The 104,745-nt window shown below is 53.2% G+C and overlaps 4 protein-coding genes across 9 annotated transcripts in view; 3 read left to right on the forward strand and 1 right to left on the reverse strand.

Annotated features, from left to right (window-relative positions):
- The window catches only part of F10 (coagulation factor X), a 12,761-nt gene extending 8,247 nt beyond the window's left edge, over positions 1-4,514 (forward strand). The window contains exons 6-8 of one of the 2 annotated variants that reach the window (XM_039226641.1): positions 397-644; positions 2,699-2,816; positions 3,829-4,514. In XM_039226641.1, coding sequence (XP_039082572.1) covers positions 397-644; positions 2,699-2,816; positions 3,829-4,388 — 926 coding nt within the window. In that variant the 3' untranslated portion in view covers positions 4,389-4,514. The remainder of the gene's footprint in view (positions 1-396; positions 645-2,698; positions 2,817-3,828) is intronic. The other variant, XM_039226642.1, reaches the window with a different exon arrangement.
- A 6,986-nt stretch (positions 4,515-11,500) lies between these two features.
- Positions 11,501-33,600, reverse strand: PCID2 (PCI domain containing 2). Of its 4 annotated transcripts, XM_039226649.1 has the most exons (14): positions 33,495-33,600; positions 27,679-27,768; positions 25,829-25,902; positions 24,379-24,444; positions 23,453-23,494; positions 22,453-22,507; positions 19,107-19,210; positions 16,295-16,370; positions 15,616-15,757; positions 14,483-14,583; positions 13,235-13,308; positions 12,985-13,110; positions 12,351-12,474; positions 11,501-12,042 (listed from the first exon to the last, which is right to left on the reverse strand). In XM_039226649.1, the coding sequence occupies exons 1-14, from the start codon at positions 33,528-33,530 to the stop codon at positions 11,953-11,955; spliced, it is 1,200 nt and encodes a 399-aa protein (XP_039082580.1). In that variant the 5' UTR covers positions 33,531-33,600; the 3' UTR covers positions 11,501-11,952. The 4 variants fall into 4 exon arrangements, with proteins under 4 accessions (XP_039082580.1, XP_039082582.1, XP_039082581.1 ...); XM_039226651.1 differs by lacking the exons at positions 27,679-27,768; positions 33,495-33,600 and adding an exon at positions 27,549-27,664; XM_039226650.1 differs by lacking the exons at positions 22,453-22,507; positions 23,453-23,494; positions 24,379-24,444; ... (1 more) ...; positions 27,679-27,768; positions 33,495-33,600 and adding an exon at positions 19,488-20,184.
- On the forward strand, positions 33,587-80,136 carry CUL4A (cullin 4A). The gene is made up of 20 exons (XM_039226639.1): positions 33,587-34,192; positions 34,535-34,650; positions 43,399-43,502; positions 49,085-49,154; positions 50,273-50,346; positions 52,734-52,896; positions 53,366-53,455; positions 54,965-55,047; positions 58,088-58,155; positions 59,361-59,479; positions 61,748-61,940; positions 63,466-63,570; positions 63,834-63,944; positions 64,027-64,112; positions 64,527-64,634; positions 70,913-71,026; positions 72,580-72,685; positions 72,845-73,017; positions 76,942-77,094; positions 78,560-80,136. The coding sequence occupies exons 1-20, from the start codon at positions 34,039-34,041 to the stop codon at positions 78,653-78,655; spliced, it is 2,286 nt and encodes a 761-aa protein (XP_039082570.1). The 5' UTR covers positions 33,587-34,038; the 3' UTR covers positions 78,656-80,136.
- An 11,403-nt stretch (positions 80,137-91,539) lies between these two features.
- The window catches only part of LAMP1 (lysosomal associated membrane protein 1), a 19,479-nt gene continuing 6,273 nt past the window's right edge, over positions 91,540-104,745 (forward strand). Inside the window, exons 1-4 of one of the 2 annotated variants that reach the window (XM_039226647.1) lie at positions 91,540-91,805; positions 96,667-96,860; positions 98,863-99,082; positions 99,194-99,352. In XM_039226647.1, coding sequence (XP_039082578.1) covers positions 91,754-91,805; positions 96,667-96,860; positions 98,863-99,082; positions 99,194-99,352 — 625 coding nt within the window. In that variant the 5' untranslated portion in view covers positions 91,540-91,753. The remainder of the gene's footprint in view (positions 91,806-96,666; positions 96,861-98,862; positions 99,083-99,193; positions 99,353-104,745) is intronic. The other variant, XM_039226648.1, reaches the window with a different exon arrangement.

The following is a 104,745-nucleotide window of genomic DNA, read 5'->3' on the forward strand; positions in this document are numbered from 1 at the left end:
CCCTGAGCAGCCACGAAACGGTTGTGATCGTGGGTCGTGTTGCCCTGGGAGCCTGGAGTTGGAGCACGTCTGGGCAGCGCAGGCCTGACTGTCCGGGCCGTGGGCTGGGGGGCGAGGAGCCAGGAGGGAGCTAAGGGCCCCAAGAACAATTAGGTCACGCAGGCCCCAAGTGACGCCCTCAGGTTTCCTTTTCCCTGATGAAGGCCAGCCGGGGTCTGGCCTCCTAGAGGCTCAGAGAGGTCGGGGCGCAAGGGGCCGGGGTCCTGTCCCACCACGCGCCTCCGCGGCGGGGCGCACCTGGCTCCTCTCTGTTCCCTCCGCCGCCGCCAGGCCGGGTGGACAGCTCTTGCAGGGTCGAGCAGGGTCCCACCCGGCTGAGGCCGCCCGTGATTTCAGGGCCTTTCCCCTGCGGGAAACACACTCCGAAGCGCGGGAGGAGGTCAGCCGAGACCGCCCGAAGCGGTGAGGGTCCCTCGGTCGCAGACGGGCCCGAGCAGGACGACCCTGGAGACCTGCCTCCCACCGAGAGCCCTCTGGACCTGCTGGCCTGGAACAGGATGGAGGCCAGCCCCACGGAGGACACAAGCGACCTGATCCGGATCGTGGGCGGGCGGGACTGCACAGAGGGCGAGTGTCCCTGGCAGGTGACTGCTGGGCGGGCCTGGTGGTGCGTGCGGGTGGGTGGTGGGGACACCCTGCTGGCTCTGGGGCAGAGGGAGGGGGGTGGCTGGGTGGGCGGGGGATGTGGGGAGGGAGGGGCAGCTGGGGGGATGGGAGCAGGGGCGCGGGGAGTGGGGGCAGCTGGGGTGAGGGGGGCAGGGGGCAGGGCCGGGGGCCGGGGATGTGGGGGGCGGGGGCGGGGGTGGGGGCAGCTGCCCCGTGCAAGGGATCCCTCTGCTGTCAGGAACCTTCTGTCCCTCGGTCTCCTCTCTAACTTGGTCAGTCCTAACAAGGCAGGTAGCAATTTGGGGAAAGGTACATCCGTTTGCAAAGGTAACAAATCGCTCTCTGGTTGTTGATTTGGACCAAGGTTCCAGGTGAGCAGAGAGCACACAGGACTTGTGCTTGGCGTTGAGTTTCAGATAAACGATGAACAATTTTTAGTGGAAGTTTGTCCCAAAGACGGCAGGGGACACGTTGTTACCCGATGTTGTTGGCAGTTTACCTGATTCAGGTTTCACTGGGTGTTGCCGCCTGTTCTCTCCGGCATGTGAAGCGCTTAGTGTCCAAAGCCCACAGCGAAAGCTCCAGAGCCACCACCAACCTTGACGCACTTCCCCACCTGCCCCACCTCCCGCCCCGAAGCCCGTGTGCATTTGTCCACGCTATCAGGGGCCCAGGGAGGAGCGTGTCCGCACGTGGTCACCGTGGCCACAGCAAACGTTCAGGGAGAATGGCCGTGGGCCCCACGATGGCCCAGGTGTAGCAGGTGAGCTCAGCGGGGCTGTCCCCCCCGTGTGCATGCCCAGAGCCCCGGGGGCGGACCCCCCGGGGGTTGGTGTGTGCTGAACGAGTGGCACTGGTGCGGCCCCAGTCGGAGCTCAGTGGCCCCAGGCGGGTGGCGGCGTGGAGCTCCGGGGGGCCTTTGGAAGGCCCCCCACAAGCGGACAGGAGAGGGCGACCTGGGCGCGGGATCCTCTCAGGGAGCACTCGAGTCCTGCCCGGCCCGCCCTGCCCAGCGGCCCCGCGCCACATTGAGGGAAGGGCTGGGGCCCCGGCCCTGGGAAGCCCGGCGCTCCCTCGCTCCACTCCGCTGCTCCAGGCGGCCCAGAGTTCAGGAGCGCTTCCAGGCTTGAACCTCAGTTGTTCCACCAGCCGGCACGCGCCAGCCACGCGCCGGGGAACTCAACAGATAAAGGGAAAACTAAAAGTGCTCCACCTCCAGATTTGCAAGGCCGGTCGGCTCTCTGGGAAGAAGGGAGATGGGAGGAAGGTCCGCGGGGCCTCCTGGGCCTCCGACGCTCGCTCCCCGGGCCGCAGCCTCGCGCTCAAATCCCGGTGGGGAGACACTCGCCTCCGGGGGCAGGGGGGGGGGAGCCCCATGGATTCCAAGGGAATTGCCCTTGAGCAGCGGCATCTGTGGGCTGTCGGGGGAGGGCTGTCCCAGACGCCAGAAGCTTCTCCCTAAACAGTGGCGCCTGCCTGGTCCCTGCGGTAATCCTTAGCCACGTAGACAGCAAAGGTTGTCAACGGAGAAGATCGTTCTTCGGGTGACACTGCAGGGGCTGTGATGGCTCTGGAAGGCGCAGGACGGCTCCCTGAGGAAGGGGTCTGTGGTCCAGGAGCAGAAGGCGAATGTGGCAGAAGCTCCCTCGGCCCGGGCACTAGTGGGGCCCCAGCAGACAGCTGCTGGACCCGTTGGCTGCTCCCTGCGGAGTGGTGGGGGGGGGGGGCCGGGGGGGGGNCGGTAATCCTTAGCCACGTAGACAGCAAAGGTTGTCAACGGAGAAGATCGTTCTTCGGGTGACACTGCAGGGGCTGTGATGGCTCTGGAAGGCGCAGGACGGCTCCCTGAGGAAGGGGTCTGTGGTCCAGGAGCAGAAGGCGAATGTGGCAGAAGCTCCCTCGGCCCGGGCACTAGTGGGGCCCCAGCAGACAGCTGCTGGACCCGTTGGCTGCTCCCTGCGGAGTGGTGGGGGGGGCCGCGATGGGGGGGCAGGGGACAGGCCCAAGCGCGCGGCTCCCGTGCTCCCCGCAGGCCCTGCTCATCAACGAGGAGAACGAGGGGTTCTGCGGAGGCACCATCCTGAGCGAGTACTACGTCCTCACCGCCGCGCACTGTCTCGACCAGGCCAAGAGATTCAGGGTGAGGGTAGGTAAGTGGAGCCACAACCGCTCAGCCACCCTGCGGGGCTCAAGCCATTTTCTTGCTTCCAGGGCCGCCAGCTGCTATGAGCCTCCCCTCAGGGCCCCTTCCTCCGAGAAGGCTCCCAGAGCTCCTCTTCAACAGTCTGAGCACGGGGCATGTGCCGCTCATGGTTTCGTCCGTGGGGTTGTTCTGTAAGGTCTGTCCTCCTTCAGACTCTAGAGCAGCTGAGTGAAAACCCATGCAAGCCATACGTGTGACTTTTTGTTTTCTAGTTACATTTCCTATTAGACATTTTTAAGTTCACAGACGAAATTAATTTTCATAATATGTCTTAATGCGGTATATCCAAAATATTATTATTATTTCAATGGGTAATCCTTTTTTTTAATGTTTTATTCATTTTTGAGAGAGAGAGAGAGAGACAGCATGAGCAGGGGAGGGGCAGAGAGCGAGGGAGACACAGAATCTGAAGTAGCTCCAGGCCCCAAGCTGTCAGCACAGAGCCCGACACGGGGCTCGAACCCACGAACCATGAGATCATGACCTGAACCGAGGTCGGACGCTTAACCGACTGAGCCCCCCGGGCGCCCTGCAATGAGTAATCAATTTTAAATGACTACTGAGATATCTGAGTCTGTATTTTCACTGTGAGTCTGAACGCTGACGCCCAGCGCGCCCCCGTTCTGACCGGCCGCCATTCCAGCACCGGGTGGCCATCTGGACAGCGCGGTCAGGCACAGACCTCTCGCCCCCGGTGCCCCTTCTGCCCGGCACGGTCTCGGGAAGTATCCGCCTCAAGTACTGGCCGTACTTCCAAAGTGTGACAGGCAGTCGCCCCTGGGGAGTGAAATCGAAGGCCTTTGTTATTTGCCTCATTATAATTTTATTTTTCAGATTTTCTAAGTGACCATGTCCCATTTTTTTAATAAAAAAAATAATAGCTGCTCTAAAGAGCACCATGCACGTGAGTGCACGGCCCGCCCCGAGCTGAACGCCACCGTGCCCTCCCCGCGCCCCAGGTGAGCGGGACACGGACAGGGAGGAGGGCGACGAGGTGGCGCACGAGGTGCAGATGATCATCAAGCACAACAAGTTCGTCAGGGAGACCTACGACTTCGACATCGCCGTCATCAGGCTGAAGACGCCCATCACCTTCCGCGCGAACGTGGCCCCCGCCTGCCTGCCCCAGAAGGACTGGGCCGAGTCCACGCTCATGGCGCAGAAGACGGGCATCGTGAGCGGCTTCGGGAAGACCCACGAGAACGGCCGCCTGTCCACCACCCTCAAGATGCTGGAGGTGCCCTACGTGGACAGGAACACGTGCAAGCTGTCCAGCAGCTTCACCATCACCCAGAACATGTTCTGCGCCGGCTACGACTCGAATCCCGAGGACGCCTGTCAGGGGGACAGCGGGGGCCCCCACGTCACCCGGTTCAAGGACACCTACTTCGTCACCGGCATCGTCAGCTGGGGAGAAGGATGTGCGCGGAAAGGGAAGTACGGGATCTACACCAAGGTCACCAACTTCCTCAAGTGGATCGACAGGTCCATGAAGGCCAAGGTCGAGGCCCAGAGCTGAGTGGGGGGGGGCAGGGAGGGGCCCTGCGCCGCAGCCCCTGCTGCTGGTGTTTGGCTCGTGAGGCCCAAGGTTGTGCGGGGGGGCCCTGCGCCCCACTCCCCATTAAAGTCATGCCCGCTGCTGGTGTCCTGTGTGTGTTTGCACGGCCATTCTCAGTGGCGGCGCCCGGACTGGTCCCCTGTCCACAGTGACGAGCTCTGTGGGGAGTCCTCATGTGGGGGGACCCTGCTCTGTGGAAGACACTTTCCTCTGGACTGGAGCCAGCCTCTCCCTCTCCAGGTTGGGAGGTGCCGTCAGGAGATGCTAGATTGTGGGACAGGAGTCCAGACGCCCCGGGGTGACCCCATCCTGTTCATGCCAGGCTCTCCTGGTGTCAGGACACTGGGGGGGTCTGTGGAGGAGGCTCTGGGAGTGGGGGCGGGGGGGGCCCGGACACTCCTGTGTGGGCTTAGCGGCCGCTGCTCCCGCTGGTCCCAGGCTGTCCCCGAGGGCCCCGTGTGGGACGGGGAATGTGGGAGGGACCCCCTCTGCCCTGTGCGGCAAGCCCTTCCCGTCAGGGTCCCCAGCCTGTGGTCACGAGGAGCAAAGGGCTTCAGGAAACACAACAGGTCACCTCAGAGCAGACCCCCCCAGGACATTTTCAAAACGCCCCCCCAGTTTGCGTTTTGCGTAACTGCACTGAGCAAAGTTTCAAAGTGCCGGTACAGGGGCGGCCCGGATGTCCCCAGCCGGCAGGGTGCTCTGTCAACAGCAGGCAATGAGAGGGCAGGAAGGTCAGCGCGAGCGGACATGGGTGGCCCAGAGACGGTCCGCGGCCAGCGGGGCAGGCCCAGAGCCGCGCAGTGGGGGCCCGTCCTCAGCGTCTGCGGCGCGGCCGGGATCTAAGGTCAAAGGTGGTCTGGGGCCCAGACAGGATTGCTGCTGCTCCCATCTGTCACTGGCGGCCCCGGGTCGGCGACCAGGCCGTGTGTGCATCAGAGGGGGAGACCGAGGCACGCCAGAGAGAAGGGTGCCTACCCCCCCACCCACCCCCTGGGATGGCTCGTCCCCTCCAGCAGGAGAATCCGTTCCGGGAGGTTCCGGAGGAGACGGTGGGACGCCGTGGGGGGGGGGGGGGCGCGGGCGAGGTCTGGGGCTCACGATGGGGCATCTGCTGACCCGTGTCCTGGCGCCACTCACCTCCCTCCAGGTCACCACCTACCTGGGGGCGGAGTTAACGGAGCCGCCTGGCACACACGTCCCTCTCACCAGGCTGGTCGCCTGCAGCCGAGGGTCGAGCGCCCCTTGGGGACACGGGGACACCGGGTGGGGCCCAGGCCCTGCGGATGGCGGGCACAGGGCCCAGAAGCCTCCGGGGAGAAGGCGGCCGTGGTCTTGCTCCTGAGGGAGAGGGCAGAGGTCTCTGGACAAACGCCGTGGAACCCCCGCCCGTTCCACGAAGGGCCACGGTCGCCCTGAAACACGGAGGGGCTTCCACAGGCCCAGCCCAAGTCAGGTGGCCAGGGGCTCCCCGTTCGCGGAAGACAGAGGGAGCTGCCCGGTCAGAGGGCAGGTGGGTTCGGTTTCCATTTAGGGGCGACTCTGCCGCAGGAGCCGACTGAAGCCGGTCACCAAGGACGCCAAACCCTGGAGCCTCACGGAGTCTCAGCTTCGCCCAGAAATGACCTTTTCATCGCAGACACGACAGGCGGCTTTCTCCGGCGAGAGCGCCCGCGGGACTCGGCGCGTGAGGGGCGCGCGTGATCGGGAGCCCGCCCGGCCCGGGCTGTGAGGTCCCCGCAGCCACCGCCCCGCGTCTCGGCCGCGTCGGGGGCGGAGGACACGCTTGGTCCCGCGAACGCCCCCTGGCCCGCCGGTTGCCTGGCTCGGAGCCCCGGGCTGCGGTCCACTCAGTCCCTGTACAGACACGCTTGCCACGCTGCCCCGGGGACCCGTCCTGCCACGCTGGCTTCCGTGCTGGGCTCCAGGCAGCCCGTGGCCCTGGGTCGCCACAGGCCCCACAGGCTGCTCACGGGGCTCAAGTTTCTCTCCCCAGAGGCCTCCAGGCGACTCGTCTGAACCGGCCCCCATCCCGCCGCCCCGTGTGCTCTCCTGCAGGCCCTGACACTTGACCAGCCCCCTGCCCTCCTGTGTGCCCCGCCCCCCAGCACAGGGGACCTGGCGGGATGGCGCCAGGTGACTTCCCCCTGCCCAGAGCTGCCCACGTGCGAGCCCCGAGCCTTGTTACTCAGGGCCGCCTGCGGGCGTCGCAGTTTCCCGGGTGGGAACCAGCTGACCTCACTCCTGGGAGGCCGGCCGGCTCTGGCGCCCTCCACACCTCACCTCTGTGCCTTGGACAGGGAGCCACAGAAGAGCAGCAGACGCGGAGACACCGGCTTTATGAAGCGAGGGCGGTGTGCACCCGTCGTAGGCCGGGCACCGTTTTCGGCAGCCCTGTGTCCTCAGGCCCGTGTTTGCAGACCTGTCCCTGGCGGTGGCGGGCAGGTGGCCTACACGGTGCTACATCCGGCCTCTGCGCCGCCCGGCCGGGCCCAGGGGCCAGGCGTGACCGCGTGTGAAGAGCCCTCCTGCTTCTCTCGCTGGTGACAGACGTGGAAGTGGTGTCCCTCCGGGCCTCCTGGGGCCACAGCCTGTCTCGCGCCCGCCGCCACCGCCCCTAACGGGCCTGCTCTCCCTCAGCGCCCCACCCTTGCACACACAGACGTTAACAACATAAACCCAAATTTAAAATCTTTAAACAAAGATGGCACATTGAAATTATATTATTCGGATCTATGGAGTTGGATGTGTGTAGCATTAAAAGTATTTTAAGCTCTCTCTCTTCTGATGTTTTGTATTTTTATTTTTTACGTTTTAAATTTTTAAAAATGTTTTATTTATTTTTGAGACAGAGAGAGACAGTGTGAGCTGGGGGGGGGGGGCAGAGAGAGAGGGAGACCAGAGTCGGAAGCAGCTCCAGGCTCCGAGCTGTCAGCACAGAGCCCGACGCGGGGCTCGAACTCACCGAGATCATGACCTGAGCTGAAGTCGGACGCTTAACCGACTGAGCCCCGGGCGCCCCTCTTCTGATGTTGTAAATGTACTGTCGGGACACTGTTCTGACCCCTGGGACTTGCGTCCGTCTGTCTGTCCCCGACGGCCCTGCCAACTGCACCGTCTGCCCACAAGCGACGGGCCCACCCCTCCTCTGGTCAGAACCTCGGGAGCACACACACCCACATCCGGGCCGATCAGAGGGAGGTGTGTCTGTAAGACGCACGCGGGGCATCAGCACCGTATCCAGTCTTACACAACCCAAAACAGGCACAAGAGGGCATGTGAGGAATTTCGGTTCTGGAAGGGCTGTGGGTCAGACAAATATCCAGAAAACCCTCTAATAAAAGCTTCCTGAAAATGGACAAGTGTTGTATATGCTTCTTAATAAATGCATCATGGGGCTGGCCAATGGCAGGAAATGAAGAGGAGCGAAGGAAGAGAATGAAAGGAAGCCGAGCATGACCTGGAGGTGGTCCTTGGCCTCATACTCCAGAATGGCACTTACAGCTCCAGCCATCACACCTGTATCCCCGGCAGCAGCATGGAGGGAGGGACAAAGGAGCGGCCACACCAGTTGTCTTTCAAGAAGCTTCCCGGGAGCTGCGGCCTGGCCCTCTGCCTGCATCCCGATGGCCGGCACGGGGCCACACAGCCCAGCGGCCCAGCTACGAGTCGGAGGCTCTCGTCCTGGAGCCCAGCTCCCACCACCCTTGTCCCCCCCCCCCCCCCCCCCCCCCCCCCCACGGCCAGGTCTAAGAACCGCGAGGCTGTTCCCTGCCGCCCTCCGCCTGCGTCTGGAGCACCCCCACTTCGCCCCCGCCTGCTCCTGAGCAGGCTCCTACCCTCCCTTGGCACCTCAGGAAAGCCACTCCAGGGGACGCTCTCGCTGGGCCTGCAGCCGTGGCATTGGGTCCCCCGGGGGCCTGACAGAGGGCGTCTCTGCGGGCCCCTCTCGCTCCGCCTGCAGCCCTGGTTGGCTGTGCGGGATGCCCCCACACGGCCGGCCGGGAGGGGCCCAGGCGCCCGGCTCCCAGCTCGGCTCCCAGCACCCGGCCCGGCCCCGGCGTGAGGAAGTGCTCAGCAAGCACCCGCCCGGTGGGCTGAGCCAGCCCTTCGAGCTTCCCGGGCCCTTCAGGCGCCCAAGACTGGAGCCAAGCCCGCCACTTCCCCAGTGACCTGGTGGCAGACCAAACCCACCCTCATCCTCAGGGGGCTGGGAGAGCCCTGCCACGCGGGGCGCCTTCTCCAAGCCCCCCCCCCGCCCCCCGCCAGCGGCCGCACCGGGGCCACCCAGGGCAAGTGAGGTCGGCGGGAGGGGGTGCAGGCCACTAAACCCGAGGGAACGCCATCTAGAGGCACTCGGAGGAAAGGTCAGGAGCCCGAGGTGGGAAGAAGACAGACGTGGGTCCAGCTGTGCCTCCGCTCTGCCCCCGAAGTGCCTGCTGACCCTCACCGGTCAGGCACCGCCCCACAGGGAGTGACGGCAGCGACCCCGAGGAGGCCGAGACAAAGCTGGAGGGCGGACTCCCGGCGGCCCCGCACGCCTTCGTGAAGACGCGGCTCACAGGAGCAGAGGCCCCAAGATCCCGTCCCCGCGGAGCACCCGGCACAGGCCGCAGGGACCGCGACGGGGCGGACAGGACGCGCCCTGCAGGCTGACCTCTTCACCAACCCGCGCACACGCATCCCCCCGCCCCTGGGCCAGCGGCCGCCGCTCTAACCGCAGAGGCACCACTGCGAGGGCGGCCAAGGTCTGCTGGAGACCGCGCTCTTTAGAGAGATTAAAAATATAAGTTGATCGGGGTGCCTGGGTGGCTTAGTCGGTTAAGCGTCTGACTTTCGCTTGGGTCATGATCTCGCGGTTCGTGGGTTCGAGCCCCGCATCGGGCTCTGTGCTGACTGCCAGCTCAGAGCCTGGAGCCTGTTTCAGAGTCTGTGACTCCCTCTCTCTCTGACCCTCCCCTGCTCATGCTCTCTCTCTCTCTCCTAGAAATAAAAAATATATATATATATATAAGGTGATTTAAATACTTTTGAGTGAAATACAAGGACTTTAAACACAGTTCAGATTTTTAAGTGTTAGGATTCTGAAACACACCAAGTAGGTCTTCTGCTCCTGACCTTACACCTTGACCCCACGAGTGAAAGTCCTGGGGGCAGACCTTGCCCAGAAAGGGCCCTGATAAAATACACAAGCTCGAACAACGCAGGCTGCTGGGAGGGTGGAATGCGGGCAAGAGCGAGCCCTGAAGTCTTGGCAGAGGGCTCGGGTCACCTGAAAACCCCGCAAGGTCAAGGTCATGAGGCCACAGCTCTAAACGCCTGCCACTGACAGACCATCGACAGCTGCTGCCTCATCACGGTGCTGACGTCCATAAGCCCAGACCTGCCGAGTGGCAAATTGCCAGGAAATTATCACCAACATGGCGCCAGCGGGGCGAATGCCCACAACAGCGCCCGTGTGACGACAAGGCTCGTCAGCAGAGAGACCCCGGGGGCCAGAAAACGGAAAGGCCTCCCCTTCGCCAGGCCCAGCTCAGTGACAGGGCTCTAGGGGCACCCACGGGGCTCAGTCGGTGGAGCGCTTGACCTCGGGGTTGTAAGTTTGAGCCCCACTTTGGGGGTAGATATTAAATAAAAACTTTTACTTATTTATAATTTTTTTTTTAATATTTTTATTTATTTCTAGGAGAGACAGAGAGACAGCGTGAGAAGGGGAAGGTCAGAGATACAGGGAGTCACAGACTGAAATAGGCTCCAGGCTCTGAGCTGGCAGTCAGCACAGAGCCCGACGCGGGGCTCAAACCCACGAGCCGCGAGATCATGACCTAAGCGAAAGTCGGACGCTTAACCGACTAAGCCACCCAGGCGCCCCTACTTATTTATAATTTTTTTTTAAGAGAGAGAGAGCACGAGCAGGGGAGGGGCAGAGAGAGAGGGAGGCACAGAATCTGAAACAGGCTCCAGGCTCTGAGCTGTCAGCACAGAGCCCGAAGTGGGGCTCGAACCCACGAACTGTGAGGTCATGACCTGAGCCGAAGTCGGCCGCCTAACTGACTGAGCCCCCCAGGCGCCTGTAAGTAAATAAAAACTTTATTGAAAACGGGTTCTGGAGGCCAGTGGAGCAAAACTCAAGAAGCAGGGACTTGGAATAGGGGACGCGCACAGGGCCTGACCTGCCCCCGCAGGGGACAGGGGTGAGGTCTACTCCTCCGATGCTCTGCAGACCAGCCGCAGGGACCTGAAGGACCCCGCTGTGCACACAGGCCGACTCCAAAGAGAAGGCCACTGACCCCGAGGCGTGTCTCCTCCATGACCAAGCAGGACCGCACATTTCCGGGAACAGCCAACCCTGGATCTTCACTGTCACCGCCCACGGGTCGGGGGAGGGCCTGGAGGTGCCGACAAAGCCTGGCGTGAGATCCGGGCCGTGAGGACGTGGCCCTGCACCAGGCTGCAGGGCAGCCCCATGGGGCAGAGAAAGGTCACCGTTCCTCAGGCACTGTGACAAGAGCAGGGGGCAGCACGGCCCCAGCGCAAGGGGATTCCGTGCCGACCCAGGGTCACACCTTCCTGCTCGGGGGACGGGCTGGGGAGAGAAAGCCCCGGAGGTCAAGAACCTGCCAGCCACAAACCCACGGCACACGCTCCATCCCACAGGGCGTGTGGCTCCCGCAGCTGGGATCCGGGTGTACCCAGGACACAGGTGGCACTATATGACTCGGGGAGCTGCCTGGTCCCTTTGCTACACTTGCTCTTGGAACTTGCTCAGGCCGTGAGGCGGCCCATGTGGACTTGAACTGGGAGCCAGAGCCCAGCAGCAACGCCCCCATGGGGCCGGCTGGCGCCACAGGGAGCGGACGCAGCCTCCCCTCGAGCCCGGGGGGCCCGGCAGGCGGCAGGCGGCAGACGCAGGAGCAGCCCCCCGCACCGTGAGGGGGGAGCCACGTTCTCTGGAGCAGCTTCGAACTCCACCCTCAGAGACACCGCAAAGACGAGCTGAAACGTTTTCTTCTTTAGCAGGTTTTGCATAAACAGAGAAAACACACACACTCTGAAAACACGGCAGGCTGTAAAATGTGGAAAATTACCAAAATAAATTCATTCTGTAAAAAGAAACTTTAAATTAACCAAACACTCTGATCAGACACAAAGTTCCAATTTAACATAGAAAAATAGATATGCCCCCAGGAGACAGAATAAAAGATACGCCATTTGTAGAAACTCGGCGTGCCGTCTGAGGGAAAAGGCCATGTAAAAATTCACAAAGGTGACTTTGCGAACAGCACCTCCGAGGAAACAGCCGCCCTGGGGACAGAGCCCCGTCACCCGTCCGCGTTTTCTGGAGGAGCTCCCGCTCTCCGTGCGGCGGACGTCAGCTGTGCGCCCGGAGCTTTCAAGGTGCCCGTGAGTCCTGGCAAAGGAGCTCCGGAGAGCCCGGCCGCAGAGCCCTGGCCCAGGGGCGGCGCCGTCGGCACAGACGGTGACACGAGGAACGCACCGCTCTCCCGTCCTCGGGGCCGCGCAGTCAGCACACCGTCGACAGCGGGGGGAACGGGTTCTGCTTGCTAACAACCAGCTTCTGATGCTGATGTGAGATGTAGCCTTTAATGTGACCCTGCAGGGGAGAGGCTGGCTTGTGGCGGGGCCGAGGTATGCGTGCACTCACGACAGGCCCCGTGCGTAAGCGGCCCGCTCAGATCACAGCCGCTGGGTGCGCTGGGCGCACACAAACGAACACACACGTGCTGGGGAGCAGGAAATCTGGACTGTGTCCGCCCACCCACGTCCCCTCCGAATATCACGGTCATTCCCTGGGATGCAATCCGTTCCACCGGAAAACAGCGTCACAGAACGAAGCGGCTTTCCCGCGGCCCCGCCAGAGCCTCGCGTCGAGGCCCGGCCCGCTGGGACGCGCTGGCTCACCATGTAGATCAGGTTGGCCAGGATGCACTGCACCTCATCGATGTCCACGTCTTCCACCTGCATGAACTTCAAGGCAACCAGAAAAGCATCCAGGGACAGCTGGTGTGTTCTGAGCAGCAGGTACCTGGCGGGGGGGGGGGGAACGCACGTGGGTCAGCACCCGGTGGGAGCACCGACGGCCGCCGCGGGGGTTCTGAGTCGGGAGGGAAAAGGTCTCCCGACAAACCGCCTGGCGGACACACAGGAACCATCTTTTTGCGCGTACTGAACGTTCCACCGAACGGAGCGTGTCTCTGAAGTCAGGGTGCCCCTGCCAGTGAACAGCGTCCCGCGCACCCGAGGACACGTGGGCCCCACAGTGCGAACAGGAACGGACGGGGAACTCGGCTTCCTGACAGACGGGCGGGGGGCAGGGCCAGCCGGTTGTGAATAAAGGAAACGAGCACTTGCCCCCCTCGCTGTGACAAAACGCAGGGCCCTGGCCCCGAGCGGCATCGGGAGTTGGATTTCATCCCGCACACGCACCGGGCACGGCTGAGGCCTCATCCACACGGTGGTCAGAAACCTTCACGGCCCTGCCAGGCCCGAGTCACACTCACACTGACGCTTGTTAGGAAGAAAACGCTTAGCTTACACTTTCTTGAAGAGATTCCTGTAGGTGATGATCTTCAGCTTCTCAAGGATAAGGAAAATACCACAGCGGATGAAGAAGGTCTCGTGCTTCGTAAGGGCCTCGTTCAAGAGCAAAAGGTTGCCTTCGCTGGGGGAGGGAGGGCAGGGAATGCACAAACTTGGTCAAAGAAACCAAAGGCCAGACACGGCACGTGGGAGATTTTGAACTGGTGTCATATTTTAAAAGAGCCCAGAGGGAGAAGATAAAATACCTGACAGCTTTGGTCACTTCCGCAAACTGCATGAGATGATACTTTCTCAACAGCTCGAGGGTCGGCATGTGACCCTAAGACAGAGAGCCAGTTGTCCAGAATGAGACCCTTTGGTTTTCAACAGAACTGATCTTTGATAAAATTCATATGAAAGAATCACCTTTTAAAAACTTATAACCTGTGTTTCTTAGTTTCTTTTTTTTTAATTTTTCAGTTTTTATTACGATATGTGTTTTTGAGAAGAGAGAAAGGGACAGCATGTGAGCAGGGGAGGGGTGGAGAGAGAGAGGGAGACACAGAATCTGAAGCAGCTCCAGGCTCTGAGCTGTCAGCACAGAGCCCGACACGGGGCTCGAACCCACGAACCATGAGATCATGACTTGAGCTGAAGTTGGACATGTAACTGATGAGCCACCCAGTTGCCCCTTAGAGTTTCTTTTGAAGCAGTGGAACGTGGCCTATAAACATGGTAGCAGGTCAGGAAACGTGGGTCTGGCCATCAGAGCCCCTGGGGGCAGCATGGTCTTGTCTCTCAGTGGGATCTGACCTTGACCTTGTCACACCCTCACTGGTTATAACTTAGAGGGGAAGCCATGGCTGAAAAAACACTGGTGTAAGAGCTGGGAACTCAGAAACGTCTTCAGAAGAGGCAGCTGAACTGTTCACAACTGCAGGCTTCCGGGCAGCAGGATCGAAAGTGGGCGGGGTCGCCATGGCGCCCTTCTGCTACATGCTACCCGAAACTACCTACATTTTAACCACATGTGTATGTATTGCTTTATTTTTAAAATTTTTTAAATGGGAGGAAAGTAAACTATCACTCTGAGTAAGTTTTAGGCAATGAAAATTACTAGTTACCTGCCATTTCTTTCCAAGTGTCAAATTACCTTTGGGTGACCAAATGAGATACCTACAAACACGCAAGAATGACTTTTTCTTACTTAATCCATTTCTATTAATTTAGATTTTTAGGAGAGACAGAGATAATGTGCATTTATTGTGTCTTACAATGTTAAACTTTTAAGTTACATACTTTTAAGAGGAAGGAGCACAAAGCTGGAAGCACAAAGCCTTTCTAGAAGGATCTACAATGTCAGTTGTGCAGATGAATGGTTCAGGCCACACACAAAGCTTATTCTCCCTCTGTTTTGGGGTGAGCTCACATGGCGCCCAGACCATGGTAACTACATGCACCTGCCATCAAGTTCAAAGCAACAGGGTCTGCACGAATTGAGTGGTGTCACTTACCAGCAGCATTTTCACTGGGAGCAAATAAATGAGAATCATCCGTTTGTTCTTCTGACTCGAGCGGTGGCAGTGCTCAAAGGCAAAGGACAGGTACTCCTCAGCTGTGGGGACACAGGTGGTGCCGGAGAGGTCAGGCAGGCCGGCCGCCCTCGCGGCCCGGCCCCACTGCGTCGTCCATCATAAAAGCCTGCGGAGTCTCAGCAACTGTAAATACCTACCACCGACAGCAACCGCGGACTGCTGTATTAGGTATTCAAACGTGGGGGAAAGCCATAGCGATAACTTAGGAAACTTCAACAGAATATCACTTAAAAGCTTCTATTCTTATTATCCGCATTTTACGGCACTAAAACAAGGTGGGGAACGACCCAGGAGGCCGTGCTCCAAGGCCGAGGTCACTGGTCTGCATGAGGCTACGGAACAACACCCAGAGCAGGGGCCAGGACGGTGCTGTCGCTTCTGCTATGGGAGCCCACGACTCTGACACACGGGGAGAAAGCACTTTCGGTCAAGTCGCTTCCCGTGCACACAGCCACCGAAGATGCGGGTTGAAAAGGTCTGGTCTGTACCCGACACAGGAGGCCGCCAGAGCCACCGCACCAGCTAATTACTAAGTTTGGGAAAAAAAAACCCGACTTCACGTTCTTGCGAGCGCTCGTGACAGAAACGAACAGTGATGTGGCTTCGAGAAAGCTCGGGTCTGACGTGCACCGAGGCGGCGGCTGTCCCCCAGGGTGTCCCCTGGGGTTTCTACAGCTGACGCCCGGCCTCTGTGGCCACCGCAAAGGACCAGCAAAGAGAGGGACGGCCCCTGACGTCCAACAGGAAGGACTGCAGCGAATGACTTCGCGGGAGAGCGGTGCCCACGGCAACGGAGGCGGCGGCAGGCAGTCCACAGGCCGGGACGGGCTTTCCTTCTCAGAACCACTCTGGTGCCTACGGCTGTGCGCATGTGCACACACACACACACACACACACACACAGGCGTGCCCAGACACACGTGCGTGCACACTCACACACACAGCCTGGACGAGGTTTACAGCAGATTCCATCCTAAGTGTTAACAAGGGGCATAACTGCCCGCCGCCCAGAGCCCAGAGTCTTTAGAACCCAGGAAACGAAGACGAACCAACCTTGCTTGAAGTCGCTGTCGAACATGGCCTTGCGCCCGACGTAGTACCTGAAGGTCACCCTCTGGGCGGTGCTATAGTCGTCCTTGAGGTTGGAGCTGTCGATGGCTCTGATGAGGGGCTTGCACAGGTGTAGCTTGTTGATCTGCGACAGCCACCACAGGGGTAACTGAGGGCAGGCAGGACGCCAGCCGCGCCCCCCATGTACACGCCTCCTCGGAGCGGGGACTTCACCGGCAAAACTGCCCATTTAGAAGAAAAACTGAAACACCAGCCCCGTGGCAGACACCCAGGCTGGACGGCCTGCCCAGAGGGGCCGCTGGCCAACCTCACGAGGCAGGAAGGGCCTCCTGGCCCATCCGGGCGGCCCCTGCCCCTCCGCTATTACCGCAGCGGCGGGGAAAAGGCCAGGGGGAGCCCCGCTCCCGTGAAAGCCCCGCCCCCCACGCCGGGCACGCCGCTCAGGGCGCCGGCGCCCTGCTCTCCCTGGACGTGCGGCCCTCACCTCGCGGGGCGGAGGCCGAAACCGGACACACACAGGGCACCTGCCGCAGTCCCTGTGCCCAGCAGGCGCTCCACGGACTTGGCCGCGAGCCCGGTGTGGGGAGCACCATCTCCTGCCACACCGGGGACGCCGGTGCCGGGGAGACGGTGCTGAGCAAGCGCCCCCGCGGAAGGGTACCTTAAAGTAGATCTTGAACAGCTGGTTCACCAGGAACAGCATCCCCCACTTCTTGGAGTCCTCGATGCCGGCCCGGCTACGGAAAGACAATTTTTTACGTGGCACAGAAAATAAGCAGTTTGTTAGTCGCAAAGACCACCTGCCTAAACAAAATTAATACCTTAAGATAAAATGCTGCTCAAGCCACGCCCATGAACTAACACATAAAGCAGAGGTCTGACCTAACAGGCTGCGAGTATGCAGCACGCGTGTCGGGTCAGGCACCGTGGGAAAGGGGACGTGTTCGCGCTTATCCTGAGGACGCGGAGAACCGCGGAAATACACACCGCGGACGAACTGCAAACAGAGCAAGATGGTCACCTAGACAGTGGGGGGGGGGGGGGCATCTGCCCGGGAAGGGGATGGGGGACGAGAGTGTCCGTGACCTCCACGTGGGTTTGGGTCGACAGGGGCATGGCTTGTCCAATAGTCAGGATCCGCGGAGTCGCTGTCAGCAAATTTTACCTCAAAGCACAAGAGAAACCGTGGTATTCAGACAAGTCACGAAGGACAGGCCGCCTTTGGAATGCACCAGAAAGAAAGTAAAGCCCAGTGCTAGATGCACAGAATGAAGACACCCGTCTGCGGCGCCAAGGTCGTCAATGCTGCCACACGCCCCACGATTTTCATGTACAGGGTAGGAACGCAATCCAGGGTCCGTCTCCTGCGCCCCGCAGCCACGGTGCCCAGGCCGGCTGCCCGCACACCAGGACAGAGCCCGGCAGACCACTCACGAGCCAGGGAAATGGAAAGCACTCCCGAAGGCCATCGCGTGCGGTCAGTGCTTAAGTACCAAAGTCCTGTTTTGTGACAACAGCCAGCTCCTTCATGACCACCACTGGCCAGGGGCAGGACGTCCACGAAGACCCCTCTCCGTGGGCTTCTCATTCTGGCCTGAAAAGGGACCGACGCAGCCCGGCCCACCTAGGAGCGCAGGGTGACTATCACACGGAACGAGCAAGGGGAGCAGGGGCAGACATCACGGCCGAGCACTCTGCGCAGCGCCGCGCCCCTGCCCGTCTGGATAACGGGTGAGGAGCTCTTCCGGGGACACGCGGAGAGCAGCCCGGGAGGAAGGAGGAGTCACCGGGTCTCTCTCAAGCAGCGGCACCTACCCCCCGCCCCCCATCTTGCGGGTGGGCACTGCGGGTGTGAGGTGGCCGCCCGCGGTGGGTCTTCCACCACATCTCCTTGGTGGCCGAGGCTGCTGAGCATCTCTGCAAGGGTTTCCGGTCACGTGTCTCCCTCCTCTGCAGAACGTCTGTTCGGATCCTTTGCTCACGTAAGTCAGTTACTTACCTTCTCCTGTCACTCGTGTGCAGTCTTCACACATTCTGGACGCAGGCTGTCAGTCACATCATTTGCAAACATGTTTTTCCTGTTCTGTGGTTGTTTTTCACCTTTTTGATGGCGTCCTCTGAAGCACAGGTTCTAACTCCGATGAAGCCGTTTCTGTGTTTCTCCTCAAGTTACCGTGTTCCGGGTGACACACCAGAAAAGCCACTTATCCCACAATGAACCTGGACTGAATGTTCTGTGGGTGCGGGGGCCACAGCGTGACACCAGCGCAGCACACTCCCTCAGCCTCAGCCACGAGCGTCCCCGTCCACGGAAGTACCGCTGGGGAGCGCGAGGACAAGAGCACCGTCTGCCACGGAAGCAGAGCCTCCTGTCCAAGGCCACGTCAGAGCCCAGCACTCACAGAGGAGCAGAGCAGGGGACTGGTGGACGCACAGGCTGTGGGGAGGACCCCGGCTCACGGAGCGGCCGCTGACACCCAGCTCTGGCTGGAACGCTGTCGGGTGGGCTGGAGGGGACACAGGGGTGAGAGAAGCTGGGACACTTTCTGTGAATAGTTTTGTTTGTTTACGTAAGTAGGGAAACTTTTTCTTTCTTTGTGTTACAATTTCCCAAAACTTCCAATCAAGTGTTTTTTAATAAAATCAAGTGATTTTATAATGGCTGAGAAAACGGGGTTTCAGGAGAAAAACATAAATTCTAAAGTGGACTCGGAAGGAAAGCCCAGGATTAAAAACTAAGTGACGGTCGACAAGATCGGTCAACTTGAAGAGGCGAATACAAACCACTCAAGCCGAAGAGGACAAAGAAAACCAAGGGCAGGGCCGCCGCAGAGCACGCCGGAGACGGGCGGAAGGAGGCACCGGAAGGGAGCAGCGCTCCCAGCTCTACGGAGCCAATAAGACACATCCGTTTGCAGACCTGAGCAGCTCAATGAACCCCGAATAAGAGAAATACAGCGACACGCAGGGGCGGCAGAGCGGAGCGGCCGAGAGACACGGTGGAGACGACGCTGCCGGGGCCGGACCGCGCTCCCAACCCAGGACACAGGAAACCGAAGGACAGACGTGCTAAGGCGCCAGCAGAAAACAAGGCCCATCTAGAACTCTCCCCCCAGCACAAGGGACGATGAAGACGGTGCAGAAAAACGAGAGTTTAGGGAGTTCAGCGGCAGCAGACCTGCCCTCAGAGCAAAGCGCTAGCGCGGGTCCCCCCACAGGAAAGGGGCGGCTGCAGCTGGACCCCAGGAGGGGGGATGGGGCTCTGGGGACGCCGCAGGTGGCCGACGTCAGAGCCTTTTCTTCTCCTCCCTCGCTCCCTTCAAACAACAGTGACTACTGGAAGCAAAAGGCGATAATGATGCGGGGTGACCGCACACACAGAGAAGACAAGTGTCAACCGCTGACAGAGGACAGGAAGGGGTGTGGCGTGGGACCGACGAGGGGCGGGTGGAGGGGGAGACGCATGCACTCACGTGTCGCTGGCGCAGACGCGGAAGCAGCTCATCAGGAGCTCGGCCGCCTTCTCCAGCATGTCCCCCACCTTGCTCCTCCCCTTCTTCACCAGCTGCTGGTCCGCCTGATAGAGGCAAACAAGTCACCGCATGCACTTCCTCCAGCACCTCCGGTAATGCTGGGAGCAAAATGGCCACAACAGGGTCAAAGCCCCAGAAGGTTCTGGGGAAAGCTCTGAGTTAATATTATTTTTTAAAAATGAGGAAGTTCTACAGCGTGTTCCAACCATCCCACAAACCAAATCTCTCTTCAAGCCTTCGTCGCAGGCAGCCCCGCTCTGCTACGTGCTCACTGACCGCTCCATCCCCCTCGTACAGCAGGTCAAGACCCCTGAAACGCACCCTCTGACAGATGCGAAAGTCATTCCCAGGTTTACTCTCCCCTGGTTTTCCGGACGGTCTTGGTGAGAGGACCCGGTTCCTCCCACTCACACCCCCTCGCGTAGGCTCTCGCTCTCCACAGGGTCTACGGAGCCCCGGGCACTTTAGAGCACTTGCAGGCCATGCAGTGGTCAAAACGACTGTCAGGACAACACCAACAGCCATCACTTGTCTCTCTATTGCACGAATGTCCACACCGATGTTCACACTGATGGTGCAAAAGCGGACGGCAGAAACTGCTGGAGCCTTTCCAGCGACACCACACTAAAGCAGCACTCGGCAACACATCAACCAGCCACTAACACTGATGTCCCTTCAAAATGTCCTTGATGGGACACCTTGTGGCCCAGTCAGTTAAGCATCCAACTCTTGGTTTCAGCCCAGGACACAAACTCGTTTCGGGAGTCCGAGCCCCGCACTGGGCACTGTGCGGACAGCTCAGACCCTGCTGGGATTCTCTCTCTCCCTCCTCCTGCCCCTTCCTCTCTTGCTCTCTCTCAAAATAAGTAAGTAAACTTAAAAAAAGTTCTAATATGTTTTTGATAACACAGTAAATATTAATCTTAAAGTCCTGATCCTTGAATACGGTATTAACATTCTTTGTGACGAAATGGAAAGTATCATGTCTGTTGCACACTGACGTAGGACAGTTTTTTTCCAAGGAAAAACACCCGGGAGCTGTTGGGAGTGGCCAGCTACCTCACGGCACCGACAGCTGACCAAGGAGCACAGCGGGCCAGGCAGCAGGATCCAAAGACCATTTGCTCCCAGATGAATGAAACACACTTGTCAATTCCAGGCAAAAGCCTGACAGTATTTGTTGCCAATGACATCTGTACTTTCAAAAAAAAAAAAAAAAATCAGAATTTAAGAAAAGTTATATCAACCACGATGAACTTGGCAGCATTTAATGACTTCAAAGCTTTTCTGATAAGGTCACTGGAGACATTAACAAATGTAGTTTTTCTGGTTTGGGATTTTTTCACATAATGAAATGCGTCAACATTGGAACATCTCAACTCAGTGAACCAAAATTTTCCAAATGATCATTTGACGCTACAAAATCATACAAGAACAAATGATCCATCCAGAGTCCAGGACAGCCCGTGGGTTCTGAAGTAACAGCAGAAGAGCTCATGGCCAAGCTTCAGAAGCCACGCAGTAACTCACTGCCAGAAACACCTCCTGGGGCTCTGGTTCGGCCCAGAGAGTAGCTATAATCACCTGAAAGGCTATTAAAATACCCCTCTCCTGTCCGTCTACATCTGTGTGAGTCCAGATTGGCTTTCTACACCCACCAAGGCAACACAGCGCAGCACCACACGTGCAGCAGACCTCTGTCTGGTCACTTCCGTCAACATTAAGAGGTCAAAGAATGTGAAATCTTCTGGGTACATTTGGATAATATAGTTATTTTTTACTTAAAACATCAATTATGGGGCGCCTGTGTGGCTCAATTAAACGTCTGACTTCAGCTCAGGTCATGATCTCATGGTCTATGAGTTCAAGCCCCACATCGGGCTCTGTGCTGACAGCTCAGAGCCTGGAGCTGCTTCCGATTCTGGTCTCCCTCTCTCTGTCCCTTCCCTGCTTGCTTTCTGTCTCTCTCTCAAACAAAAAGAAAATTTTTTTTAATTTAAAAATTAAAAAACAAAATAGCAATTATGTTACCACATAAAAGACTTATTTCTTTAGATAAATGTTTGTTTAAATTCCAGTTAAAATTTTTTGTACGATAAATATAAATAGATAGAACACATATAAACGAAAGCTCTTTGGAGCCCCAGAGAAGTCACATTTAAGTTCCATTTTTCGGTTCTAAAATTTTCCACGTAGCTCTCCGTTACATCTTCTATTTCTCTGCCGAGGCCGTCTACGTTTGCATCTGCTCCAGCGTGTTCACGACTGCGCCCCGAGGCTTCTTGATGCCACTGGGCTGCCATCTGGTCAGGGACTCCAGCCCCTGGCATTTGTGGGCGGTCTGTCCTCACCAAGATCCTCCTGAGACTCCCCGAGATGTGATATTCAGGGTGCGAGGTCAAAGGACTGTGGACCCCGTGTATCTCGTTCCAGCAGCCGATGGCACACTGGTGGGGAACTGCCCCGCTGCAGGGCCGGGGACCCGCACAGGCGGGTGGGCGCGGCAGGGACCACTGAACAGGTCCGTGCTTCGGGGCTGCCTCCCCCCCTGCTCTCCTCGATGCCTCTTCGTCGCTGCCTGTGGGTATTTCTGGGTTTCCTGCTCCTCTGGGCCCCCGGCTAGGCCTGGAGGCAAGAAGGGAACGCAGGAAACCCACCGCCCGCTGCTCTGCGAGTCCCAAGCCTGATCTGTCCGCTCGGGAGCCGTGCCGGCCTCGGCATTCCCGGCAGAATGGAGAGGAAAGCTGCACCTGCTCCACCTTGTTCGGAATCAGAATGTATCAGTAATTTTCAAACCTGGAAAGGCGTGTAGGAACCAAGTTCAGAACCTCTGCTCCCATCCCAAGCTGCCCCGTGCTGCCCCCAAGGGCAAACCGGTCTGTAACACTCAAAGCTTCACCTCCTCGCACCAGGGAGCCCCGCCGGCTGCTTCCCAGGTCAACACGAAGGTGGAATTCTTCAAGACTGGACACAGCCACGTCGTAACACAAGAGGGTGCGGAACCGATCTTCCGGCCCGGCTCTGCCCCCTGAAAACCCGCCGCATGCCACGCCCGATCAGCCGCGCTCAGGAACAACTCCGTCCACGTCCATCGTGTTTCAATCCTTTCACATCAACCCAGCGACAAGAGTTTAGTCCAGCCACCTCCTGCCCTTTTGCTCTGCACCAGGCACCTCCTAACCCACTCACCCATCCCTCAAAAGTCCGGGCAGAATCACATGAAATTAAGCAACAGGTAGAAATAGAGTTTGAGTTTTAAAACAATAGAGATAGAAACTGAACTTACATTATTGGCAAATATTCGAAGGTCAAGGGCCACAGCATACATGACAGGCAGAGCCCTACGGAGCAAAAATGCAAGAATGTCTGAAGAGGCCACAAGGTCAGGGACTCCATGGCCATCGCTGGGAATAACAGAGACGCCCAGGGCCAGCACCCTCCAGGGCGGCCAGCACCCTCCAGGGATCTGAGGACCCGCTGCCTCCCTCTCCTTCTGTCAGGGCAGCTGCAGCCCCGAGCTCTCCGATCCACACAGATGCTGGAGACTCAAGCCTCCAGCCCACCCACCGCCCGAGCCTCCTCTGAGGCCTGGGCCCCAGTGCGCCCAGGGTCCTCAGCCCGAGGCGGCACCTCCTCACGCTGTTCTAGGACCTCCTCCTTCCCTTCAACCACCATCCGAACAGCTCACTAGAGACTGATGTGGTTTCGGAAGACCTAACCCAACCCTGGAGACATACAAATTGTCATCAAACGGTTTCTTTTTTTAATTTAACTGGCAGTATTGGTTTTATGTGTAAGACAAGTCTCCAGTTAAAAAAAGCTTTTTGTCTTTTCAGTAAAAGATATTTGCAAGCCTTCAGTTAGTGTAGCATAAACAAAGTTTCCGTGTTTACCTACAGTTAATAAATCAAAACACGTAAAATTAAGAATCAGTTTGTCAAGGAACTTGACTTGCCTTTTTATCCAAGTTAAAGCCCAAAGTTCAAAATTGACAACTGAAGGGAAAATTAGTATTTAATATATGTTTTGGGGTCTGGAAGGGCTGAAATAAAAACAAGGCTTCGTATTTACGTGAACACACAGCGAGCTGGCCAGTCTACCACGTAATGTTTACACTATGAAAACGCCAGTATCGGGGCTGCTCTTACCCTGCGTCGACACAGGATATTAAATTTCCACACAGAAAACACATTTATTTGGAACAAAGTTTAAAAAGCTTCTGCTAAAAACTTTAAAACGTAAAAAGCTGCCACCTGCCAGGCCCAGCTGCCTCCGCTCACACTCACCAGTTCTCCTCCTTGTGCGCCTGAAACGCCCGCAGGAAGGACGTGCCACGTCAAGGAAGGAACCGCGTTCGGAGCCCCAGGAAGGCCACAGGTGAGGACACCCGGGGGACTCTACATTTTAACTTTAGATCACATACCAGAGAGAGAACTTCTTGAGGGAAAAGTGTACAAATTACAAACATCTGAATGTCATTAGACATTAGTATAGTAAGTATATTTATTTCATACACACATTCTCCAAGGTAAGAGGCTAAGATTTTTTAATGGGCAACTTCAAACATTTGGTTTCTCTGAACCCAGATGATGAGTTACGCATAATATGTTTTAGAGCCTGTAGTATAAAGTTTATTTCCTTGATTACAGAATTCCTAAATTAGTAACCTAGTTAGTAACCTACTCTCCTTTGTATCTTTAAACAAGGTTAAAAAAGAAGCAAACTAAAAACCTAGAGATACATATAAAACCTAAGACATTCGTTGATTGAGGCCTTAGCTAGGAGATATCACTTAAATGGCTTAAGTCAGAAACTGGCTCGGTCAAGGTCATTAGAGACCACAATCAAAGGATGATGCGTGTCTTCTTGTCCCTATGCCTGGATTTCAGAGTTCTTGTGTGTCACCAAAGGAACTACACAGTGCCTGTAACGAGACTTAATGCTTTAAAGGAAATACTATCCTAACAACAGAATTAAGGAAAAGCCTGAGTCGTAACCCGTGTTCTTCCTGACCCCAGTCACCGCCCAGGTAGCTGGAGGGCAGCCTTCAGGCCTGTGCTAAATGTAAGCACCTGAATGAAAAGGCTAAACCATTTTCTCTTCCAAAAGGTTTTCATTTCTTTCTAATTAAAAGTATGAATAAAACAGGCCCCAAGTTTCAAGATCTTAAACCCCAGATATAACTGAACAGTAACACCGATGAAAAAGATATTGGACGATGACAGTCTGGCATTTGTAGGCCTCTACGAAGTCGTGGTTCCCCACCGCGTAAGTGCACCTGCAGAGGAAACGTCGCGGACTTAGGACTGAGGGGCAGAAGCCGCAGGCGAGCCTCACGCGCCCCACCCCTCACTCCGGTCACAGACGCCTGGTCCTCTGCTGACCCTACAGTCGGGGCTGCAGGAACTGGGAGGGACATACACGGATGGCATCTGAGCTAAAACGGGCCAGTGTGAGCTGAAACCCACGCTAAGTCCCAGGACGACTCTCTCGGGTCCTGGGAGGAGACCGAGCTCCAGCAGGTGACAGTGACAGGTGCCGGTAAAACCAGAGCACGACACCTCCACTGCATGAGTGGGGGGGGGGGGGCTGGGGGTGCTCTCACTGAGTCGGCGTCAGTGAGTTCACCCCCAAATCTGGAACCCCAACGCACTGCGCAGAGCCAGGAAACAGCGGGGTGCCTCACACTGCCAGGAACCCAGCGCACCCCCAACCTTTCCAGAGAGCCCCCCCCCGGGGCCCCTCCACCTTGCCTCCCGCACCCCAGGCTGCTCAACACCGGAGGCACGCAGGCAGGAGGGCGGCCAAAGGCCACACACGTCCTTTAGCACGTCAAGCTTTGCCCGCTAAACACGCGAATGATGAAAACCGCAGACAGGAGACTTAACTAAAAAGCAGTCTTTGGGGCGCCCAGGGGGCTCAGTCGGTTAAGTGTCTGACTCTTGGTTTCAGCTCAGGTCATGATCTCAGTTTGTGAGTTCGAGCCCCAAGTTGGGCTCCGTGTTCACAGTGTGGAGCCTGCTTGGGATTCTGTCTCTGCCTCTCCCCTGCTCGCTCGCTCTCTCTGCCCCTCCCCTGCTCACAGTCTTTCATTTGCTTTGCTCAGCATTAGCTCTCCACACCCAGCAGCACAAGTCAGCGGTGAGCTGAACGCCCCCCAGGACTACAGACCGTGTGCAGCCGATACACCAGTCAATGGTCCCAGCACCACTCTGAGCATGTGAATGTGCGGGGCGCCCGGGGGCTCAGGTCATGATTTCACGGTCCCCGAGTTCGAGCCCCCACTTCAGGTGAGCCCTGCTTCTCTCTCTCTGCCCCTCACGGGACTCTCTCTCTCCCTCTCTCTCTGCATCTCACTCACTTGTGCCCTCTCTCTCTCAATAAATGAACAAACGAATGAATGAATGAATGTGCAGGACTACAACTTAGCTTCAACTTTTAAAAGCATCCATGATCCTTCAATTGAGAAAAAGCTTATTAAAATTTTAAAGTAATTTAAATTTCAGAAAGTTCTCGTAGGCTTTACCAAAGTAAAATTACAAATGTACTTTTCATTTCAAAGTAAATTACTGTTTGAAACCTCAGATGACGTTAAATAAAATCCCTAGCTGCTTCAGCAATTCCCAGATTTGCTTTACTTTTCTTCCTCACCAACGGGTTACCTTAAATGAGCAGCAAACATTTCATCATAGGGAGGTTCCAAAACTTGTTGACATTTCTCCTCTGGTGAGGCCAGCTGAATGATAAAAAAAACAAATGACAAAAATAAAATTAAAATTAAAAGGCATTAAAAGAACGCAATATGTAGAAAGAGATTCAGACAAACTTGTTTCAACGGAATTTACAGTTTACAGTTCACATAACACCTGCCACTCCAGCATTCCTGAATTTACGAGTCATTACTAAGGGCCTGTGACAAAGACCGCATGAATACAGCGTGTTTTGTCTACCGCGGTCCAACACACCCTCGATGCTTCTGTGCAAAACGTAATATAACAGTGAGTCAAGATATACTTACTGAGCAACTACTATGTGCTTAACAAGGAAGGCAAAATAAATAAGGCAGCATGAGCCAGAGATGATGCCCCGTTAAGAATCAACCTTCTCCCCTCTCGACAGAGCCACCCTCTCGATGTCCTAGGCTAGCTGACATTTATTTCCAACGTTTTCTTCTCTCTCCCTCTCGATGGCCAGATTTTACATGATGTGAGTGCCACGACAGGTCACACAACACACAGGATGAAAGGAGCCCGCGGGTGTGGACAGGCACGGGAGGTCCGTGTGCACACGCATGTGTGAGAGCACAGGAGGAAGGGCACCATCTGAGAAACCCCCGTTCTACTCAACCATGGCCAACAGTGAGTGGAACCAGCAGATAAGGTTACCGGGGCCCCTGGGGGGCTCAGTCAGTTAAGCGTCTGACTTTGGCTCCGGTCACGATCTCACGGTTCGTGAGTTCGAGCCCCGTGTCATGCTTGCTGCTGTCAGCACAAGCCTGCTTCGGATCCTGTCTCCCTCTCTCTGCCCCTCCCCCATTTGCGCTCTCCCAAAAAGAAATAAATACAAAACAAACAAACAAAAGCAGGTTACCAAGGAGTTTCATGACGCAGGGATCAGCCTCGGATCACAGAGAGATGACAGATACACACGCGGTGACGCAACAGGGGGCGCGTGGCACCCAAGCGGCACATCTGGCCAGCAAGCCTCTGGCACTAACTTCCATTTAGAGCGACGGTTTTCAGCTCCGTCACCCAGGAGAACCAGCTGGGGAACTTACGAACAGCCTCCGCTGCTGGTTCACTTGGGCTGAGGTACGGCCTGTACGCTGCCAAATACAATCTCCGACACACACGGCTCCTTTCTTTCAGAACAAAACCTGTGCTCCCAACAGGAACTTGTCAGAATGACCTAACGGGAACCATAGGAAAGGGGACCTCACAAACTAACAAGAATACTCCCTACAGAAAATAATGCTTGGGCATCACTTACCTGCCAGGTCAAGGGTACTTGTAGCTTAGTGTAGGATTTGGCAAACGCTTTCCGTCAAACGCCAGATGCTAAATACTGTTAGCTCTGCAGGCGGCAGGTCTCTGTCACCTGCCCGGGGTGCTCTGTGGCAGGAGAGCAGCCACGGGCAGGACACGGACAGGCAGACGGGGGCCCTGCTCCGGGGCGCTTTCCTTACAGCAGGAAGCACCTGTGGGCTTTGGGGACAGACAGGCCGGGCCACAGCCTGAGCCACACCATCCGCCTGCTGGATGACCCTGGACGACCTTGCCACACAGTGCATGTCTCTGAGCCAAGAGGGTCGTGTGCGGTTAACTACAGGGACCTGAGACGCAAACCGCAGGATGGTATCTGACACAGAGCGTAGGTAAATACCTGGGACTCTATACGCCATAAACGCAGGCTTTAACATGTTCAAGAGAATGACCCAAACTGCACACTTCCCCGAGGAGGCCGGTCACCCCGGGGCCTCTCAGACACCGGCGTGCATGGCCCTCACGCCCACCTGGAGCCGCGGGTTGGCAACATGAGGGTGCTTGAAGGACACGAGCTCCGCACAGGACGCCCCGTCTCTGGTGTCGATCGCTTCGTAGACCTGCAACATTTGAAAGGAGAGAAGCTAAGTAGAAAACAGAACACTCTATCCTCACAGAACCTAAACCACAGGCTGTGTGCCGCTGAACTCCATTTTCCCTACTCGGAAGGGAGTCCGAATAAAGGAAATGCAGCGAGTCAGTATTCTCTTCAGCCAGCAAACAGCAAATACATTTCAGAATGAGATCTTCTGGATGCAAATAAACAGGTGACTGTTAAAAACAATGAGCAAGCAAGGTAAGCCCGGTTATCAACGAAGGTGGGTTACTTTACTTTTGCTCAGTCATACTGACACTCAGAAATTCACTTACAAAGCTTATGTGAGAAAAAAATGCTTAAAAGCCCCATATATCCAAAAAAAAAAAAAAAAAAAAAACAAACCTCTTCCAGTCAACCTCTGTATAAAATACAAAAGGGAATGGCAACAGCTAAAAAAATGTCACAGCCAAACCATGGCGGCCTGAGAGCTGTGAGGAAGAAGTAAATAGATCCAGGGGCGCCTGGGTGGCTCAGCCGGTTGAGCATCCAACTTCACCTCCTGTCATGATCTTGCAGTTTATGAGTTCGAGTCCCATACCGGGCTCTGTGCTGACAGCTCAGAGCATGGAGTCTACCTCGGATTCTGTGTCTCCCTCCCTCTCTGTCCCTCCCCTGCTCGTGCTCTGTCCCTCTGTTTCTCAAAAATAAATAAACATTAAAAAAAAAAAAAAAGCAAATGAGATCTTAAAACCATACTTCCCAAAGATAACAAAAATCCCAACCGTGTTGAGGAGAGAAAGCTGCACACGCGGTACGATGTATCTAGAGCGGAGTCAGGCAGGACATGGAGCCAACCCCGCGGAACACCCGCGAAAAGGCGCTGGCGTCCCTGCCCGGCAGCGAGACGCAACAAGACCCCTCCGAGCACCCAGCACAGGAGGAAAGGCGAGCAGGGCGGCCAGACCAGCCACTGCCAGCAGCAGAGAGCAGCGGGCGCTCTCCCACACCGCTGGCCGCAAGGTGCTGGCACGCCCGCTGCGGGGGGGCCACACCTGCCCCACCCCCACCCCGCCCAGGAACCCTACACCCGGCATCGCAGCCGGAAGAAATGGATCCGGCTCCCGGTCGGCTATACCACTCAGGGAGGCCATCACCGAAGACAACGCACGTACTGAAGACTGCCAGCGGCTCTCCAACGGAAGCTCACGTGCGTTTAGGTGTGGAGTACAATCCGCTTCCCGGGACGTACAAGAAATGAGAGATTTGTGCGGGGTTATGTCAAGTATTATTACGAGCAATCACAAAATACTGGTCCTCGAGGAAGCTGATAAAGGCTGCCAAAGTTCCTGTCACGGGAGGGGTGGAGGTGACAAGGGACTGCAACAGACCACGGACAAATCCTGAAAGAACCGACATGCTCCTCAGGGGCCACGAGGACCACCACTGGCCAGTCACCCGTGTCAGCCACTGTCGCTATGCCACGTCTCAGAACCGTTGGCTTCATTCAGTCAGCCCCCAGTGGACCCCGCAGCTGGACCCCAGGTGCGCCCGCCCGGCAGCAGCCCTGGGGTGATCCTGGGTGCCCGGTCCCGTCACTGCACAGCCCACCATGTGGCGCACTGGCTCCGGCCACTCCCAGGAAAAAGCTCTTTCCTGGCTACTGCTGGTCACCTGGCGACCTCCAGGCTCCAAGCTGGTCCATGGAGGCTGGAGGGGGCAGGGAAGAGTCATCTACTCTCAGAACTCGTAATTTTTTAAGTAATCTCTATACCCAATGTGGGGCTTGAGCTCATGACCCCAAGATCAAGGGCGAACCAGGTGCCCCTGGAACTTGCCATTTCTTAAGAACACATTTACTAGCTCCGTCTGCTAACAAGGCCTAGAGGTAATAATACGCCCCACCCCCAGAGGCAATGAGCACAGCCAGCCCTTAGGCTTTCTAAACTCCAGTCCCCGCCGAGCTCCGGTCCCCACCGAGGTCTCAGCCGAGGTCCCTGCTGAGCTCCGGTCCCCACTGATCCCCGCTGAGTTCTGGTCCCCGCTGAGCTCCGGTCCCCGCTGAGCTCTGGTCCCCACTGAAAGGAGCTAGAGCTGCTGGAAAAAGACCAATCCAGTGCTGGGACTTGGTGTGGGTATTACTATACCAGAAAGCAAAGCAGAGCTCAAGGAAGGACGGACACAGGTCAGAAAGCCCCAGAAACCAGTGTGAAAGAGCTCTTAGTGGCCAAACCGGACAGGCTAAGCTTCAAAAATAATTAAAAGTATTATTTATAATTTTTTAATGTTTATTTATTTTTTGAGAGAGAGAGAGTGTGTGCACGTGAGCAGGGGACGGGGACACAGAGAATCCCAAGAAGGCTCTGTGCTATCAACACAGAGCCTCGCACAGGGCTCAATGTCACAACCATGAGATTATAACCTGAGCTAAGATCGCGAGTCAGATACGAGTCAGATACTTAACTGACTGAGCCGCCCAGGCAAATAAGAATATTCCTATTATTGGCTCTGGATTATTACTTGGCATCAAAAATAATCTATAATAATACATCCTTAAAATAGAGCACAGGGAAAAGCATTTTTAACAGATGGAACAGTACCTAACAGATGTAGAAAGAGTGAGCGAATCACCACTTGGCAAACACTACAGTAGCCGCTCACTTGAAACAAGACCTGCAAGGAGAGTGGAGACCATTCTGTGAAAGGGTGGAGGGCAGGTGCTCCCAGGTCCCCGCGGTCCTCCCTACAGATTATAACCCAATAACAATGGGAAAAGGTACCTCGACCCTGGAGCAACCTGATGGCGTCTCCTTCAGCAGGTGATCAGGGAGGACCCCCCAAGCAGGCCTCCTGGGGTGAGGCCACAGGACACCTACACCAGCCATATTAGCCCACAGCTAATCGTTAAAAGTCAAATAAAGGCTGATGGTGAGAAATCTAGGATCCCACTGCCCTGGACATGTTTTAAAAAGTTAATTGTCATAAAACAAATCCCCTCTCAGAAAATGGCAAGAGTTCTCTTCTGGATTAAAGTCCGAAATAATCAAATGCAGAGAGTGACCTGACTGGATCCTGGAGTTAAAGAAGAGGTTCCAAAGAACACTCTGGGTGAATCTTGAATTCTGCATTAGGAAACACTGACGTAAAATGTCTTGGCTGCTCTACAGGCTGTGCGGCTGGACAGCAGAGTGGCCTCGGTCCTCAGCGAAGGGCCACGCTCAGCGACTTCCTTCACGTGGTTCAGGAGAGAGAAGTGCAGGCGCCCAAAGGGAAGGACGAGGCCCACAGGGTGGCCGGGTGAGGAGCGTACCCGTCTTCACTGCACTTCCTTCACCTTGTCTGCAGCTTTGAAAATTTGCAGAATAAAAAGTTGGGAAAATAAAAACAGTAAATGTAGACAGTTTTTAAAAAGTAAGCTGCTGGGGCACCTGGGAGGCCTAGTCAGTAAAGCACCTGACTCTTGATTTCGGCTCTGGTCACGATTGCACGGTTTGTGAGTTCAAGCCCCGCTTTGGACTCTGTGCTGACGGCACTGAGCCTGCTTGGGATTCTCTTTCTGCCCTCCCCCCAAGTAAATAAATAAACACTAAAGTAAAAGTAACTTGCTGTTTGAAACAAGAGTTTGTAGAATGGACAAAAGAATGAAGTAAAGAACACCAATAAAATAACACCAGCCCTCAAAGAGATGCTAAAAATAACGAAGCGGTCCACCTTCGGGGAGAAGTACAGCTGAGCCTTGAAAACACCAGGTTTGAGCTGAGGGTCGACTCAGATGTGGATTTTTACAGTCTAATGTTATAACCGTCTTTTCTCCTCCTTGGAACTTCTTAACGTCTTCTTCCCTCCAGCTCACTTTGTTGTAAGAATACAACATGTAACACCACACACTAAGCAGCCTTACCAACCAACTGTTTATGGGATTGGTAAGGCTTCTGGCCAACAGTGGGCTATCAGTACCGAAGTTATTGGTGGGTCAAAAGTTATGTATGGATTTTCAAATGCACGGGGGTCAGCACCCCTAACTCCCACATTGTTCAAGAGTCAACTGTATGTGCAAACTGATCTTTTTCTAAGTACGACAACAATTTTTAGAAGTAGCAAATGTGGGGAAACGTAAGGTAAATTAATCCAACTCGTCCTCTACAAACAGCAATGAAACTATCTGCCTGCTGAAACGCAGAGCACTAAATAAGAAGTGCCTCAACAGACAAGGGGACATCTTAGCTACGGCCAACTGTTGGGAAAGACAGCCCTTCGTGGGCTCTCGAGCTGGGCGTGCTGGCCCCACGTGGCCTTGACCTCTAGCCCTTTCACTTGCACCACTGTTCAAGGCTGTGTATGTGGCTGGTCACCTTGAGAAATGAAGCAATGTCTCCCCCATCCCTAACCCCGAACAAAACGCAGGCTTACTCACCGCCTGCTACAAAATGGGTGGATTCCCCAAATTCAGTGTTTCCCTCTTGCACGCATGTGCAGGCACCCTTCTGAGCCCACGCATCCCCCAGCGGGATCTGGGCCCAAGCGGACCAACAGGCTGGCCCCACGCCGCCCACCACACGGAGTTTCAGGCCCTTGGTCTCTGGCCAGGAATGCATGTGTTCTGTGAGCATCCAAGAAACTAATGAGAGAACTCACAAACTTAGAGGAGAGTAAAACCAAACCCCAGACCCAAGAGCTCTTAGCAAGTTATCACAGAGAAGGTACACAACAAAAAAGATTCAGAAAAACATAAAATTCTAGAAAGAATCTCTATTCAAACTGGTTCTCAAATATCTTTCCTTCCAGCTTTAAATAAGCAAGTACTGGAAAATGTTAACTCTGCAAAGATGGCCACAGTAACTCTATCCTTAAAAGAAAGGTCTTAGATCTCAATCCACAGACTGGCAAATGAATTGCATAGTTGCACGTTTTAAATTTTTTAAAAACCATTTATCTGTTTTTCACGGTTCCCGTTTTAACCAACTTACCAAATATCTAAGCAACGAACGGTCCTAATCATGTCAGACTATATTCAGTTCCCACCTAGATATCTTTACCTGGTTGCCAACAGACAACCCGAACTCAACATGTCCAACACCGAGTTTTCTTCTCCCTCCAACTCTGTTCCGCTCATGCGCTGCCCGCGCTGGAAACCTGGACTCATTCTCCCCGTCCCTCCAACACAGAATGTTGATGGAACGTTTCCTTCAGACATGTTTAAGATCCGCTCTCTCTTTTCCTTATCATCACAGTTCCAGTTCTAAGAATGAGCAGTTTAGGGGACTCGATGCAAAGCTTTGAATCCATGCACACTTATGCTTTCAGTATGCTCCGCCGTTAGAGGCTATGCGGACAAAACTCCCGGGAGATCATTTCCCAAGGGATATGGAGTCCGCAGGTGCTAACCGTGTCCTCGATGGTCGCTCCACTAGCGTTCCCGGCCGGACCACCTGCTTGCTCCATCCCACCATCGTCTGTCTGGGGCCTTGTCCCTGGGTCAGGCCCTTCACGGCTGAAGCCCCGCTGCTCAGGTGGCTAACAGGCCCCCGGGTCCGCTTGGACCACTTGGCACTTCCCTAAGCCGAGGTCAGCGCCCAGCGGCGCGCCCCTAGGTCCCCGGGAAACACCGTCAGTGAGCCTGCTCGGTCGCCCTCGCTTTCCCTCTGGCGACTAAGGGTTCCGGCAGAGTGACCCAGCCGACTGGCCCCGGCCCCCGCGTTCTCGCCAGGCCGCCGGGCTCCCGCGGCAGACCCCTAAGACGGCGCGCGTTACCTGCTGCAGATACTGGTTGATGGTGATGTGCGCCATGGCGCCTTGCCTCCGCCGGAAGAAGGCGGAGCCTGCGCGCCCGCCCCCGCCGCTTCACTTCCGGCCCGCGGTCCGTCCAGGTCGGCGGCCCCCCCGCCCCTGCCTTCCGCGCGCTCTGGTTCCGGAGGGACAGCGTCCGCGGGAGCGCGTCGCGGGCAGGCATGGCGGCCCGCCCGGGCTGAGGAAGGCCGGGGTCCGCTCTGCGATTCGCCGCGTCTCCTCGGCGAGGACGCCTCGTCCGCAGCCCCTGGGTGCCCGGGCCCGCCCCGGAGCTAACCGGGCCTGCGCCCCGCCGCCCCCTCGGCTGTCGCAGCTTCCGCGCCGAGCGCGGCGGACGCGGCGCGGCCCGGCGCCGGGTCGGGGTCAGGCCGGGGTCGGGGTCGCGGTCGCACCGGGCCGGCCGAGCGGCGGTTGGGCGGCCCGGGGCGGCGCTGACGACAGGCCCGCCCGCCCGCGCGGCCGGGGAGGCGGGACGGGGCGGGGCGCCCGCTGCTTCCCGGCCGCAGCCATGGCCGACGAGACCCCCAGGAAGGGCGCCCTGTCGGCGCTCGTCGGGCACACCAACGGCCTCACCAAGCCCGCGGCCCTTGCCGCGGCCGCCGTGTCGCCCAAGCCCGCGGGCGGCGGCGGCTCCAGGAAACTAGTCATCAAGAATTTCCGAGGTGGGTGCGGGGCAGGCGGCCGGGAAGGGGCGCGGGCGGGGGAGGGGGGGGCGGCGGCGCCGGGGGGGGGGTCTCGGGGAGCGCGGGGGTCCCGGGACCGGGGCTCCCCGCGGCCGCGCTGCCCGCCGTCCCGGCCCGGGGAACCGGGGCGCCCGGGCAGCCCACTTCCCCCGCCGCCCGCGGCCCCGCCAGCGTCCTGCCCGCGCGCGCCCGGGTCAGCCGGCGCCGGCGGACTCGCGTGCGCTGCCCGCTCGGGGCTCGCCCGGCGGAGGCCGGGTGGGGCTCCCGGGGGCTTCCTCGTGGAAGCGCGCCCCGCCTCACTCAGGCTCTCCGGACCCGCAGACAGACCCAGGCTGCCGGACAACTACACACAGGACACCTGGCAGAAGCTCCGCGGGGCGGTGAGGGCCGTGCAGAGCAGCACCTCCATCAGGTACAACCTGGAAGAGCTGTACCAGGTGAGGCCCCCCGGGGGCGGGCGGGGCGCGCCGTGTGACCGCACTTCTCTGCCGAGAGCCCCGGACCCGGCGGGGCTGCCGTCCCGCCTCCCTCCCTTGGGTGCTGTCGCGGTTGTGTAGGTAACACACTGATCCGGGGCCAGGAAGTGTGGTGCAGACGCGGATCGTGTGGTCCTCGGTGTTGTTTCAGATCGGAAATGAGGGAAGTCCCGGGAGCGCGAGCATCCGCCTTCGTCCAGAACAGTAAGAGCCCTGCGACGGCCTGCCCCCGAGGTGCTGCGGGATTTTGGTTCTTGGTGGTTGCGGGATTTTTGTTTTCAGGCTGTCCGGCAAGATAAAGTTAGGCCATTTCGGGAGAAAGATGTGTTTCTAAGAGCCACGCGACTGTCCTGACTTTCCAGAGACTCAGCGATTTATTATTATAACTTCGTTGTTGCATAGAACACTTTTACTGCTTCTTGTTCATACAGATTGTTTTCTCGTTGTTTTTTGATTGTTGCATTTAAGATATGCAGACAGATTTAGTTACGTTTAGTCTAAAGATGTTCCATTTTTAGCAAAAAATGGTCAAAAGCACACATACTATTGGCATATTCCGTTTATAAGCACACTGGTTTTTCTGATCTTCCATTTGTAGAGAATGGCACTTGTTAACTAGTCTGTTGTCTACATTTTAGGTAACAATAAGATACCACAATTCCTATTAAGGGACTCCAATTAAAATTTTTTTTGTTTGTATAAGTGATTACATCATAAAACTAACAGAGATTACAGAAAAGTACAAACAGGAGAATTAAAACCACCTATGCTTCTGCCATCCAAGGAAGACTACTTTTGACAGGTTGATGGACATACGTTCCTCTTTGTCTTAAATTGTAACAAGTTTATTATACTTTTGGATCAACTTTATTAAGACATAATTTGCGTATAATGTGTACTTCAGTAAATTTTATACTGAGGTGTAAATAACTGCCCCCACAATCAAGATGTGGACTGTTTCTGCATGAAAAAGGTCACGCCTCTCCCCTGCCCTACTCCTTGCACACCACTGATCTCCTGATGGTGTATTCCACCAATCTAACATCTCATTTAAGTGGAACCATGCATCTCCCGCTCAGGACAGTTCTTGGAGTGTCATGCCCATCACGTGACAGTAATTTGTTACTTGGTTGCTGAGTAGTATGAGTACCGCCATTTCACCAGCTAACAGACATTTGGGTTCCCAGTTTGGGGTTATCATGCATAAAGCTGCTATGAACATTAGAACTCTTGAGTAAATATTGAGAAGTAGGGTCTCAGAGTCCTAACTTTTTAAGGCATTTCATGTTTTCAGAGTGGCTATACTATTTTTTTTTTAAGTTTGAGAGAGAGAGCTCATGCACGCATGCATGCTTCACTTGCAGGGGAGGGGCAGAGAGAGGGAGACAGAATCCCAAGCAGGCTCTGCACTCAGTGTGGAGCCGGATGCGGGGCTCGATCTCAGGAACCGTGAGATTGTGACCTGAACCGAAATCAAAAGTGGGCCACTTAACCAACTGAGCCCCCAAGCGCCTGAGTCCCATTCTGTATATGTACCAGCAGGTGTAGGGAAGCTCCAGGAGCTCTGCGGCCTTGTGGTATTATCAGTCTTTTATTTTAGCCACTTGAGTGCGTACGTAGTGGTCTGTTATAAATTTCTGTATGAGTTTTAGAGTATTTGCCAATTACTACCAAAAAAGCCTACTAGGATTTGGATTAGTATCATGTCGGATTCCAGATTGGTGTTCTGACAGCACCACGTCTACCAGTTGATCACAAGGGACAGCTCTCTGCTTTGTCTTCCTTCACTTCTCTCAACAGCGCCTTCTAGTTCCAGTGTATAGGTCCAGGAGAGCTTTTGTACATTTAGCCCTAAGCATTTTTCTTCCTTCCTTCCTTCCTTCCTTCCTTCCTTCCTTCCTTCCTTCCTTCCTTTTTTTTTCAATATTTACTTTTGAGAGGGAGACAGAGTGAGAGCAGGGGAGGAGCAGAGAGAGGGAGACACAGAATCCAAAGCAGACTTTAGGCTCTGAGCTGTCAGCACAGAGCCCGACGCGGGGCTCGAACCCACGAACCATGAGATGGTGACCTGAGCCCAAGTTGGACCCTTAACCAACTGAGCCACCCAGGCGCCCTAAGCATTTCATATTTTTAGTGGTATTATAAATAGTAGTTTTAATTCTTGGTTCTTGCTAGCATATAGAAGTAGAACTTAAGTTTATACATTGATCTAGTGTACTGCTCTCTTACCTCGCTTCCAGTGGCTTGTGGATTCCATCAGATTTTCTACATAGACAATCATGTCGCCTATGAATAGAGATAAGAGATAGTTTTACTTCTTTCTAATCTGCATGCCTTTTAATTCCTTTTCTTACCTCGGTGCACTGTTCAGAACCACCAGAATGATGATGAGTAGAAGATGTGAAAGCACACACTCCTGTTTGGTGCTTATGGAGTGTGATGTTGGCTGTGAGCTTTTCAGAAATACCCATCATCAGGTTGAGGCAGCGCCTTTCCATTCCTGGTTTGCTGAAAGATTACCAGAAAAGTACATGCAGCTATTGGGGTGATATACGACGTTTGTTTTTTTAGTTTATTGCATTGTTGACTTTTCAGATGGGAAGCCCAGTTTGCAGTCTTAGGATAACTCTGACTGGGTAGTGGTGTGTTGCTTTTTTTTTTTTTTTTTGATACCGTTGGATTCAGTTTGGCATCATTTCATTAGTTTTTGCATCTATGATCATGGAGGAAATTGGTGTGTTGTTTCCCTGAACCGTATTTGTCTGAGTTTGTCTCAGAGACACGCAGGCCTCATAAAATGAGTTGCAAATGTTCCCTCGTTTTCATTTTCTAGAAGAGTTTGAATAGAATTGGTGTTACTTTTCCCTAAATGTTTGAGAGTGTTCCCGGTGAAGCCACCTTGGCTCTCTCTGGAGAGTTTGTGAACTACAGAATTCTTTGGTGGGTGTAGAACTATTTAGGTCGTTCATGTCTTCAAGTTCACTAAGCTTCTGCAGCATCTATTCTGCCAGTAGTGCCATCTGGTGACATTTTCATCCTGTGCATTGTTTTTTCTCTCCAGGGGCTCAATTTGAATCTTTCCGGTATCTTTCCTGTCACTTCGTAACTTCTGGACGGAGGGACTGCAGTTACAACAGCTGTTTCTGTGTGTCTGTCTTCCAGTTCTTTCCTGTCAGCTCCAGGCCGCTGTTGACTGCTGTTTCTCCCCATCAGGGGTGTGTTTTTCTACTTCTTTGCACATCTGATTACCTTTGATTGACTGTCAGACGTTGTGAATCTTGATTTGTGTGGTAGATATTTTTGATTTTCTACAAATATTTTTGAGTTTCATTCTGGACATGTTAAATTATTTGGGAACCATTGACCTTTTAGAGTCCTGCTTTTAAGATCTGTTAGGCGGGACTGGAGCAATATTTTTTCCAAGGCTCATCGCCCCCCGACTGAGTATTCGGGGCCCACTCTCTTAATGGCTTTCCAGTCTGGCTCATAGGAAGGTGCTCTTCCAGGCCCCGTGTGGGCACCAGACGCTGTTGTCCCTTTCCCCGTCCCCAGCAGTTTTCTCGCACAGGGGTGCCAAGTCCTCGAGGGGGACCCTTGACCTGTCCGTGCCCCTCTGGCTGCATGTCTTCCCTGTAGGCTTTCGTCGCGGAGACTCGAGCCTCCACTCCCAGCACTTGCTCTGTGGCCTGGAAACAGGGACGTGGGGCATCGGGGCGTCCGAGCTCGTTTCCCCCCCAGAGACCGCTCTCGTTCACGGCCCAGTGAGTGGTGCCTCGCAGACTGTTTCACACACTTGTGTGGTGTTTGGTTGATTCAGACAGAAGGGCTTATCCACTCCTCTTATTTCATCTTTTTTTTTTTTTTAATGTTTTTTATTTATTTCTAAGAGAGAGAGAGACAGCGTGAGCAGGGGAGGATTAGAGAGAGAGGGAGTCACAGAATGAAACAGGCTCCAGGCTCTGAGCTGGCAGTCAGCACAGAGCCCGACGCGGGGCTCGAACCCACGAACTGCGAGATCATGACCCAAGCGAAAGTCGGATGCCTAACCAACTAAGCCACCCAGGCGCCCCTCCTCTTATTTCATCTTGACCAGAAGCAGGAGTCCCGTCAAGTATCTAAACTCTCGTAGGTTTATTAGTTTAATAGACTGTTACATCTTGCAGCCGGTTTCATTATTCTTCTCGTCCTGGAGGTTTGTCTATCTGGGATCGATTGCCTTTCATTTTTCGTAGAATGACTTTGCCATACCTTTTACCCAGCAGTGCATTTCATAATAGCCACCGTACATGTTACCATAAAGTGTTTCCAGATGCCCTGGGTGTCCGAGTGCATCTTGACACCCTGCGGGCTAGGGGTGCTTGCCCCCAGAATGGAATCTCATGTTCCATGGGGCATCCCAGGAGGCGGGGCCGGTGGGGATCAGTTGACTGACTTATGGCAGGACAGGGGCACAGGCCGGCTCCTGGCCACTCAGAGAGAGGTGCCCAGACTTCAGGTACCTCTCTGGGAAGTGAGCTGCTCAGATCTTTTGGAAGCAAACAGGATAGAAATAGTAAGTGACATCATCGTGGAGTCATTGAACGCTTGCTGTATCCTGATCTTAGGCTATAGCAGTCTGTGCGTTTACCTGCTGTTCCAAAACACAGCTGAAGTTTTTACTCAGGTGGTGTAGTCTATGCTTTGCGACGAATTTTATGTGAAAGTGACAGTTCTCACCGAAGTACGAAAGTTTGGGGGGGGGTGGGGGGGGTGTGTGTAGGAAGTTTTCAGGATGATTTGAGGGACAAGCTCTTATGTTTTGATGTTCGTTAGTCTTCCCAAAGTGGGGTCTCTTTTCTCCCCATCAAGGCATCTGTCACCACGTGGACACTTCAGGAGGCCTGCCTGGAGGAGAAGTTCACTCCTGTGTGTCTGGTATAGTTTACCTGTTGTTTCTGTGTAAGAGGGAGGTGCAAAGTGTGGTGAGCGGAAAGTTTGCACAAACGTTCCCCGTCCACACTTTCCTCTGACAGAGCGTGGAGGAGGAGACTTGGAATGTGAAGATTTTTTTGTCTGTTTTTAAAGACCTGAGTTTAAGTCTGGAATTAGCGCCTGCAGAAGAATGTTTATCTTGTGTGTCTCCTGCCTGTGTATTTGAGTCCTGTCCGCCAGCATAATGGACGACGGATCACTGAAGTCTACATTTTCAGGAAGGGTTTCAGAGAAGGGCCAAAGTTGATTTCAAGCACTTTTGATGGGCGACTGGCTGTCCTGAGGAGAGCCGTGCTGTCCTGAGTCACAGACCAAGGCCTCTAAAGCCCTCCTGCTTGGTGATGATTTAGTGAAGGAGAATGTGGGGTTAGGTGTTGAGCATATTAATAGGTTGGCTCAAACTGGTTAGACAGATTGCCAAGGGAAAATGAGAGCCACAAAGAGAAAACGAGTAGCAGACACTTGTAAACACGTTATTTGATGGACCCATTTCAGAAAGTGACAAATTAATCAACACAATACAGAGCTCAATACAGAAGTTACTCAAAAACAGGAGAATATCCAAACTCAAATCTCTTCAGCTTAGTAAAAAGGATTCCATAAATCAGCAGTTCTGAGTGCTCTGTGGGATTAGTCCTCTGTATTCAGTAGTTCACTGCGACGTCTGGGAGCCGGAGTCTCCTGCGCAGTCAGGGTCAGCCCTGCAGCCCACGCTGCCCGCTGTCGGGCGTAGAGCCCCCCCGGCCAGGGCACTTACAACCCCTCTCGAACATATCCTCTCACTCAGATCTGAGCTCTGATCTGACTTATACATTGCTCTCTACTCATTTCTTACAGGCAGGAACCCGGGGCGTAGAGCCCCATTAGTGCCTTCTTCCGGGTTGTGAGCTCATCACCATTCAGCGGGCCCGCCATTGAGTAGGGTGTCTGCCTTCAAGACCAAGTACTGCTTGGTGCGCCTGGGTGGCTCAGTCAGTTAAGCGTCCAACTTCGGCTCAGGTCATGACCTCATGGTTCGTGGGTTTGAGCCCCGCGTCGGGCTCTGTGCTGACAGCCAGCTCAGAGCCTGGAGTCTGCTTCAGATTCTGTATGTCCCTCTCTCTCTGACCCTACCCTGCTCACGCTGTCTCTCTCTCTCTCTCAGAAATAAATAAAACATTAAAAAAAAAAAGTTTAAAAAAAAGACCAAGTACTGCTTAACTGGGGCCATCGCTGCCCCCACCCTCACCCGGAAGTGTGCCAGGAGAACGCTGTGCTGGCCTCCACTGAAGTGTGAAGTGTGGGCTCCGCGGTGGCCCTGGCGCGCCTTGCCCTGTACAGCTGGCCCGGGTGTGATTTACCCCGGGGCCGGGGGCTGCCTCTCGTTTCCCTTCGTCTACGTAAACACGTGCTCCTAGTATCTGCCTGCCTTTCTCCTTTACCATCTCTCACACTATTTTCACTCCATTTTCTCTCTACTCTCAGCTTTGGCCTTCAAGGCCTTTAGATGAGGCAGATCATCTTCCAGAACCGTGTGCTCTCATTTCAGTGATGCTGTGCGTTCTTCCCACCCCGAGACTCGCTCTAACGCCCCGTTGGCCCTTCCTGCTGGTTGCTCTGGGGGCTGCGGCTCCGCCCTGCAGAGGGACTGGGCTTTGATCTGCCAGCCCCTCCAGCTTCCGTGCCTTTGTCTGTCCCCACACGGACAGCAGCCTGGAGAGGGCTTGGGTGTGGAGGCCTGGCCGACCGAGATTAGAGAGCTGCGCTTGGGCGGTTCGGACAGGCGGCTTCCCCTGGCTCGGTGGCAGTGAAAAGGACCCTCTGCCTAACACAGCACCCCGACCCCCACCCCCCGTGTCCTTCTCTCCAGTTGAATTCCTTCTATCTGCTGCGCCTCTTACACACGCGAGGGGGTAACGTGAAACACACCCTACCCGTATGGCTCCTGCCTCACACCCCACAGGAGGCACCGCTGCGTCAGGGCGGGGCTCCGGCTCCAGCGCTTGTCCCGGGGGGGGGGGGCTTGTGTGCTGTGGGGCTCCTGTAAGTGACAGAAAAGTCTGCCAGGGGCCCTGCCACGGCCACACTCTCTTCCGAATGAGGGTGCCTGTAACATGAAGACACCTGCGGTGACTCAGCAAAAGACACGGAGGGACAGCGCCCACAACAAACCTGTCTACGCAGGGTTCAGCTGGTGCTTTTAAGAGGCCCCCAGGTTCTCCGTTTTAAAAACAGATCTTCAGTGCGCTTCATGTAAATAGTAACCGTGTGCCAAGTAGGACACAGATGAGAAAAGGCGCTATAAAGTCAGCAGTGACAGCGTGTCACAACTGGGGAAGATATTTCGAGGACACTGACTCCTCGTTCAGGAATGAGAGCGTTCAGGGTGGTTTCGTCAGTGGTAGGCTCTGTGAAGGACGTGTACCACCAAGCTTGGCTTGATTTTTACCAAAGAAAATACGTTTTCTTCATGTATCACACCAAAGCATTTCATAATAATGTGTCTGTGGAATCGCCTAACGATTAACTCACTGGAGCAAAAAGCATTTGTCATCAGGTTACCTTGGGATTTTTAAGAAAGACACGGATAGATCGTTGACTGAATTATAAAGACAGAAGTACAGAGTCTGAGAAAGAAAGTGGGGGATTTAAACAGCCCTCCCTTGTATAGCCAGGCAGCACGTAGGGGAAGACCATGTCGTGCTGTTATGCTGGTAATAAACTTGCTAAAAAACATGTTGTCATTTTTAACATCCTCATTCCTGTTCCCTTTTGACCTGTGTGGATGTGCATGTATTTTATTTTATATGGTACTGGTTACTATATTTATTTAATTTAGATTAATAGGTAGCAATCTTGTAATACTAAGCATGGGGACCATTAATAGTTACAAGTCTTACTATAACAAATAGCTTTATAAAAACTTAACTTTTATTTCATCAGGAATATAGTATTTGAGTTAAATTTAGATTCTAAAGTGTTTCCCCCATATTTTTTTAGATGGTTCAAAACTAGTCAGGAGAAAAAACTACATTTCTGTTTTTAGTATCTCATTTGGATTGAATGAGATCCTGGTTTTGTACATGAAATTTGAAACGAAATTTTATTAGAACCGGTGAGAATATACATAATTTTTGATGAGGATAGAAATATTTTATGAAAAGTGTTTCTGCTTAAAATACTTGCTTCTTCGTTAATTTAAGACAAGCCTAGGTAAATTACACATGCAGCCTGCAGAAAAATATGTAGGCGATAGTATAACGTAGCCAGTGTGGCCTGGGCACTCAGGAGTTTCCTGCCCTGGTCGCACCTTATAATCATCAAGGTAAACTCATCCATGTTTCCTGCGTCTTCCACCTCAGACAAATGAATGGAAACATTCCAGGTTTGTTTTCAAGTCCACGGTGAGAGTGGTGAGTGGCCAGGTTTAGAGACTGCTGCAGCAGAAGAAAGTAGGGCGCTGTAGGTGCTCAGACGTGCGCAGGGACCCCAAGCGGGTCCCAGGGGTCATGGGCTGACATAGGTGTGCTGTCCAACCTGTGTTCAGTATTAGCTGTTGTTACATTTTTACCAAACCCTTCCTGGATTTCAGTGTTCCAACAAATCACCTGGAACTTAAACATAACAGTTTATTTATAGTTCGTGTAAGTATGAAGGGGGTGCCTGTCTGTTTTGATTGTGATTTTATATACACAGGTCTTTTCAGAGAAATAATTTGTTATTCATGGTGAATAATTCACTTGTTCCTTTTGTTTTTAGGCTGTTGAAAATCTCTGTTCTCACAAAGTTTCCCCAACACTCTACAAACAGCTGCGCCAGGTCTGTGAAGATCATGTCCAAGCACAGATCCTTCAGTTTAGAGAATATCCTTTTTTTGGCTCATGAGTTTCTATTCATTACCTAAGTCTTTTGAGGCTGAACGTTAATAGGATAAAGAAGTAATGAGTGTTGTTAATGTTAAAACAACAGCTTTCAAAATTCTCTTTTATTTATAGAACAAAAGCTAACATTTTTTTCATGTGACCTAACAGATTTTTTTAAGTGGAGTTTTTTATTGTATATTTATATATAACATATAAATAGTGTCCATTTATTGGGTCTGGTTGAAGTGTTTAGGAAGATTTCTGATAAGTGTCTTAATTCTATTTCGCTATCCTTTATTCTTGTACAAAACCGTCTATATTAGTCCGACGCATAGCAAATGCCCGCAGACTTGGTGACATAACCCAGCACCGTTTGTAGGCTCACGGTCGTGTGGGTGGGGAGTCCCAGCTCCGTTCATTGGGTCTCTGCTCAGAGTGTCACTGACTGAAACTGCAGGGCCAGCGGTCAGAGACTTCCCACAGGCCGCCTTCCAGGCAGAACTCCTTTCCCTCCGTTGAGAACGGAGGTCGCTCTTGGCCCCTGGAGGCCGCCCTTGGCTTTTGCTGTGAGGCCTCTTCTCTCATGGGGTGATTAATTGCTTCTGCTGAGACCATCTCCTATGATGTAACCCACCGTATTCCTTCCCCCCCCCCCCCAATCAGGGGAGGGTGTGCTAAGCAAGTACGTGGCGGGGTGCGACCATCTTCGAGTTTTGCCAGCACACCGTGTAGGACTGGTGTCTGCCAGGGAGACGGGGCTCCTTACATCCTGGCAACAGCCCCTTACAGCCTGGCCGTGGCCCAGGCCTCCAGCCCACCCCCCACCCTTATTAGTCAGCCACACATCTCTTTGGGAGAGAATTAGGAAGGGGGTTTAATATTACAGACAGCTGCTTGTGACTGCACTTTTCCAAGTCTCTTTCTTAATTTGTGGAAATAGGTACTTGCAGCCTACTCATTTCTAACTCTTGTTCTGGCTGAAGGAGTCCTTTACGTCCCTTTCCCTTTCCCTTTCCTTTGAGAAACTGAAGTGTTCAGGGCAGCCACAGCTGCCTGTCACCTGCTATCGAAGCTCTAGATGATCCGTGGCAGTGAAGCCCATGTGGCCTGGAGCAAGGGGCCTCCCCGTTAACGGGCAAGCGGAGTCCATTCTGGTCTCTTGTGCTGGCATCTGCAACTATACCTGTGCCGTATTTTCCGGCAGAGTTCTGTCCTCTGGAAATCACAAGGCCATTCAGGACAAAGGTGACCATACTGTTGGACCTTTGGAAGGTGGCCAGTATGTACCATGTATCCGAGGCATCCTCTGAGAACACACAGAGGCGCCTCTCCTGTCTGTGCCACAGCACAGGAATCTTGGAGGCTGGGTGATGATGGGTCCAGGAGCCCATCTGGATGCTGACATCTGAAGATGAGCCTGATTCCCAGGCTTCCCGGAAGTCAGCAGACTCCCGGATGTCCCCTCCTGGACAGGCGCACCTTAGGGGAACTTCCCGGAAGTCAGCAGATTCCCGGGTGTCCCCTCCTGGACAGGCGCACCTTAGGGGAACTTCCCGGAAGTCAGCAGATTCCCGGGTGTCCCCTCCTGGACAGGCGCACCTTAGGGGAACTTCCCGGAAGTCAGCAGATTCCCGGGTGTCCCCTCCTGGACAGGCGTACGTTAGGGTGAACTGTTGTGATTGTTCCTTACCTAGTTGGCCTAGCTTATTTAAGACTAAGTGATTACCTCATCCAACTATCCATCTGCCGCTTAATTCTACTCTGTAAGTTATAGGAACGTGTTCATTAATTCATTCGTTCAGCTAGGACTTCCTTCTTGTCCAAACTTCTGACTGACAGTAGGAAGTGATGGCGTCACCTCCTTTCTGCCCTCCTGGTACGCCTGGTGCTGAGATAGAGGCAGGGGCAACGTTGTCACATTTCCTTGATGCCGCGACAAAAACCTTGCTTCCAAAAACAACGATGTGTTTCATTGAAGAAGAAAGATAAGAGCACTCTGCCATATGAAATGTCTTTAGGTGTGAGGCATCTTGAGTTCCAAGATGTTAAATTATCAGAATCGGGGATAGGAGTGGTAGTGCAAGAAGCAGCTGGGGCAGAGCTTTCCAGAGGCGGTGACGCTGGAGCCCCATCATGAAGGATGAGTGGGACATGGCCAGCCAGAGGGCATGAGCCATCAGAGAGGGATGCTCATGGGCCGTGGCCAGAACCTGCTGGCACTGGTGGAATTTGAGGCAGTAATTCTGAGTTGCAGCTTGGGTGTGAGTCTTTGTGCACATTCTGAAGGATCTGGGTTTAAGTCTGGGCCCTTGCAGGTGTTTGAAGCAAGAATCCAGTGTAATTGGATCGTGTTTGGTAGCACGTGGGCAAGAGGAGACTGGCGACAAGGTGGGCCCTGGAAACAGGAGCGAAGCAGGTTCTGGCCCTTTAGAGCTTAAACCGCAGCGGGATTGACGAGGGCATAAAAATACGCACTTATGGTTCGGGTGGTGAGGGTTTTAAAGGCTCAGAGAAGCCCCTGGGGCATAAGGAAAGGGCAGCCAGTCTGCCTGGGGAGTCGGGAGCGCGTCCGCACCGAGGAGGGGCTGTGTGCGGGGAGAGGGTGGCTGATGGGGACGCAGTCCTGCCCTCAGAGCTCGTTTTGCTGAAAGGGGGGCAGCCTCCCCAGACGAGAAGGGGCAGGGGTCAGAGCTGCTGCAGAGGCCGAGGCCCTCGAGGCGGTCATATTCCAGAGTATTCCAGGGTGGGCGTGTCCAGTCTCTGGTCTCCGGGGTGTTTCTGTACCTCATGTGGGGCCGCTTTGTAAGAGTCCCAGCATGCTGGCCGCGTGCTGCCGCCGAGGACAGCAGGAGGCAGGAGGAACGCTCAGGCCCCAGAGGCCCCGCGGGCGGGCGGGAAACAGTCGCCTGGAGTTGGCGCCGCTGCAGTTCTCTTACAGCGCAGGCTCTGCTCCCTCGTTCACGTGTTTGCGTTCTGCACGTACCTGCTCCTTTCGAAAGAAGCTCCCCGCTCCTGGTGATAGGCCTCCCCCCGCACTCGGTGAGCCCCGGCAGTGCTGGCCTCCGGGCGGCCTCCCCCTGGCAACGCGCGCTCCACACACAGGACGGAGGTGACCGGTGTCTTCACAGGACCCTGTGTCTTCCTGCTCCGTAGATGACTGAGCCTTGGGCTTCTTTACGAACACCCTCTGCCCATGTGACCAGCGTGTCGTCAGCATGTGCGTGCGGGGCGCCGGCCGCGGGCCGGGTTGTGCGTCCACACGGCACTCGTTGGTAGCGCGAGGCTGAGGATGCAGAGCCGGTGCGGCGGCCCAGAGGCAACCACGACGGGCTTCCACCACGACAGGCTTCCTGCCTCCGTGGGCTTTGTAGACTAATGAGGGAGGCGAGACTTCAAGAGTCCAAACTGTGAACTTTGATAAATGTGGAAGAAAAGGTCATTGTGTGCGCTCATAGCAGGGAGACCTGATGGAGGTGAGGAGTGTCAAGCAGTGAGCTGCGGTGCAGGCAGATTGTTCTTCAGCACGCTCTGTGGGGGAGGGAGAGCAGGGTAACCCGGTGTAGACAACGTGGGCGAAAGGAGAACCTATCACTTTTCTTTGGCGTGGGCATTGTCTTTTGGGTTTCCTCCTCCTCATGATCGCAGGTGTGCGTATGTGCATTCCGCCATGGGGGGTCCGTGTCTGCTGTCTGACACGTGACGGACCCCTCTCAGTACACTGCTCACACCCTTAGCTAGGCCTGGCCCTTCCCCAGATGGGAGGGGACAGTGACGGGAGCCTGTGACGTGTCTTAGGCCCCAAGGGTGCTCGTGTGAGGCTCTGGATTTTGCTGTGTCGAGGCTAGAGCTCAGTTCATGCTGGCCTGACCACTTCATACTGTTTTCCATGGGAAATGGCCAGTGATGGCTTCACCCGGCTAATTGAGGAGAGGCGTCTCATGTACTGAGCCCTGCACACGGGGCCTCTCCCTCCCCAGGACACCCTGTGCCAGGCCGAGTGCCGCTTGCTCACAGCGCCTGTGCCTTCCGGTGGCGTGCGACTGGTTGCTGGGACAGAGCTCGGCCCCCCAGCTGATGCAGCCTGACACGGAGACCTGCCGGGGTGTCGGCAAGTGGCTTGTGTCTTTGCCAGAGCTGCTGGGTCCCTGCTGTGTGTGCCTGTGACTTATCCTTTGTCTTTTCAGACTGTTTGTGTAAGGTTCTCATATTGTAGGCCACTATAAATTTGAGCAATCGTGAGTTTTTCCAGAATAACATGTTAACCCTTGAATGATGGGCTTGTTCATAGGACTTACGATCTGTGATTTATCAGCAAAGCCCCAAGAAAAAATAAGGTGCGGGGCCGAGACCACTGTGGCCGAGGTCAGCTGCTCTTGTGTGACAAGGCTGCGGATGTGCCCGTTGGCTCCTCCCGACTGTCTGTCCTCTTCCCAAAGTTCTGGCGGCGTCCTGCCCTCCGCCAGCTCCCCTCGCTCTGTCAGACCTCCCTGCCAACCGAAGGCTCTGAGGCCTGCATGATTGACGGCTTACGTGCTGGCCTGCACGCTGCTTCCGTACGTGCTGTGCATCTTCCATGTAACCTCTCGCCAGCTCGGAAGAAACTGGGCTCAAGGAAGTTCGTCGCTGGTCCAGGGTCCTGGAGCCAAGACTGTACAGAGGGAGCAATGTCTGTGTCGTGCAGTTGGGGGGATTGGAGACGCATGGATGTGAGGGGTTTTGTAAGCTGTGAAGTAGCACGTAGACGTTTATGACCGTGACTTTGCCCAAACCTGTGAAGGCTGTGCTCTGCACTTTTGGCCGTAGTTTGCTCTAGGAACCCATGTTGGGGTTTCCTGTCTCTATAAGCAGTATGTTGGGCCTTCTTAAAAAATTAATTCTAATTTTTGAGCTGAGAACATTCTAATTTGGTGCATGAATGAGATTCACATCAGTTCTCATTGAGACTATAAGTTAAAGTTAAGTCTCAGCCGCCTCCCTCCAGCTGCCTGGTCCCTGGTGCTAATAGTCGACCTGCTGTGTCACCACTGGGACAGTGCGGGTCACTCTCTGCCCCCACCACCCTTTGCAGGATGAACCCTTAGGCCCAGCCACCCAGACCCATGAAGCGTGTGGCTTGGCGGTTGATGCAGCCAGCAGGCCTCTACTAGGACCCGGCCACACAGCAGCAAGGGAGACGGGGAAAGCGGGTGGGTGTGGCCGGGGGCTTGTTGCAAACTGGGAACGCGGTGCAGCGATGCAGGAAACCTGTACCTGTAGTCCCTCTGGCCCTTCAGTGTTCTTTTTAAGTTTGTTTTTAAAAGGGAGAGAGAGGAAGGAGTGAGAGAGAGGATCCCAAGTAGTCTCTGCACTGTCAGCACAGAGCCCGATGTAGGGCTCAATCTTAACAAACCATGAGATCACGATTTGACCCGAAGTCACAAGTTGGACACTCAACCAAGTGAGCCACATGGACATCCCAGTCCTTCCGTATTCTGACAACGAAATGATGTGTACATTCAGTGTCAAGAGCTGCGGTTAAGGGGTTAAAGCTGTAATAATTAAATTGGCCAGCATTTCTGAAGTTTTCCTTAGCAGATCTGCACAGACTCACTAGATAGTGTTTTATTTTTAAAGAAGATTAACACATGCTGGCAAGATCATTGCAGACAAATGGTAAGCGTATTGACTTTTCTGCTAACCCTGGTTTCAGGGACGCTGTGCTGCCCATAATCTTCATCGGTGGTGCCCGGAGTCTGGTCACCGACGCTTCCTCTTGGTCCCATTCACCCTCTGCTGTCGCTAAGCAGGAAGGAGCCTGGGCAGCTGGCAGGGTGTCTTCCCCGCCCCCCTTCCTAACCAAAAATGGCCTCATCCACTCCCCTCACCCATCTGAGGACAGGGTGGGCCCAACCATGGGCTGAGACAGAGAAGGGCTGGGTGGGGTTCTGTGTTGAGTCGAATGCTGCCATCCGTCCAGCTCAACGTAGTGGAACAAAAGGGCAGAGAAAAGCAGCGTGTGAACGACTGCTTTTCTGGATTGGGGCCAGCTGCTAACTTGACCTTCAAAGCAACCTGACAGTCTATGGTACCTGAGCTGATTCCTGAACGGGTCTCTAAAGTTTTTCTTAATCCCAGTTTATTCCTGATAATCAAGCCTGATTTCCAGGTTTTTACTGTAACTGGACAGCCAAAGTCTTAGACTTTGCGGATGTACTGATTCTGACTTGGTTTGATACCTGTGAGGTTGTAGCCTGACCTGGCTATGAGAGCAAACATGGTCACAGTAGCTTTCCTAGGTAATGAGGTAAGTAGGGGACAGTGAATGAGCCTCTCTTCCAGGCCAGCCACCTGGTACATGGTCAGAGTAGAGGGAACGTCTGTTGAGAAGGCTGTGTTAGGAGAATCACAGGGGGCTGGTGATCCTGTGTCGTCCTCACTCTGCTTGCAAAGGAGAGTCAAGCACACGGCCACGAGCCTCATGCCGATGTGACAAGGACTAAGTGTTTAAAAAGCTTAGAGCATCTCTTCAGGCTCATGAGGTTTACCTACATCAGGCAGGAAATGGCCAGATCTCCCTATAGTCAGATTTTCTGGACTAAAGAGATGAAAGTCAAACACCAAAGGAGCAATTAAATTTGGGGAAAAATCAATCCTGAAGGTCTTGGTGGGGACCGTCATCAAGAAACAGTTACTCTAAGATATAAGACAGCCACCACAGTTACAGTGCAGAAGGCCTGGTCTTGAATTTTTAGTTAGTAAGTTACATAAATAAATGCTTTTCTAATTGCCAGATCATGATCAGAAGTATTTTCCTGTTTTTGGATCGCACTTACGTACTCCAGAATTCCATGCTTCCTTCTATCTGGTGAGTGTCCTAGTCAGCAGGGCTGTGTCTGTGCTCCTTCGTGTCAGCCAGAGTCACTAGCACACACGTCCAGACCCAGGCACACTTAGCCCTGGAGTGAGGGGGCCGCGCCGGCCACGCCCAGGAGCCGCCCCTGGGGGCACGTTGCCCAGCTTGCAGCGAGTGTCACAGTGCAGGTAGCGGGCAGACAAGCAGGACCGTGGGAAGCCACGTTTCCATCACTGGGCGTTGCACATCGGGGCCATCGGAGAAGGGCGCAGTGCTCGCCTCGGCCGGGAGGGAGAGGCGGCGGCGCTCGCTCACTCCAGCAGCCGGCCCCAGCCAGACGGAGTCCTGAAGCCCCCACGGCTCCCCACCCGGCGGACCAACCACACGTGCAGAGGCCCCCTCGTTTCGGTCTGCTCTTCCGTCGCACGGCACCCTTCGGGGACAGGGAGGATTCGGGACTCCCCGCTCTGTGGCACTGACCTCCACACCCTGTTGCTGATGCCCTTCACCACTCCGTCTGCCCCTGAGGCTCTCCTGATTAGACTTGTCCCTGAGGTCGCCCTCGGCTTCTTCCTCCTCTCTGTTGCACGGAAGCTCCTTCTCCCATCCCCTTTAAACCCAACTTGTTTGACAAGGTGCTTTTCAGTCTCCTCGCATCTGTTTCCTCTGACCTGAGGCATGGACACAGCCCTCCCTAATGTAGCCGTGACCTCTGCTTTCCAGACCCACGGACACGTTTTTGTCTTTGTTTCATATTCCCTCGTGTGTGTGCAGCTTCACACACTCGTGGTTGGAAGTCTGCTTCCCCTGTTCCTCTCACTGAAATCTGCTGCTGCACTTGTGCTAGACTCGCGCTCACACCTGCAGAAAGGGCAGCCTTTGTTCGGAGAAACAGCACGGACGGCGGCACCGGATGGCGGCAGATCACATAGCCGCTCCGCTGAAAGCACTTTTCTGAGAGGTTCAGCACCTACTCATTGAGCGAGTCTGCGGCACGGCTCTAGGGGATGACCGTTATCGGCTCCACTCTACAGACGGAGAAACTGAGTCAGCAAGCTCCCAGGTGGTTGGGCCGCGGGGTCTGAACTGTTCATTTGTGAACATAGTTTATAAAATAACATGTCGTGTAAACTGTAAGCCCTGCTTATGGCTTAGACGATGGCAGCCTCAGGCTGCCATCAAGGCAGGAAAGCTGAGTGGGATAGTGCGGTCCAGGCAGGATGGGGAGGGAGAGTAAGCCCTGGCCCGGTCCTGAGCTTTGCAGAGCTAGCAGGAGCAGCGAGCAGCTGAGGTACGGAAGTGGTAGTGAAGCAAAGGAAGCGGTGAGTTTGAAGTGCAGTCTGTGTGAAGCGGGAGCCGCCCAGATGCACAGGGTGTGGAGGACGGAGACCTGACGCCGGGAAGGCCGCCTGGTGGCCGCGAGCAGCTGAAGCCATAAGTGGAGGTTGAGATTTTAGAAAGAAGAGCCTAGCAACAGTGAACACTTCTTCCATACCACACCGGCTACCTGCCTGACCCAGGGTGGAAGGGGATGCCAGGGGTAGAGCAGTGCGCAGGATGCCATTTACGGTTAAGGAAGGACAGGCAGAGACCCAGAGGCACTGCAAGCAGGGGGCGGGTCAGGATTCAAACCCAGGTAGCCGGCTTGAGACCACAGGAGACCCAGACCTGCATCTCCTACAGGGAACCAGAAAGGCCCCCCGTTGTATGCACTGGAAAGGGTTCACCACAGAAGGGGCTCCCCAGAAGCCACACTCACCTGCCTACTGCTCCCCGCCGCTCCCCGCGCCGCCCTTCAGGAGACCCCACTGGGTCCAGGCACTGAGTTTTGTCTACCTGCTCAGTGTCTGGCTCCTGAGGGGCCTGTGGAGGTGTTTGAACAGAGCCTAGAACCTGTTTTCTGGTGGTGTCCGCACAACAGCTCAGAGCTGGATCTCCTCCTGCTTCCTCAGTGACAAGCTGAGGGCCTGTGGTGGCCTCTTAACGGCATGTTTCACACTCCAATCACCAAGGGAGGGGACCGAGCGCCAGCAGAGGAAGAGGTGTATGGCGAGCCCTGGAGAGGGACCAGAGCCGGAAAAGGGAAGGATCGCGGGCTGGCCGGGTGGCGAGTGTGTGATCCCGCAGCAAGAGGAAGGCTGTGAGCTGTGCCGTTTGCAGGTTGATGTGCTTCTTGGTGATAAGCCTGACCCACCCCGGGACACAGCCTTGCTGAGAAGCAAATACGAGGCACACGAGGCTGGCCAGAAATGAAAACACAGCCAAGGAGTGCTTGGCAGGTGGATTGAGAGAATTAGCAAATCAACGCTGTGGGCTGAGTGACAGCGTAGCTTGGAGCTTCACCTAGAACTTCTAAAACATGAAACTAAAATGTAGTTTTTTCTTTACTGTTTGTACAGGGATATGGGATTGGAGCTTTTCAGAAACCATATCATTAGTGATAAAATGGTTCAGAGTAAAAGTATTGATGGAATTTTGCTATTAATTGAACGTGAAAGAAACGGCGAAGCTGTGGATCGGAGTTTATTGAGAAGTCTGCTGAGTATGCTGTCTGACCTTCAGGTAACCCGTCCCGTCCTGAATGTTACCAGTAATTCCTAAGAATCTGTCTGTATCTGCTGAGTGTGCTCTCTGACCTTGGGTAACCCATCCCATGCTAAATGCCCTAATGCTTCCTAATAGTCTATCTACTTACAACAAAATAAATGGGTACGTGAAAGATTTAAATGCAAAAAAATGAAATAAAAGTGCCTGTTAAAAATGAGCAAGGGGTGTGGCTGTCAGGCTAATGCCAGACCAGGAGCCCCAGAGGAAGCTCCTTAGTACAGACCCGGTGCTCCAGGGCAAGGCCGAGAGCCTGTGACACCCGGGGAGGAGAGCATGCGGTAGGCTGGCGCCCACCGAGGCCCATGAGGGAGCGGCCCATGGGCACCCTCGAGGCAGCCTTGCTCCCTGAAAGCTTGGGTGTATCAGCACTTCCAAGCACAGATTTCTTTTCTGTAATTGGTCAGTAACTCTGCTTTTTTCTTAGGTCTATAAAGATTCATTTGAAGTGAGATTTTTGGAAGAAACTAATTGCTTATATGCTGCAGAAGGCCAGAGATTAATGCAAGAAAGAGAGGTAAGACAAGGAAGTACTTCTGAATCGCCTTATTTCTTTTTATAGATGTGCATTTAAGTTAATTTCTAATAGTTTGTCTTTCCACATACACATTTTATAAGAAATCTTCTGAAAGCCACAACCTAGCTGAAATCCTCGGTAACAAACTCCATTGTTATGACAGTAAAGAATTAATTTCTTTTTTTTTTTAATGTTTTATTTGCTTCTGAGAGAAAGAGCAGGGGAGGGGCAGAGAGAGAGGGAGACAAAGAATCCAAAGCAGGCTCCCGGCTCTTAGCTGTCCGCACAGAGCCCGACATAGGGCTCAAACCCATGAACCACGAGATCATGACCTGAGTCAAAGTCGGACGCTTAACCGACTGAGCCACCCAGGTGCCCCAAGAGTTAATTTCTTATAACTCAGAAACTTTTTAAATGTCTGTTTTCGAGAGTGAGTGCAAGCGGGGGATGGGCAGAGAGAGAGAGGACAGAGGATCCCAAATGGGTTCTGTGCTGACGGCAGTGAGCCCGACGCAGGGCCCGAACTCACGAACTGTGAGATCGTGACCTGAGCCAAAGTTGGGTGCTCCACCGACTGAGCCTCCCAGGTGCCCCTGCCTTAAAGACTTTCTTATTGCGCTTCCCCTGCCGAATAAAAAAGCCAATAAGATAGCTTCTCCACGCAGAGTAACTCAGGTTAAAGTAAGAGGATAAAAGGTCAATCTTAACTGTACAGATAACCCACGCGCACCTCAAACCTTCCATTTGTGTGAGGCAGTGGAAAACATTACCCAGGAGACCACAGGAAAATAATGCAATAGTTGTCCTGTGAACCCACCGTCGTGGTAAGCGGTTTCGAAGGAGTCAGAGCAGGGACCGCAGGGAGCCCCTGGGGACCTCCCCCAAATGTCACTCGTCACAGCACAGGGCGCACGGACTGTCGGCTCTCCCTCCCGTTCTGGAGGGGACGCAGCCTGTGCAGCACCCGGCCTTGCTGCCACCACCACTAAGCCAGAGAAGTGTCGTGGGGCCTCCTGTGCACGGAACGCGCACCACGGCCTGCTGCAGCCGCGCTGCGCAGCACCCTCGAGTGAACGCCCCGTCTGCCGGTCAGCTTTTGCTGACCCCGCTCATTTGGGACCTGGGGTGCCAGTAGGCCTGCACCCCCTGACCCGGGTGCCACTGCTCACCTGCCACAGGGCCTCCATGACGGCAGGGACCCGTGGCCTCGTCCTGAGAACTCGGTGGTGAGCAGGGCACCGCAGGGAGGCGCTCACTCTAGAGGTCACTTTTATGCTCCAGAATTGAGTTTAAGGAAACTTTGTACTACGAATCTTGCCCTCCCCTGTTCATCTGTTCTGACACTTGCCTTGAATATATATGGTGCCCTTTTTTTTAAAAAAAAAATTTAAAAAATTTTTCTTTGTTCACCAATGTTTCAGCTTCTTGGGTAACATCAAGAATCTTTGTTACTTTAAAAAAAAAAAAAGAATCTTTGTTACTGACATGTTTAAATATTGTGTTTGGAAGGTTCCAGAATATCTTAACCATGTAAGTAAGCGTTTAGAGGAAGAAGGAGACCGAGTAATCACGTATTTAGACCACAGCACACAGTGAGTACTATTCGTTTACTCAGTTCTTGCAATTTGATGATAGTGAACCCTGTGCCTGGCTGGTTAGTGACATAAATGGCACCTTTGTGGACCCATCCAGTACTATCGGAGTACTTCTGCAGAGTACTTAGCAGGGTTTGCTTATGTTGTGTGTGATTATCCAGCACCTGTAAGTCACAGGTGCCCTGTCATGAGTACCTGAGGCCAGGGTACTTGGGTCTTGGGGTCTTGGGGTTTATAGATTAGGATTCTGTTTATGTTGACAGAGTATAATTGAATATATTTAGATTGTGAACTTTTTTGTTGGATGTGGAATGTAGCTGTAATTTTCATTTATGGTATTAAGTCACGTTATTTTTTCTTTCCATCTAATTTTTTTTTCTCTAAACCTGAGGTTGGTAAGTAGCCAGGGAAAAGTAAAAGGGAAAACTGTGAATGTCTGTTTCTCACCCTGCACGTAACATTTATTCGAGCGAGGAGAGCTAGGAAGAGAGCGGGAGCTGGAGGCGAGACGGAAGGCCGGAAGGCGCGGCAGGGCGGCACCGGGAGAGGGCGGAGGGCGGAGGGTCAGGAGGGAAGGGTCACGTTGCTCTTAGACACTTGACGGGCCCACGAGGAGCCCCAGATCTGCAGAGGAGGACAGGCATGCTGAAGCCAGGACGGCCGTGTCCCAGGCGCGCTGGGGAGCCACGGCAGCAGGGATGCACGGGGGACGGGGGGCGAGCCGTATCGGATCGTGTCAGGGTTGGATAAGAGTCTTTGCTGAGTATCCACTGCACTTTTTTCGGTCGATATTTTCCACATACCGTGGAGTTCAAGAACAGGCCACGCTAGCTCGTGTACCAGTCAGGGAGATATATATGTGTATGTGGTAGATCACGGTGAAGAGCAGAGGACTCGCCAGCCCAGCTCGGGGTGGAGGAGGGGTGGGGCTCCGGGGTCCCCGGGCGTCCTACTTCGTGACCCGTAGGCGGTGGGCACAGTGGTCCTTTTCTCTTTTGAGCGTGCTTATCCACTGCTGTGTATACGCTAGATTGGAAGTTCCTCCCAATTTTAGTAACTATATTGCTCAGAAGTGTATGCAAATTATTTAAGCAAAGGAATAACAGGGAAAGGAGGTTCACCTCCAGGCTCAGGCACAGGTGGGTGGAGGGCGCACTGACTGAGGCGGCCTCTGCCACGCTGGGTGATTCAGATGTCACAAAGCACACAGTTGTCACAAGGACAGGAGAGGGAAGCTGCAGGTGACCAAGCCACACCTGCCTTAGCGCCGGGCTCCGGGCGCCCCTTCCTGCCCCGGCTGCCCCCAGAGCACAGTGGGCAGCAGCCTGCATGTGGAGCACGCTCAAGCTGCACCTTGTCACCCGCCAGACGCCGCAGCCAGGTCACTCGGCAGGCTCTGCCTTGGGGACTCTCATCCCTCAGTGTGGGAAGGACCCCGTCTCCTGCTGCTTGGCATGGTCAGCGAACTGTCATTGTGGATTAGAAGATCGATCCTTGGGCGCTGGGGGGGGACCTGTCCCGGCCCCTGGGCTTACACGGGTGTTGTGTGGAGTGAAAACGGTGATGGTGTCCAGGCCACCTGCTGCCTGGAGGCATGGTTCTGTGAACGCAGGAAAAGGTGGGCGCTCGGCGGAGTCCGTCACAGGAAACTGCACATCAGAACGACAGTGGGGCTCTGCCTCACACTCGCTGCAGTGGCTTTTTGAGTAAAAAGGCGGCACGAAGCACTGGCGAGGACGAGAAGCTGGAGCCGCTGTGCGTGGCCCATAGGAACGCGGGCAGCTGCCTGAAGACGGATTGGCTCCTCAGAGCGGCAGTCAGTTAGGTGTTTTCTGACATTCTAGTTCCACTCCTAAAACAGAGAAATAAAAACATACACAAAACTTGCAAATACTCAAGGCAGTGCTACTCAGCAGTCAGCAAGGAGAAGCCGTCCGCTGCCAGCTGATAACTGTCCCCGAAGCTGTTTGGAGGAGGCTCAGGCGCACTGCTGGCCCTCCCTGCTGTCAGCCTCTGACCTGCGCCCTCACCTCCTGTCACCCTGCTGCCAAGGCAGACCCTCGCCCCTTGCTCTGCTGCTCAGTGGGCACAGTCCCCCGGTCTGCCCCTTCGCAAGGAGGGTATGTGCTTTCTCTGGGGTCACTGTGAAGTTTAAGTAAGATGGGCCGTTGGAAAGTTATTTATGAAGCAAAGGCTTGGGAAGATGCCCAAAATCTATAATCCTGGGACTAAAGCACATGTCTGATTAAGAAAAAAAAGAAGAAAACAACAAAACTGAAGTGAACTGCGGAATATGTACTCGGGAAGGCAGTTGTGTGTGTCTCTGTGACTGTGGCAGTCATGCTTGGTGATGTTCAAATACTCGGTTTCAGGTGATGCTCCTGTGGAGTGGGCCTCACGCAGGAGCTTCCTTTTTTTTTTTTTTTTTATTTATTTCTGAGAGAGAGAGAGAGACAGAGGGAGACAGCATATGAGCAGGGGAGGGTCAGAGAGAGAGGGAGACACAGAACGTGAAACAGGCTCCAGGCTCTGAGCTGTTAGCACAGAGCCTGATGCGGAGCTCGAACGCACAAACCGCGAGATCATTACCTGAGCAGAAGTCGGACACTTAACCAACTGAGCCACCAGGCGCCCCGAGGAGCTTCCTTGATAAGTGGTGATGGGTGGGTTATGGGGCCTGAGGCAGAGGCAGAGCCTCAGCCTTGGCGGGGGGGGGGGGGGGGGGGGGGGGGGGGGGGGGGGGCTGGCGAGCCAGCGCGCCTAGCATTCAAAAGGCAAAGCCTCATTTTGACTATTGCCAGCCAGGCGCACTTGTGTCTCTGTCTGCCGGGGTCTCCTTTTCCCTGGACCCCTGCCCCCTGCGCTGTTTACTAGATTGTAGAAAGCCTTCAGAGTCTCCGGAGGAGGGAAGGGGCTGTTCCCTGGAGGAGGGAAACTCCTATGGGGCCTGCTGACCGTGAATGCCACATCTTTGTGGGTGATCAGAGTCTCTCCATTAACTTAACTGCTGACACTTTGTCTCTTTGCCTCATAATAGGAAACCACTGATTGCTTGTGTGGAGAAACAGCTTTTGGGAGAACATTTAACAGCAATTCTGCAGAAAGGTAGATTTTCCTAAATCTTGTGTCAGTTACCTGCACGGTCGCCCTTGACATTTTAAGGAAGTGACTGAAACATCGTAAATACCAGCATGAGGATATCTATTATAATAAGGCAGTCACTAAAAACCATTAGCGACAATGAGCATGTCAGCCCTGAGCAGAAAATCAGTTCAGGGAAATCGTGAAAGGTGTCTGGTCGAGACGGAGGAATCACAGGACGTACTGTGTTCAGCTGAAGCTGCTGGGACACCCTCTGGGCCACAGACACCTTGCATCCGGGCCCTCATGCAGTGCCCACGGGCGCCGGCACACACACAGCTCCTGCGGGCCTCCTCCCCAGGCCTCCCCGAGGGGCTGACCGTCACGCGGACTGCCAGGGGCTGGGGACTTGGGCCAGGGTCCCGAGTACCCTGGACAGACCCCACCGACTGGCAGCAGGACCGTGCCCTCTTGTGCCACTTCCCTCGTGCTGCTTGTCGGACCCTGGTGACATCCCGGAGGAGTGTCCCGCGTGCCCTCCTGTGGGTCTGTGCCCTTCACAGTGCGCTTGGCTCTGGAGTTCAGAGTGCACAGCCTCATCCTCTAGAACACTGGGCACTTCACATTACTTTGTGTAACTATTAAGTGTGTAATGTCACCATTTGAAAGGCATGATGGGGTTGTGGGATTTATTTCAAGGTATTGGAGACCTTAAAGCTTAATGGTGGGAAGGCCCATAATTATAAATGTCAACTATAAATTGTAAGAAAAATAAAGAGCCACATATATTCTGACGTGGGTTCTGCTCGGCCAGCTGGTAGTAGTGCCTCTAAGGAGACACCGGAGCGTAGGGTTTCCACGCGCAGCCAGAGCAAAGCCAGGAGGGGAGAGCTGGCATTACTGAGCACCTTCATGTGATATCACCTTAGGTGTCTTCTAAGCGAATACAGTGAGTGAACTGACAGGTTATACTCAGTACCCCCGCCCCGACAGACCGGCTCCCGGAGCGATGATAGTGAGAGGTGGCCTGGGGCCAGCCGCTGCCTTAGTGACACCAGGGCTCTGGCCCCCAGAGCAGCATCCTTGCGGTGGGGCCCGGCCTCCAGGGCGGGTCTCTGCATGTGGCCTGGGGCAGCTGGCCCGCCTAGAAGTACGTGTCGGCCCCACATGTCGGAGGCCCGCACGCTGACCCCCTGCTGAGCCGCCTCACGCCTGCCATATCCCCGCAGGGCTCGACCAGCTGCTGGATGAGAACCGAGTGCCCGACCTCACCCAGATGTACCAGCTGTTCAGCCGCGTGAAGGGCGGGCAGCAGGCCCTGCTGCAGCACTGGAGCGAGTACATCAAGGTGCGCGGGGCCCGTGCAGGGGGTCGGGGGGGTGCCCCAGCTCCCGGCCCTGCGGCTCCTGACACGGTGGGGGGCTCTTTGCGTGGCGGGGGCTGGGGTGGACAGCGGACTTGCACTGCCTCCCCGGGAACTGATGCAGACCTTTCCTGAAAGACGGCCCCGCCCATGAGCGCCCCCAGCCAGCCGGCGGTAAAGGCCACTGTTGGTCACCTGCCCGGCCTCTGGTGCCACGTACAACCACGGCTTTCAAAAAGTTGCCACTTTTGTGAAAGTGCTTTTTTTTAAATACTTCATGCCTTTGCTCATGAGAACGGTCACACGTTCTGGTGTATCCGTCGGGTGTGTGCAGCCACGTTTCCCACTGTGCGGATCTGTTACTGCCGCGGCACTGATCGCTCTGTGGCGCGCCTGCGTGTGTGATGGGAAGGCAGCAGCAGGGCCCTCGTGCTGATGGAGGGGTGGGAGCACAAGGCTGCCCTGGTGACCAGTCGGGGGGCAGCACACTCCGGGGGCGGGGGGCAGGGGCAGCCTGGACTAGATGGACGCCGTGCGCCGGGATCCTGGTAGTGACGCTCCTCTGCAGCCTTGCCCGACGTTAGCATCGGGGGAGCTGGGCCAAGCGTGTGAGGTGTCTCTGTTCTCGCCACTGCGTGTGAATCTGGAATGATCACAGAAAGTTCAGTTAAATAGAAAGGGCAGTGGCAAGCCTGCGTGCTGCCTTATGGAATAATCAGTCCTCAGATTGCTTGTCTGCCTCCACACGGGACACTCGTGCCCGCGAGCATGACTCCCCTGAGATTTTTACACGGCGACGTGGAGCTGGACAGGGTAACTGACTCGCGTCAGCTCAGTAGCGCTTGGAGCAGGAATGCGTGCTGAGCACACGAAGGGCCCCTCTGCTAGCTTCCGTCCAGGTCGTGAAAACCAGTGGTGTGAGCGCTGTTCCTGAGTGTCCGTCAGTGACATGCAGTCACACTGATGACATCGGAGGTTATGTTCAACACTGTCGTTATCACAGTGAAGCTGAGCCCTGACAGCGTGTGTGTGTGATTTTTAAATGCGCTCAGTACGAGAGCGGCTGGGGGAAGCGTCCCTCCCGCGCCAGTTGGCCGTGCGATGTCCTCTCCGGAAGAGGTCGCTGCCCGTTTCAGTTGTAACTTTTCAGCAGTAACCTGGCTCCACTTACATAGGATACATGCTATTAAGACCAGTCTTCCCAAAGTATATGTCTGGTAAAAGACAAAATTGGACTGAGGGAATTCTGAAGATCTTACTGGCTTTATTCAGTGACCCACGGATTGGATGTCATACCATCCAGCAGATAGAAAGGAGCCTGTGTGATAGGGAAGCCTTTTATAGGCAGGAGGGGGCAGGACACGGAAGTTACTGTAGCAGAGAGTGATTGCTTGCGGCAAGGTCACCTTCCTTAGGGGACGCCAGGGGTGTGTCTGGCAGATGACCTCATTAGTGCTGAGAAGCCTAGTGATGGACCACTTGAAGATCCGTTCCTCAGAGGGGCTGAAACTGAGGCTAGGTCAGGTGTTACGTTCTGGTTTGCTGACGTAGGGCTTAGCACGGTGACTCTGGGGCCTGCGGTCTCTCGCTCTCGTTTAAACACAGTGAAGAAAGTGTATCTACCGCAATTTATATAATCAAACAGCTGTCTTTGTCACATACAGACTTTTAGTGATGTTTCATGTAGCATTTTTGAGTTAAAAATACAGCCTAAAACTGGGCCTTGCTTAGCAGTGGAAGAGAAAGGAAATTATAGTCAAGAAGTCTAAGGAGGCATGTTGGGTTAATGGGAATGTCTGAGAAATTTATAAGTGAAAGTTTTGGGGTTTTTAATGTTAATTTATTTTTGAGGGGTTGGGGGGGCAGAGAGAGAGAGAGAGAGAGAGCATCCCAATGGAGCCCAACACGGGGCTTGAACTCACAGACTGTGATGTGAGATCATGACCCAAGCTGGCATCAACAGGTGGATGTTCAGCCGAACTGGTGTTCAGCCACCCAGGTGCCCCAGTTAAAGTTGTTGCTGTTTTTAAGCGATGGACATTTTCCCACTAATAACTTCTTCCAAAAGCAGAATTCAAACACCAAAGCATTAATTGTATATTCACTTAACTTCTTGAATGTGGACTGAATTTGTGGACTTTTGAAATGGTTTAGTATTTGACACAAGCAGTGATTATTTATATTAAAGTCTCATGATCAGTAGCAGGAGAGCATGTGTGGTACCTGCCGCTGATTCGGTGTGTGTTCTCGTAGACTTTCGGGACAACAATTGTCATCAATCCTGAGAAGGACAAAGATATGGTACAAGACCTGCTGGATTTTAAGGACCGGGTGGACCACGTGATAGAAGTGTGCTTCCAGAGGAACGAGAAGTTCATCAACTTGATGAAGGAGTCCTTTGAGACGTTTATCAATAAGAGGCCGAATAAGCCCGCAGAACTCATAGGTAGAAATGCATTTCCAGACATTGTTTTAATATGGGAAAAGAAAGCAGAACTTAAGCAGAAAATTTCCCCAGAATCTTCAAGTTCCCCTTGGGAAGGGTGGGGAAGGAGTCGTATTATGCCCTGTTGTGCATACACGTACCCTGTGTGTGGACACGCACGCGGCATTTGTCAGGGAGAAAGGAGCAGCTTGATGTCCCAGAAGAAGGAAGAGACAGTCCGGCTGTGCCCCGCCCGTGCTTCTGGGGCCGGCTGCTCCAGAGCCGCGGTCGGTAAGGATGGACTCTGGTTCTGTCTCGAGCACAGCCAGTGGTTTGTGCTCCGAAGCTGGGAGAAGAGGGTTTGGTACACACGAATGCCCGGTGTTACGAGGGTGACACGGTCAGCCTCTGGGGCACGTCTGGCATGAAGATGTATCGTGTCCGGTCTTTGCATTCTCTCACCAGTATTAAAGTAGGATAGAATTGGATGAGGTCTTAAAAGATCACATATTTTAAGATGAAACCGTTTTTATCACTTTATGTGATTACGTGGTGGAAACACCAGAGCGTATTTCAGGATCGTGGACTCTCACTAGTCGGTGACAATGTTCAGGCAAAGGGCAAAAAAAGATGTGATAATAGTGATTCAGCATGGGGCCTCTTGACGATCATTGAGGTTGTGTGATGGGAACATGGGGTTTATTATGCATTCGTCTACCTCTGTGTGTGTTCAGAGGATTTCATAAAAAGTTGTGAAGGGAAAAAATTAATAAAAGCAGCAAGAAAAGGGGCATCTGGCTGGCTCAGCCAGTGGAGCGTATGACTCTTAATCTTGCTGTTGTGGGTTCGAGGCCCACGTTTACTTTATGTATTTATTTATTTATTTTTAAATGTTTTATTTATTTTTGAGAGAGAGAGACAGTGTGAGCAGGGGAGGGTCAGAGAGAGAGGGAGACACAGAATCTGAAACAGGCTCCAGGCTCTGAGCTGTCAGCACAGAGCCCGACACGGGGCTTGAACCCACGAACCGTAAGATCATGACCTGAGCCGAAGTCGGATGCTCAACCGATGAGCCACCCAGGCGCCCCAAGATTACTTTAAAAAATTAAATTTTAAAAAAATAAAAATGCAGCAACAACCACAAAAAATTCACAAGGCAGTTTACTTTGGCCTCTTATACCACCTTCTGGATTGTGGTTTCCAGAGATGGATACGGGACTCTTGGGGTTTGGGCTTCTAGAAGGCACCGCCGGTCTGCGGCATCGCTCTCCCCTGTGTTCAAGCGTGCCGCGTCTTGAAGGCAGGGCCCTCCGGTTTCTGGAGTAATAGTGTCATTATTTATTCTCACATGACTTGAAAATACTTTTCTTAGAAAAATAACAAAATCTTCCTTTTGTCATAAAGTAAAATATTTTTGGAAAGGTTCTAGAGTGTTGCTGTCTACTTTTTGCTTATAGAAATAAAGATGTTCTTTTTTTTCTATTTAGAAAGTGTATTATACAACAAATATTTGTTTTTCAAATATTTTAAACTTTTACTCTCACAGCAAAACATGTTGATTCAAAGTTGCGAGCGGGCAATAAAGAAGCGACCGATGAGGAGCTGGAGAGGATTCTCGACAAGGTCATGATAATATTCAGGTTCATTCATGGTGAGACACGCTTGGTGCTGTTCCTGTCGCCCCTGAGCACGGAGGGATGAGGCGGCGCGTCCGCATGCAGGGCCCGCGTTTCCTTGAGACGGACGGACGGAAACGTTCCCGCTTCCGTGTCCCCGCAGGGAATGGGGGTGGGCGCCCGCCGACAGCAGCGTGGGCCTCCTCCTGCGCGGATGTCCCTCACGGGCCCCTGCTGAGTGAGTGCGTGTTAATGGTCCAACGTCTCACGCCATTTTCATTTGCTTATTTATGAACAGGGAAAGATGTCTTTGAAGCCTTTTATAAAAAAGATTTGGCAAAAAGACTCCTTGTTGGAAAAAGTGCCTCAGTAGATGCCGAAAAGTCTATGTTGTCCAAACTAAAGCACGGTAAGCGTGTGGGCCCCGGGGTGTGCCCTTGCGTGCGCTGGCCTTGTCCCCCGGGGTGCTCACGCCTCCGCTTGTGTCCCAGAGTGCGGCGCGGCGTTCACCAGCAAGCTGGAGGGCATGTTCAAGGACATGGAGCTGTCCAAGGACATCATGGTGCAGTTCAAGCAGGCAAGCTCTATTTGTTTCGCGTTAGCCCTACAGGGGCCTCCCCACTTTAAGTTGTGCGCGGAGGTGGCGTAAGCCACGCAAAACCCTCCGCCTCAAGAATCACACTGCTCACGTCCACGAGTTCAAATAACTAAAGTTCAAAGTGAAAAAGAAAAGTAACCCGTAAAAATGTATAAAAAATTTTGACTTAAAGAAGTACCATCATATCCTGCATCGGTAACATCACCAGAAAAGGAAAAATGCCCCACGTGCTTTTGGAACATGTGTGGCTTCTGGGGCTGTGTCTTCTTAGGACTAGATCCAAACACGTGTGGAGCTGCATTTTGGAAATTACACCGTTCACTCTTTAATAAGCTAGTTATTTTTGATGATACTCTACAGTAACTGTTTTATCTTGGTTTTCTTTGTTTTCAGTATATGCAGAATCAAAGCGATCCAGGCTGTATAGATCTAACAGTGAACATACTTACAATGGGATACTGGCCAACATACACCCCTATGGAAGTGCATTTAACTCCAGAAGTAAGTGTTTCAAAGAGCCTTTACCCTTTATTTTTCATATATCAGTGTTGCCAAAGTGCTATTTATTTTTGAGAGAGAGAGAGACAGAGTGCGAGTGGGAGAGGGGCAGAGAGAGAGGGAGACAGAATCTGAAGCAGCTCCAGGCTCTGAGTTGTCAGCAGAGCCAAACACGGGTCTCGAACTCACAAACCGTGAGACCATGACCTGAGCCAAAGCCAAGAGTTGGATGTTTAACAGACTGAGCCACACAGGCATCCCTGAAGTAAATTTTTTTTTAATGTTTTATTTATTTCTGAGAGAGAGAGAGAGAGAGAGACAGAGTGAGCAGGGGAGGGTCAGAGAGAGAGGGAGACACAGAATCTGAAACAGGCTCCAGGCTCTGAGCTGTCAGCACAGAGCCCGACGCGGGGCTCAAACCCACGAACCATGAGATCATGACTTGAGCCGAAGTCAGATGCTTAACCGATGAGCTACCCAGGTGCCCCACTGAAGTGAATTTTTAAAAGTGTTTGGGGAACAGGCACCTGGGGGACTCAGTCGGCTAAATGTCCAACTTCAGCTCTGGTCATGATCTCACAGTTCGTGGGCTCCATGCTGACAGCTCAGAGCCTGGAGCCTGTTTCAGATTCTGTTCTCTCTCTCTCTGCCCTTCCCTGCTCACGCTTTGTGTCTCTCTCCCAAAAATAAATAAACATCAAAAAAATTTTTTTTAATATGTTTGGGGAATAGTTGTGGAAACCAAATATATTTTTAATAATTGTTTTAAATGTTTTATTTGAGAGAGAGAGAAAGGAAGTGCACAAGTCGGGGAGGGGCAGAGGATCTGAGGTGGGCTCCCCGCCAACAGCAGAGAGTCCGATGTTGGGCTTGAACTCCTAGACCTCGAGATCATGACCTGAGCCAAAGCTGGACGCCTGACCGGCTGAGCCGCGCAGGCGCCGCCCTGTGGCCTTCTTACACAGGTACCATGCACAAGAGATGCCACCTGTCACGTGTTTAAGGAGAAGCCTTTTAAAATCATAAAAGCAAAACTGCAGGGTCCTCGCAGCCTCTGGAAAGCAGCGTCTCTCCGGGACGGCCTGTGTCCTCACCTGACTCCCGACGGCCCGAGTGCGCCGGCTGGCCGTGGGGGAGGGGCACGGGCGCTGCCGGGCATCCCGTCCCACTGCGCGCCTGTGGGCGCCGCTGCTCAGGTCCTCGCGCGTCCGCTGCTACCGTGGGCACACCGGGGGCTTGCAGACGGGGCGGGAGGGTCCTGGGCTCGGGAGCTTAGTCACCATCAGCCCGAGGGCCATTAATCGTGATTGTAGGTGACGGGATGGAGGCTGGTTTGGTGCGGGGCCGGGAGGAAAGAACAGCAGGCACCAGGGCCTTCTAGAAAGACCAGTATAGGCACCTGGGAGCCTGGGCCAGGGACAGCCTGTCCTGAGGCTGTTCATTCCGTTTCCAAGACTCTTTTCAGGATTTTCTTCTGTCTCTGATCACTGGCTGCCTTTGTAGTTCTCTCCCTTTTGCGTTTGTTGTCGTGGGTTGTTGACGTACAGGTGACCTACCGTGTTCCTCGTGTTCCCCTGGTCGCCCCCGCCCCTGCTCCGCACGCTACGCTCCCGGAGCCCGTCGGCCCCTCTCGGCCCACACGGGCCCTCAGCCTCCAGCCTGCATCCATGGGCCTGAGCGCGCACGCACGGACACCGCACGCTCAGCGCCCCGACTGCTGTCCCCCCTCCTCCCTCCCCGAGTGGCTGTCGTCCGCAGCTGCCACCGCTGTGTCCCGAGCCGCCTGCGGCTTCCACGCCCCCAGTTCCCACCTTCTCCAGGGCCTGTGTGCCCCCCTCCAAGTGAGCCCATCCAGCAAGCCTCGCTCCGGCCCCGTCCGTCCCTAGCACTTGACTGCTGGTTAAGACTTCCCTCCCCAGACCCCTTCTCCAGAAAACCCGCTGTCCCCCCTCACCCTGCCTGCCGGGCCAGGGAGGCCCGTCTGGGTGTGCCTCTTGTGACCCTCTGAGGGCTTTTGCTTATCTTGAGGCCACACACACTTGCAGAGACTTTGCGGGAATAGTTCACAGCACCCCCAGGACGTGTGGCCTGTGTGGTCAGCACTGACGCTAGAGAGAGGCTGCATCGTACCTCCCGCCCAAGCACGTTAGTGGGCACCCCCCGAGATGCCGTGGAGTCAGACAGCTACCTCGGGAGTTTATCCTGAGGGCGCCCTCTCGCCCTCTCCGCCTTCGTGCCGACGCCGTCCAGGCCCCACGGCCGGTACCCCTGGCCTCCTCCTGTGTCAGCTACACCAGCCTCTTCTTCCTTCACGCTCGCACGTCTCAGAGCTGCACGCCTGTCCTCATGAATTGTGTTCGCTGGGCGCGTCCAGAGAGAACCCCACACGATCGCTCAGCCAGCCACACGTCAGGAGGCACCTGTCGTCCGTCCCATCTGTGGCTGATGTCCCCAGTGATCCTTGGTTAAGGGTTAGCTGCCTTCTTGTCTGTGTGGTTAATACTTCTCCTTTCATAACTTTGAAGTAATCTGCGGGAAGGTACGTGGATGTCACGTGAACCTCTTCCCCACTGGATTCTCCTGCTGGGCTGGGCAATCCCTGCTCAGGCCCACTGTCACCTTGATGAACCGCGACCTTCCCTGTCCTCCTCTGGACAGACTCACAGACCTGTGGACTCCTGGCTGCTCGCTCCGGGGCCCCTGCTGTCTCCCGTCCGGCTTCCAGAGCCCCGTCGGCCCCTCTGTCCCTGTGCTGACCCTTGTGGGTTCCTGGTACTTTTCTGTTGTCTAGCAAGAGATGTTGAAGGCTCCTCATACTGTGCCTTGTAAAACTGTCTACGGTGTAGACCCAGAGGTGTAAGCCTGGGTGAAGCTGTGTAGATGCAAAGGATTAAGCCATGGGAGAAACAGTGTAGACACAGACGGTGAAGTTGTGTAGATGCAGAGGCGTAAGCCTGGATGAAGCGGTATAGACGCAGTGAAGTAAGCCTGGGTGAAGCGGTGTAGATGCAGGGGAGTAAGCCATGGGAGAAGCAGTGTAGATGCAGAGAAGTAAGCCTGGGTGAAGTGGTGTAGACGCAGAGGCATAAGCCTGGGTGAAGCGGTATACACGCAGAGGAGTAAGCCTGGATGAAGTGGTGTAGACGCAGGGGAGTAAGCCTGGGTGAAGCAGTGTAGACAGGAGTAAGCCTTGGTGAAGTGGTGTAGACAGGGGAATAAGCCTGGGAGAAGCGGTGTAGACACAGAGTAAGCCGTGGGAGAAGCGATATACACGCAAAGGAGGAAGCCATGGGTGAAGAGGTGTAGACGCAGAGGAGTAAGCCTGGGTGAAGTGGTGTAGATGCAGAGGAGTAAGCCTGGGTGAAGCGGTGTAGACAGAGGAATAAGCTTGGGAGAAGCGGTGTACACTCAGGAGTAAGCCTCGGTAAAGCGTGTAGACCCAGAGGAGTAAGCCTGGGAGAAGCGGTGTAGACGCAGAGGAGTAAGCCTGGGTGAAGTGGTGTAGACGCAGAGGAGTAGGCTGTGGGAGAAGGTGTAGACCCAGAGGAGTAAGCCTGGGAGAAGTGGTGTAGACGCAGAGGAGTAGGCTGTGGGAGAAGGTGTAGACACAGAGGAGTAAACCTGGAAGAAGCAGTATAGACTCAGAGGAGTAAGCTGTGGGAGAAGCGGTGTAGATGCAGAGGAATAAGCTGTGGGTGAAGCGGTGTAGACAGGAGTAAGCCTAGGAGAAGCGGTGTAGATGCAGAGGAGTAAGCCGTGGGTGAAGCAGTGTAGACAGAGGAGTAAGACGTGGGAGAAGTGGAAGCGGTGTAGACACAGAGGAGTAAACCTGGGAGAAGCGATGTACACGCAGAGGAGTAACCTGTGGGTGAAGCGGTGTGGACGCAGAGGAGTAAGCTGTGGGAGAAGCAGTATAGACACATAGTAAACCGAGGGAGAAGCGAATTACAGCTCACCGCTTTAAGCCATACAGCTGAGCGGCACCTTTGTCTAGTTCAAAACGTCGTCTTCATGGCAAACAGAACCCTGCACCCGTGGGGTGAGCACTGTCTCCCGCTCCAGCGCCCAGGCCAGGGCACCTGCTGGGCCACAGACTCCAGATGTGCCTGCTCTGGGTGTTAACATAACTGCACTCACACTTGGTGGCCTTTTGTGTCTGACCTCTTTCACTGGGCGTCCTGGCCTCAAGGCCCATCTGTGTTGTAGCCTAGGTCATGCTTCCTTCCTTTGGGAGGCTGCGTGATGCTTGAACTCACTACCCTGAGATCAACAGTTGGATGCTTAACCCACTGAGCCACCCAGGCGCCCCTAGATGTTTTTGGAAAGAGTTGTTGTCTTTCAGATATATGTGAAAATACTTAGAGACGAAATGATACCGTGCCTGGGATGTGCTGTGGTTGAACATGGGTGGTGGGTGTGGGTGATAGTTCTGAACCCTGAGGACAGGGCTGTCTGGCGGACGTGAGGCCGACGGCACTCTGACGGGGGTGCCACTCGGACGGAGCCGAGATGCTGACAGGTGCCCCGGGCAGGCAGAGCCAGCCTTCGCTCCCATGCACCTGCTGATGCCGTGAGCTCTCTGTCCAGAGGGACAGTCACACATTGCTATAAATGCCCTCAGAGCCAAGTCTGGTTGGAGCAGGCCTCTGTGAGGAGGGGGCTCTGAAGATGAGCGGGGGGGTTCGGAGGTGGATCCGTAGACGGAAGCCCGAAGGAAGACAGCACGCGCGCTCAGTTCAGTGGAGGAAACAAGGGACAGGTGGGTGCGGCGAGCGGCTCTGACGGCCGGGGTCCTGGCAAGCCTTGGATTTTGAGAGAGAGCATGCGAGCTGGGAGGGGCAGAGAGCGAAGGGGACAGAGGATCTGAAGTGGGTTTTGTGCTGACAGCAGAGAGCCAGTGCAGGGCTCAGACTCAGGAGCCGTGAAATCGTGACCTGACCCAAAGTCGGACACTTAACCGACTGAGCCACCCAGGCGCCCCTGAATCTTTTTTTTTTTTATTTTTTAAGTTTATTTTTGAGGGCAGGGGGAGCATGCACACATACTTGAGCATGAGCAGGGGAGGGGTAGAGAGAGAGAGAGAATCCTAAGCGGCCCCCCTCCCCCCCCATCAACATGTCGGGCTTGAGCTCACAAACTGTGAGATCATGACCTGAGCCAAAATCAAGAGTCAGGCACTTAACCAGTTGAGCCACCGGGCGCCCCAAGAGTTTGACCGTATCCTGAGAACTCGGGAGCAGCCGTGGGCACTGGCAGGGCGAGAGCAGAGCGCGGGATGGCGGGCACGCGGCCCTGTGGCCGCCCATGTGTCCGGGGCGGGAGGTAGACACACCACGGAGATCTCGGAAGGAAGGGACGTGTACAGAGACACGGAGGTCTAAGGGAGGCTGCCTGGCACCAGGCTGTTTCCGATGAGGCCTGACTGGGGCCGCCAGGTTTGGCAGCACAGACCTTGGCAGGGTGGTGAGAACGGCCGGGAACCGAGCAAGGGAAGGGATCGGGAGTGCGCCGCACACCAGGAAGCGCACCCAGTCAGTCAGACCGGAACGCCCGTCTGTAATTAAGAGTCGGATGCTGGGGGGAGGCGGGGGGCAGGGGGGGCTGGGCCCCAAAGAAGTGAGAGCACAGCAGGAAAGAACCGTGAGAGGGGCACCTGGGGGCTCAGTCGGCTGAGTGTCCAACTCTTGACTTCGGCTTAGGTCATGATCTTGGGGTTCGTGAGTTCGAGCCCCGTGTTGGGCTCTGTGCTGCCAGCTCAGAGCCTTCTTGGGATTCTCTCCCTCTCTCTCTGCCCCTACCCAGCTTGCGCTCACGCGCTCCCTCTCTCTCTCTCAAAAATAAATAAACTTAAAAAAAAAAAAATTAGAAAGTGTAGAAGGTGAGAGAAGTCCTCCCAGAAAGTAACCGTGGAAACAGTGGCCGACCTGCCTCCGAGGCAACCATGTGCCGGGTGCCTCACAGCAGCGCCCCGGCCGCACGACAGCTGGCGGGATGCAGTGGGGCTGCGACGGCCTGCGTGTGCCCTGGCCCTGCGAGAGCCGCGGGGCGTGGGGACACAGGACACGACCTGTAGTGCAGGAAGGACCGCCTGAAGCAGTGCCAAGCGGCACACGTTCTCACCTGTAATAGAATCATCCAGAAAAACAGCTATCAAAATGCAGAACTGATCTTTTCATTCGGCTGTGAAAAATTTTGAAAACTTTGTAAATTGAGCAGTGTGTGATTCTTTAGATGTATGGTGTTTAGCATAATTAAATTTGTTGTTTTCCTGTGCTTGGCAGATGGTTAAACTTCAGGAAATATTTAAGACATTTTATCTTGGAAAACATAGTGGTCGAAAACTTCAGTGGCAAACCACGCTGGGCCATGCTGTTTTAAAAGCAGAGTTTAAGGAAGTAAGTTCTTTGTCTGTTTCGTGTGTTTTCTATAAATATGTTAATAGAATACTTTAAATTGTGGTTGAACTTTGGTAGCAAACAAAGGAAAAGATCATTCAGTATAACTCAGTACTGTCTTTTCTTGGTCAATAATAATAAACAGCCTAAGGATTAATATTCCAATCAATAAAAGTCAATAAAAATAGGCATTTACCTAGTTGAAAAAAAGAGCAAAGGAGTGTGCGCTTCAGCAGCACATGTGCTAGAATTGGAATGCAGAGATCTGCGTGGCAACCCCGAATGTGTGAAGCTTCCAGGCTTAGAAAAGAGAGAAGGCAAAGGATGTGAAGAGGCAGCTCATTAAAGCAAGACTAAGAAATCAAATTCATTGAAAATCTGCTCTATTTTTCTGCCAAAGGCTTGCAGTTATAAGCCACTGAAATGCCACTGAATGATCAAGGCTGAAACTTCACAGAACAGCGCCTGCTGCGGACGCTGTGCAGAAGGGGCGTGGCCGCGCGCTCCCGCCTCCAGAGTCACAGCTTTGTTAGGCTAGCGCCGGTTCCAGAAATCGATCTTAATGAGACGTTTTCACAGAGTAGTAAATGAGGCCGCTTGTCGCGGTGCTGTTACGAAGAGGGACACCGCACAAGAGGAAAGTGCAGTGTTCTCATAACAGAAAAGCAGGTCACCAGACAGGGTCTTCAAATTCCTGTTTGAAGCTGTCAATAAGATCACTTGTGTACACTAAGCAGAGTATTTACAAAATTGCTATTTCTCTGGCGGTCACCATGCACTGGGCGCTGTATCCGATAAACCGCCCCATGCGGGGATAGTGTATATAAACTGCACATACTGTCACCTGCCTCTGCAGACCGGTGGGGCTCTGCACCTCCCCACCCCCCCTTCCTCCTCCCACCCGCTCCTTCCTGCCTCCGCCGAGGCTCGTCCCGGGGATGAAGCCTCCTCTCGAGCCCAGCCGCTTTCCTGCACACACCGCTCACCGTGTGCGTGCGTGTGGTGGGCCCTGCCGTGGGGACTTTGGGAGCGGGAGCGGGAGCGGGAGGTGCCATGAGGTCCAAGGCCCAGTTTGCACGTGCTGTGCGTGTCCCAGGCACATGCAGAGGGAGACTGGGCCAAGTTCATGACGATCTGAGTGCTTAGTCGTTCACTCAGTCTTTTAACATTAAAAGGCTGGCGCCAGACCTGCCCACTTCCGTCCGTGGGCTGCCCCCACCCCCACCCCCGGCACTCCCACCACCGTTCAGAGGACACGTGCCGCTCCAAGTGGCGCTCCATGTGCGACTTGAGTAACCCAGTACTCCTCTCGTTCAACACGATTTACTAAAGAACTTCACTGCTTTGAAACATACTTCAAGAGAGAAGTTTTCAAATGTAATATTGAGTCCTTTTATTCTTATATGATCGGTTATTTAATTTCTCGTTTGATAGCTGATTACTAATTTCCCAGCCCCTCACCCCACAGAGTTTGGGAGCAAAAAGAAACCTTTTAAACTTTTCCAAAGATGTTACGGACAGGTTGACTCGCGATACCTCCCGTTTTCTTGAAGGGAAAGAAGGAATTCCAGGTGTCCCTGCTCCAGACGCTGGTGCTCCTCATGTTCAACGAAGGGGATGGGTTCAGCTTCGAAGAAATAAAACTGGCCACAGGGATAGGTGAGAGTTCTCCTGGTGAACGCGTGGTCTCCGCGTGGCCTTGTGGTTAGATGTCAGCCCGCTCTCTGCCCCTCGCACGTGGGAGCGTGGTGTCTCTCACCGGTGTCGCGTGTCGGGCTCATTCCAGTGCGAGCCTGTGCCCGGTTCTCTCCCTCCCAGAGGACGGCGAGCTGCGGAGAACGCTGCAGTCCCTGGCCTGCGGCAAAGCACGGGTGCTGGTCAAGAGCCCCAAGGGGAAGGAGGTGGAGGATGGCGACACGTTCACATTCAACGGGGAGTTCAAGCACAAGTTGTTTCGAATAAAGATCAACCAGATCCAGATGAAAGAGACCGTACGTATAAGCTTCCTCGCTTCACTCGCAGGGTGCTCCCCGGGACTCGGTAGTTTGTACGGTCATTTGCTGAGGCCTGCGGGAGCCCCTTGATGGAGGAGGGGGGTGGGGGTGAGGGTGGCGGCTGTAGAGACCCTGCAGCCTGCGCAGCGAGGACACTCCGTGTCTCGTGCCTGGAGCAGGCCCTGCTCCGCGGCCCCACGTGCTGTCCCCCGGGCCGGCTGGGGGGCAGGGGCCCTGCGTGTAAACGAGAGGCCCCGGGAGGGCTTGGCAGACAAGACGAGGGTGGTGTCACAGCCTCTCCGCCCCCGGCAGCGGGGCCTGGCCAGCCACTCACCCAGAGCGTCCGCGTGGAGCCCGGTCAGAAAAGAAGTTTAGATTCATAAGCAGTGGGCTTGTGATGTGGGCTCAGGTCCTGATCTCACGGTTCACAGGACCGGGCCCACACGGCGCTCTGCGCTGACCTCACGGAGCCTACTTGGGATGCTCTCTCTCCCTTCTCTCTGCCCCTCCCCACTGTGCGCGCTCTCCTTCAAATAAACAAAAATTGTGATAAAATAATACTCCACTTTTCATGTCAACTTGGGAAATGTTTGAAAGTTTGATGATGTCCAGAGTCGGCAAGTATATGGGAAAACTGGCGTTCTTTTTATGTTTTTATTTTATTTTTCAATGTTTATTTTTGAGGAAGAGAGAGCAAGGAGCGGAGGGATGGGGGGGACAGAATCCCAAGTGGGCTCTGAGCTGTCATCATGGCCCCCAATGCAGGGCTCAAACTCACAGACTGAAGTCGTGACCTGAGCTGAAGTTGGCGCTTAATCGACTGAGCCCCCCAGGCATGCTTATGCTTTTATTTATTTTTTTTTTAATTTTTTTTAATGTTTTATTTATTTCTAGGAGAGAGAGAGAGACAGCGTGAGCAGGGGAGGGTCAGAGAGAGAGGGAGTCACAGACTGAAACAGGCTCCAGGCTCTGAGCTGGCAGTCAGCACAGAGCCCGACGCGGGGCTCGAACCCACGAACCGCGAGATCATGACCTAAGCGAAAGTCGGACGCTTAACCGACTAAGCCACCCAGGCGCCCCCGATGCTTTTATTTTTTAAAAGATGCCTTTAGTGAGTAATTTGTTAAAGATTCAAATACATATATTCTTTGACCCAATTTTTTTTTTTTACTATTAGGAATCTCTGTAATAGAGTGATTAAAAGGTGTAAAGGTTTGGAGCTAGATTTCAAAGCGGGACCATCACCTCTTCTTCCCCGCCCGGATGACCTCTCCTGCTGCTTTGATGTGCAGCTTTTTCCTGTGGTGTGGACGAATCTTATTTTTTCTTTAACGAGATCACTGTGCATATGGCATCTGTATGTGTCATCGTGTGACCTGGTCTTACTCATTGTTACGGGTCTTTCCGTGTCAGGGCTTGGATTCTCAAGGGCGCAGAGTAGTTACTCATGTGACTCGGGAGCTTGGCAGCGCCTTTGGGGAAAGGCGTCTAGGTTGTTTCCATCTCTACGGGAAATAAGTACCTATCAGCTTTTTTCTTTAGTATAAAATCTTTGCCCTGTAATTACAGGGTCAAAGAACGTGGACTTTTGTTAGTTTGGCCTCTTTTCCAAACGGCAGCCTGACAGGTTTTCCCGGATTTCAGGGCCCAGTTTCACAAGAGGCCTGGCCCTCCGTCCGCCTCCCTTTCCCCTCCCGCTTCCAGCAGACACTGGATGGCTCGTTGCCATTTTAGCTTGACTTTCTTTGCGCATCTTTATGCCGCTGAGTAACTTGTGCAGGTCATGTCTTTCTGATCCTCGATTCTTCATCTTTTTGTTTTAATACTTATTTTTGAAAGAGACAGCATGTGAGCAGGGGAGGGTCAGAGAGAGGGAGACACAGGATCTGAAACAGCTCCAGGCTCTGAGCTGTCAGCACAGAGCCCGACGCGGGGCTCGAACCCATGAACCGTGAGATCATGACCTGAGCCGAAGTCAGACACTTAACTGAGCCCCCAGGAGTCCCTAACCCAACATTTTTTAAAAAATTACTTATATTTTTCCAGTAATTTTTACATTTAAGTTTTTCTTTGAGCAGTGTGGAAATTTTTTTAGTATCGAAAAGCAATCTACCCTTCTTATTCTAAAACTGAATTGAAAATACCATTCTCTGACCATTTATTTGAATTGTTACCTTTGTTATATATTAAATTCACATATTATGAATCCGTTTTTTAATTCTGTTCTACAAATTGTATTGATCTGTTTTGTATCCAGGACCCAAATTCTTTTAATTAATGTACCTATTCCTATAAATTGATTCTCCCAGTAAGTTTGAGAATAATTTTATTGGTCTTTGTCCTCCAAATAAGAACACTACCATTTCTTGTTCGGAGTGCAGCACATAATCTGTGGTGTTCATCGTGGCCGTGCCAAATCTGAGGCATGTCTGTTTGCACGCACATAAATGTAAACGTCTTCTCTTCGTGGCAGTTTTCTACGAAAAGTCTTGGCATATTTCTTATCAGATGGTTCAACAAATACTCGTTAAGCACCTACTGTGGTCCAGGTCCTCCGTGAAGCGCTGAGAATTCATCCGTGAATAAGAACTTACTCTTATAACTGTTCATTTCACGGAACTTTTCAGCAGACAGGTACCGGATGGTCACACATGCTCTAACGTCTTGCACTTGAGGTGGAAGAGGAAGGCGGAGCCCAGTACTGTGGGCCAGAGACAGCTTTCCCGCCGCAGGCACACTGGGCCAGGGGAGATGGCCCACCCGCAGGTGACACAGAGACTGGTCAGAGCTGTGGAGACTCTGGTGAAGCCCTGACGGTTTTGAGCAAGAAGGGCCAGTATACCCCCAGCGCCTACAAAGGGGCTCTTCTCTGCTGACACACATGCGGGGCGTTGCCAGCAGATGTAGATGACACCGTTCAGCTCCGTGCACCCTTCCGTGTCCACCCCCTTCACGGCATTCTCAGTGCCTTTGATGGTGTCCACTTGATTGTCTTGGATTTGGGATTCGTAGTGCATCTACAGATAATCGCCGTGTGTCGGCTCCTAGTCGCTATCGCTCTTTCATTCTCTTACTGCTCAGCTAGAACCTCCGAAATAGCAGTTTTTTGAAATAATGGTGCTCCCAGGCTTTTTCTTCACTTCCTGATTTTTTTATCTCAAGTGCGGGGAGCAGTAGCCTTTTCGGGACGGCAGACCCTGTGGACGTGCAGTGAAGGTGTGGCTTCTCCCTTTCTGAAGCTGACTCACCTTATGTGCATGTGTAGACCCGCCTCCCCTGGCCTGTAGGCCTCTGTCACCGGGGTCTGCTCTTTGCTTCTGGTCACAGCTTTTCATCATGTTTGGGGGGGCGGTGAGGGTCTTTTTAATTGCTATTTGTGTGTTAAAGTTTGTTTTAGATCAAGGATAGGTTTTCCGTTTCTTTGTGTCTTTGCAGCATCTGTCGAGACGTCACGTAACCCCTGTGACCTCGACACAGCTGTGTGAGCCTCGTCCCACTCCTGGGTTTCCTGATGCTGAGCAAAGCTAACGTTTCTGGAATAGACACGGACAGCTGTTGTGCTTTGTCCTGCTTTCTCTACTGTGCTGCTGCACCTAATCCGGCATTCTATAGAGTTGATAGTGTTTTGTAGCTTTTTTAAGAGGGAACTGCATGGGGCGCCTGGGGGGCTCAGTCAGCTAAGCGTCCGACTTTGGCTCAGGTCCTGATCTCGCAGTTGGTCCTGAGATCAGGCCCTGCGTCAGGGTCTGTGTTGAGCATGGGACCTCCTTAAAGTTCCCCCACCCCTGCCCCCCTGCTCACCTGTTTTCTCTCTCTCTCCCTCTCTCTCTCAAATTGGAAAAAAAAATTCTCTCCTTAAACTCAACACTGTGAAATGACACTGAACCGTATCTTCCCTTTCGCTTGTGTATGTGGCTGCAGGTCGAGGAACAAGCCAGCACCACCGAGAGAGTGTTTCAGGACAGACAGTATCAGATCGACGCTGCTATTGTCAGAATAATGAAGATGAGAAAGACTCTTAGTCATAATCTTCTAGTTTCTGAATTGTATAATCAGCTGAAATTTCCAGTAAAGGTGAGTGTCCCCGAGCGCGTGCAGAAATACCAGAAAAGCATGTTCGGTTCTTAACACCTCAGTCCTTTGTCCTGCATCGAGGGACCATTTGCTGCAGAAGCCCACCTGTGTGTACACCGAATGTCGAAAAAGTGGCAAGTGGAGACAGCAGGGTCTTTATCCACATGTTCTTTGTCACCGTCCCAGGAACAAGGGGTCCCTAAAACTGCCACCTTGTTGGGGGGGGGCGCGCTCCAGCCCCAGGTGCGGTTTCTGGTGGCCTCGCCATTGAGATGACGCCATGGGATTCCGAGGAAGCCCTACGAGCTGCCAGTGCATCCAGCACCGACGGGCTCCAGAGCAGTTTCTATGTCGGTGACACCCCCTCGTTTCTCTGCAGAAGAAAGTCCACCCCGAAACCTGTCTGTGCCTGCCTGCTTCTGGGCCGGAGATCCTGCCCTTGGCCATTCGTGGAGCCCTGACCAGGGAGGGAGCATTGGGAAGAGCTCTTAAGCCAGCTGTCCCTGCCTGGGAGTATGGGACTCGGGGGACCGGGCCCCACAGTGACAGGGCCTGTGGGGTGCAGCTCCCTGGTTCTGTGGGGTCCCGTTCGGCAGGCGAGCAGCCGACCCTCCATCCTCACTGAGAGCGGACCATGCTCCCTGAGCGAGCACCGGGCTGTTGTGTCCTCCCCATGCAGGCGCGGGCGTTCAGCACTGCTGCGTGCACCTTCTTCCCACCTCGAGCTAGAGCGAGCGCCCCTTTTCCCTCTTAGAGATGAGAGGCCCCGCGGTTAAAGGCCTGACTGGTGGGGGGCAGGTGTGGCGGTGCAGCAGCCGGCTCTGCCCCGGCAGAGCCTCTGTGGGTCTCACCCACATCTCGTGAATGCGTGATCCGTCACTCGATAGAAAGTTAGGCCTTTTGACGGGTGTGCCTTTTAAGGGAGAAGCTTGCTCATAAACGTCAACGTAAGTGTGCTTTCTACCACGGTGGAGCGGGAGACGCCCTCGCCGGGCTTGCTTGTCACGGCGTTGGTCATCTGCAGACCTGCAGCCACGCGGCCTCAGCAGCATGCGCAGGAGATGCAGGACGTAGGGAGAGATGTCCTTGCGGAGGGTGGAGGCGCCTGAGACGGAGATTTCCCTTTGCCACAGATGAGAACGTGGTGCCCAATAGGATGTGCCCCGCTTAGGTGTTTGTTCGTGCAGGGGAGGAACGCGTCACGCCCTCCCCATCAGCCTGCCCGGACGGTGAGCTCACATGAAGCGCTCGCACAAGGGATCGAGTTAGGGTCGTCTCTGAAGTTGGGACTTTGATCGTACTCGTTTTATAATTAGGTTATAATCATAAGTACTTTACATACAGATACACGTATTTTCTAGAATCACATGTGTAACTATAATCACATGCTTTGTCGTATGTCATGTTTCCCTGTGTTTGTAAATTTAATGCCACTATAATTGAGGGATTTTGTTTCTCTTTTTAGCCTGGAGATTTGAAAAAGAGAATTGAATCTCTTATAGACAGAGACTATATGGAGAGAGACAAAGACAATCCGAACCAGTACCACTACGTGGCCTGATATGTCGGCCCCCTGTGTTCTCAGCGAAGACTCTAGAATGTATCTTCAGGGTGGTGAAGCATTTCTGTGCTGTTTCCAGGACCTCTGAGATGGGGCCAGCATGGAGACTAATGGATTCGACAGAGGATGATTCTCGGATCACCCTTCACAAAGCCTGAGCGTTGGCCAGCGGCATCTGTGTCTTTCCCTCCATTTCTTCCTCTTACTCTTTTCGGTGTTTAAATTGCTTCAGTTGCTCTGTGCAGAATGACTTTGAGATTGGACAAGGAGATACCGGGTGAAAGAGGCCCCTCGTTGGGCGCGCTCTGGGAGCACGGTGCTGAAAGTGTGCTGTGTGGCGTGTGTGTGTGATCACGGGCGTGCGGTTAAAAAGACTCTCAGTGCAGCGCAGGGGCCGTGGCGCTGGCTGGCGTGCACCAGGCAGGGCTCCTGCCCAACGGGCACGCCAGTCTGCGGCCAGAGCCCCTTGCCGGCGAGCGTCAGGAAGAACGGGTCCGTGTCACCCCGGCTCGCCACTTATGCAGCATCTTTACCGACGTGTTCGTCCCTTTATTTCCCACGCTTGACACTCTGAGGACGGACTGTTAGAGTGAGGCTTCTCCACGGCCCCTCTCAGGGCCGAGACATCACCGGGGGGTTGCTGCTCGCTGCAGTGGCCTCACGAGCATCTTTGTTCTACTTCGCTGAGTTGTTGGTAAATTTTCTGTTTAGGGGTTCAGGGGGGTAGTGTGTGCTCACGCTTCTAAGATCGCGTCTCACGGACCCTGTTCTTCGCACGCGGGTAGCTGCTGCCTGACTTGTTAGCCGCAGTGCCCGCCCGATGGCGTGCTTTACAGCCGTGTGCAGGGAGACACGCTGTCGGCGCTGTGGCCACCGTACACGTGACGGGGGTGACGGGGGACTCGGGTCCTGGTGGTGGGAGCAGGCATTTTGTCAGAAGGTTAAATGGATTTTGTTGGCACCTCGTTTCATGTTGTGTGTGTGCGGGTGAGGTGCGGGCCCGACGGCGTCAGTACCGTGCACTGTAACAGACGCTCTCCTGGTGACATTTCACAGTACTTTATATTTTACATAATAGCATGTTTCGTTTTGATTAAAAGCTACCAAAGGAATTTTGATCATGGTATATAAGTGTTTAAAGCAATATTTTCTGGAATATACCAAGTTTATAGAATTTGATTTTGTGCTAAATTATTAAAAATTTCTCCCTTTTTGAAACATGCTTGTTTAAAATCTGACATCTGGGTTTCCACGTGAAAATCTCGCCCTTCAAGTATCCTCATTATTTCTCATTTGTAAATTTTCATTTGTGAGTTCTATGATTTGTGGTCTATAAAAGACCAAATAGATTTCTACTTATTAAATTTTATGTTCATTATCTCTAGAGATTGTTAATATTGTAATTTAATGTAGACTTACTCTGAATAAAATTAAATTGGCCTTAAAATTACATTAATAAAACTTGTGCTGTGCGAACTACATGTTTCTCCTAACTCTGTAGCGACTTAAATTTTGTGCCCAGTGCAGCAGACAGGGAAACCCAGCAGCGGGGCAGGCGTGGTCACGGTCATCTCTCCGGGAGATGGGCGGGGCCGGCAGCCCGAGCAGACTGTGCGCCCCCCAGTCAGGTAGCAGCGGGTGCCGGGTTGCTGCCGTGAGAGGCCAGCCTGGTGGAGTGAGTGGGACGGGGACGTCGACCAGAGAGAAACCATGACACCGGAAAGGAGAAGTGAGAGGACTGATGGATAAATGACTGCGTGCTCACAAAATCTAGGAGAAGCAACTAAAAAGCTGTGACTACAGAAAGAACGAAGCTTTAACAGAGAACGGGAATCAGCAAGAAAGTCACAGTATAACAGAAGGCCATGTTTCCAGCAAACAGAATGTCCACAGAAAGAGCATTTTCACGTGACTTGAGCACAGAGAAAACCTGAGTGAGGCAGAGGAGTGGCTGTTCTTAGGTTTGTGCAGCGTCTGAACAGGCCACACGCCCCATACTTCAAAGCACAAACGGTGATTCTAAAGCTAAAATAGGGGCACCTGGGTGGCTCAGTTAGTTAAGCGTCCGACTTCGACTCAGGTCATGATCTCACGGTTTGTGGGTTTGAGCCCCGCGTCGGGCTCTGTGCTGACAGCTCGGAGGCTGGAGCCTGTTTCAGATTCTGTGTTCCCCCTCTCTCTGCCCCTCCCCAGCTCACGTTCTGTCTCTCACTCAAAAATAAACATTAAAAAAAATTTTTTTAAGCTAAAATAGAAAAGCAAATAGGCAAATATAGCCAGCACTTATCCTGAAGCTGTCATAATCAGTATAACTGAAATGACACACTACTGGCACAGAGTGGCTTTCTGGAACCACACAGTCCATAAATAAGCCCAACGCACAGGAATGTGGTGTTAGCATTAAGGGCCATGTCGTCAGGGAAAGGGAGGCTTTGGGAAAATTGGAACTACTCCCCTGAGAGAAGCAGAATTGGGTTATCCTCATTCTTGACACAAAAATAAGTTCCAGTGGTCAACGATTTCAGTGTTAAAAAAAAAAAGAAATGGGGGCGCCTGGGTGGCTTAGTCGGTTGAGCGTCCGACTTTCGCTTAGGTCATGATCTCGCGGTTCGTGGGTTCGAGCCCCGCGTCATGCTCTGTGCTGACTGCCAGCTCGGAGCCTGGAGCCTGTTTCAGTCTGTGACTCCCTCTCTCTCTGACCCTCCCCTGCTCACGCTGTCTCTCTCTCTCTCCTAGAAATAAATAAAACATTAAAAAAAAATAAAAAAAAAATAAAAGAAATGAACGGGGCATCTGGGGGCTCAGTTGGTTGAGTGCCGACTTCGGCTCAGGTCATGATCTCACGGTTCGTGAGTTCAAGCCCCGCGTTGGGCTCTGTGCTGACAGCTGGGAGCCAGGATCCTGCTTAAGATTCTGGGTCTCCCTCTCCCTCTGCCCCTCCCCTGCTCATGCTGTGTCTCACTCTCAAAATAAAATAAATAACACTTTAAAAAAATTTTTAATGGAACCCTAACAAAAAAACTGAGATACAATTTTTTTTTATTCTCATTGGACAAAGGCTCTAACTAGGAATCAAGATACATTCATAAGTGATAAATGACATTCTGAAAAGTTTTCATGTTAAAAAGTTTAACTAGGAAACTTCCGGGTAAGAGTACTGATCGTTCAGTGTGCGTGTCGAGAGGGCAGACATGCGCCGGGTGAGCCTGACGGGGGAGATGTGAGCAGACGACGCCCACTGCTGATTCCAGAAGGGGGAAACGCCACAGCTGGAGGCAGGGGAGACTCCAAGGCGTCGTCGTGAAAAAGTCGGTTCAGGAGCTTTGCAGGTGTCTGGGCATCACCCTGGGGAGGGAGGCCTGAGCCGGGAGGGGGTGGGGGAGCCCCAGGGCGGGCAGGAGAGGGAGACAGGAGGACAGGGGCCTGGAAAGAAGGTCCGGCCCCTGGGCGTGTGCTCCAGAGAAGCTGGGGTGCGAGGGGCGGGGAAGCCAGGGGGTGGGAGGGGGGCCATGATGAGGGGACCCAGTGATGAGACGGCCAGCAGGTGCGGGGCTGCAGGAAAGCAGGGCCCGGGGCAGTACTGGGGGCAGTGGAGGTGCGGGAAGAGCTGCCGGGACAGGGAGGCCGCGTCTCGGTTCCTCCCAGATCACCTGCAGGGGAGAGGAGAGCGAGGAACCAAGAGGCCCGGCGGGGGAAGAGCAGCGCCTGCTGCCGGGGTCCAGGGGCCTGGGCTTGTGGGAGGTGAGCAGAAGCGGAGGTCTGAGTGTCCTGGAGGTGGCCCCACGGCCTCGGTTGTGACATGGGGTGATGCTCTCCATGAACTTACGAGCGTGTTTCTGACAGAGACGCCTACAACTTTGACCCAACAGAGTCCATGGCCGCACAGCTTATTGGCCTTGATAGAATTCCCAAATGTTCAACTGTGGGTGTGTGTGTCAGTGGGGGTGTGAGTGGGTCAGCGTGAGAGTGAGCAGGAGAGCAAGTGGGGGAGGAAGTGTGAGCTCAAGCAAGTGTGCAGAACAGTGTGAACTCAAATGGGTGTTCAAGAGTGAGCTCAAGCGAGTGTGGAGGGGAGCTAATGTGGAAGCATGAGTGAGCTCAAATGGGTGTGCAAGAGTGAGTGTGCAGGAGAGCTAGTGAGCGTAAGTGGGTTGTGGGAGTGTGAGCTCATATGAGTGTGCAGGGGAGCAAGTGTGAGATCAACCGGCTGTGCATTGGTGAGTGTGAGCTCAAGAGAGTGAGAGTTCAAGCAGGTGTATAGGACCGGGTGTGAACTCAAGTGAGTGTGCGTGGGAGTGGGCGTGCAGGGGAGCGAGTGTGCCAAGGAACCAAAGAGGAAAGAGTCCGAGGAAAGAAATGACCAGTCTTTGTGTTAGTAACCAGGGGCCACGGCAGACAGTGCAGGGCAGGGGCGGATGAAGGCAGGGTCAAGGCAGGCTTTCATCTGGATGAGGAAAGCAGCAGAAGAAAGGGCTCGAGAGGAGGGTCAAGCCTAGGGCCACAGGCATGTGTGTGTATGTGTATTTGTGTGTGTCTGTGTGCATGTTTGTGTATATATGTGTGTGTGCGTTTTTGTGTGTATATACACGTGTTTGTGTATTCATGTGTATGTGTATTGGTGTGCATGTGTATTTGTGTATACACATGTTTGTATATATGTATTTGTGTTTGTATAGTTGTACTTGTATATTTGCATGTATACACGTGTACTTATTTACGTGTATTTGCATTTGCACGTGTGTGTTCTTGCTAGAACAGGCCATTATGTAAAAGTAGGTGCAGATGGGGATAAAGGCAAAGAAACAGTCTGAAAAGCTGGGGAGATTTTTAAGGGTTTCTGTTATCAGTGATGTAGGAATCAAGGTCAATTCCTTAGAAAGCCAAGACTGCATTTGACCGTGGACGCGGTGTTCTGGGTCTGCTTCTCAGTGATGGAATGTTCTTGAGGTGCCAGAGTCAATGGAGAGAGATGGTTAAAGGCTGCAGTGTTGAAGTCAGATGCCCCAGGAGCTAACGCCTGTCTCCGTCATGATCTGGGTGCCCCTATGAAAATTACTTAAATCTCTAAACTTGGTTTTCTTATCTTTTATAAGGAGATAATTTGCTCATTAGCTCGTGGGTTGTTGTGAGCTGATGCATACAAACGCACTCCAGACTTGTACCCCTGCCACAAACGGGCGTGTTGATGCACGTCACAGACACGCAGTGCAGTTCTCGGTCAGGAGGGACACCTTCAGCGTAAATGTGAAATCTGCCCACAAGAGGGCAGGAAAGTAAGGGGAGGGAATAAAGAGCAGAAATAAAATGACCTAGACGCCCTAACAGACAGACATTCCTAGAGAGAGAATTAAGACCAAAGTCTACATCATCCACTAGATACGTACTTCAAATATAAAAACATGACAACTAATCAAAAAAGCACTCTGGAGTGGTCACACGAATATCAAATAGACCTCAGTACAGGGAGTATTTCCAGAGATGAAGAGGCTGTTTCATAAAGAAAAAGGGGGCATTCATCAGATTTAACCCTGAATGGACAGGGCTCTCGTGACAGCATCAAAATGCATGGAGCAAAACCTGACGAGCTGGAAAGAGCAAGCGGAGACACAGACAAATCCGTGACTGTGGGCAAAGGCTTCAGAATCCCCTGGTACTTGGTAAGCAGAGTCAGGAAAAATAGAGTCCTACCTGTTGATAACCACACAACACTACATCGGAGAGCAGAACATTCTTCCTAGTGCATGGGGACATCTGTCAAGGTAGGCATGCAGGGGGACATGAAACAAGCCCCGTGCTTACAAGGACTGAAATTTGGGCATCTGGGCGGCTCAGTTGGTTAAGGCTCCAACTTCAGCTCATGTCATGATCTCACAGTTCATAAGTTCGAGTCCTATATCAGGCTCTGAGCTGTCAGCTGAAGCCTGCTTCAGATTCTGTGTCTCTCTACTCTCGCTTTCTCTCTTTTTCAAAAATGAATAAACATTAAAAATTTTTAAATAAATAAATAAAAGGACTGATATTCTACAGAATATGTCTTCTGACCACATGAAATTAATTAGAAACCTAATAATAATAAATAAAAATTTAAATTTAACAGAAAGAGACCTGTTAGTTACTAAATGTTTAGAAATTAAGTAATACACTTTTTTTGTTTTGTTTTTATTTATTTTTGAGAGAGAGAGAGAGCGCATGAGCAGGAGAGGGACAGAAAGAGAGGGAGACACAGAATCCGAAGACAGGCTCCAGGCTCTGAGCTGTCACCACAGAGCCCGATGCGGGCCTCGAACCCACAAACCGTGAGATCATGATCTGAGCTGAAGCCAGACGTTTAACCGACTGAGCTACCCAGGTGCCCCTAAGCCATACACTTTTTTTTGAAGATTTATTTCTATGTAGTCTCTGCACCCAACGAGGGCCTTGAACTTAACAAGCCTGTAGTGAAAACAAAACAACTTACAACACAGAGATCAAGGGTCACACATTCCTCTGACTGAGCCAAGGGCTGGCCTCTAAATAAATAAGCCAATAATTCTAATATAAATAGCTAAAGTAAGCAAATGATACACTTTTAAATAAATAACCCATGAATCAAAACTCACAAGGAAAATTAGAAAATATTTTGAATGAATAGGAAAATACAATATATAGAAGTTTATAAAATACTGCTAAAGAGATGCTTACAGGGAAATTGAAAGCTTGAAATGTTTCCATTAAAAAGGTGAAAGGTTTTTGGTTTTTTTGTTTTTTGTTTTTTTGTTTTTTTCTGAGAGAGAGAGAAAGAACGTGAGCAGGGGAGGGTCAGAGAGAGAGGGAGACACAGAAACCGAAACAGCCTCCAGGCTCTGAGCTAGCTGTCAGCACAGAGCCCGATGCAGGGCTCGAACCCACAAACCGTGATATCATGACCTGAGCCAAAGTTGGACGCTTAACTGACTGAACCACCCAGGCGCCCCCCAAAAAAGATGAAAGGTTTAAATACAGTGATATAATCATCTACCTTCAAAAGCCAGAAACAGAAGAGCAACTTAAAACCAAAGTAAATAGATAGAAGGAAATAATGCAAGTAGAAATCAAAGAAATAGAAAATGGACAGAGAAATCAATAAAATCCAAAGCAGTTTGTTTCTTTGAGAAGACCGACAGAACAGATGAGGTTTTAGCTGGACCAGTTAAAGACAGAGGTAACAAAGTTATCAATACCAGGAATGAAAGGGCATGGGAACAGATTCTACGGAAAATGTCTTCAGTCGGTTTATGCCAGTGAGTTCTACAACTTAGACAGCATGGCCAAATTCCATGAAATTCACCAATTATCCAAATGGACACAAGAAGAAATAGAAAATAATTGAATTTAGTTTAAAATCATTCCACAAAGAAAACCCCAGGAACAGAGAGTCTACTGGTGAATTCTATGAAACCTTCAAGGAAGAAGTAACATCAATCTTACACAGTCTTTCAAAAACTAGGAGAGGATAGAGGCGCCTGGGTGGCTCAGTCAGTTAAGCAGCCGACTTTGGCTCAGGTCATAATCTCACAGACCAGACGTTCATGAGTTCAAGCCCCACATTGGGCTCTGTGCTGATGGCTCAGAGTATAGAGCCTGGTTCTGATTCTGTGTCTCCCTCTCTCTCTGCCCTTCCCCTGCTCATGCTCTGTCTGTCTGTCTCTCAAAAATAAACATTTAAAAAATTAAAAAAAAAACAGGGGAGAATACCTCACGCCTAATTTTGAGTCCGCCATTACCCTAATACAAAAACCAGACAAGAAAATTACAGACCAAATATTAGCAGTTTGAATCCAGCAATATATAAAATCAATACACCAAAATCTAGTGAAAATTTCCTGAGAAATACAAGGTTGATTTAACATTTGAAAATCTAAAAAGAAATAAAAACAAATAATCATCCCAATAGAAGAATCATTTGATGAAATTTAACACTGTTGATTTAAAAAACAACGCCTATGGGGCACCTAGGTGGCTCAGTCGGTTAACCGTCTGACTTCGGCTCAGGTCATGATCTCACGGTTCATGGGTTCAAGCCCCGCGTCCGGCTCTATGTTGATGCCTAGCTCCCCAGAGCCTGGAGCCTGTTTCAGATTCTGTGTCTCCCTCTCTCTCTGACCCTCCCCTGCTCACTCTGTCTCTCTCTCTCTCAGAAATAAATAAATAAACATTAAATTTTTAAAAATATAAATTAAGTACAATGCCTAGCAAATGAAGAATAGAAAGGAACTTCCTCACACTTACTAGAGATCTAAGTTAACATTATGCTACATGGCATAGACTGCAAGCTTTGCCCCAGAGGCTGGCACAGGGCTGGGTGGATGGCTGGGATGGAGGTCTGAGGATGGAGATCTTAGCCACTGCACCAAGACAGGAAAAAGAAAGAAAACGCATAAAGATGGGAGGGAGTTAGTAGTCTATTCACACGACATGCTCATGGGGGTGGAACATGAGCTACAAAACTGCTACGAGAGCTAATGAGCCAATTTAGCAAAGTCACAAGAGTCCCCTAGATAAAGCTCAGCTCTATTTCCACATTCTAGCAGCCACTGGAGAATGAAATTTGTAAGTACAGCCCCTTTCACAGTATCATCCAGAAATGTGTGAAATACAGAAAGTACAAACTATGTACAAAAACACATCCCCTGAAAACAACAAAGCGTTGCTGAAAATACTTTAAAGGGGAATAAAATAAATGAAGAGCTGCATTCGGTCCTTAATGTGTCCACTGTCTCCAAGGTGGTAAGTACGTTCAGTCCAGTGCTCACCAAAACCCTTTAGAGGACAATGGTGAACTCCTTTTAGAATGTATATGAAATTCAAAGAGTCAAAGCAACTTGTAAAAGAACAGCTGGAGAGCTTACTCACCCTAACTCTGCAAACTTGCTGTGAAGCTGGTGGCGGAGGCCCGTGGCTTCTGCGCAGATGATCTGAACGCAACAGGAAACGCCACGGCGTGGCCACCTGTACACAAACGTGTCAGTTTCAACAAAGATGCCAAGGTGACTTAATGGCTCAGAAAGGCCTTTTTATCAAATAGCTATCATATGGGGGGCGGGGGCGGGAATGAACACTGATTTTTATCTCACGCCTTACACAAAAGTTAATTTGATCACACGCCCAACTGTAGAAGTTAAAACCATGAAACTTCCAGAAGAAAACACTGGAAAAAATCATTAAGATGTTGGGAAATACAGAGATTTCTTAGAACACAGAAAACATGAAGCCTGAAGGAAATACTGATCAATCAGGTTTTAAGTAAATTTGAAGCTTGCTTTTTGAAAGATATTATTAAGAAATAAAATCGCAAGCTCCATAAAGAGAGAAAATATTTACAATGCGTCAAAGTATTTCTATCCAGGCTATATAAAACAAAAACACTCAGAACTCAAAAGCAATAAACCATTTTAACAAATAAGGACAAAGTTTGAACACTAACCAAAGAAGATAGGTGAATGGTTATGAGGCACGTGGAAGGAAAATACATTTAGTCCTCAGGAAAATGCCAGCTGGTCACAGGAGTTTAGAATGACGAAGCTATCCTGATTTCTTTTCATGGGTGAGAACTGCTGACACCGAGTGTTGACAGGGATGTTACCGCTGGCGTGAATATGTAATAGTGCCACGGCTTTGGAAAAGCGTTCAACGGTTTCTTTTTAAACACAGACTCCCTTGTGCCCCGGATTTTCCATTCGGAGGGATTTACGCAAGAGAAGGGAAAGCGTCCTCCACCCAGCGATATGGTTTTGAGTGTTCATGGCATTTTATTTGTAACACAACGTCCTTCAGCAGGTGAATGGGTAAACAGATGGCCCTGCGGTGGAATCCACCCCATCCCCTCTGAGCATATGGGTAACAAGTATTGAAGTATCTTTGTGTTGATTTCAGTTCCCATTCTGTGTCTCCAACCATTAGGAGAAGGCTCTGGTTAACCACATTTCAGTCCTCAAGCAAGCACAGGCCCTAGTGAACGTCACCCCGGACCCTAGGGTCCACAGGCAGCAACAGGTGACTGTGTCACTGGGGGTATGAGCATAACTGAACTCACACAATTACTCGTGCTGCAGATGACTCGGAACCGTTTTGAGTTAATCTGCTTTCCAAGGAAGTAAATGTTTTGGTTCTTTTTTTTTTTTTTTTTATGAGAGTTCCTTTTTCATGACTGTCTAAAAGAAAGACTCCCATGGTCTAGATACTTCAAGGAATCTACTGAAAGGAAGTTATCAGAGATGTACACATGGCATGTATAGAAGATGTTCACAACGGCGTGATTTTAAGGTTTATTTATTTGTGTTGAGAGAGGAAATGAACAGGTGGGAAGGGGCAAAGAGAGAGGGAAAGAGAGGGTCCCAAACAGGCTCTGCGCTGTCAGCATGGAGCCTAATTCCGGGCTCGAATTCATGAACCGTGAGATCATGAACTGAGCCAAAATCCAGAGTCAGACGCTTAATTGAGCTACCTAATGCACCTCAATGGCATTATTTTTTAAAATAATGTCTTTATTCTATTTTAGAGAGAGTGCGTGCCCACACATGCAACCCGGGGAAGAGGGGCAGAGGAAGAGAACCTTAAGCAGGCTCCATGCTCAGCGTGGAGGGCCACTCGGGGCTTGATCCCAGCCCCCTGGGATCCCGACCTGAGCTGAAATCAAGGGTTGAACACTCCACCAGTGAGCCACCCGGGCGCTCCTCGTGGCATTATTTTAAACACCAAGAGAGTACAGGCAGTCTAAGTGTCTTAAAGGAGACGATTGATTTTCCCAAGTGCTGTGTGAGAGGAGTCCCGATTCTTTCCCCACTCATTAGCACACGTTTCACTTGAAAGCTTATGGTTTTCTATTTTCCTGACGTGTTATTCATTAACTTATCCTATAAACTTAGTCTTTTTTTTTTTTTTTTTTTTTCTAGGAGAGAGAGAGATGGCGTGAACAGGGGAGGGTCAGAGAGAGAGGGAGACACAGACTCTGAAACAGGCTCCAGGCTCCGAGCTGGCAGTCAGCACACAGCCCGATGCGGGGCTCGAACCCACGATCCGCGAGATCATGACCTAAGCGAAAGTCGGACGCCCAACCGACTAAGCCACCCAGGCGCCCCAAACTTATCCTATAAACTTAGTCTTAGACTTTTCAGCCACAATCTACTTGCCTTTCGTATCATTAATAAACCAAAAGTGAATGTTCTTGCAGAAAATGGGGAAGAGTAGTGGGAAAGAGAAGTGAAAAATCTTGTGCCTGGGCAGTAAGTGCCAGGAGGCGGCAGCGACCCAGCCCTAACTGTGACAGGCCCCTCCTCTCTGCGGCCCAGTGTTAGGAAACCGGACTATTCTGCAAGTGACTTCCAGCTAGTTCCTGGGCAAAGAAAAAACGGTAACTTGAGTGAAACAGAAATACAAGCAAACGCTCCAGCTGGTGTGATGAACCGCCAGGAAGACACTGCTATGCCCCTCACGCCCGCCGGTGGGGGGTAGAAGCTGCCAACACGTACTGAACACCATTGGTTTTACCTAGTACATGTGGTGTTCATGTCCGTGACCATCCGAGGTGTCTCTAATCACAGGCAGCTGCAGCCTCGCAGGCCCGCCCTCACCTTCCCCTTATCCTAAGTTCTTCCAGAAGAGAACCCGGCGCTGGCTGTTACCAGCGAAGTGTCTACTTAATGCGTTCGACACCCTTAACATACAAAGTATTTCAAGAACCGCTAACTCCTACCCCGTGAACGTTAATAAAGGAAAACGGCGCCGGGAAGGGGGCCAGGGTGGGGCCGGGAAGCCAGGCCCCGCCCGCGGCCTCAAGTGCAGACCCAACAGGAAGTCTGATCGTAGGTTAGAAACTGAGAGGAAGGGAAGCTGGACGGAAACAACAAGGAAGAAACAAAATTTGCTAAAAAGCAAACAAGCATTAAGAAGTAAGGGGGGGGGCGGGAGGGGGAGGAAGCCACCAGAATCAAGGACTGGTCGCTAGAGTGACAGGCAGTAATCAAGGTCTCCAGAGGCGGTGCGATGGGAAGGTCTCAGGGAGGCGGCAGGACAAGGGGAGAAGGAAGGAGCCGGGAAACTCGGTGTCTGAGGAACGGTACCAAGGTTTGGGGGTGAGGGGGTAGAAGCAGGGGTGACGGAGCTCCAGACAGCAACGAAAGAAAAGAGAAGACCGAGGGAGACTTTAGGCAAACCAGGGAAAGGTGACTTTACACTCGGGCAATATGGAGTGAGCCAGAAAGGTATTTCCGGAAGGTTCTAGAAGCAGAAAGACTGATTTCCTTTACCGTGGCACGCGGGGATATAAGCGACACCAGCGTTTCCTTACTTTCGGGATAAATGGTGCCCCCGCCCCGTTCCGACACATCCCTCGGGAGGGTTGTCACAGCTTTAAGTCACGGTGTAACCCCTGAAACCCCTTCAACCAGGATTTCGTCTAACCCTGTTAAGTGATTTGAGTTGTTTAGAAAAAAAGCTGTTGTGTTTCAAACGTGAATTGTGACATTCGGTACACGTGTTCCACCCCCTCCCCACCCTTGGGCCCCCACTTCGGCCTCCTCGAGTGTCAGCGGCCAGAGGAGCCCCGCGGCGAGGGAGGAGCATGTTGGCGTTGCGGCCCCGCGGAAACCCTCAGCGCGGGGCTCATGTCCGCGGGGGGCCGGGGCGGCGGGGGTCGCGGTCCTCGGCAGAACAGCGGCGCTTCCGCGGGGCGATCGTCCCCTCGCGCGGACGCCTTCCCACGCGCGCGCACCTTCGGCTTCAAGTGGCCCGGAGGCCTGGGCACGCGTCACGTGGCGCCACGGTCACGTGCCTCAGGTCACGTGCCGGGTCGGCACCAGCCGAGGGGAAGACGCCGGGCCCTCGCGCTCTCGCGAGATCCGCGAGGGTCACGTGACGGTGCGGGCGCGGCGCGGCCTCACGTGACGGGCGCCGCCGGCCGAAGGGTCTCCTTCCTGCCGCGGGCGCCGCAGCGGCCGGGCTTCTGGACCCCGGGACCCTCCCTCGCCCTCACGCCGGCCCCCGGCCCGCCCGCCCGCCTGCCTCCGGCGCCTGCCCGCCCGCCCGCCCGCGTTCCAACCGCCCTCGACCCGCTCGGCTCCCGCCTCGGCAGCCCTCGCGCCCATGGCGGCCCTCGGCGGCGCCCGGCGGCGGGCTCTGCTCCTGCTGCTGCTCGGTGAGGGGCCGGGGACGCCGGGGCAGGGGGGCCGCGAGGCGGGAGTTCCCGGGTCTGCGGGGCCGCGCCTGGGCACCCAGGGGCTCCGCAGGGCCGGGGAGGGGTCGCCCACGAGTCGTCCCCGCCCCGGCGGGGGTCGGCACCCGGGGGCCGGGCCGGGAGCCCTCTGGCCGCGGCTTGAGTTGGGTCGAGATGTCAGCCGAAGGCCGGTTCCGCTCTCGGGTCACTGAACTCGTTCTCGGGGTGTTAACTTGGAAATTAGTGGTTTGTTGGTTTCGGGACGGCTGTGGTTTATCCACGGAGGGCCGAGCGAAGCTGTGCGGCCCGAGGCGGCCGGACCTGCGTGGTCCCTCCGCCCCCCGCGCCCCCCGGGCCGTACGGCTCGCACCGAGGAGAGAGCAGGGAGTAGGGCGGCGCGTTGCTCCCGCCTTTCCGAACGCGGCTCGGGCTTCAGCTTGCCCCCGCCCGGTGCGGCTTGGAGTGCTCGCGCTTCTGGTGCTGCGAACTTACACTTCTGTCGGAATGGCCCGCGTTCCCCGTAAACGTTGAGGGGCGCCCGTGCTGGAGAGGAGACGTGGGCAGGGCTAGGCCGCGGCCGCGCAGCGCCGGTGCCCCTCTATAGCGGGGGGTCGTGGGGCCGCCGCCCCGTTCCCGAGTCGAAACGCGGAGCCCCGACAGTGCAGATCTCCGAGCAGTCGGGGGTGCCCGGTGTGTGAGTGAGGGATTCTGTTCCAATTTTCTGGTCTCCTAAGAACGGAATGTGTATGCGCTGTCTCTTAAGTGTGTTCAGATGCCCTTGGTGAACCTCTCTCTGCTGCACCCCGTGTCGCCCCACTCCCAGTCAGCACAGGGAGAGCGTCCGAAAGGCAGAGTATGAAACACAATCCAGAAGACACCTGGGAGCTCGCAGGAGTGAGGTCGCTGTGGACGCACGTGAGGGTGCATACCTGCCCCGGCCTCTTGAACTCTGCCTCCCCCTGCTCCAACCTGTGTCCCTGTGAATGGGTGGGTTTGGGTTTCACGTTTCTGTTGGCCTGTTGTGTAAAATGAGTTCTTTGAGCTGCATGAATAGCCAGAGGGCTGACCTTATTCGGAAGGGACCCTCAACGCGGTGGCCTTCCCTGGTGGGTGGAGGAGTCGGTGGAACAGGTTTTGTCACGTAGGCCGGTGGCGTTCAGCGGCTTCTTCCTAAGGGCTCGCCCTCAGAGGGCAGAGAAACGTCATTAGTTCTATGCATCTCCTTGCATGGGAGTGTCCTGAACCTTAGCAGTGTAAGATGCCTGCCACACTGTATCCTTTTAAGTTTCATATTCAGTTAAGATCCAACTTTCTAGGAAAGGTATATTAATTTGGATTTATTTTGAAGCAGTTTTATCAGAAAGCATCTTTTTGTCCCAAAAACGTATTTCAGACTTCGAATTACTAATTCCTCCTTCGTTGATAATTAGACATTTCTTAAAGCTGGTTTTGTGTTTGACTACGTGGTAGAAAGCATAGAGCAGGGTGGACTGAAACCGTCTGACACTTGCATAATGGGACTTTTTAAACCACTGATGCCAACGAGATGACTTCCTTCCCCTTTCCAAATGAAGAACTGTCACTTACTCTAATTAACATGACTCTTGATTGTGGGAGTTTGTTAGTTCCTCGGGTTGGTGGCCAACTTCTTAACAATATTTGAGATCAAAATGTTCGAGGCCTATGATTTTGATTTTCTGTTGTTAGACGCGTCCCAGGCAGTATCGGTCCTGCCTTCTCTGTGCATCCACGGGACGTGGCTACATGCATGCATGGCGTGAGCTTTTATTAGAATGTTCCAGTTGTGCTGTGATGTTTCCCCATGTATCCCCCTTCCTCATCTGAGCCCATCTTGGGCCTCACACATAGTGAGTGCTCAGTACTTGCCTAGACTCTGTTCTGCAGCGCTGGTCCCTAACCACACGTGCATGTCTGCGCCTTGGAAGTGTCCGTGCTTGTGGCCTGCCTCTCCAGGTTGTGATTTGGTGTGTGGGAAGGAACCTTGGTCGTCCTTTCCTTCTTCCTTTAGTCATAGATGATTATGTATCACTGATTAAAAAGAAAAATACTGGATTTGAAAGAATCAAGCCAAGACAAAGTAGGAAGTATTTCTTAACAAAAATTTTAGTGAAGAAATGTATTGACTTGTTCCTTTGGTTGGCAGCCTCTTTCATTTCAAAAATGAGCGTTTTGTCATTTGAAACTTACTCGCTCACTCAGCAAGTGTTGGCGTTCAGTTCCCGATTACTCAGCACTCCCTGGCTGTGTGACCTTGAGCCAGTTAGGTCCCTGTCCCTTAGTCTCCATAGCTGTGAAAGGGAATCACAGCAGCGTTTACCTATTAAGGCTGCCATGATCATTGGATTAGCTGCCAAGTGCTTGGTGCGGGACCTGGCACGTAGCACGTGAATTACTAGTGCTTGTTAAATAACATAACTTATTTGACATTCCCTGTCTGGCCCTGGGGGTGTAGCGATGAACTTGATGGATGAGGTCTGTACAGCTGTGTTTCCCGTCAGCGAGCAGCAGAGCCGGCGCTACTGCCCTCTTCAGTGTTCTGTGTGTGCACCGGCCCGTCTGATGCTCTGATGGCCCCAAGGGGTCAGCACGCTTGTTCCAGTTCACAGGCACATAAACTGAGGGCAGCGATTGTCGCTGGCCCCGTCACACAGCTGGTGAGCGGCGGAGTCTACAGCAGACGCGCTTCCCGCAGCTGCACCCGTGTTAGAGGATGGCGTTCCTGCCACTGGGGGTGCTTGGAGGAATAGGCCGAAGCGACCCCTTTGTATGGTCCCGGGAGACGTGACCGAGTCTGTGCCGTGTAGCCCGCTGGAGGCCAGCAGTTGCCCACAGTCCAGGGAGCTTTCGAGGGGGACACACACAACTTCTGACAGTGTGTATTTCTCTCGTACGTGTATGTTCGAATGCTCCTGGAGACCTTTTTCTCCTGACCAACATTTGGCTTTGAGGGTAAAGTTTCTTGTTTTAGTAATTGAAAATTTCTGGGCCTCTCCAGAATGATTGTGGGTATCTAGTGTTGGTAAACCTTACTTTAAACTTGTTTTTGTAATACTTGTTTTTACTTTGAAAGTTCTTACCCTCAGCGTATTTACTAAGTGAAAAACGTTTAGTGAATGAAAAGTTATTGAATGTGAAGTATTTTCTAATGAAGTGCTTTGAGTTGGTAGAAAGTGTGTTAATGGCTTCAGGAACAGACTTCTGGAAGCGCAGCTTGGTTAGAACTGCTGTGTGTTTGCTCCCATGAGAGGCAGCCGCCTGCCCTGTCTGTGGCATGCGCGGTCACATAGGACCCTCCGGCATCCAGGCCAGAGCCACCGCCGCGGGAGGGCATCTCAGGCCCGCAGGAGCCTCGCCCCGGGGCAGGCAGCAGCTGCGCGCTCACGGTCTGGGGCAGCGTCCGTCGCACGCTTGCTTCCGCCTGCCGAGCCTTGCTGGCCTCTGAACTGCTGGTGCCCTTAACCCACCCCTCTCCAAAGGCATGGGGATGCTTTCTCTCTGTTTAAAAGCCTTTACTGAGTTAACGACAAGCCGTGGAATTTTCTCTAGGTTTTACAATGGAGATTCATTTATCGGAGTTGTCTTAGTGTAGTCTTACCTGAGTTTTCTGGAGCAGAGGTTAAAATTTGCAAAACAGACAAAAACTGCACAGGTTCCTTGTTTGCCATAGTTTGCTGCTTTCTCTTGCAGAAGCTTCTTGTGAACCTAGATTTTGGTATTTCCTGTACCAGAAACTTATGGGAAGGGACGTCGGGTTTCTGGCTACTTTTTGCCTTGTGCTTGAATAGTAGTTGACTTTAAAGATTTTATTTTGTGAAAGTCCCAAGGGTGAAATAAATTGGGTTCGTTAGACTCATTTACTTTTCTGGGGGCAGGGATTGTAGAATGACAAGTTAATTGAGAGTGTACTGAGTGTATGTCTTCAAAATGTGCTTGTGTCCCATGAATGCCTGGAGTGGTTGGAGCACAGGGAGAGGATGTGCAGAGACCGACTGACCTGTCACTGGAGGGAGGGCACATCGCTTCCGAGCCCTATGGTGGTAGACAGCTCTTTGGCTTCAGAACTAGTGAAAACACCTATTTTTGCCCTTCTGTAGAAGAACAACGTACTAACATGTGTGGCTTGGAAAAATTACCTCCGCTCTACCACAGTGGTCAGATTCCACTTGCTGCTAAAGCCATCAGAGCTGTAGGACATCAAGAAACTAGAGATGGCCCAGGCCCTGAGAATTCGAAGAGGATGTAGTTAGCCACCATCGCTGTTGAATCTGTCCCTGCCTTCTGGGATATGGCAGCCCTGCCTAGACAGGTTGAATGTCCTGACGTTGCACGGCCAAGTCCAGGTTCAGCCGAATCACTGTTTTTTAAGACCTTTCTGAAATTGGGCAAAGGGCTCGGATCTGTGAATCTGTAGCTTTTCTTGCTGCACCAGCGGCCCCTGAGGAGTAACGAGAGATCCACCTTTAAATAGTTTAGGACCACAGCGAAAGATGTCACGAGTTCTCCCGTGGGCTTCCGCAGGTCAGTATTTAGGTTGAGTTGTGGCTCCAGGACCCTGGCACATCTTCCAGAGATGCTCTGGGGCCTGAGTGTGGAGCAACATGTGCCTAGGGGTGACCTCTCCATCAGTATCCTGACATCAGGCATTAAAGAGCTGTTGACCAGATGGGCAGACCAACTAGTGGGTTCAGAGTTAACGTTTCCAGAATCGTGTCTAGGAAGGACGGGACAGGCAACGCAGGGGAGCCCAGCCTCGGTAACCCACGTGTCTCGTTCTCGTAAGAAGCACAGTGGTATTTCCTGATAAAGCCCCTTGTTGCCACAGCTAGAGACCACAGAAGTGCCCAGTTGTATTTTCAAAACCATGTTTGGATATTTCTGTCTTTCCTGGAGTTAGCAGGCCTCATACACGGCATGGCGGCCACGTTTGTGGTGACGGACGGCAACGGGACGGCTTGCATCATGGCCAACTTCTCTGCTGCCTTCGTGATCAGTTATGAAACCAACAGCGGCCCTACGGTAGGAAGCACCAGGGTCCTTCGTGCAGCGTGTGGTGTGTGTGAAAATGTTTCCTCTTACTGTTTTAAATAAATGTTCGAGAAGTGACCTCATGGTAACACAGTCCCCTGTGCCATATCCTTCTGGGTTCATCAGTAACCTGTGCTCCTGTATATACTGAAGGTGCAGTCAGGTATATAAACCATTTTATGCCCTGCTTTTGCAGTTTTATGAAATTTTTTTTTAATGTTTATTTTGGGGAGCGAGAGAGAGCTTGCAGGCAAGGGAGGGGCAGACAGACAGCCGGACAGAGGATCCGAAGCAGACTCCAGGCTCTAGGCTGTCAGCACAGAGCCCGACGCGGGGCTCTAACTCACGAACCATGAGATCCTGACCTGAGTCAGAGTCAAGATACTTAACTGGCTGAGCCCCCCCCAGGCGCACCTACCTTCACAGCTTTATATGAGCGTCGTCTCACTTTTCCTCACGATGACTTTTTGTGGTCTCAGTGCAGCGTTAGGTCGGTCAGCCTGACGTGGTGAAGCCTCTGCTGGTATTTCTGTTTTCCGATGTCCTTTCATGCTCAGGGCACAGCGGTTCTTGATTTGTTGAATTTGCTTTGGATAAACCACGAGGCTCCCGGAATTGCACATGACCAGCTGAGCAGTGCTACAAGCTGAGCTCTCCTGCAGTGCCCCTCGTTTTTTTCCAACTACTTGTACATCTACAGGAAGAAAGGGCTTTTTGCATTTATTAGATTTCTGACAAATAAGCTGCATCTGTATTTCTTGTTCAGTTACCCATTAGTGGACATCACACTGCTTTTTAACATGTGCTCTAAACCACATTGTGTCTCTAAACCAGTTTTTGTTTTTAGTTTTGTGTTGAAACTGCCATTTTCCCTTCCCCAGCTCCATGGTGGCAGTGTTTTGTCCCCACACACAGGGCAGTGGTGGGGCCTCTAGACTTTGTGCCAGGTGCGCAGGCCTCCGCGTGACCGTGGTCGCTTCCAGACCGTAGGGAAGCAGGCAGGCCCCGCCCCGTGGGAGCGTCTCAAGTTACAGAGACTTGTCCAGACACTTCTGTTGTCCTCACCACTATACTTGTGTTTGGATTTTTAAATATTACTTGGACATAATTATGTTCCACAGATGGGGTCGCGGCCTGTCAGCTTGCAGAGTTCTGTCGTGTCTCGGGAGCAGCTTAGCTGCAGCTCACGTGGCCAGCCGTGCTCATTTCCGGGGTCACCAGGTGGTTCTGTAGTTTTGTCTGTGATGGTGAATTCATACCGTCCTGCAGCAAACAGCTTTTTCTCTGTTTAAAGAGACTTTTTTTTTTAGTTTTTTTTTTAATGTTTTATTTATTTTTTGTGACAGAGAGTGTGAGTGGGGGAGGGTCAGAGAGAGAGGGAGACACAGAATCCGAAGCAGGCTCCAGGCTCTGAGCTGTCAGCACAGAGCCCCATGCGGGGCTCGAACCCACGAACTGTGAGATCATGGCCTGAGCTGAAGTCAGGCGCTAACCGTCTGAGCCCCCCAGGCGCCCCTAAAGAGACTTTTCTTAAGTGCAGTTCGATGTTACATTAGCTTCAGGTGTGCAACTTAGGATTTGACAAGTTTGTTCCTTATGTTGTGTTTGCTAAAGACACGTGCGCTTAAAACATTTTTATAGCAAACAAGTAGTGATGGTTTTTTCAAATATAAAGCCCAGTAGGAATTATTTCAGTTAACCAAGATCACTTTGGTTTTAATTCTGCTATAAATTAAAATTACATTAACAATGAAGATTTAATTATATGGATAATTGTCTGCTTTGTCTTAGACTTTAGTTACTTCTCAGTCTGTACTGACATGTAATACTGACTTTCCTGTGTTTTTATCGATGTTGCAAGTGAATGTGCTCAGAGCAGCCTCGGGCGGAGCTGAGGTGGGGGCTCAGGTCTGCTCCCTGAAGGGCTTCCTTGGGCACATCTGACTCGCTTTAGGGACCTGCACTCTGACTGGGTCTGTGTCCTTTGTTCTAGAATGCGACCTTCAGCCTGCCACCGGATGCAGCAGTATTAAATAGCAGCAGCTCTTGTGGTAAAGAGAATGTGTCTGTCCCTAGTCTCGTAATTGCTTTTGGAAGAGGACACAGACTGACCCTCAATTTCACGAGAAATGCAACACGTTACAGCGTTCAGTTGATGGGATTCATTTATAACTTGTCTGACGCACAGATTTTCCCCAACGCAAGCTCCAAGGGTAAGAACCAAACCTGACCAGTTACAAAGTTAAGAAAATCGGGTTGAAGAGGGTCTAAAATGTTAACTAAGTACTTCACGTAGTTAAAAATTGGTTTTATTTTTTATACAGAAATCAAGACTGTGGAGTCTGCCACTGACATCAGGGCAGACATAAATAAGAAATACAGATGTGTGAGCAACAACCAGATCCACATGCGCAACGTCACCATCACGCTCCATGATGCGACCATCCAGGCGTACCTTGCCGGCAAGAGCTTCAGCAAGGAAGGTAGGACACTGCTCCTGGCCCTGGTGCCGGCGGCCCCGGTGTCCGGGCCCAGCTCAGCGCATGCTGGCGTGGCTTTGAGCCTGTGCCTGACAAAGACGTGTGTGAGTGAGTGTTCATGCGGCGGGGGACTCAGCGCAGCTCACTCCTTACAACTGCCCACCAAACATGTTGTTCTCTTTAAAGGAGGTGACTGACCTCTTTAGGTGAGGTGGGACACACACTGATTTTAAAAGGGTAAAAGGGCAAAGCAGTTGAAACCGTCTGAATCTTCCCTGGTTGAGAAGCTAATGGAGGTCAGGGTCACAGACTCTCTTCTGGTTCAGTCCAGCTGTCTTTTCACCAAGACCTAGGCTTACCTCTGTCTGCCTTGGGCCCAGGGGCAGATGGTGGAAGGACCTGCGTGCTGTTCGGGGCTGGTTGGGGGCGTGTCATCGCCCCTCCGGGAGGCCCCTGCCAGCTCAGCGCCACTGGTGGTCTCCGGACCCCTCCTGGCTCTGTGGTCCTGGGTAGGGTAGTCGGCGTCTTGTCTTCTCTTATAGAGTCAAGGTAATGGTCTTAGAAGGTCCTTAGTGTTAAAAAGGAAAATTATGCCAAGTGTTTGTCAGCGCCAGTGCCTGGCTCAGAGTGAGTGTTGAGGAGTGTGATCGCAAACCTAGGACTGAAGAACGTTCTCTTCCCCAGTCCTGCCAGTCAGCTCGCAGGTCATGGTCATTTTCCTGAAGGGCGAGGGGCCTGGTTGCCTTGGGGAGGTTGCACGTCCTTCTCGGTGTTTGGCCGTGCCTCTGTGAGCCTCCGTTTGGCAGCGGCTCCCGCAGTTTGGCCTCAGCCCCCAGGTGGCTTCCGGCTGCGTGGCAGATGGCACCGAGCCACCGTGCTGACGGCCCAGTGGGCCGGGTGGGTGGGCCTTTGCGTGGTCGGGCACAGCCCCTCGAGCGGCATGCGTGCTCTCCACTGCCTCGTGCAGCCCGCCTCCGGGAAGCTAACTGTGTGCCCGTGTTTATCCATTTAAGGTTAAAAAGAATTAAAAGAACATTTCACAGCACATGAAAATTACATGAAAGTCAAGTTTCAGTGCCCGTAACTAAAGTTTCCCTGGAACACAGCCACGTTCATTCTCACACCTCTTTCTGTGGCTGCGTTCACATTCACACTGGCAGAACCGGGTGTGCACAACCCCAGCCAGCCACAGAGTCCAGAACATTTGCTGTGTGTACCTGGGAAGACACCAGCAGCAGCGAGTGCCCAGGGTGCACAGCAGGTCTGTGTGAGTTGGCACAGCTCTTGAGAGTGGCTGGACTGGCTCTCTCTAGTGCCCCCATTGTCTGGCTGTGTGAGGGCTGTGTCAGCAGGCCCAGGTGTGCACACTAGCACACACCCCTGGTGGAGGAGGGACTGTGGGGTCTTTCGGCCACGCTAAGTGCTTCAGTAGCTGACGCTTGCAGGTATGAGTCTCCAGGTAGCTGCGTTTCGTCCCCAACACTACACATCACTCTTCTCTCTCTGGCCTCGAACGGAAAGGAAAAAGCAGAAACCGTTGGAGGCATTGGGAAATGATAGTGCAATGACCCCACTACTAGCCGGTCCTTAGTTTGGCCATAGAGGATAGCTCCTCACCTTCATGACTTTTCTTCTTGGAAAGCTGAGCACAGAGATGGGCCTGCTCTGAGCAGTGTGGTGCCCAGAACAGGGCTCCAGCTTCCGGCCTAAAATCAGATGTGACAGTACGTAAAGGCTAATGTTTTTTAAGATTTATAATTTTTTTTTTTAAATAGACTTTATTTTTCAGAAGAGTTTTAGGTTTACAGAGTCAAATGGAGAGCATCGAGCTCCCTCATAGCCCTGTCCACACACGCAAACAGCCCCTCACTGTCCACTCCCCATGTGTTACTTTCCCAGCGGAGGATGTCTGCGTGAGAGTCTGGGTGGGAACGATGCGTAAGTGAGGCGGTCCCTACCCCTGAGCCCCAGCTCCAATCCTCAGAGGCTCGTGCCCCAGCCCCACATAGGGTCACTGGGAGCTTGCCCTTCTGACCTGGAGGTGGACCACGTGGAGCCTGCTGTGGGCAGCCCCCTGCTCTGTTCTGTGAGCTGTCCGTCTGAAGCTTGGTCACTCAGCTCAGCCCCCATCCCCACTTCCCCTTGTGTTCGTCCCTCCCATCAAAGTTTGTTTTCAGTTGGTGTTAAATCTGCCTTTGCGGGTACGTCTGTGCTTTGGAAAGGAATCTTGCTGCTTTTTAAAGACACTAGAGTACTCTCTCAGGGAATCCGCAGGGAAGTGGAGGGTAAGCGTCATTGCAGAGTTACACAGAGTGTCACGTACAAGCTGGCATGTCTCTCTGTAGGCTGGAGGGCATGGTGAGGTCACAGCATGTCTGCACAGTCTTCCCTGCACAGGATTGAGTCCCCCATAGGGCTTTTGGGCTCTTGTCACTATCAGGTCACGTCCTCTGCGGTCACTCCTGATCAGTGTTTACTTGGAGTGGTAAGAAATGAAGTCTGCAAAAAACAAATCCGTGCCCTGAGCTCCCCACTCCCTCTGCCCTGCACAAACGTGCACACGCCACCCCCCACCCCCTGTGACGTCTTATTTTGTGGGATGTGGTCCTCCAGTGGCCTGGGTCCAGGCCCAATGATTGGGGAGTTCTCAGAGCAGCCACGTGGGCAGGGAGGGGGTCTGGAATGAATTCTTGCTCTGTGGGCAGGGGCTGAGCCGCCCCCAGAAAGTACTGCAACAGACCTCGAACAGCCCAGTGTGAGCTGTGTGGGTCCCCTTACACACAGATGTTTCTGGTAAACGCAGTACAAAACTGTGTGTGTAGTCTCGTGATTGTTCTCTGCCTTTGCTGGTAGGATACAGGATGGGTGTTAACTGTGCTGCTGCTAAGGCTTCTGGTCAGTGGTTGGGTTTTAATAAGTTTTCAGGGAATCTGAAGTTGACATGGGTTTTCACCCACGGGGGTCAGCACCCCCGGTGTTGTTGAAGGGTCAGCCCGAGTTGCTGACGTGGCCTGAGCCGTGCATGAAGCCCAGCTGTGCGCTTTGACTCCGCTGCCTGTGAACGTGGGGTCTGGTCTCTGGAGAGCCCCCCGGCCCACCTGCACCACCGTTGTCTGTTGCTGCTGTTTCTGACATAGTTTGCGATCAGCAGGACCCGTGTATCCTCCTTACAAGCAATTTGTTGTAACGGAGCACGTAAGCCGCCACGACCACATCATTTGGGTTTAAAATACTTGATTTATGTTAAAATTGAGTCATTTGGTATTTTTTTGTTTTTTGTGTTTTTTTAAATCCCTTCTTGTGCTAATTTCATTGCTTTCGTTATTAGGCACTTTTGGGGGGGTCGGTGTCACCTAAATTGAAAGCTTCAGCGAAAAGATCCTTATCAAATATGTTAAGTATATTTTATATTCTCCTAGTCTGTTCTACTCCTGGATTCACAATAAAAAACTACTAAATGAACACCTTTTCAGAAACCGGTGAGTTGGGCACTGACGCCCCTGGAAAGTGTGAGTGAGCTGCCAGGCTCCTGTGGCCTCGCTCGTCGGTGCTGTCAGGGGACCTGGGGGGGGAGCCTTGGTCCCCGTGCCTCTGTGCACCTCCCCGTCTGAGGGACCTCAGGCGCTGACTCAGCTCAGCTTCAGAGGAAGGAAGCACTTCTGTCGGGGCTGCCACCCGTTCGATGGGCGGAGGCAGGTTCCAAGGACAGCCTCTCCGGGAGGTCCAGGAGGGGCATGTGGCCATCACTGTGGAGTCATCTGGGCGCGGCCGTCCCAGGGGGCTGAGGTGGAGCCAGCCTGGGGCGGGTGTCCACGCTGCGTCCCCGGGACTCGGATTTCCAGCCCCTGGCCCACGCCGACGCCTGGCGCTGATGGCTCAGCAGAGGATCGTATTTATTCGTCCCTGTCTCCCACGATGCGGGGGCAGCTGCGGTGGTTCGGTGACCGCCAGAAGTCCAGAACAGGAGCTTTTCAGCGCAGCTCGGCCCGGGCCCACTTCCCACCCGGGTTGGCAGCACTTCTCCCTTAGGAGCGACCGCCAGGGTGGCTTAAAGGAAAGGAACCGGTGCTGAAGTCGATCTTGTCACGCTCCATCTGAGACTCCTCGTAACTGTAGCTCAGAGGCTCCTAAAGCCAGCTGCTGGCATGTCCTTCAGGGCCTCCAGAAGCTTCTGAAAATCACGAGGAGGGGAGCCCCGGCAGGATAAGCAGCCTGCGCTCTCCTGGGATTCCCGGTCTTCCCAGGGCCGCCTCACCCGCGGGTTGCACTGGCCACACTTGAGTGCCCTCCGTGTGCTTTCCTCACTGCGGCGTCCGCCTGGGGGGTGGGCCACTCAGGGTGGAGGCTTTCCGTCTGCACTTGGGAAGGGGGAGGGACGGGTGCTTCGTCCTTACACTTGACTGTACCGTTCATGCTCCCAGGCAGACACCTCACAGTCCCAGCTTTGTGAGAACAGCGGAGCGTGTCTGCGTGCTCGCCACCCTTCCCTGCGCACTCCCATCTGGGCCCGGATTTGGGGGCTGCCTTTGTTGATGTGGTTTTGCACATTTAAGGATGTCCTGTTCGGTAACCGTTGGTGAAAGCAATGGTGAGGCTCTTCTTAAAGGTGCGGCTATGACATTAGTCTGCAGCTGTGAGGGGGAGCGGGCAGTGTGGCCACACACCCTGGGTGGGGACATCTGCCCTGCCACCAGGAGCCCAGAGCCACACCCACTCCATCATGCCTTTTGTCCATCTTTACCTTTTGTCTAGAAAAGCATTTGACTATGCGTGATTGCAGTGTGTGAAGGCATGCCGGGCGAGGGATGCGCTTTCCCAAAGCGCGGCATCACTTTTGTGTCACAGCCCTGCCTGACCTTTCTCATTTCTCCCCCGCCCCCACCTCCCCAGGAGGAGGTGGCAAAGCTTCCTTTTAAAGTGGAGCAAGTTCCAGCAGCTTCCCCATGAGCTCCACGTCGGCGGCTGTGGCCGGCCGGCTCCCGTGCCTGGCGGAAAGGTGGGAGCTGGACGGAAGTCGAGTGAACGCTCTTCTGAACTTGCCAGCCGTCCACAGGAGCAGGGTGGCGGGACGGAGGACTTGATCTGGGTGTGGTCTGCAGTGCTGTGGGTGTGGGTGTTGAGGATGCGAAGTGAGCTCCGTGTGCGCCTGTCGGGAGTGTTCATTTGTCTTTGTTCTGGATTCAGTCTGCCTTGATTTTCAACATAAGTTTTTGTTCTAAGCAATCATGGTAGGTCAAGTTCTGAGACTGAGTTACACTTAAACTCCTGGGCATGTCCTCTGGGGACACTGTGTGCCCTCTCCGCTCCCCTCCCCCTCCCATGTGCCCCCCCTCACTCCCCCTGCCCCCGTGCTCCCTCCCCTCCCCCATGTGCCCCCATCACTCCCCCCTGCCCCC

This window comes from Hyaena hyaena, unplaced genomic scaffold (genome assembly GCF_003009895.1).
Source record: "Hyaena hyaena isolate Hyena2069 unplaced genomic scaffold, ASM300989v1 scaffold_22, whole genome shotgun sequence".
Classification (NCBI taxonomy): Eukaryota; Metazoa; Chordata; class Mammalia; order Carnivora; family Hyaenidae; genus Hyaena; species Hyaena hyaena.

Coding starts and splice junctions, on each gene's coding strand:
- PCID2 (XM_039226649.1), bottom strand. CDS start 33,530: ATGGCGCACATCACCATCAACCAGTATCTGCAGCAG. Junction 22,508..23,452: donor GCGCACAAGGAGGAGAACTG/GTGAGTGTGAGC, acceptor TTTGCTCCGTAG/GGCTCTGCCTGTCATGTATG. Junction 12,043..12,350: donor TGGCCAACCTGATCTACATG/GTGAGCCAGCGC, acceptor TCTCCCCTGCAG/GGTCACATTAAAGGCTACAT.
- CUL4A (XM_039226639.1), top strand. CDS start 34,039: ATGGCCGACGAGACCCCCAGGAAGGGCGCCCTGTCGGCGCTCGTCGGG. Junction 55,048..58,087: donor TATTTAGACCACAGCACACA/GTGAGTACTATT, acceptor GCCTCATAATAG/GAAACCACTGATTGCTTGTG. Junction 71,027..72,579: donor TAAAAGCAGAGTTTAAGGAA/GTAAGTTCTTTG, acceptor GTTTTCTTGAAG/GGAAAGAAGGAATTCCAGGT.